The sequence below is a fragment of the Ptychodera flava genome, assembly GCF_041260155.1.
Source record: "Ptychodera flava strain L36383 chromosome 23 unlocalized genomic scaffold, AS_Pfla_20210202 Scaffold_23__1_contigs__length_28996876_pilon, whole genome shotgun sequence".
NCBI classification, from domain to species: domain Eukaryota; kingdom Metazoa; phylum Hemichordata; class Enteropneusta; family Ptychoderidae; genus Ptychodera; species Ptychodera flava.
In genome coordinates, this window is record NW_027248277.1 from 16,285,117 (window position 1) to 16,429,295 (window position 144,179).

General features: G+C 37.6%; 4 protein-coding genes and 1 long non-coding RNA gene across 5 annotated transcripts; 4 read left to right on the plus strand and 1 right to left on the minus strand.

The window, feature by feature from the left end:
• Positions 1-2,026: 2,026 nt before the first annotated feature.
• Positions 2,027-105,983, minus strand: LOC139123507 (DDB1- and CUL4-associated factor 1-like). The gene is made up of 34 exons (XM_070689665.1): positions 105,692-105,983; positions 103,111-103,231; positions 101,472-101,622; positions 100,851-100,964; positions 100,131-100,268; positions 99,098-99,640; positions 95,712-95,813; positions 93,561-93,760; positions 39,080-39,218; positions 37,730-37,942; positions 36,225-36,394; positions 35,479-35,598; positions 33,019-33,121; positions 32,430-32,549; positions 31,486-31,639; positions 30,675-30,752; positions 29,097-29,237; positions 28,459-28,547; positions 27,772-27,948; positions 20,564-20,763; positions 19,138-19,213; positions 18,481-18,542; positions 17,527-17,605; positions 16,441-16,512; positions 15,766-15,822; positions 14,542-14,624; positions 13,766-13,850; positions 10,654-10,887; positions 10,191-10,284; positions 9,044-9,148; positions 8,484-8,557; positions 7,340-7,444; positions 6,185-6,383; positions 2,027-4,964 (listed from the first exon to the last, which is right to left on the minus strand). The coding sequence occupies exons 2-34, from the start codon at positions 103,212-103,214 to the stop codon at positions 4,864-4,866; spliced, it is 4,482 nt and encodes a 1,493-aa protein (XP_070545766.1). The 5' UTR covers positions 103,215-103,231; positions 105,692-105,983; the 3' UTR covers positions 2,027-4,863.
• LOC139123991 (uncharacterized) lies at positions 72,110-72,602 on the plus strand. Its single transcript, XR_011549819.1, has 2 exons — positions 72,110-72,163; positions 72,372-72,602. It is a non-coding gene; the product is annotated as an uncharacterized lncRNA (long non-coding RNA).
• Positions 75,027-84,170, plus strand: LOC139123510 (tripartite motif-containing protein 2-like). Its single transcript, XM_070689675.1, has 2 exons — positions 75,027-78,330; positions 82,935-84,170. Exon 1 carries the CDS (start codon positions 75,363-75,365, stop codon positions 76,314-76,316), a length of 954 nt encoding a protein of 317 aa, XP_070545776.1. The 5' UTR covers positions 75,027-75,362; the 3' UTR covers positions 76,317-78,330; positions 82,935-84,170.
• A 3,118-nt stretch (positions 105,984-109,101) lies between the features above and the next one.
• On the plus strand, positions 109,102-119,102 carry LOC139123992 (uncharacterized). Its single transcript, XM_070690125.1, has 4 exons — positions 109,102-109,436; positions 113,431-113,811; positions 114,348-114,377; positions 118,090-119,102. The coding sequence occupies exons 1-4, from the start codon at positions 109,373-109,375 to the stop codon at positions 118,182-118,184; spliced, it is 570 nt and encodes a 189-aa protein (XP_070546226.1). The 5' UTR covers positions 109,102-109,372; the 3' UTR covers positions 118,185-119,102.
• A 7,026-nt stretch (positions 119,103-126,128) lies between these two features.
• Positions 126,129-136,936, plus strand: LOC139123993 (uncharacterized). Its single transcript, XM_070690126.1, has 5 exons — positions 126,129-126,564; positions 126,736-126,829; positions 131,062-131,448; positions 133,009-133,029; positions 136,746-136,936. The coding sequence occupies exons 2-5, from the start codon at positions 126,766-126,768 to the stop codon at positions 136,832-136,834; spliced, it is 561 nt and encodes a 186-aa protein (XP_070546227.1). The 5' UTR covers positions 126,129-126,564; positions 126,736-126,765; the 3' UTR covers positions 136,835-136,936.
• Positions 136,937-144,179: the final 7,243 nt, after the last annotated feature.

The following is a 144,179-nucleotide window of genomic DNA, read 5'->3' on the forward strand; positions in this document are numbered from 1 at the left end:
GTTGCTGGTACACTGTCAGTCTGTCAGTGGACAGTAGAGCGTTTGCGCAAGCAACTCTCACTGACATGTTTGTTAACATTTTTGAACATAGGCATGGACCTGCACAACGAATCCTGTTTTACTTTTGGAATTGCAACTTCTGCTTGCCCTTTTTCAAAATATAAACGGTGTACTCAGGTATTTGGCAGCAGATATAAGACATCCGGGGAAAAATTAGCAAATTAAGCACAAATAATCACAACACTATTATATCCCCACATATGCTAATTTACCCCCAGAGACCCTGTAGCCCCTAAAAATGACCTAACTTGCTATTTCTGACATCTGACATCTTATCATAGTCTCCCTTTCCTCATTCCCGATTATGCATTGGTAAGGGTATAAATTTTACCATAAAAATACTAGCCTGACCCTAAAACCCCAATGCTTCGAATTTTATACATTATTTTCATGATTTTATTTTCAAACCAAAGTTAATGTTTGTAAATGTGGTAACTGAATGACATGTATAGAAGTATCACTGCTCACTGAATTGGACCATGCCTACGTGTTAGGCCTACAGGTTAAATAATAAATGGGTGCTGCACTCATAACATGGCGCCCCTCGGAAAAATACAAAAATGCAGTATTTCCTACACATACACATCATGATCATAAAATAAACAAGCATGATGCCATTTACTCGAATACACAGCATGTGATGGCCAACATTTTGTTGTTGTTATCCTCATTTTCTCTGTCACATGATTAGTTTTAAACATAGGGCCAAAGTCCCTGAAGCTACTATAGACATGGATACAAAATTAAGTATTTCCTGACTGTAAGAAATTATCTCACTAAAGTCATCCTAGGGACCTGTAAACCAAATATTAAAGCTGTCTGACCAGCGGTTTTGAAAACCAAGTGGCCAAACAGTTGACAGAGCTCTGCTGTGTTATGTAGAGAATAACTTTTTATGACACATGTATTGATGAAGAAGGTGGAAAATGTTTTAGAAAACACATGCCAAAATTGACAGAAAACCACTAAATCTCCCATTTTGCGAAATTTGCACTTACCAGCAGAATCTTTATCACACTAAGACATCCCCTAGAAACCTGTATACCAAATATCAAAGGCATCAGACAAGAAGTTTTTGAGAAAGACATTGTTTGACCAAAAATGGCAAAAACTGCACCAAAAATACAAAATTGCAGATTTCATTATACATTCAATATATCATATTCAGTTCATCTGTAGGAACCTGTATACCAAATATCAAAGCTGTCAGATGAGTGGTTTTAATGAAATAAAGTTTTGACCAAAAATGACAAAAAAATTCCTAAAAAATACAGATTTGCATATTTCATCAAAATTTGAACAAATCTAAGTTGGGTTATCCCTAGGGACCTGTATACCAAATAAAAAAGCTGTCTGACCAGCGGTTATGAAGATTTTTTACCAAAAACACCTTTTTGGCACTACTTTGCATATTTTCAACACCATCAAAAAATTAAAAAAACAGTTTCTCAAAATCATATTTTTCATCTACACAACACATATCAAATCAGTAAGTACTGCTGTTCTCAAGATATTTGAGTGGATGGACGCCTCACAAACAGACATACACATACATACATCCATCCATCTATCTATCCATCCATCCATCCATCCATACATACATACAGACAGACTGACGCCGGACGGATACCCATCCCAATAGCTTCTAAAGACTATAGTCTATAGTAGCTAAAAATGGATGATGTTAATATGTTGGAACTTACAGGCCACTTGCGACACTTATGACAGTGTTACACACTTTTTTATCTTTAATGGGTCCAATTCAAAGAAAACTCTTCGAAAATGGGAGTTATTTTGAGATCGGTTAATTACACGTTTGCAGCTATTTGGGGCTTGAAGTAGGAAGTGAAAGTGTGTAGGAAGTCCTGTCCAATAGTTGTAAGTGTGACAAACTAGGGGGCGGCTGTCACAGAAATCAAATTACATGCCTTAGCCAGTCAAATAAAATGTAATAGTCATTAAAGTGTTTGTTTTCAAGAATATGGTAAGTTTATTCCAGAAAGAACTGATTCAAATACATAGTATGCAACATAAACATGTATTTGGCAAAAAATAACACATTAATTGACAAGAGGGTAGTTTAATTTTATCAATACAATGTACAGATACTCAAAGTATACTTGGAGTATATTCTATTGTTCTCCATTCAGCAAAGAACTGGGACTTTAACTCTCCAAAAGTATATATCTCTACAACTCTGAATAGAGCTAAGGAATGAATAAAGATCAGTTTGTCCTTTATTTCTGAGTAGACACAAGGAGCAGTGTACCGGCTGAACTGGTGTGGTGTTTGTATGACACTGAAATACATACATGAAATATTTGTATAAAAAGCAAGCAATTCAAAAGAATTTTTATTTGGTTGATTATCAATAACATTTAAGTTGAAGGGCACACAGTTTTAACAACAACCATCACAAATGTAATTATCTAAACGTAAGTTTCAAAATAGACTAGGGAAAATCAACTCAAGAAATAAATTTACAAACGGAACATTCTTAAAGAGAAACATTGTCTTGATGTTGTTTAATGTTCACATGAAAAACAGCTCCCACCAACCCTTCTGATTCTGGATATACAACAATCAACAGCTATCTTATATTTCCCTGGTTTTCTTAAGGTGCATTTCTCAGCACAACCATAATACCTGATATGGAGAGGCTGCAGTTGAGTCATATAGATATCATTTCTTACTTCATTTTCATACATCCACTTCTCACATACCTTTCGATTTATATAATCTACACATTCTGTAACTTTCACATATGACTGCGATATCAACCCTTCTTTATTTATTACATGACAACATAAAGCAATAGTGTTGTGGTGGAAAACGTATGGAAGGGCAGAAGAGGTCATTAAAGTTATTTCAGTTTAATATACTTTGATTCACTTTATCCAAATAATGCACTGATAATGGCTGGTGATGTGACACATTCAGGAATGTTCAACATCGAATTTTCAAATAGTACATGTATGTTTTTATGACTATCAAGAACATAGAGAAATACTTTTTCAAAAATCTAACAAAACAAAAACTCTCTAATATTACTTATACAATGAAAATACAGTGAAATCCCAAAATCCTATTAGTTGTACAGGCTTTTCTGTGCCATGAGATTATCGCCTAATTAAAATTTTGGAATTCAAAGAGAAAAAAAATTGACAAGTTTTCAAACAAGTCATATATTTTGATGAGCAATGCAAGCATTGCAAGAAATTAAGTTAACAAAAATACACAATTGGAACAAATTTGGGGAAATAGGAAATTGTAGTAATTTTGGTATAATCAGCAAATTTAAGATCACCTTCTTTTCATTTTTTTGCAATTCCCTTGTTTTTATCGGGAATTTGTAATATTGCAACTTTCAACGACACAATAGGGCACCTAACACTTTTGATAAATTTTAACAATTAAAAGATCCTATTCTCCAAAATTAGTCCCAATCGTGTCAAAAGGCAAATCTTGTTTATTTGTTACAAAGATTGTTCAAAGCTGCTGATGGCACATAGAAGGCATATCAAGAAACAATTGTTTCCGATCAGCATAAGTAGCATGTACTTCTAAATAGAAATGCTTGGCCTCTTGCTCAAACTTTCAATAAAAATACTCTAAAGCACCGCCCTACTTATATTTACCAACACTTGAAATTTTACCCTTTTGCCCCATTTCGCTCTCTAGAGGTGCAACTTCACCAGAAAACAATGGGATTGGTTCAAACCATGGTGGTGAAAGGGTTAAAATGGCCGTCATCCCTGTGTTTACTCTGGGGGTGAATTGAATTTTCAATTTCAACAAAGACAAGCTAGCCTTATTTACCCTGTAAGCGTCAAAATGTACCCCACAAAAAGGAAAATGAAACAAACGCCCACTCATGTATATTTGGTTTCTCTCATTTACTTTTTGCCGAGTCATCACAGTCAAAATTTGAGTGCTAAAGGAAAAGAATAAAAATATATTGCAGCAAGGGTACACCTACCAATAAGTCAACCGTATATACTGTTTAAATCGTTATTTTACATTAATTTTCTTTTCAATCAAACTTTAACATTAAATGACTAAGCAAAAACTTAATAAGCAAAACCAAAAATTCATGAGCAGGTATTAAAGGTATACTGTCACCTGTTCCAATTTTGTCACAGTTACCGTGGAAAGGGAAAATCTAACCAATCAGATTTTAAGCAGGTGGCAGCTTTTAAAAACAGCGCCCTCACATGGGCATTTTGAATACCAAGGAATGCCCCTTTGACCATATATGGGTATATTTAGATTACAGGAGACTGTATTCCTTTAACATTATTGTAAAAATTGGAGCGTTCAAATATTTGTGCCCGAGGTGCATTCTACCTCCAAGGCAACAGTAGCAACAGTAACTGCAATACACTTGTGACTTTATCATATTTCCATTTAATGCTGCTCAAAAGAAAGCATACATTTTCTCCTTCCCAACCAAAACTGATTACATGAATACAGGCTGTTTACATATTTAATACTTGGTATTTTGGCTATATATTCTTGCTAGTTCAAAAGTTTTAACTTTGGCCTTTACATAAACCAGTCTTGCAAAATGCAAACAGTCCTACCACTTAATTGACCCGTTTTCTTTGTACCTGGCATCAGATGGTCATCCCTGGACATTTCCAATCGAAACATTTCTGTCCAACTAGTTCAGATGGATAAGTGTCTGTTGTGTAAACGGCACAGGGGTAACAGACCTAGAGCCAGTTTGTTTCTGTAACTAAAACTGGCACAACAAAGAGTTACCACGATAACAGTGACACAAATGATCTTCAGAGAGCCACTTCACCTGAACGAGTTGCTCAGTGCAAACAAAATGTCATCATCATCATCATCAAAGTAATCATCATCATCGTCGTCGTCATCAGAGTCTGATTCTGATCCAACTGGAAGAAAGTGGAACAATACATTTAAGACACGTGAGAAATATTGGGCAACAAAAGTATTTCACATGAAAGTGCAGTTAACCTTACTGATATAATTGCAGATCTTTCAAAGAGATCCTTGTTTTCAAAGAGATCCTTGTTTTGCAATACACCAGCACTATACAGGACTGTAGAATACTTGTATCAAGTTTTCCCCATTAAAATAAAAAAAATTATCCCAGAAGTAGGAAATCGCATCCAAAAAATGCATAGGAGATCGTTTTTGATGAAAGCAGGATAGCAGGTGTGAATTCAGAGACATATTGCAAGCCATTGATGCTGGTTTAATAGAATAAATTGTGGCTTTTTGTGAGGGAAATCTGCCTCTTATCCCGGCTGTATTTGCATATAGTGGCCATTCAGTTTCCCAACTTCCTATATTTCTGATGCATACCACAGCAGCCATCACCGTGCATCAAACCACAGGCAACCGTGCTCTACAATCAACCTTATTTCTGACCTGCCCACTGTCTCCTGTTGTTTTTGTATCCTTCCATCCTTCCATCTATCTATCTATCTATCTATCTATCTATCTATCTATCTATCTATCTATCTATCTATCTATCTATCCATATATCTATCTTTCAGGATTTCATGGTCTACAAGTTCCCACATCAGTATCTCACCCTGTCCTCCATATAAACTTTCTTTCACTCTATGAAACACCCGACATCAATTCTTTTCTTTTTTTCATACATACATGACTACTTGTTGTAGACAATGCATGATGCATTGTGTGTTTGTTTTTTCACATTCCGCTGCCTATTTTCTGACTATATTTTAGGATTTTTTTTAGTATACCACTATCGATAAAAACGTCTGCATCTATCCATACCGGTACTTATTTTTTTTCAGACTTGTCAGTAAGCAAATTGAAAAGTCAAAGTGGTGAAATTCAAGAAATTGTAATAACAATCAAGGGACCAATAGGATCACTTTTGATACGTACTATCAGGTCAAGGCATGTGTATGTATCTCTTAGAGATAGTAGCCTAACCGAGTGAAAATGATCATCTTTGTGTTGGTTTATCAACCTATTCAGATGCCAAAGTATTTCGTATAAGCTGTGTAGGACATGTGAAGTCAGTCAAAATAAACTATATAGAAAGGGCATATTGATTTTTACTTTGTTTGACCACACTTGATCTGATAGCATTATACAAGGAAGAAAATCGACTTACTTTCGTCTCCGTCATCTGAGATATCATCAATGCCACTCAGATCGTCATCATCATTGGCCGAATCTCCATCCACATTATCATCTGCGTTATCCCTACCACCATCCCGATCATTTTCTTCGTTCTCGTTGTCATTGTCATCCTCAAAGATTAAGCTATCGTCTTCACTGCCGTCGTCGTCGTCATCATCTGGAGCATCATCCTAAAGACAGGAGACACACATATGTCATATCAACGGATAACGACTGTAGATTTTGATAATGGAAAACCTGGCATTACAACCTTTCATAAAAGTGGCCAGGCGAAGATCTTTTGCTGCGAAGTTTTCTACGGAATGCTAAACACACTTAAAACAGTAACATTTAGCCCATTGCTACTTTTCGTCTAAGTTTATCATCGTTGCACGTGTTTTGTTGTGTATAAAGCCTTCAGTCTCTTTCTTGGACATCTTTGCAATGCTAATGATGGTACTTTCCACTGGCTGTATACAAATGCCTCACATGAAGGTAATTGTTAGAAAGTAGGTAAGTACCGGTACTCCTGACCACAAAGCTGGATTAGCATTCTCTTAAACCTTTGCTCCTAATGAATATTTCAATACCACAATGTAAATAATACGGTCATATAACATATTATATAATAATTGTAATTCAAAGGACAATAAAAGACAGAAACACCCATAATCTTCTTAACATCTTAGTTAATCCTGATCCCGAGCCTTTTTGAACCAGGGCTTTACACTAAGAATCACAAGTACATGTATGAAGTTCCAACAACTACTCTGTAAATAGTTGGGACAAAAAACCCAGAATACAGTTGCACAAATTTTGGTGATGAAAGTGGTTAGCTGAACTGTGACTGTATCAATGACAGGAGAAAGTTATGAAAAGCATCAAATTCTTCCTTTCCCAAAAATACCACTGCACGACTGAGCCGCTTAGTTAAATTTTTTGTTTGGATTGCAAATATCCTCTACACCAAAACACTAAAACAGAATAAGTGGGCATGAACATTGCTATACATTAATCACCAATAACCTAGGGAGTCATTCAGACTTGGGCAAGAGGTGGAGTACAAAGCTGAAGGCTCCTAATATTTTTTTTTAGTTTGTGTGCACAGGCTGTGTCAAGTAATCCTTGTTTTATTCCTATAGGTTACCTGATCCTCATCTTCTTCATCCTCGTCTTCGACTTTCTTCCTTCCAACTTCATACAATCGGCAAACACTTTCCATCATAGTGTCTTCTTCCATAATGCCTTGGTTCTGATGGACATAAATGGACATAACCATTTCTATAACCAACATCAATCAGCATATGCCCAAACTTTATGCATAAATTAATAAAGCAAGACCAAATAGGGTCCAATTCAATAACTGACTGCCACCAAGAAGAAAATGGCATACAGTGAAATATTTTATGGCAATATTTTCCACTACGAATTAGTACAATCATTTGATTCAAATGGCCATAAAATGATACATTTTTGCATAATGACTACATTTCTCTATGGAATATGCCATTGCATAAAGATGGAAAGCCAAATTACACAACAAGATGCAATATCTTAGTTTCAGGCCAGACACAAGGCAAATAAGTCAGCTATTTTTCTGTACTGGTACAAATCTTCGAAGGAAGGGATACTACTTAGGTGGAAGCCAGCATGCTTCTTTTATGGTTATAAGCATTCAATGATAAATAAATCAATAATTATCAGGATATTTTCAGTAATATTGTACACTCTTATGTTTATATATATATATATATATATATATATATATATATATATATATATATATATATATATATATATATATATATATATATAAACAGATTACTTCAAGCACAAAGTAATGAAATCTATCACTTAATTTTCATGCAAGATGCATGAAACTTAAGTAATTGATTTCATTACTTTGTACTTGAAGTAATCTGTTTATTCATAATGCTCTGCTTTAGCATTGAGCACTTTTCCCTCGAGGACATCTGTATACTTCGATATATATATATATATATATATATATATATATATATATATATATATATATATATATATATATATATAATAATAATAATATTTATTTCTTATAGAGCGCATTACATTTTTAAAATCTCAATGCGCTTCACACAACACTAAAAAAGAGGTAAATTGTAAAAAAATTACGAGAAAACACCAATAAAATGCAAAGAGATAAAATTTTAAAAAATGTCTAGGAACAAAATGATCTAAAAGATAAGTTTTTATTTATATAGCCACCATGCTTGTTTTACAAGCATATTTAAACACTGCTTCCCCATACTTACCTCAATCACTGCCAAGTAAGTGTCCGTTGGATCGGTTGCAAGATCAAAAATGTTCTTTTTCACGTCAATAGTAGCTGTAAGAATATTCAAAAACATGATCCACCGTTACTTTCATTTACATGTACTTCTTAATTGCATGAAAATACACTCATATTTTCTCAAGGAAGAATGCGCCTCGGAGACAGATATTCAGACTCTAAAGAACTTAAATAAGACCTTTTTGGCCTATCACTATGCAGGCTCATTTTAATCCTCATGCTGTAAATAAAAAGTTTTCACCTGCTTATTTTTTATGAAAATTTTAGGCCAAATTTCCCTGGTTAAAAACCATGGAAATGCTACTCGACGATGGAAATAGCAACCATATAATTCTCAGCTTGGAACTCGCAGTCTTTCAAGATAAATTAACCTTGACCATGAGACAAACACGTTCAGATGGCAGGATTTCAAACAAAGTTTGCTCGCTCTTTCATGAAATTATGTTTTACAGTAACATACTAGATCATTTAACTGAGATCCGATCTGTGAGAAGAAATTTATCACAAATGGTAAGTGCTTACCGATTGGTTTGTAATCTGTGGCATCAAACGTTCTGAAAGACGATCCAAATGGACTCTTCATTCTCTCATCACTCAACTCATCTTCATCTTCCAGCTGAAGCATTGCTACAAAAGAAAAATAATTTGTTGAAGCGCGATTTCCACAGGAGTCTGCACAGCATATTTTCCATTACATCCTGCTATTCAATTCTCAAGCAATTAATCCTCTGGGTGTCAAAGTCAATATTTGTTGCCTTTATGAAACATACATACATACAAACATACATTACATACACACATACAGACACCACCGACTTACCTTATAAGCTCTTTTTGGTATTTATATACATACCAAATATGAACTAAAAATATACCCCAGTGAATTTAATTTCAAAATTTTGCCAAAATTTTGATAAAAAACTATAGTCAAAGAAATGTGATGTCCATTTGGTCCAAAATTATCAAAATAATTACAGAAAAATTATAAAAAATTGGTAAAATGTTGCACTACAATTTGGTGGGAAAAATTACAGCACTCAAAGGGTTAACATGTTCCAATAGCCAATGAACTTTTAAAGACCATTTCCACACGTTCCAATGTTGAGAATCATTATTAGAGTAACTCTTCAATGTCTCTGTGCTATATCAAAAGAGCGTGACAATTTCCATGTAGAATAATTTGTTCTTATACAGCATATACAGGATGAGGAGCGACATTGGCAAGTGGCTCCCTCACAAGGCAGACTACAAAACATAGCAGAGCAAAATATGTTTTGTGCAGGTGTATACGACAAATCAACATAAAACTGTGAAAGCAATACATGTTTGAAGCTATACAAATTCTTCATGTTTTTGGTGTAATCACATTGTTTAAAATCTGTTGTTTGTACTGTCAAATGGTTCTCATCCAGAATGAAAGGATGCACAACTTTCTTAAGACTCATACGCCAGAGAGATCATATGATTTTGGTACAAATAAACCAGTGTGTACAAACGTGAATGGAAATGTGAAATGCATTTGTGCACAAAGTATGTGTACCATGGTCAATTCGAACTCCGGGTAAACCCATTCTTCATCTGCCCTCTGGAGTCAATATGTATATACACTGAAAAACAACTGCCATCGTCATCTCAAATAATTCTTTGAACACATGTTGGTTGTCCTTACCTCCGTACATGATATCACCTGCATTGTTAAATACAAGCTGACACTGGTCTAATGCTGGTACCGTGTGAAGTAAATGGAATGTTCTGACGTCCCACTGAGATTAGAGTCAAGGAATCAACAAACAAACACACAATTAGCATACCTGCCCGCCATCTTGTTTTATCAGCATTCCCTGAGCAGCTGTTGGCAAAGGTACACATTAACCCTACACCCATAATCTCACACAAACAGAAATTCTTCTTGTGAACGTAACATGGTACAGATAACTGGCACCAGACAAAGGATTATAAATTTTTCTTTAGAAATCCCATCTTGATACAATAACATCTACAGAGTAAGATCTGTTGTATGAAATTTCAATCTAAACATAAGTAAGTATAATCTAGTTTTCAAAGCTCCCTAAATTGTGTGATTCCACACACAAGTCATATTCTACATTTTAACCTAATTGTTTAAAGGATACAATTTCAGAATTAATGATTATTTCAAGACCTGAGGGGTGGAAAAGACCACTAATATGCAAATTGAACTTGTCAAATTTGTGCACTGGTTTCTTGGACCTGATATCCCATAATACTCCATCGGAGAGGACAAGTTCATCTGTGGGGTCAAAGGTTGCACAGTTCTTGGTGTAGTGATTGTTCAGTTCAGATTCCGCCAAGACCAATATTCTCTGACCCGTGTTTGTGTCGTATATCTGAGAAAGAAAAATTGTATATCTTGAATGTAATATGTACAACAGTAGCAAACAATGGCCTCAATTATACTTTAATCAGTTTGAGAATTAAAGTAGGTTGGAAAAAGACTAATAAGACTAACTAGAGTCTGAGAATTAAATTAGCTTGGAAAAAGACTAATTAGAAACACAATATTATAAATGAATTATAGCTGGCGCAATAAAACTAGGAACACCGAAGTCCCTATATACATAGGGAAGCCGCTGGCAATATTGGCAAGTAATTAGCCAACAGCGGTATCGCTAGTGGATCAGCCGGATCATCTTGCAGTTTGTTTATCAAAAACACTGCGGGGTGCCCATGCTGTCTCTTATAGACAAAACACCATAGCAAAGGCCGTTCATTTTGCGTGAACGAGTCCACGGTAGAATAATGGTACCTGGACGTTTTGAGTAAAGTTACATTGGTAAATTTCAATGACCAGGGAACCAACATCTGAATTTAATCAGAGTGGCCCATTGTTTGAGATTAAACGTTCGTACCGCGTACCTTTCGTCGTAAATTCACACCCCTCTTCCCCGTTGTCGATTGAGTCTATAATATCACTTTAATATGGATGGCAGAATCGAGACTGTCTATGATTTTATCAATTGGAACAAAAATATTTCGATAGATTGACTAACACAACCAAAATTGTAAGCATTTTCTTCAACTTTAAAAAATAAGTCATCGCCTTTCCTTGACATGGCCGTTTTCGTTGAAAATGTTCCACTACTGCACTGGTCGGTATGAACGCTCAGGTTTGCCTTGGCCGTACTGCCTGAGAGATGGCTAATTCTTAGCTATTTTTTTCAGTTTCGGAAAAGATATCGCCAACTATTCCTTTCAGTGCGCAGTGCAAGTCTGCCTACGGTTGCAGGAAAAACATATCGTTGCCTCGCCTAACAAATTTAATTCGGGCGAGTTGGTATCGGCCTAGTTGGTTCTGGGTGGTTTGAAAAGGTTTCCATTTTGCACCGGGTAGATTAGAAGCAAAATGCAGGTTTCACACCATTAATGATATGCCCTTTTTCTCACCGTGTTGTCTCATTTCTGTGTAATTTTTTGGTGATGGCGATTTGAAAATAGTAATTTCTTGTCCGCTGATCGTGGCGAATTTGATGTAGCTCTCAGAATTCGAAGTACGAAACGTCGACGTCGCGTCACTGGCTGCGGGCCATGGCCAGGCCGGGCCGCGGGAGATTAGAAAACACATTTTCAAACTTTGGGTCAAACCAAGTTTACTTTCTCGATCGGATACGTTGAGGTCAAAAAACAAACTTTGCCATAGCGATTACAGTAAAAGCTGTAGCATTTCAGCGTTCTTTGCAAAAGATGATATGCTTGAAACATTTTGTTTAGACTGTCCTTTTTCATCGTACGTTTCTTGAGAATACTATGTGCCCACTTCAATCGGATACCCCTATGAATAATGATATCATCTGTATGACGCACGCAAGTAAATGTGCCTGAACTATGACTTCTTGTGTCATGGCCGAGACTCGGACAGAGTGTATGAGACGGCACCGTCTTTGCCTCTGAGGAGAGGTTTTCAGAAATAAAGCCGAGAAAAAGGTCTGACTTTATCTACGGTTTACTTTATTCTTCAAAATCACGGAAGCCGTCGATGACAACTGTAGAGGTTATAGCCGACAGTTGCAGAATATTTGTAACGTAGATTGCTCGCCACGCCGTGCGCCAGCAGCAACGAGTCGGACTATCCATGCTCGCACTTTATTTCAACTTGATAATCAGCTGATACACTGAAACTGTCCGAAACCCGAAACCTTTTCTGTATTAGTTCCCACAGAATTTCGCTACGACATGTCGGATAAAAGAACGTCGAAGCCTGGAAGTTTTACCTAGCAGCCTTTTTAGAAACTACATCGCGATCGGTGCACGGCCGATAACGTATACACAACCATCTATTCCTCACTGTCACCAAGAACACTGTGACGCATCTACTTATACTATATATAAACCCACGGTCCGGACCGTGATAAACCGGTAGACAAACCGGTTTCTTCAAAACGAAATAAGAAATTTAGCGACTTTGAATTTCACTCAAGGAAACATTGTCGGTTAGACGGGAAATTGTCGAAGTACATGCTCGAGGTATTAAAGATGACATCGCGCGATGGGTGTTAAACGTGGAAAAGGTTCATGTACAACATATAGGAAAGAGACGCACATTGTAAACCTCGACGTAAGCTGATCACTTTATAAAAATAAAAGTTAAAAAATACAGATTTCACCTCAATGCCGGGCGTAATTTACAATTTTTGTGAGATATAGTGGGAATGACGGCATTTATGATGACACGCCTGCACAACGAAATGAAGCCAAACGATAACAATTATACCTCCATTACAGTACCTACCGTTTTCTCTCGTGTACTTTAACTTCATTTTTAGGGAAAATCTGTCAAATACGGTTGCTTCAACAGGTTCCCTGGTCATTGAAATTTACCAATGTAAATTTACTCAAAACGTGCAATCTTTTATTGTACCATCGTTCACGCAAAATGAACGGCCTCTACTATGGTGTTTGTCTATGAGAGACAGCATGGCCACCCCGCAGTGTTTTTGATAAACAAACTGTAAGATGATCTGATCCACTAGCGATACCGCTGTTGGCTAATTACTTGCCAATATAGGGATATTCCCAGCGGTTTCCCTATGTATATGGGGACTTCGGTGTTCCTAGTTTTATTGCGCCAGCTATAAAATACTACCAAAAATAAATGATAATTGAGAACTGTACGGTTACACTCTTTACTGTTACCAGTAAAACATTCAAAACACTCAAAAGTCTTATTTGTAATTTGCAAACTATTTTATGGGATATCATTTCACTTACATGGGCATTGGCATCCTTTGTACCAATAATTTTGTCTTCTGATAATTTTCCAAATTCCATGTAATAATCTTCATCAAATGCAAACCTAAACAAATTTTTAAAAAAAAGAGTCAAATCTTTGAACACTTACAAAAATGAACATTCTTTTTAAACTGATTATCTTTAGTACAGTTTGCAATAGTCTTGCTGACACAAAACAGTCGTACAATAAACTATTTATTGTTAATGAATGAATTCTAGTCCAGACTGAAATTTCGACTGATAACAAATAATATTGATCATTATAAATACAAAGGTCACATTAGCAGGTAGAACTCTGGGGTATTTTGATATACTTTCCGCAATTACAAGGACATGTATTTCACAGTAAAAATTAAATACTACATCAGTTAGGGCTTATGGAGTTGGTAATGTTTGAACAAACAATTTTTTGTACAATGTGATGCAAAGAGACTCTGTTTTCATTATTTCTGCGCCTACTTCAAAATATAATAGTCAGCGTGGGACCATTTGTGGTCCCAGGTTTGTTACTAAATACAGCTGCATGCATGCAACATTGAACACTGCTGCTAGATATACCGGTAATTGGAACACTTTTGTCAGTGTTATATGCACGACTGATGCTGCAGCTTGTAGTCTGCATCATTTGTCTTTTCTAGGTTTGATTGTAGATTTGATTCCATGTGTGGTTATAGGCATGGAATTGAATTTAAAATTCCTTTGAAGAACTTTATCCAAGAGGAGGGACAATTGCTCACAATAATAGCGATACTCACTTTCTTTCAAATACATCATCCAGACTCCATAGAGCAGACATGGGTCGTCCCCATAATGATGATGTCAGCATCAGCCTACCATCCTGTTCAATAACAGATTTTGACAAGATTTAAAATGTTGTTGAATGTGGGTGGCAAAATGGTGAAATGTTTGGAACTTTCCATCTACTTTGACATTTTTGTTGTACTAATATTTCAAATAATCTTTCTCCACCAATTTTGTAACCTTGGTAACAACCTCCTTTAAGGAATTTGCAACTGTGACTAACTATGGGCTAGTTTGTATGTTGTGATTGATGTGGCATTGTCTTTTTGTGATTGATACATTGATACACTGTTGCCACTGATCAATACATTGATACTCTGTTACCACTGACTGATACATTAATACTTTTTTACTGCTGACTGATACACTAATACTTTGTTTCAACTGACTGATACATTGATACACTGTTATCATTGAGTGATATATTGATACACTGTTACCACTTATTGATACATTGATACACTGTTACATTGATACACTGTTACCGCCTATTAATACATTGATACACTGTTACAACGATTGATACATTGATACACTGTTACCACTGATTGATACACTGTTACCACTGATTGATACATTGATACACTGTTACCACTGATTGATACATTGATACACTGTTACCACTGATTGATACATTGATACACTGTTACCACTGACTGATACACTGATACTTTGTTACCACTGATTGATACATTGATACACTGTTGCCAATGATTGATACATTAATACTTTGTTACTACTGACTGATACGTTGATACTTTGTTACTACTGACTGATACATTGATACTTTGTTACTGCTGATTGATACCTTGATACACAGTTACTACTGATTGATACATACTCTTTCACAGAGTTTGCAAGTATGAGAACTACGGGTTATGTTGTGATGAATGTGCCAACACAATGCCCTAATTTTGTCTTTTAGTGTACCCAACCATGCAACTACTGCACAAACGATGATAATCTGCATACTTTACACACATAAAAAGTAGACTTAAAACTGCATTAAAAAGACATCGTTGCACATTTTCAACAATGCAATGTAACACACTGTTCCAAAATCCTATACAACACCACCCCAGTCCTTAGTCAACACTCCCCTATCTTTGACTGAGACTCGAGACTTCAGGTTTTCCATGCCAAAACAGCATTCTTTGGAAATAGTGGGATGAACTTACCTTTGATGGCTGACAACTTGTTACCGATGATGTGTGGCAGACATAACTCTCATCTTCCTAAAATTGTGTTCAAATGTAGTAAGATTTGGATGAAAAAGAAACACAGAATCCTCTTTTAATTCCATCCAATAATTCCATTCAATATAATGATTTTATCTCAAATCTGGGCAGTAGAACTAGTATTTCAAAGTAGCAATACATAAAATGAAAAACTGATCTTAAAGCCAGGTGCGGACTTAATCCAAAAATCTAGCAACATATTTATATAACAGTTGCAATTTCAAAGGGGAACAAAAGACAGGAACACCTCATAATCTTCTTAACACCATAGTTAATCCCGATCCCGGGCCTTTTTGAGTTGGGGTTTAAGGTAGTATACAAAACTTTTGGTCAAACTTTCCTGAATGAAATATTTAACCATTCTCTTATCAACTCAACAATACAAATCAGGGTCACCATGCAAAGTTTGGAACTACTGATACAAAATTCTCAACATTTTGTGATATTTGAAATTCAAAATGGCTGCCATCCCTGTGTTAACTATATGCATTTGACATAACTATTTGATAGAGAAGACATAAAAGAAGATGGCTGACCAGACAAAATATGCCAATATTATTTAGTTATTGTGTTTGTTAACAAGAGTTTCTTCATAATGATTGGAGCAAAACTTACCATTCCTGTGCTGAGGTTGTAAAGTTTCAATTCGCCAGCATAAGTACCAAGGCATAAATACATATTTGAAGGCTGTTCAAATAAATAAGAAAATAATGAAATTTAAAAATTTGGACACACAAGTGCAAAATGTTATGTTTTTAGTTTAGGATGGATAGCCCTCAATGTTTTCATGTATTTAGGAAAACTGTCAGATGTCAAATGACGCTCTCAAAATTACTTCCTGGGAGAAGAGTGCCAGAATTTGTGTAGACTAAAAATAAACTTTTGAGCTTAAATTCATTACTGTTATATCTACGGTACATAGTAATATTATCAAACTTGTTAATATTTTCAAAATTAAGGATGGCCTCTAGACTGGCATCAAAATTACAAACACCGATTTGTACCATTATTAAATCATGTTATTTCAATTTATCGAAACTGTCAATACAGACATTGTAATTCTGCATGAATCCAACTAGTTGATAAGAACTGATGCCAATTCCTGATAAGCTTGAGATTTTAAGTTCCCATGTGAATTTTCAGTTCAAAGGACAAGACTTTATGACTTGAGCTCTTGTTACTTGAGTTAGCAAGTATGTGTTTAAAAACTAGTAAGTGTATAAGATTAACAGTTGAATCAGGTGGATCCGTTAGAATCGTATAAATCAGCAAGATTTCAACCTCAGAATATACTGCCTCAAAATAGGGCTTATTGGTGATGTTATAGTTCTATTATTACTACATAAAAATACACATTTGTCTGAAATTTTAAGAGACGTGAAAGTTAATGATACCACCACATTCCGAATGAAAGTAAAAAATATAAAGGGAAAGTATACAAAGACAAACTGTCACTGGCATGTAGTACGGACCTACAATGGCAATCAGCGCTATTGGCTCAAGTTTTAATGCTTGCGATATGTCTGGTTGTCTCAGAAATCATGGCTTTTCCTGATCAAGTATTATCTGTCGGCATGTACGCATTAATTTAGTAAATCTGTCACAAATACAAATGCTGAATTAAGATTACTTCAGTCGGAACACTTGATTCAGAGAACAGATAACACTGTAAATACTGATGTCCAAAGCACACTGACTTACATCAAGATGTCTTGAAAATGCACAACATGTGAAATAGCCATCATCCTCGGAGTCCCGTATTGCCTGAACTGGCGTAAATCTGAAATATTTGAAGCAAACAGAGATGTGTCATGACATATTCTTAGTGTAACACAAATGTTTTGAGATTTGTAAATCTGTACAATCCAGAATGATCAAAAAATACTACTGAACTTTTTAGCCCTTGGTGGCTAGTTCTGCTGGTGGACAGAATCGTCGCTGGCACAAGGCTATGTGAAATCCAATATGATGACGTGTTTATTGCCTACATTGAGTTAGTGTGTGTATTGTCCTAGCCTGCATGTGTGTATGAGTGAGCTTCATTAACCCTTTGCACCCTGACTCCCTGGTACTCTATGATGTCATCGGACAGTTCTGTCCGAGCCGGGTTCAAAGGGTTAAGTCAAGCTGTATGAAAGGGTCACAATAAGATATTAAATCACTTCTTATGGAGGTGTGAATGAAGCCTAGAGATTTTGATCACTCACATCTTTGCTAAGTGAGTAGGTACCATACGTTGTGAGTTTGAATCCAATTGCAGAATTACTGATTTTGTACTATGGTCAGCCTAACCTGTTGAATCGGGAAAGATTATTCAAGGGGGCGACTTGCAGCGATTTCGAAGCTGTTATCCTATTGGTGGCTGAATCTTACCAATATAATTAAAACAATACAATAAACTCCCTAAGTTGCTGTGAATAGTGACAATCGACCAATCAGATATAACCTTGCAAACACGCTGCGAGTCAGCCGTATTTAAGAGGCTGTACCGGTATGTCTGCTTGTACATCGCCATAGCTTCAAATCAACAATTCAAACATGAGCCAATGAAATGAGAACCATGAACCACAACAATACAGAGACATGAAAATGTATAGATTTTCCTGAGAATGGCCATAAAACCTACTAAAATTTGCATATTATCATTTCCCTCACCTGCTGTACACAAAGTTTCTGTTCTGTCGGGCTCCATCCATACCGCCATGTGCTGGGAATGCCTTGAATAAAATAGATTGACATACAAAAAAGTACCCAATTGAAGGAATGAATGTGCAAATAAAATGGTGAATGAATAAATGAATGATACTATCATTTGAATGTACAACTACAGACAATCACTCTGGCAACAATTTTCTTCTGTATATTAGTTAAACATTGTTTTAACGATGAATGACTTGTGATCAAATAATCAAGAACTTTGCAGGTATTGACTTCAATAAACAAATGATTCGAAGTTTTCTCATATGTACATCTAAATTCTAAATTTTGTCCAGTTTTGGTTTGTGAAAAAGAGCTTAGCTTATCCACAATGTGTAGCCAGCTTTTGGTGATCCAGACCATTTGGAAAGAATAAAGGATAAGTTTGAAACAAAAGACAGAAAAATTATAAAATATTTTGACATATCATCTTCACTAAGCATTTGCAAACACGACGTGGAGAGTTGTTCCGAGTTAAAGTTCACGAATGAACAAACAGTGACCCTGTAAGTCTACTCTTATCTGAGCTGTTGCTGTTAGCTAACCAAAAACTTAGCGCTTTGACAAATTTTTCAGAAAGAGCGGATAAGAATGGTAACACTGTCATTTACTTACAGGTCTCCTCATAAGCCTTGAGGTTATACTGGCTGGTGCACTTCGGCGGAACTTTGGGTCTGGGCATCTATGTGGTCTGAAAATTAACCAATTATATCATTCGAGTATATTGATCGTGCAAATACAGTGATCTGATTGTTTAAGATATGAAAACAATCATGCTATATCACAAATTTACACACAAACTCTTAGCTGAAGAAAAATCCCATTTACACATTTCACACCGGAATTTCAACATACAGTTAAAATAGCCAGTGTTTCCGTTAACGCAAAATCCTGCATATTTTATGCAAAATTGTTCTGAAATACGTAAAAAAATCATGACTGCGTAAACTAATACGCATTGAGAAATGCCGCCCCATGACACGACGTACTTGGCCCGCACTACATTGCCTGAACGTGGTTCAATGCAGGACAAAAATAGAACATATGCACCTGCTTGCAAGTGACATTTATCATGATATTGCAACATTTTAGACTTTAGCGGACCGCAACTCTTTATGCAACATTGTATTTCATCATCACAAAGCATCATGTCAATCAGTTCTGTACAGACAATGACACTACAGATGCAAAAAATTCGAGAATCCATCGAGTCTACGTTGTTGGTAACACAATACAGTTAATGGTCATTACGTCGCATGTTATTTGGAAAGTGTTTACGGGTGACGATTTAAACTCTGTCGGGTTGCATTCTTGAGAGGTCCCGCTGGACTTTGACCAGTATCTGCTTTTTGTTGGCCCTTTGAAAACACTAATTTCGTAGTTTGAAAGTATATTCTTTGAACATGAAGTCATTAGGCTGCTCAACGATCATATACGAGACATGCATTACAGCATTGCCAGCGTTCAGCTACATATACCTCGAAGCCCCCCAGGTTATTTTTTTGTCAATAGAGCATGCGCATTAAAGGAAACCCCCCAAGTTCTACAGAAAAGACTGCCCAACTCACTTCAGATACCGATTCCCACCGTACGCATTTTGGATACATTTTACGCAAATAAAAACCCAGTTGCGTAAAATCGTACGCAAGTTTTGAAATTGTAACGGAAACGCTGATAGCAATAAACCATGTCAGCAACAGTATACCACTCAGTTTTGACAAGTTCACTCCATATATGCACTCATTTTTGCTCCTGCATATATGTCATGAACTGTTCAACATCTCGTGATATACTGTAGATAGGTATGATTTGTTGCTTTAGATACAACATTCTCCAAGCTAACCCGGTATTTACTGTACTGCTGTTACACCTACAGTCAAATTCCTTTGATTAAATCATGATATCTTTGATGAAACTACCACGATATCCGAGACATTTTTGTCTGTGATTTTCAGAGTTTCTAAGAAATATTTCCATTATAACCAATCGTTAAGGCACTGAGGGGTGCTGGCGTGGGTGGATGGGGAGGTTGTACACTTACTCTAAAAGCGAAAATTGTGGACACGTGACCACAGGGTTTTTACATCTGGCATGCTGTTCCATGAGATAGTTCTGAACGATGGAGTCCAGTGTAGGTGGAGATGGCAGTTTACGACTACTCTGTCTCTTTAAAGCTGACATGCTCTGTTGGTATGGCGACTGAGAGATGTTGGATTTCTGGACTTTTTTCCTCAAAGTTGGCTGGAATGATGGATAACAAAAAGACAGACGTGTGATACATCATCTTAAATATACTTCTTGACATTGAGATGCATTGTGGGTAAAAACAATGACTTCTCACCACAGCAAGATTTTGAGACATGAATTCACAAATACTTTCAACACAAATGTGATTGCTGCCACATTAAAAAGCTCTGTTTGGTCTTAGAACTAGCTAAATTCATCTTTTCATCTTATTACACCCGTGGACACTTTAGTGTTGATCAAAGCGACTTCATATAGACAGAAATTCTGCTTATATACAGACAAAACAGACCCTGCCAAGGTTGTAAATGAGAGCTCACGATTGGAACACCCCGTGTTAAAATTGAGACACAAGATACCACTTCCATTCATGAAAGCCTCTACGCGATAATTAGTTTATTGAGGCAACACACTTTTATGAGCTCACTGCTACAGCATCAAGTAAACTTGTATGTCCCATGCAGACAGCGTGTCTGTGAAAATTGAAATAAACAAGACTTGTACATGGACCAGTGCATGGTAATGTTACATTGTATCTCAATCTTGAACACAGGGTGCCAATCGTAAACTCTCACTTGCAACCCCAGACAGAGCTAGTTTTACCTTTGTACAAGCAGAATTTGTGTCTGTATCAAGTGGGCTTGATGAAAACTAAAGTGGCCACGGGTGTAAGTATTTCTGGCATGAAATTCCTGTACAACTTAAAATTTTACTTTTGCTTCAGTACTCATATGTTTTACCTGTAGAAATCTGCCATATTGCAAACATGGTTGACTGCCCAAAACTTTTATGACTCATTTAGGTGGTAAAATCTTAACCTGTTCCTCCTAAATTCTAAGAAAACTGGTCCAGACTTAACATTGGTAACAATGGATTTGGGCCAAACCACAGTGGTGTAAGGGTTGAGGTACTGAGAATTTTTGTGAATAGGAATAACTATCCTTTGTGTGAATGTTTCTGACATACAGGTCTCTCAGGTTGACCGTTTACACTTGAATGTTCTTCACACACATTTTCTTCTAGAGAACACACAGAATGTGTTGATAAGCCAGACATTTAAGTTGCCTACCCATTTAATCACTAATTAGAAAAACGTGAAGTCTCTGGTGTTTTCAAAAAGGTATCTCTAATTTGCAAGAAAAGCATACCAGGGGTTATATGGTCTTGGCAGAGGCGGAAGACTAATTTAAAGAACACTGGGTGCCAGTTTATGACCTCTTTCACGTAAACAGAAAGGCAATTGACTGCACATACAAACACAAGTTGACCACTCACACACAATTATTAAATGAGTTGGCAGTGTCTTAGACTGAAAGATTCTGTCGCGTGCAGGCGCTCCGGCGCACTGCGACCTACGACCCTTTACCATGACTGAAGGCACACTGTACGGTACTTGGCCGCGGCAAACTCAAAGAAAAGAAGTACCGCCCACAACTGACTTCACAGACTTCTCAAATATTAGTCGGCTGAAAATATGGTTTGACCCTAAAAAAATTGCTACAAAGGTTTTCCAACGGTTTTTCATAGAGTCAAATGTGCTTAATAACATACTAAAAGTCTACCAAAATCTGACCACCGGAAACGCGTCATTTTCAACATGGCGTCCAAGATGGCCGCCATATACTTAAAATGGCCATAACTACTGAAATATTAAACCTAGACTAGTGATGTCTGTGTCTACCACCATGTTTTAGTGGTTTAGGAATCCAACTACCATATCTAGATTATAGACAAGTGGTCATAAGTCCCAAATTTGCATATTTGTACATGTACTAAAAATATCACTGTCACATTCTTCGTCCGGAACATGTTGCTCATGTGGATTTTCACAATTTCCGAGGTTAGGTAGTAAAGGGAAATCAACTCCACACATCGTTCATATTTGGATTGTTTGCATTTGTGTATGAAATTGTGTATAATATAAGTGTATGCCATGCTTGGCTGTTTTAAGTAAAGTGTTGCTTAGCCATGGCGAGACGTACCCGTAATCTACGTGTCTTGATGTTACTCCACACTGGAGCGGAGAGACTAGTGTGACACTGCGATCCTTTGGCGCTGTGTTTCGAAAACCGAGTTTTCTTAATCAGTCGCTTAAAATTCATTCTTGATTGTGAACTGTGTTGAATGGTTGGCAGTATGTTGTTTCACTTACTTTGTTGTTCAAGTAGGGAAGCTAGAATGTCTACTGGTTGGTCTTGATGTGTTTGTGTAGGTTTGTGTGAACCTGAGTTCGAGCTGTTGTCGCTTTTTGCAGTCTGGCACTTATAAGTGTATTGCCTATCTTTCTGTTCCTTCTATATGCGATTATTGGTTGATTTTGGAACCGCTTTTTAGACTAAGTGTTTCATCTTTTACAAGTTTACTCCAGTTTTCTGTCAGGGATTGCTTGATTTTTGTCATTTCAATGTACGGGTTATGTTGTTATGAAGACTACTGTATTGTTGGTGGCGTTCTTTCTTTCTTTTTGTTGTTCAAGCTGTCTTTTTCTGCTTTTATGATCTGTTTCGCTGATAATGCGTTCTATTTCATTTTTTTATATTGTCGGTCTTGTAATTTTTCACCAAATTGTGTGACTTTCTCTGTAAAATCGGTTTCGTTGTTGCATGTTCTGATGTATCGTAATGTTTCACCTTTGATCAGACCTTTGAATGTTGCTGCCGGATGGCATGAGTTTCTTTGTAAGAACTGGAATGTATCTGTTGGTTTTATGTGTGTCTTGGTGTCGAGAATGTTCTTTTTGTTGTATCGACGATCTTTGTAGATAGTCAGGTCTTAATATGTGATTTCTCGAGAGGAGCTTTCAAACGAAAATTTGAAAGTAGGATATATTTTGTTGATGTTTGATATGAATTCTTTGAGTTGTGTTCCGATGAAAATCAGGAAAACATTGTCCCTGAACCTCAGCCAGGTCGGTATTTGTTGTTTGTGTTTCTGTATTATTCTCATTTCTGTCTCGTGAAATGTAATATCTGCTTTTTTCAGCGACGAGGGAGACCCCATAGAGCACCCCCATATTTGCCAGTAGAATTCATCGTTGAATTAAATGTGTTGTTTTTTTTAAGATTATTTTTAAGCACAGCTATCATGTACTTCGTTGGTGGCTGCTTGATTATGTAATTGTTTGATGATCTTTCCTGATTTCATGCTCTGCCGACTGATTCAACTGCCTCATTATGTGGTGTATTTGTGTAAATTTAAATTACATCTAGTGTTACTAGTGTTGCATTGGCCGGAACTTTGATTGTCTAAATTTTCCGTATAAAGTCTGTTGTATCTTTGATGTATGTTGGTTGTTTCTTTGACGATTTGTTTGAGAAAGTGGTCAATGAATTCTGATATGTGAAATGTTGGACTGGAGCATCTACTTATAATTGGCTGTCCTGCGAGCTTAGTTCCTGGTGGCGGCATTTTATGTATTTTCGGTAGAAGGTACCAAAGTGGTGTTCTTATTTCTCTATTGACTGATTCAAATATTCAAATATGGGATAGACAATCGAAGTTCCGGCCAATGCAACACTAGTAACACTAGATGTAATTAAAATTTACACAAATACACCACATAATGAGGCAGTTGAATCAGTCGGCAGAGCATGAAATCACGAAAGATCATCAAATAATTACATAATCAAGCAGCCACCAACGAAATACATGATAGCTCTGCTTAAAAATAATCTTAAAAACAACATATTTGAATTCAATGATGAATTCTACTGGCAAATATGGGGGTGCTCTATGGGGTCTCCCTCGTCGCTGAAAAAAGCAGATATTACATTTCACGAGATAGAAATGAGAATAATACAGAAACACAAACAACAAATACCGACCTGGCTGAGGTTCAGGGACGATGTTTTCCTGATTTTCATCGGAACACAACTCAAAGAATTCATATCAAACATCAACAAAATGCATCCTACTTTCAAATTTTCGTTTGAAAGCTCCTCTCAAGAAATCACATATTTAGACCTGACTATCTACAAAGATCGTCGATACAACAAAAAGAACATTCTCGACACCAAGACACACAAAACCAACAGATACATTCCAGTTCTTACAAAGAAACGCATGCCATCCGGCAGCAACATTCAAAGGTCTGATCAAAGGTTAAACATTACGATACATCAGAACATGCCGATTTTACAGAGAAAGTCACACAATTTAGTGAAAAACTACAAGACCGACAATATAAAAATACCGCAATTATACGGTGTCCGTCATATTGATCAGAATTGGTACATACCAGTATGGGTACCAAAGATCAACAATAAATGTTGTTTCTATCTGACTGTTCAGTACAGGAAAATTCTACGTTGATGTTTGACAATGACTTCTGCACAGTACAACCAGAAAAACAACAAGAAATATATAACCAGAAAAAGAAGAATGACAAAAGTAAATATGGTCTGAAACTTTAGGTACTGGAGGTCAACTTTAGCAACATGCATAGCAAAAACAGCTAGTCCCTCTTAGTTGGAGCAGGTCTGTTAATATGTAACAGTTCAAAAACAATGACAGGAAATGATTCAAGGTCAGTGGAGTAGCCTGTTTCAGTCACTGGCATACCGCCACTCCTACACATTTGCAGGATTTCCCATTTTGTTACCTCATTTGCACATTTTTGACGTCCATTTGAACAACGTCACATCTCAGCCCCTGCATCTACCTGTACACCAATACTGAGATGATAGCTTTGGCGGTAAGGAAGCTTTTGCATGTGACGGACATGCATCCGCACTAACATACCCACATACATACATAGAGACACACAGACGCCACCGACTCACCACATTAGATGTTTTTTGTTATTTATGCACATACCAAATATGAGCTAAAATGAAATAGAACGCATTATCAGAGAAACAGATCATAAAAGCAGAAAAAAGACAGCTTGAACAACAAAAAGAAAGAAAGAACGCCACCAACAATACAGTAGTTTTCATAACAACATATAGCCCGTACATCGAAATGACAAAAATCAAGCAAGCTCTGAGAGAAACTGAAATGAACTTGAAAAAGACGAAACACTAAAATAAACTGTTCCAAAATCAACCAATAATCGCATATACCGGTAAGGGAACAGAAATATAGGCGATAGACTTATAAGCGCCAGATTTCACAAAAGCGACGACAGCTCGAACTCAGGTTCACACGAATCTACACAAACACAACAAGACCAACCAGTAGACATTCTAGCCTCCCTACTTGAACACCAAACGTAAGTGGAACAACATACTACAAAATAAAGACAATCAACCATTCAACACGTCTCATCAATCAAGAATGAATTTTAAGCGACTGATGAAGAAAACTCTGTTTTCGAAACGCAGCGCCAAAGGATCGCAGTGTCACACTTGTCTCTCCGCTCCAGTGTGGAGTAACATCAAGACTCGTAGATTACGGGTACGTCTTGCCATGGCTAAGCAACACTTTACTTAAAACAGCCAAACATGACATACACTTATATTATACATACTTTCATACACAAAACGCAAACAACCCAAATATGAACGATGTGTGGAGTTGATTTCCCTTTACTACCTAACCTCGGAAATTGTGAAATCCACATGAGCAACATGTTCCGGACGAAGAATGTGACAGTGATATTTTTAATACATGTACAAATATGCAAATTATGGGACTTATGACCACTTGTCTATAATCTAGATATGGTAGTTGGATTCCTAAACCACTAAAACATGGTGGTAGACACAGACATCACTAGCCTAGGTTTAATATTTAAGTAGTTATGGCCTTTTTAAGTATATGGCGACCATCTTGGACGCCATGTTGAAAATGACGCATTTCCGGTGGTCAGATTTTGGTAGACTTTTAGTATGTTATTAAGCACATTTGACTCTATCAAAAACCGTTGAGAAACCTTTTGTAGCAATTTTTTTGGGGTAAGGTCTTTTTTTTTCATAAATGCAGCCGACTATATGTAAATCATGGTAGTGTAATTTGAATATTGTTCACGTGGGCTGTTTACGGGCATAATGAGCACGCGGTAGTCAAGACAACAATGTCAATTAACTGCATCGGCAGTGCCGACATTGCATAATTACTCTACTCAGCAAATGAAAACAACGACACGTGTGTGTAAGCTTAGAGCAAGCCGCTTGTCGGAGAAAAAACTTACATGTAGATACACTTGTATGTATGGCTCAATTGACGCCTATAAAAATCTCCATAGCGTCTTTCTCGCTGAGCGCAGAAGAATGTGCAGTCTGCGGGGAGACTGTAGACTCTCAAAGGTCGATCTTTTCGGAAACGACCGATATCGCCGAGAAACTGAAGCAACTCTTTACAGTGGAACTGACGTCTGGACATCACAGCGGAGCCTGCCTTTGTAAAAAATAAACACTGAACGGTTCGTAAGTGTGTCCATAACTTTGGGTGCCAGCGTGTAAATCATTGATTTCCCATACCGTGGGGCGAGTCGGCTATTGTTAGGATCGGCCATAATGATCAAATCGTAACCCTAGACACAGACCTCAACGTGAGTATAGCTTCGGCCATTCGATTTTCAATACTTTGAGTTTGAGAAAACACGTTGTACATAGTGTTTGTTGACAAACGAGACATGATATTAGCTTAGGCGTGACAAAAGCCGGGCGACAGTTTTGAATATGCTAATCACGATCACGCAGCGATGTGGGCGGTCTTGTTACCTTACATACTGTCAATTAACTCGTTCCTGTAATACGATTGGTTCCAACAAAATTTTGTTGGAGAACAGGATTTCAACAGTGTGCCTTCAGTCGTGGTAAAGGGTCGTAGGTCGCAGTGTGCCGGAGCGCCCGCACGCGACAGAATCTTTCAGTCTAGCAGTGTCTGTGTGTTCTTTAGAAGAAAACATGTGTGATAAACATGCAAGTATAAACGGTCAACCTAAAAGACCTATACATGTACACCTGGTCTATTCATCTTAACTTCAACTGGACCATTCCATTGTGAGTAGGGGATAGACAGACTGGACCATTGAAGATTTTGAAGACAAAGAGCATATACCTTTATGGAAACACAGTTGTTACTTGTATGGCTGGTTTGACTGCCACTGGCCTCTGGAGTAGAAAGCGCCGACCTGTCGTTGAATCGGAATTTTTCAACCTGCTGGGTACCGGGCAGTGAATTAAGATGTGACGCTGTCATTACGGCGTCAGACTTTGGCGTGGAATAGACTCTATCCTTTTAAAAAAAAAATTGAAAAAAGTTTGTTGTAATCTTAACATATTTCAACTCTGTAAGTCCATTTAGGAATTTCCAGATATTTTCTATACATCAGTGCTGTACCAGTAAACAAAATATGTAAGTTTCCTGGAGTCAAAGAACACTCTCCTGAGTTGATGGTGCATCAATTTGGTAAAGTGACCATGCAGACAGCTATTTGGACTCTCAAACCTTTTCAATTCATTCCTAATTTATCACTTGTAGGGATTTATTTTGAAGCACTTTGAGTAAGAAAAACTTCCATTTTAAAATCAAAATTTATTTTTTCCCCTGTAGAGTTAGCACAGGGATGGCGACCATTTTGAATTTCAAATATCCGTATAAATCTTGAGTTATTGTTTCTCTAGTACCCAAATTTGCACCTTGACCCCTGACTTTGAAAGTGAAAGGTTGAAAGATTCCTTTGGGAAAATTTGAGTGAAAGTTTATGTCTTTTAATTCTTAAAATCAACACAATTGCATACTTACTGGCTTGACTGTAGGTGGCGTACTAGCTGATGAGGTAGTTGAAGGTAAATCTGCCTCTCTTTGAAGCGCTGCAGCAGACTCCAGCAGCCCTTGGTGACGTTGACAATATGGTCTTATTATATGTCTCATACATCAAAAAAGTCACAAACCCTACGCAGCAGGCTGCATAAGTCTTCATTGGACTGAAAATGGCCTGGAACTGTTTCAACTTGAAAACTTTGGGTTTTTGAAATGATCAATTTTACATGTTTTACGTAGGAAATAGTTTTTGCAGAATAACATGAAAAAACTTGATAAACTGCAAAACAGCTATTTAAACTGCAAAACAGCTATTTAAATATAAGATGAAACCTATTCTAAGTTTGATATAATTTCATCTATCATGAAAATAATGATTGCCATTTTAAATAAACTCAAAAATTATGTTTTGGAGATATTTACTTGTTAAATATCTTTCTATTGGTACAATCACTGTCTCACTGCTTCAATAGCAAAGGACCAACCAAAATTAAAACAACAAATAAACAAACAAAATAATTTGAACAAGCTAAATAAACAAAATACAAAAACATTCAAATAAATAACCATATAAATAAACATTAAAAAAAAACAAATAAATAAATTATTTGTTGACCTACCATTTTGTGTAAGATGTGTATGTATCAAAAGCAGGAGTTCCTTGTTGGAATATGATATTCTGGTCTGAGCAACAATGTTAAGTCTATGGATATCAGCAAGTGATGTGTCTGGTCCAATAGATGACTTCCCAGTCACCCGCTCTGTTGACAAACAAATATTTCCTTCATGCATTATTGACTGAGTGAGGTACAATGCACCGTGGAGACAGATATTCAGACTCTCAAATTTTACAATTCTTTTCTGATCTACCTCTTGTGGCGACTCATTCTAAAGCTCCTGAATGAAGCAACAAAATTTTTCGCTGTCTTAGTTTTTAAAAATAAAAAATTTTATCTTTTCCCCACAGGGTTAGTACAGACATGCTGGCGGCCATTTTGAATTCAAAATATCAGTATATGTTAGGTTATTTGTTTCTCTAGTACCAAATTTTGCACAGTGACCCCTGAATTTATTCTTCATTTGGTAAGAGAACGGTTGAAAGTTTCATTGAGGAAAGTTTGAGTACAAGTTTAAGTCTTTAACTTTCGAGGTGCATACTTTTTCGAGGTGCATCATTTCAATACCTGCAAAGAGATAAAGCTTGGGAATCAATTCATAGAACTGAGTGTGGTGGTGCTGTAAAGTTTGTTGCACAGTAACCAGATGCTGGTGCCAAAATTGTGAAGGCTAATCAACAGCTTGCATCTCTAACTTTACACATATCTGAAAACTAATCTGCTTCCACGTTGAATGTGAAATGCTGTAAACAGAGCTTTGATGGCTTTGAGTAGTTGAAGGTCAACCGACTGATTTCTCAGTGATTTGTCACTGTTATATCCCTTTCCACTGCCTTCAGAGGTGTACATTGATCTAGTATGTACTGATATGGCCACTAAAACCATTTAACCCTTTGAGTGCTGCAATATCGCCAACCAAAATTTCAGTGCAACATTTGCTAATTTCTATGAATTTTTCTGTAATTTTTTTGATAATTTTGGACCAAATGGACATCACATCTCATTGGCTGCAATTTTTTACCGAAAATTTGATGAACATCTGAAAAAATTGAAAGGATTATATTTTAAAACAGCGACAAAAATTGACTTTGCTGTAAGGGTTAAGTGTGCAAAAATAGACGATTTAAATAAAACAATTGCCTAGTTTTAACAATAGAATAACAGCATGTTTACAATGTTGCAAATCTAAACATTTGAAGAAATACTGTACTAAATAAGCCAGGGCAAATGAACAACAAAATTCAAGCCACTTTTAATGTCAGTTAGAGAGGCATGCAATAAAACACTCTGGCCCAGACAAGAAACTGTTTACCTTCAAAAACATTTACCCTCCTGATATCAGGAAAATAGGGAAAAAAATCATTGAAAACCACTAGCCTTTTAACCTATTCACCCAAAATTCCTTGTAAACAGGTCCACAACCTCTATTGATTGCAATGGATTTGGGCCAAACCATGGTGGTTAAAAGGGTAAAGGCAGACACACAGACAAACAGATGGACAGCCTGGCACACCACTCATTGGGGGAAAACAACATTGATGACTACTGTAGGCTAATGCATGATAGCATAATTGTAATTACCTATAAGCTCTGATGCGTATCTGCAGAATGTCATGTGATCAGACCTCTTGTCCTGTAAGACAGGTTCTCTCATCATCACTGTAAACAAACAAACAAACAAACAGACGAAGGAATGAAAGCACAAAAACCTGATTTCATGAAACAACACATTCAAAACTGAGTTGATTTTATGACTTCTACACATTTGACACCATTCCATGCGTGTTCAACAGGTCAATCCATTGTGTTTCATGGTGAACATTAATGACCCCTATCCTTTTATCTGGCTTTCTCTCCATGGTCTTGAAATTAACCCTTTCACACCCAGTTCCCTGTATACAGGTCCAACTTTACCATGGAAAACAATGGATTTGGAACAAACCATGGTGGTGAAAGGGCTAAGGAAGAATGCACTGCGGGGACAGATATTTGGACTCCCAAACTTTTCCAGTTCTTTTGTGATGCACCACTTGCAGGGGTTCATTTTGAATACCTTGGAGTTAGAAAGACTTTCATCATGTTGCTTTTTTTTGAAAATTGAAAATTTTATTTTTCTTCATAGAGTTAACACAGGGATGGTGGCCATTTTGAATTTAAACTGTCCGCAAATCTTGGGTAATTTATTTCAATAGTACCAAAATTTGCACAGTGACCGTTGATTTTTATTCTTGATTTAGCAATAGAATGGTTGAAAGATTCCTTAAGGAAAGTTTGAGCAAATGTCTAAGTCTTTCACTTTTGAGACGTATATTACCTTGAGCAAAATAGGAGTCGCCGGGAAAATCTAAATAAAACAAATCTATTACTCAAATAGAAAAAAATAGTATCTTACATTGCAATTGTCCATGTGTAAATAATGGCAGTTTACTAATGATTTGTTTAACAGTTTCACTTCGAGCAAGACCACACAAAGCCCGACAGGCCAGTGCTCTGATGGCGTCTGCTTCTGTGATTGGAGTTTTCACCATTAATAGGGAGAGCAGGACCTGATGGGGAAATCAGAGTGATATGACGATTGGCGGCCTGTGAAGTCCTACATGTTGATTGGCTGTCTAAGAAATGAGACACATTTCTTGATTGGCCGATAGAGAGATGACACTTGTTCACTTACTGACACAGAAATGAGACTGATGTGGTAGTTAGCTAATAGAGAGAGGAGACAATGTTGTTTCGACAACAAATGAATATGATTTCTACATAGAGTTGCTTGCGTCGAAATCAAAGTAGTGTGTTACTCACAACATACATGTATGCTGGTTTTGATTATCATGCTTATTCTAAAGATGACAAAGAAATTGTTTCTGGAACTATCATGATAATGTTTGGAGAGATGTAGATGACAAGAATAATGATGATATTAACGCGCTGCCATAAACATAAAATCATAATTAACACCTGCCATAACATGTATCCACAATTACCAGCTATCATAAATCATAAATATGATAAAGTCTGATTAATACATTGACAGCCTTCATACAAATATTCAAAAAGCATCAAAAAATCTGCTGATGTGCAGCATTGAATAAGCTCTTTCTCTGATTGTTAAATTGTCACTATTCACAGCGACTTAGGGAGTCTATTTGTTTTGTTTTAATTATATTGGTAATATTCGGCTACCCAATTGGATTAGAGCTTATTCAGTGCTGCACATTAGCCCCAAAAAATCTCTTGAAGTACACATATACCGGTAATATATGATTTTGAAACTTTGTGGACCATACCACACTTTACACAGTAGCTGGCATGTATAAGCACGCAAATTTGTACACTTACCTTAATACCATTGTTCCCCTGTACACAATCCCAGAGTTTCATAAGTGTGTCTCCACTGCTCCGCATCGCTGTTCGGTTTCGTCTTCCGCCACTTGTAAATCTTGTAACACTGCCCCCTAGCTGTGAATTTCAGAAAAAAAAAGTATAAATGCAATTAACCTCTCTACCTTTGATCACAATGAAAAATCGTTAATTTGTGAGTATGTTCGTAGAGCAGAAATATGGGTAATATTGCATGCTTGGTAGTGTTGATACCTAAACAGAAATTACTTAAATGTGTAGTATGGTAGACACCATCTTGTTTTCAGCTACATGACTTCAATATTTATGGTGGATTTCAAATTATGCGGTTTGGACAAGTGTAACTTTTGATAGAAATATTTGGACACAATCATCAAAAACATAAAAATAATTATTGCATTCAAAATAACATTTTAATGACCTTTTCCATTGTCAAATATTTGACATATATAAGCTACATGACCACTGAAACACCAACAGACTAGTGACCCCTGACCTTTAATAAGACAGGGGCCATGGTCATAGGTGGAAGGTCACTGTGTGTGCAATAATGTTGACACCGACTTACCCGTGTTGTAGGTCCACACACACAGTTGATGAGGACTCGCAGTGCAGCCTTCTGAACTAGGGCATCGGGAAAGATATCACCTTCTGCCATACCACCAACAATACTATCAGAGATTTAACAGGCAGAATGCATCATGAGTTTGAATCTCATCGAGAATTTAATGGAATATATATATATATGCTCTGCCAACTGAGTTAACGGATCAGTTCAAGTTGGTTTGACGTGCGCCATCCTGTTGGCCTCAGATTTACACTGGTCGAAAGGGAACCTGTCATATTTCAATATCACGTTACTATTTTATATATATATATATATATATATATATATATATATATATATATATATATATATATATATATTATATATATATATATATATATATATATATATATATATATACCGTATATATATATATATATATATATATATATATATATATATAATATATATATATATATATATATATATATATATATATATATATATATAATATATATATATATATATATATATATATATATATATATATATATATATATTATATATATATATATATATATATATATATTTAAAAACTATCCACTGTTGATTGACCAATCAGAGTGCTCAATTCAGGGTGTTTTATTTACACGTAAAGCCCTGGTCATCAAATTCCAGAAACGAATGACAGCGCCGTAGTAAAGTACTGTCCAATCAAAAGTGAACATGTCATATTCTGTAGACATCTGGTACGTTTTAATATTCAAATTTGGTAATACAGCGGAAACCAGCTGCAACACAAAATCTGCTGTGCCCTAGGGCATTATATATAATGTGCCCTAGGGCATTTATAGGATGTTCCATTACATTGGAAGGCTATTTCACAAATAAAGTTTAATTCATATCCTAAACATGTTACATTGACAAAGGGGACGGTTGACGTAAATACATTGAAAACGAAAATATATCAGTTAGGGGCGATAGTTTTTAAGTCGGATAAAACCCTCATACTCGGGCTCTTCTGGTATATAAAGTCCAACCCTACGATAAAATGTCTCGGCCTGCGGCCTCGACATTTTATCGTTGGGTTGGACTTTATATACCAGAAGAGCCCTCATACTCGGGCTTTATCCTATACATATATATATATATATATACAAGATGCCCTTCTCGCTGTTAAATTTTTGTCGAGCTTCATCGTTTTCAATGCTTATAAACGTTTGGCTAAACTTAACTGGAATTTTACTGAAATATAAACTAGACAATAAACAAATCACTGGAGACAGACTCAAAAAGGACGCCCTCTTGAGGTAAACAAGATAGTCACAGGTTAATAAATTTAGTACAGCTTTTAAAATCAGCATAAACCCAAGTAAACTTCTTTGCTTGTTTTTGAATTTCAATGTCATTACATGAAGTATGCATTCACCATTCACAATTATACATTTATAGGCCACTTAATCACTATCCAACAGGCTGTCGTAAAATCAACTGCTTTGTGCATTTTCAATTTCACTGACATTGCCATAGAGATTCAGAGTGAGGGCGGCCTTTTATTGCAACACAACTTGCTTAAGACATACTGGAAGACACGTTGAATTAGCTGCATGAGTATTCAGCGTTAAAACTTTCTGGATTTTCATTGTAATCAGCAGGTTTTCGATTTAGCTGAAAAGACATCTGGACCATAGTAAGTATAGGGAAAAGTTTAAATTAGTGGCATCTTAAATAAGCGTATTGACATACTTAGCTAAATCAGCCAAATAGGGATGCTTGCTAAAAAGACCTGTTTTTTACTTACGAAGCAAACAGTATCATAAAGCATATAGTGTCACAGCGTAATGAAATGAAGTGTTCATGGATATAGAAAAAGAGTCAAGTGTAAACAAAAATTCGTACAGCTTCTTATACACTGCAAGAGAACCGAGCACCATCTTTGGACTGCTATAGCACCCTTTAGTGTACTGCAGATAAGCTACTACCAAACAGCTCCCTCTGTAGTCTCTGTTACCCAGACAGCACTTTGGGTTCTCATCCAGCCTCGACAACTATCTATGATATACGATTCAAAAATTTCCTAACAGGGATGTAGCGACACTGACATCAGCCATGCATCCTGGGAGCAACTGATCCATGATGAAAATTATATTTTGAGAAAAAGTCCCGGAAAATATAGCTTCAAGGTTATGTAAAAAGTGATTTTCGAGGCCTTTCTTAGAAAAGGGTGGGAATTATGAATTTTACGTCATCAGTTGCATTGTGTTTGTAAGTATCACACCATCTTGGTATCTTGAGATTTCTCCAGACTGTATGATGGCGGCAAGATGAAAACCCCAAGTGCAGTATGGGTAACCAAGACTACTAACTCTTTGAATTTGAAATACCGCTTTTAAGCTGCTATCAGCACCCTCTTTTGTTAAAAAAACAGCGCCCTCACGTAAGATGAAAGGATGAGCTGATAGAACTGCTCACAGTACTTACTTAATGCCCACTGTACTCGTATCATCTGGCAGTTCAATCTGTTCACAAAGATAAAGCTGTGCTTTGGGTGTTACTGTCAAGATGGATAACACATCCAACGCTGATTTTATGGCTTCTCCTCTGTGAAACAAGAAACATCCAATATGCAACATCAATATCAAAAATTATCAGAAAAACACTACATTGCACCAAGATACTGAAAGCCTACAAAAATATGGATCTCCCTCAGTTAAGTGATGTTTTTGGCAATTTTGACTGTGACGTCTTCCTTAGGTGACAGGGTGCCATATGTTATGAGTTCGAATCCAAACGAAAATTTACACACACATACATACATGTACATACATACATACATACCGGTACATACATACATACATACATACATACATACATACATACATTAATACGTGTACATACATCATAGATTCACACACACACACACACACACACACACACACTACATACATACAGACTAACAGAAATACATCCTTACATACAGATATACATACCTACATACATACATACATACATACATACATACATACATACATACATACATACATACATACATACATACATACATACATACATACATACATTTACAATCAGACAGACAGACAATTTTGCAAACAGACTGACATTTAGTCAAAGAATATCACTGGTGTACACATCGAATTATCACATTCAAAAATGATTTTGACCTGACCCAGGTGCACCATTTATACAGTACATGCAAATTTGTTTACCTTCCACTATAATTCCTCCAATCACAGCTGAGACCAATGACTTGAAGCATCAGCGTTATCCCCTGCAGTTTAATGAATTCATTAACTGGTTCCCAGTACAGCCTCATGGGGGCGTACTCCAGCAATGTCTCCATGTTCTCCACCACTGCATCATGGGTAATGTGAATGGCCTGTAAATATTTTTATATGTTTCAACTTTAATTTTTTTCCTTTTAAGGTAGAATACAATTTGGGGACAGATATTTGGACGCAAATGTTTTGCAATACTTTTCTGGCCTATAACTTGGGTTGGACACATTCAAAATCAAAGCACAGGGAGTAAATGAAATTTTAACCTTTGTGTTTTCATGAAATTGACAACCCCATTTTTCAAAAAAAAAAGGTGAATATAGCGATGATAGCCTTTTGAATTTTAAAACTCTGCAAATTTTATGTAATTTGTTTCTCTTGTGGTGGTAATAAAATCTGGGGCAACCCCTGATTTGTATTTTCAATTCTAAAAGAGAAAGGTTAAAGTTTTCTCGAGGAAAGTTTGAGCAAGTTGTCGTTCAAGTCTTTCACTTCATCTTCCCAAATAATAAACTTTTGTATATATTCATAGCAACTTTCAACATACAGCCTAATTCTTTCTCATTCTGTTCCCTCACCAACATTTGTGATAACCCTATTACAAATATGATAGGTATAACAGTATAGGCTCTGAGCCAGCCTGATGCATCACTGACTAAACATTTTCTCTGATCCAAGAAAATTTTGTCTCTGTCAGTATTGCCAACTCTACAAATTTTCAAAAAATGTTATACTTAGAGATAGAATAACAACTCATGGAAAAATACTGAGACTCTCACATTTTACAATTCTTTCCCGATCTACTATGTGTTGGTGGGGAGGTGGGGGGACTTATTTAAAGCTCTTGCAGAAAGAAAAATTGTTACTGTCTTAGTTTTTTTCAAAAAAGGAAAATTTTATTTTTCCCAAAGGGCTTAACACAGGGATGACAGCCATTTTGAATTTCTAATATTAGTATAAGTGTTACCTTATTTGTTTTTAAAGTTCTAAACTATGCACAGTGACCCCTGATGTTTATTCTTGATTTGGTATGAGGCTGGTTAAAAGTTTTATCGAGGAAAGTTTGAGCAAAATATTAAAGTCTTTTATTTCTGAGCCACAGACTACCTCTACTCACAGATTCCGGGCCATAAAGCATAGAGAGCAGTCTGCAGGCTGTATTATGCACTGTTATACATCATGGTCTGTTTTTTACTATATAAGGTGATTGGTGTATCACCTTTATAAGAAAATATTATAATACCTTACCTAATATGGAGGTATACCGGTAGGCATGGTGATCAGTTTATTACCATATAAGGTGATTGCTGTATTACCGTATATGAGAATACTTGTAATACCTTACCTTATATGCAGGTAGAAGCATGGTGATCAGTTTATTACCATATAAGGTGATTGATGTATTACCTTATAAGGGAATACTTGTAATACCTTACCTTATATGGAGGTATAGGCTCTGGTGGTGGAAAGCCCTGGCTCCTAGATACTTGTCTTTTCACGCTGTCTACTTTTATTGATAATTGAGCTTCAAAGTACTTGGTGAGTGCCAAACAGGTGTGCTTAACAGTTTGTCTACTGGCAAATTTCTCATCATCATTTAAAGACACCGAGTTTTGGTCATCAATGCTGAGAATTTCCAAAGTACTGATCTGTCGGGGAAAAAAGATCATTATGTTTGTTATGGGCATGGCACTGAACAGCCATTTGGAAGACTGCTGGTACTTCTGATGGTATTGAACAGAGTATGGTAGCAAACACTAACATAGGGTCACATAAACAAAAAATTTACTCTGCATTGACAGTGTGTCGAACAATGTCAGTTAGTTGCTATACAGCCAAGAAGTTGCAAATTTATTAACCCTTTGAGCACCAAGGCCAATTTTTTTTTGCCTTTATAAAAATACACTACTGAATTTTTTCAGATTTTTCCTGAAATTTGACAAAAAACTGTAGTCAATGGAATGTGATGTTCATTTGGACCAAAATTATCCAAAAAGTTAAACAAATATTCATAAAAATCAGTGAAAATTGCCTTAAAATTTTGGTGGGAAATATTATGGTTCTCAAAGGGCTGAATGAGAGCACACTGCATACTGTCAGTCTCTGTTACCAGCGTATTATGGATATTCATAGGATAAAACACATCATTTAGAACAGAAACCAAGCCAGAAACCAAGCCTGTATTGCCTGAGGGTATTTTTGAGGAGAGACAAGGCTAGCTAGGTGTTCACATTTAACCCTTATCCTGACAAATTTATATTTCATCATCAGGTCAAGATGGTTAAAACTAATAAAAAAGCATAATGTGTCCCATATGGTGTATTGTTACTAAAAATTGAACATTTAAATGCCCCCAAAAACAGAGATACTGTAAACATGATTCTTAAGAACTAAAGCTGATATAACAGACCAAGCCAAGTGGGTGAAAATACACAGATTTTGGCTAAATACCCCTTTAGTGTACTGGCTTGGCAGACGTGGAAGTGATACTCTCTGACAGGAAAAGGGTCCACGTCCAAGGGTCCAAAGTGTCCAAGATATATTCACATTACAGTCCATATTCATCTTTTCCTAAACATGACAAAGCTTTTATATTTTTCAGTTATTTTTTCCCATGAACTGCTATGAAAGTTTAACAATTCCTTGTACAATGTCTGTTTAAAAGTACAAACCTACAATTCAAAGTTGCACGCTACCTTTAAAAATTCATAACATCATTTTGACTGCCTGAATGATGATAATGATAAAACGATCTGCAGACATCACAGCACTGTCTAAATACTTACTAAATTGTAGAGTTTCCTGAGTCCATCCTGCATGTCAAAGAGTTCTAACACGGCTTTGAAGGGAAAGCTGAGCATGAAAAACATGGTGGCATGGCAACGGCCTGATTCATGGGAACATTCCAGCAACCATAGAGCATAACTGAAAGAAAGGACAGAGAGGGCAGTTTTTCAAGATTAGAAAGTGTGAATCTCTGAAAAACACTGGCAGATGGTTCTACTTTGAGTACAAGTAGTGTTCTACAGACTTAGCACTCCCAAAAGATCATGTGATGGCGGTACAAACAAACTCATGTCACTTATTTCTATGCATGTTTGCCAATATGGTTGTTTGTCCCAGCTTCCTTTCAAATTAATGGATGAAATTGTGAAAAGCTTCAACAAATGCACTGATCTTAACTTTTAAGATTGTAACTCTGCATTGTATATTGGATTAAAATTCAGGTTCAGCATGAGATTCAGATTCAGACATACATGAAAGCAAGTACATACATGCATAGTTACATATGTACATATCATACTGTCATACATACATACTGTCATACAGACGCAAACAGATATCTGTAAGTGAGTGAATATGAGTGTGTATATACATCAATATTTCTCCATCCATACAAACATATGTACAAAGAGACAGACAAGAATAGGAACAGATATGTTAACACATATATAAATAAACACATAAACATTGATCAATTCTTTATGATGCAGATAATCATGCAACACATTTGTTGAGAAAATTGCAGAAACAAGAAAACAAGGTGAAATGGTGATCATCAAAATTTGTATAGAAATGTGTTGACTGTCAATCACTATATCACAATTTAGATATTCTGAATTGGCTACACATGAACAATCATACACATACAAAATTTTTGAAAGTGGATCAGTTAAGTGTTATGATGTACCGGTAGTTACAACTGAGACAGGTAAATTGTATATGTTAGAAAACCTATGTAATACTTGCTCAGCAGATATCTGGAATATGGTAAGCTCTAAGTACAATATTTACTGATATACATCATAGCAATTACAATTTTTCTTTCCACTTTATAAGAAAGAATGTGCCTCCGAGATGGATCTTACAACTCTCAATTTTTTACAACACTTTTCTGGTCTATCACGTGAAAATGCTTATATTAAAGCTCTTTGAGTAAATAAAATATACACCTTATTTTCATGAAAATCAAAAATTTAAATTTCTTTCCTTGGAGTTACCATAGCACAGAGATGGCAGTAATTTTGACTTTCTATATCGGTAAAAGTTAGAGTGTATCCTTTCTCTGATACGACAATCTGTGCAGTGACCCCTGCTTTCTGTTCATGACTTTGAAAGAGTACTTGAAAGTTTTGCTGGGGAATGTTTGACCAATAGTGACATCTTTCACTTTCTAGGCGCATACACCTGTAGATCTGTAGGTTTGGTAAGGGTAGGCACATATAACTAATCTCAGTTTCATTTAGCAGAGGAGTAATTTCACTCAGGGAGCAATGGGACTGAACAAAACCATGACTCTACAAGGGTCAAAAGCCACAGTAAGTGAGGCTACCCACAATTCCCCTTGATTTGTTCACTCAGACATTTTTTGCTAAAGGCTTTTTCAATTTTATCAGTTTCTCAACAATTTTTAAATTAAAATTTAAGTTCAGGATTATTTGTTAAAACTATGTTCCAAAGTTGTTGATTGTGTTTAAATTCAAGAGTAAATTGAATGAGAAGTCGATGTTTGGAGGTGCTAAAAATTGCACACTTGTCAAGATAAAGTTATCAGCAACTAAGATGGTCTCATCATACCACCTGTCAGACATGCAAATTTCCTTTGTTACGAACATTAAAAAAAATCAATACCCTTTCTTTTGCCAACACAGATGCAACTTATTCCCTTAGTTTCCTTGAAAATATTGTATATGGCTGTCAAAAATCTATGTCGACAAAATTACAAAATTGCTATCTCCTCCGCGGAAAAGGGTTGATCTTCTCATTATTCACAGTGAGAAATTAGAAAATTATGATTATCAGAACTATGTTGCCAGAATTTTGAAATATGGACCGAGTTGTTCTGTGTACAGAAGAAATTTGCTTCACTTCAGTGAGTGATCTCCGTGTGTACAGATCACGGAGAATTGTGGGTAGCCTCACTTACTGTGCAAGGGTCAAAAGCCACATACAATTAGGAATCAATTATCATTTATTCAGTTCAACACGTACCATCTTGAACAGTGTACAGCTGAGCAAATGACCTCTGACCTCTGTTACACAGGTGTTCGCAAGAAGTGGTTCAGCAAATGATAAAAAGGTAGGTCATCCAGAACTCCCTAAGTTAGTGTACATTGTTAATGTAAAAATTTGTAATAGACTTTTAACCATTAATCTGTCACATGACACCATGAACCCTATCTCCAATATCATCTTCAGGGGCCTTCTCTGCTATCAGTTCTGTACCTATCTCAAGTTGGTTTACTGACACACCTATGCACAATGGCTGCTGCTTCTGAATGCAAAGTTTTGGAAGAAATCGGTGAAGATTTCCTGTGTTGTACCATCTGTCTGGAGCAGTTCAAGTCTCCTAAAATTCTACCATGTCTGCATACATTCTGTGAGCAGTGTTTAGTCACACTGGTTGAGAAGACTGGATCTCTAAACTGTCCAGAATGTCAACAGCAATATCAGCTTCCTGTTGGAGGAGTGCCAGCGATAAAGGGCAACTTCTTTATGAGCAATCTGATCCAAATATTCAAGCAAAGATTGGGATCCATGCAGGGAACTGAGATCAAGTGTGAAGGATGCCAAGAGAATACAGCCACTCACAGGTGTGTGGAGTGCCAATATTATCTCTGTAACAGTTGCATTAAAGTACACAAAAATTTGCCACTTACACGGAAACATCAACTAATGACTATTGGAGAGTATGAAACAGCAAAATCAACCAGTCCCATAACTCCACAAGCAGTGGAATATTGCAGTTTCCATACTGAGAACAAAATTGAATTCTACTGTGAAACCTGTCAGGTACCTGTCTGTACAAACTGCACCATAGTCAAACACCGCATACCAGAACATGTACACAGAGACTTGAAAGATGCAGCAGATGAGTATCTTACAGAATTGAAAGCCATGGTTGACAAACTGAAAGTGAAAGAACAGGAAGCTGAAAAGAACAAAACCCTGGCCAAGCAGATACACACTGATCTTACAGAGCAGTGCAGCAGAGAAGAAAGGAAGGTGAGAATGAAAGCAGAAGAAATCATCAAGAAAATAAAGAGAGAAGAGCAGAGACTGATAGATGAACTGAAAAACAATTACAAAATGAAAATTAAAAGAGCAGCTGCTGATATTGATGAGATGGAATTAAAACATGGTAACATTAAGAGTGCAGGCAATTACATAGAGACACTGATGCATCATGGGAATGCTGCTCAACTTCTCTCCACAAAGGCCGATGTTAGCACTCGTATCAAGCAACTGATTACCATTGAAACTAAACCAAACTTTGAACTTGAGGACTTCATATTCACACCACTTGATGATCTCTGTGAATATGGATTTCTGGGAATACTGAAATCTGATGTGTGTGTTTCAAAGTGTACAGTTGAAAACATTCCAAAACAACTCCTGAAAGGTGACTCTGCAGACCTACTGATCACAACCAGAGATTCCACAGGAAAACAAGTCATCCCAAAACAACATGTGAAAGCCAAGGTAAGAAAACCTGATGCATCATGGGAAGATATCCATGTAGCCGATAACAAGGATGGTACACACAGAGTTACAGTAGACGGACAATTGGATGGAAAATATCAAGTTACCATGACAATAGGAGATCAACCAATACCAGGCTGTCCTGTCATCATACCTGTCATCAAAGGATTGGTGAAGACCATTGGCAGTGAAGGAAATGCTAAGGGACAGAACAACAATCCCTATAGTGTGGCCATAAACAAAGATAGAGACATTGTCACTGCTGACAGAGACAATAATAGGTTGCAGATAACCACTAGAGAGGGAAAATTTAAGAAAATTTTGGAATTCAAACAGTTTAAGAAGCCTTTCACACCATGTGATATAGCTATACAAGTGATAATACATATCATAGTTTAGATAACACAATGAGCAAGTAGTTGTCAGTGATGAGAATGGACATGTCATCAGATGCTTTGGACAAAATGAGTTGATAAAACCATATGGTATTGGGATTAGTCCTGTAGATGGTAGTGTCTATGTGACAGACTATGGTGGGCATTGTGTCAGGGTTTACACACACGTGGCAAATACCTTAGGTCATTTGGGTCACAAGGTAAGGTCAAGGGCAATTCAGTTTGCCCTGGGTGTAGTCATTTCAACTACTGGAATGGTATTTGTAGCAGACCACAATAACCATTGTATCCAGGTATTCAATGCACATGACCAGTATTTGTATTCCTTTGATTGTCAGAGTGGGGATGGTAAAATGAGACAACCAAGGGAATAGCAATTGAAAATGATAAATATGTCTATGTTACTACTGTTAACCCTAAAGGTATACTGAAGTTTGAGAGTAGTGGTAAGTTTGTTCGTCGCATTGACAGTGATAGTGATGGCTGTTCTACCCCACTGGTATAGCACTGACAGATGATGTACCTTGCAGGGTGATTGTAGCAGATAAGAACAACCACTGCATCAAAGTGTTTGTACAGTGATAACATCACAGTAAATTGTACCAGACTGTGTTTTGTTGATTGATATTGGTTAAATTCAGAGATAAAGAAAAACTGACATTTTAATTGTGCCTTTTGATTGAAGGCTACACATGAATGATATTTGCTGAATATTGCATCATTTTTCCCAGTGTCACTATCAAAATAAATTTTGCTGCATTTTTACTCATAAACCATTTCACACCTGTAAAACAGAGATAAAGACCATGACAAACTGAAAGTATGCATTTGTCAACGTGTGTTTATATAGGAGTGTCACTTAACTAATAAACAGTCAATGACATTTGGTATTACTGTTAAACATTTACAGTTGAATGGAACTCCTTCGTTATGGAATGGGGAGAATCATTTTACACTTGATCATCACATTATTTTTTTCCGATGTAATTTCACTGCATTGCAATGTATTTGTGGATAAAACAAGAATCGGTTTGAGACACTTTACAAATATTTTATTCTTGAAACAGTAAACATTTCTTTTCATCAACTATTTGACAAAATGTGTGACTCTCTGTACTTTACTTTATTCAGTTGTTAAATGTTGGGGTACAATTTCTCTAGGTTGAGGGCTGTAAAGGAAATATTCAGAAATGCCACCTTTATTATTTATCTTCAAAAATGCTTGCTTTAACATATAGGTAATGGAAGTTGCAATTTTACATTTTTTTTCATTATTTATCTCTTCTCTGTAAAATGTGCTTGCACAAACAGTAATGCACAAACATCAGGAACAATGTTGAGCAATATTAACGCTGACAAATCAATTTTTGCCAAGAGTTGAAGAACCAGAGATGTTAAATCACACCTTTTCATTAACCCTTTTCCTGCCAAGTCCATATTTCACCATCAGGTCAAGATGATTAAAATTAATGAAACACATCATATTCCATATAGTGTATTTTAACATAATACTGTACATTTGAAGGCTGTTGAAAACATAAATACTGTAAACTTGATTTTTTTTGGACTAAAGATGCTATAACATACCAGCCAAGCGGTGTGAAAATACGTCATGTTTTGGCTAATACCGCTTTTTACTGACTTGGCTGATGGGGAAGTAATAGTCTTAGTACTGTCTGGCAGGAAAAGGGTTAAAGTGTAAACATTGTTGACCTTGGTGAAAAATTTCATCATCTTTTTGCCGGCAACATCATCATAATTACTGCATTTTGCAATGAAAGGAAAATATTTCCTGAGATTAATACTAAGTGTTGGAGCTTTTTTCCCTTTGAAAAAGCAACTTTCTGTGCATTTTATTCCACTCTGAAATTTTCCTTGATTTGTCATTCCATACCTGAATTTGATTAAAATTTCTTGTATGAATGAAGTGTGATTGATTTGTGTAGGCTTCTAATATATTAAACACTTACTAGACAGGAGACAGCAAGAAACAGGTCACTGTTTGATAAGATATTTGATCTGCACTATAACCTTAATTTCCTAATTCATGTACCTTGAAAAACCTTGATTTCCATAACTTGAATTTACACAATTTGTTATTGTCCCCCTTGATTAGAACTAAATAACCCCAAACCTCAAACCCGCAATCCCCCCAACCCACCCATACCCCATGAAAGAAACCTGGATTGAACACTGGTGATGAACTAGGTCAAAAGCAAAGCATTCTTCCAGTTAAGTTCTTCACATATTTTAGGCTTTGCAAATGTCAACTTTACCTCAGAATTGAGTTTGGCAATTATTCAGTGTTGTCCTTTAATTATTGCAGGATGTAATTCTGAGAAAGGTTGAACGAATATTAAAATGATAAAGTAACAGACATAAGTGGCTAAACAGTATAGAAACAATATTTAACCAGATGAAAGTGTGTTGTTTATTTCCGACAAATGAAATTGGGTAACGGCACTTGTCCGAACATTACCTCAATTTGAAACTTTACTGAAAGTTGGAGTCAACTACTTGCCAAAGCACGGGTGCTTGTGCTGATAAATATGGTACATGTACTTGTGAAAGACTATGCAATTCCATGGTGCTTGGGCATGGCATGTTTGGTCAAGTGCATCCCAAACTCCCTCCAACTTTCACTGAAAGTTTAAAATGAGGAGTGTGTATCGGTTCACATGCGACTGTGCCATGTTTAATACATCGTAAGTCTTTCACAAAGTTTGCATCTTGTTGAGAATTTATCTCGTGCTCGCTCTGGCCATCATATGTACTGGGTTTATTTCAACCAAAGGTTACTGAATAAACATTTTCCAGGAGGCATTACTGTGATTGATGACTCAAACAAGCTTTAAATATCAACAACCCAAGCAGGAACTAGCAACTTACGCCTACTTATTGCCACTGTACAGTACATGCGAAACTGTAGATAATGGCATACACCACATGGTACAAGAGCACCACTTTTATGACAAATAAGAAACACTATCATACGCTCTCCAATTTTTTAGGAGGTCTCATCCCCCGTCGCAAAACTTTGATCTTTGATGTTCTACAATTACACTGTTTGATGTTCACTTTTACAATCCAGCTGTTCTCAACTGTTTGGGATCGTAACTAGCAATTTTCCAGGAGTTTTTAGGGGTAAATTTTGATTTTCCAGGAATTTAAAACGAGTTTTCAGGGGGGATTTAAATTCCAGGAGTGTATGAACCTGGAGAGTGGACCAGTATATTTGGAAATGGGGTGAAAGGGTTAAGAGTGAGAATCGAAATTTCAAGAAAGTTGTAAATCAACTGAAAGAATTACAAAATGTTATACATAAATCAAGAGGGCATACTGGTACATACTAGACTGACTAAAACTAAACACAAACACATGCATATACAATGTATACATACATTTCAATTTTATGTACATACAGACTACAGGCAAATACACGGCCACACACATGCATACACACATATACAATACATACATACATACTGTTATATATATAATATATATATATATATATATATATATATATATAATATATATATATATATATATATATATATATATATATATATATATATATATATATATATATATATATACAGTCAAACCTGTGTATAGTGGTCACTCAATGGACCAAGAAAAAGTGACCACTATATGGAGGTGGCCTTTCTATAGAGGGTGGGTGTGGCATTACTTTCAGTGCAGGTGGTGCACTAAATGGTTAATTTAGGGAAAGATAAAAGCAATTATAAAATTCCATAACATAAATCTGTTAAAAAACATAGAACAGCTATTTAGTTTCTGAAAACTTGTAATGCAGAATGTAAAATCAGTAAAAGTAGACTTATTTCGTGCTTGCCAGTCTGAGCATTTTTTGATAGAGGTCATTGAGAGTCAGATATACTGACCATTATATACAGGTTTTGTACCAAAAGGAGCAATTCCATGTGACCACTGACCACATAGAGAGGTGGCTTTTCTGTAGAGGGCCTTTAACATGTAAAATGCCACGGGACTGCCACAAAGTGACCACTATAGAGAGGTGACCGCTCTGTAAGGTGACCACTATGACAGGTTTGACTATATATATATTGCCTCCATGCATACATACATACATACATACATACATGCCAGTACAACACATATCCCTTTTCCTGCCAAGTAGGTGAAAATCCGCTTGAAATTCGGTGTAGCCAGAATCTAAGCACTGGTGACCGTTATTCTACAACTCGGTGGAAATCGGGCCCTTTTTGGGTACCCCACTTCCTGCCAAGTCAACGGCACTACGTTTTGCTATCCCCTGTGCGTTTAGGGGTCATCCGAGGACAGGTTTTCTGACAAGGAACGCCTTTTCCCCTCGAAATGGGTTCGCAGGGAGTCATAGACAGGGAAAGGTGCAGAAACCTGTCCGCCAGTCCCCCACACCCGAGGGGGCTGGTTTTTTTTACTGCTTTTTAGCAGACTTGGCAGGATAGCATGGTGACGTTTTCTGGCGGAGTTGGACGTACTTGGCTGCCTGGCACTATAGAGATTGCTGCCGAACTTGACCAACTCGGCAATGCTAATCTAGAAGGCTACCTCTTGCAAACGACTTGGCAGATGGTGCCGATGGTGCGAGACGAAAGTCACTTATTCGTTGTGCGTGACTGAAAATGAAAACGTATTTTTGACGGGACGGCTCGACTTGTTCCTCCGATGGAACGGATATGAACGACTCGGAAATACCATTACAAACTGGTGTCCGACGTACTAACTGGGCTTCAGCTCTGCAAGTTCAAGCCAGGCAACGTCCTTCACCGCCTTGGCCATGCCATTCAATGGACGTGGCTTTGGATTTTTTATTTATTCCATCGTCTGAAGTATTGGCTCTGGTTTTGCAGGCAAACGTATCCTGTTGCCGACGACTTTGGTTGCTACGTATCCCAGCGTACGCTATTTGCGTACCGAGAATTCAGGGACATGAGGTCAATGCTACGGGGATATCGCCTGTACTGAGCAGGGACTGCTTTTGTTATGCAAACCAGCTAGCTGTACAGGCATATGGGGACGTCGATGGCTAGAACAATGGAAGCATCCCATTGTACCCGTGCATCGCGAAAGTGAGACTGACAACTTGGGTGTAGTGACTGGTTATCACTGGTTAGCAGCAGCCCAAGCCATGACGGTACAAACCCGTACCTGACTGAGGACCGCTTGATTAAGTCGGTAATGAACGGTAACACTTGTAAGCCAACTCCCAAACGACCTGGCGAAATACGTGGAAGCTGTGCCTCAATGGCTCAGCCAAGTCGTTTATACAACGGCAAAACGTAGTTTTTGTGCTACACTGCTATGCTAAGTCGTTGAAGGTACGTATTCAAGTGACCCTACCCTGGGGAAACAGGACAGGTTTGCCGGTGCTGCCGCACCCCTAGCACGACCCCCAGGGTCTCTGACTAACAGACGAGCGAGGTGATGTTTGTGCCTAGCAAACGTTTGCAATACTGAAGGAGCTTATTTACGTAAAAGTAAGCATGAAACAGCAGTAAAATGACGCACCCCTGGGGCAAACAAAGCCGGTGACCTCAATTTTTTCTGCAGTAACCCTTGAGCACCTTCCCCTATCTACGGGCATGTAGAAATTATCGAAGTCTAACACGTATAAGTACGGCTAAAACTACCCTGAAAATGGGCAATTTCTGCCAAAATGCCTGGCAGGATAACGTGCAGGAGAGCCAATCTTTTGCAGGCACATATATATGGGCCGTTTTCTACTGACTTGGCAGGATAACGGACAAGGGCGCTCGGCAGGAAAAGGGTTAAATATATAGGTTCATACATACAAAGACACACGCAAGAAAAGGAACACACATGTTCAGAAATACATAGACACATACATGTAGACTCTCTATTAAAGAAACTGATATGGATAACCATGCAACACATTTGTCGAGAAAATTTGAGTTCAACATACATGTAGTTCACTTGCAGGAAACAAGATCATGAAATTTTAATCCTCAAATTTGTATTGAATGTGTTAACTTTTGGTCACAATTTAGATATTCCAAATAGCTTACATGAACAATCATACTCGAACAAAATTTTGAAAGTGAATAGGTTATGATGTAATTGTAAACCAATGACTAAAGGTATAAGTTAGAAAAATATGTAATACTTGCTCAGCGGATATCTTAAATATGGTAAGCTCCTTGAATGCTGTTAACTGATATAAATCACAGTATTTTGTTTGTATTTTTTTTTCCTACTGTTTAAAGATACACTGTGCCTCTGGGACGGATTTTACGACTGTAATTTATTTTAGAATAATTTTCTAGTCTACCACTTGTAAAGGCTCACATTGAAGCTCTTTGACTCGATATAAAAATTTAAGCCCCTCATTTTTATGATTATCTAACTTTCAAACTTTTCTCAGAGTTACTGTTACACAGAAACAGCAACCATTTTGAATTTAAATATTGGTAAAATTTATCTTTTCTCTGATTTATCACAATCTGTGCAGGGCCCCTGCTGTTTATTCATGATTTTAAGAGAGAAGGGTTGACAGTTTTGTTGAGGAAAGTTTGAGCAAAAGTTTAAATCTGTCACTCTTGAGTCCAATATAATGTCAATCTCCATTTCATTTAGTACAAAAGTAATTTCACTCGGCAAGAAAAATAGAACTGACCAAAACCATGACTGTACAATTAGAACCTACAGTCCAAAGGTATCACAAATTTGTTCATTCAGCTCAAATCACACCAATAATAAAAGGTGCTGAAGAGTTTGTTGAGGAAATTACCTCTGATCTGATCATCTCTATCACATATCAGCATTCAAAAATGTGGCTCATGTGACAAAGTAGGTCATCCAGATCTCCCTAGTTAGAGAACAGTGTTAATGTAAAATTTGCATAAGTTAAAAACTTCAACCATTCATTGGTCACATGACACCATGAACCTTATCTGCAATATCATGCCAAGGGGCCTTATCTGCTATCAGCTCTGTACCTGTCTAGGCTGGTTCACTAACACACCTATGCACAATGGCTGCTGCTTCTGAACGCAAAGTTTTGGAAGAAATCGGTGAAGATTTCCTGTGTTGTACCATCTGTCTGGAGCAGTTCAAGTCTCCTAAAATTCTACCATGTCTGCATACATTCTGTGAGCAGTGTTTAGTCACACTGGTTGAGAGGACAGGATTTCTAAACTGTCCAGAATGTCGACAGCAATATCAGCTTCCTGTTGGAGGAGTGCCAGCGATAAGAGGCAACTTCTTTATGAACAATCTGATTGAAATATTCAAACAACGACTGAGGCCTATGCAAGGAACCAAGATTAAATGTGAAGCTTGTCAAGAAAGTACAGCAACTCACAGGTGTGTGGAATGCAAACATTATCTTTGCAACATTTGTGTAAAGGCACATAGAAAACTGCCACTCACACGGACACACCAATTAATGACTATTGAAGAATATAAAACAACAAAAGCAACCAATCCAGTAACACTACAAGCAGTGGAATATTGCAGTGTTCATCCTAAGAATGAAATTGAATTCTACTGTGAAACCTGTCAGGTACCTGTCTGTACAAACTGCACCATAGTCAAACACCGCATACCAGAACATGTACACAGAGACTTGAAAGATGCAGCAGATGAGTATCTTACAGAATTGAAAGCCATGGTTGACAAACTGAAAGTGAAAGAACAGGAAGCTGAAAAGAACAAAACCCTGGCCAAGCAGATACACACTGATCTTACAGAGCAGTGCAGCAGAGAAGAAAGGAAGGTGAGAATGAAAGCAGAAGAAATCATCAGAAAATAAAGAGAGAAGAGCAGAGACTGATAGATGAACTGAAAAAACAATATGAAATGGAAATTAAAAAAGCAGTTGCTGATATTGATGAGATGGAATTAACACATGGTAACATTAAGAGTGCAGGCAATTATATAGAGACACTGATGCATCATGGAATGCTGCTCAACTTCTCTCCACAAAGGCCGATTTTGGTGCTCATATCAAGCAGCTGATTACAGTAAAAACTAAACCAAACTTTAAGCTTAAGGAATTTGTATTTACACCACATGATAAATCCGTGAACATGGAATTCTGGGAACACTGAAATATGATGTGTGTATGTCCAAGTGTACAGTTGAAAACATTCCAAAACAACTCCTGAAAGGTGACTTTGCAGACCTACTGATCACAACCAGAGATTCCACTCGAAAACAAGTCATCCCAAAACAACAAGTGAAAGCCAAGGTAAGAAAACCTGATGCATCATGGGAAGACATCAACGTAGCTGGTAACAGAGATGGTACACACAGAGTTACAGTGGCTAGAAAATTGGTGGAAGATATCAAATTAAAATGAAAACAAGAGATCAACCAATACCGGATATCCTGTCGCCATACCTGTCATCAAAGGATTGGTGAAGACAATTGGCAGTGAAGGAAGTGCTGAGGGACAGTACAGAACTCCCCTGAGTGTGGCCATAAACAAAGACAAAGACATCGTCACTGCAGATTATGGCAATAATAGGTTGCAGATAACCACCAGAGAGGGAACATTTAAGAAAATTTTGGAATTCAAGCATTTTAACAAGCCTTTCATACCACGTGACATAGCTATATCATTTGATAATACATACTATAGTTTAGATAACAACAATAAGCAAGTCGTTGTAAGTGATGAGAATGGACATGTCTTCAGATACTTTGGACAAAATGAGTTGAAAAATCCATATGGTATTGGGATAAGTCCTGTAGATGGCAATGTCTATGTGACAGATGATGGATGGAATTGTGTCAGGGTTTATACACAACATGGCAAATATCTCAGATCGTTTGGGTCAGAAGGTAATGGTCAGGGGCAATTCAAGAGTCTCTGGGGTGTAGTCATAGCAACTACTGGAATGGTATTTGTAGCAGACCACAATAACCGGCGTATCCAGGTATTTGATGCACGTGACCTGTATTTGTATTCCTTTGATTGTAAGAGTGGGGATGGTGACATGAGATGCCCAAGGGGAATAGCAATTGAAAACAACAAATATATCTATGTTACTACTGGCAGCTACGATAACCCTTGTAGTCTCCTGAAGTTTCACAGACGTGGGCAGTTTGTTTGTCGTATTGACAGTGAGAGGGATGGGCTGAACCGCCCCACTGGTATAGCACTGACAGATTATGTGGTTGTTGCTGACAGGGACAACCACTCTCTCAAATTGTTTAAACAGTGATAACATTACAATAAATTGCACCACATTGTGTTTTATATCACATTCAAATTTAAAGAACTGTTGACATTTTTAATTGTGTCCTGTGATTGGCAAGGCTACATATGAATAACTTATGCTGAATACTGAATAATGTTTTGCCTGTATCACTCTCAAAGTACACATTTATCAGTAAGAGGAGTTTCACTCAACATCAATCCGTTGTTTATCACTGTTAAACATTTACAGTTGAATGGAAATCCTTTGTTGTGAAACACAGAGAATCATTTTACACTTGATCACCACTTAAGTTTTTTTCCGATGTAATTTCACTACATTGTAGTGTATTTATGGATAAAACATGAATTAGTTTGAGATCCTTTACAAATATTTTATTCTTGAAACTTTAAAACATTTCTTTTCATCAACTATTCGACAAAATGTGTTACTCTTTGAACTTTTATTACTGTATTCACTTGTTAGATAATGGCGTACAATTTCTCTAGGTTGAGGAGTGTATAAAAGGAAATATTCAGAAATGCTACGTTTAATTATGTTCAAAAATGCTTTCTTTAATGCATAGGTAATGGAAGTTGCAAGTTGTGACATTTTTTTTCATTATTTTTTCCTCTCCGTGAAATATGCGTACACAAAAAGTAATGCAAACATAATGCATCGGGAACAATATTCAATATTATATCATACCAGTATATTGGTGGCGCAAATGCAGTGATCTGATTGGTCGAGAAGCAAAAAGAACCGTGGTATATTGGGCGATATACCACGGCTGCCATAGGTGCGAGCTCTCAGCTTGAGCAAAAATCTGTTTTTGATGTTCCAGGCCAGAATTTCAATATACTGTTATGATATAATAGCAATAAATCACACCCAGCGATGGTATACCACTCGATTTTGACCAGTTCACTTCATATATGCACTTGTTATCGCTCGTGCATATATGTCGTGAACTGGTCAAAATCTCGTGGTATACCATCGTTGGGTGTGCTTTATTGCTTAAATAATGCTCACAAATCAATTTTTTATCTAGATATGAAGAACAAGAGACATTAATTCACATCTTTTTTATTAAAGTGCGACATAGTAAGTTGACCTTGGTGAAATATTTTATCACCTTTGCCAGCAACATCATCATTAACATTTTGCAATCAAAAGAAAAAATATTTCTTGAGATTAATACTAAAAGTTGAGACTTTTTCCTGTGAAAATGCAACTGTCTGTGTGTTTTGCTCCATTCTTAAAATTTTGGTTGATTTGTCAGTAAATTCCATACTTGAATTCAATTCAAATTTCTGTTATAAATTCATGTAATTGCAGATATTTAGATCTCTGTTCTATTTTGTACACTCATGTGAAATAAAAATAATTTGTTATATTGTGTAATCATTGTTTTTTCTGTATTACTGTTATTCTACTATATAATTTAACAGAATTGGTTCACACTCAATGCTTCCAACCTTTTCTGACTGGAATTAAACAGAATTATATCCTTCCATACAACATGCATCGTATTGATATATGTGTATTTCAGCATACACTGGAGGTGGTGATCTGTGGTTTCTACAGAGTGCACTATTCCACAAAACCCCTCCCCCTAATTGAAACAAAGTTCTCCTTATAATAAACATGGATACACTACCGGTATAAGTCCCCTTCTACAATGAGCAGTCTGAGTCATTTCCAAAATTGGCGATGCTATACCATAATATTTTTCCCTGTCATTAGCCAATCAGCAGCCAGTGTGCCATCAGTAAAAATTGTATCTCCTGGCGACCTCCACATGCGCCCATGGTTACGTATGCCATACTGTGTTGAACTCTATCTTGCTATATGCTCCTCCGCTGCACTATTCACATAACTTTTTCGTGTATTATCGTACATCAGTGTCAAAAATATTGTCATTTGTGATAGAGGGGTTTTGCCAAAACACTTGGCATTGCACATTTCATAAGAATACGGACATCGTTTGTGAAATAACAATTAATTGTGCCGTATTCTGTCATAATGTCGAACAGTTGTATGGCCACTCTGTCAAAACACATTTTCAAAACAGCGTATCTTTTGTAGTCTGGCTCAGACAACCAAACCCCATATACATCGCTGTGATCCCTGGACTCTGGCCTTATAAATCGTGTATCTACACAGATCATTCAGAAAACCCCATTTTTATCGGAGATGGCAGCGATCACAAATTCTACCATATTCTGTCATAATGTCGAACAGTTGTGTGGCCACTCTGTCAACACATTTTCAAAATCGCAAACCATTTTTAGTCTGCGTAGGACACCTACAATATAGGTATCATTTTAAAGCTCGGACATAACTCATACTTCTATAAAACACCATACGCGTACCTACACGAATAACCTTGAAAACAGTATTTCTATTGAGATGACGAACATCTACAAAATTATTCTCGGTACTTGAGCGAAATTGATAAACTGGGGGTAGAAATGAATCGTGAATATTTCGAATATTTCTTCACTCATCGGACTCCTTGTTGGACATGACCTTCTGCAGAACACATGGATCATGTTGACAGTCAAAATTTGTCGAAATCCAAAAGACAGAGGCTTAATAAATGGCCAAAAACTGCTAATCACACTTGGCGCATAATTTGTGATCTGGTGTGGCCAGTTCTTTATTAATGATGTAATCTGGTCGACGATTGGCTTAAAGCCGGAATACATTATCATATTGAGTCGCCAATTTTGGAAATGACCCGGACTGATGAGATCTTGAGATATTGACATACACAGACTATGATTATAGTGGCAAGCCACTATGACTGCTGCCTATGATGTAACATTACATATTGACATAATCCACTACCCGATATGCCCAGCCACAGAAAAGTGCCAGACTAGCTTCTAGTCTGCAGAAAATTGTGCTATAGCTCAAAAAACTATCAAATAGCGTTTGCCTCCAGATTACAAAACTGTTTGTAAACTTACATGTATATGATTAAAGTGTGATTTGTGTAAGTTTCTAATAGTGCTTCACGAACTCTACAGCATATGGAGGGGTCGCCGTCCGAAAAATTGTAACAACATAGCTTGGTTATTGAACCAATCTTTTTGAGATTGGGGATTTGGCCGAGCGGTTTTGTTTGTGGCTTCTCCACTAGGCAACTGGGTGCCGTATGTTGCGAGTTTGAACCCGTTTGAAATCACCATATATTGAATACTTACTAGACGGAAGACAGCAAGAAAGAGGAAACTGTTTGATTTGATATTTGAGCTGCACGACTGTATAACCTTTATTCTCTAATTCATGAACCTTCAAAACCTAGATTTGCACACCTTGAATTTACATAATTGTTAAGTTTCCCCTTCATTTAAGTCCAAAGGAACTTCGAATCCCCAACCCTCACTCTCCTTCCCTCCCCCACGAAAAATCCTGGAATGAACACTGGGTGATGAACTTGGTCAAAGGTGAAACATTCTTCCAAGGCAAGTTATACAGGATATGTGGCAACCAACTGGATCATTTTTAACACTCTAGATCACCTTGTAAGAAGAAGTTTGTCTTGTTCTGTTTGAAACCTTTGACCACCATGATAACAACATTCAGCGAAGACCAGTGAATTGGAAAATAGGGTGTGAGAGGTACAAGATTTTTTTGAGAAGTATTTTAATTTGCCTTCAAACAAATTTTATGAGTACTGATATGATAATAATAGTACTATAAATATCACCAGGAACTTCACAAGCCACTTACTAAATAGTGATATTGCCTCACTGTGATTTTACAAGAACAAAAACAAAAGGGACACTATCAGATTCGTTCTAGTTTTCTCTGATTCACAGAATAAAGTACATGTCACTGGTTTATTAAACCTGTGAGTAATGGCACAGCATTAATGACAGAATGAATATTGAAGTTTTTAATGAGAATGCAGGTAGAAACAGTTCTTCATGGATTCTGGGCATTGCAAATGTCTAATACGCCTCGAAATTGAGTTTGGCAAATCTTGTAGGTAAGATTTCGATAATTCAGTACTGTCTTTCAATTATTCCAGAATATAATTCTGAGAAACGCTGAACAAATGTTATTGACATGACAAATTCAGAAGAATGCTATTGGCTAAACAGTATAGAAGCAATTATGTAGACCGAGAAAAATACGTTATTTATTTCCAAAATGAAAATTGGGGGTTAAAACTTGTCCAAACATCACCTCAATTATAAACTTTTAGGAATAGTAGGGGTCAGCTTCTTGCCAAAGTTTGGGTGCTTGCACTGATATATATGGTACTAGTGAAAGACTATGCAATTACATATCACCTGGGCATAGCATGCTTGGTCACGTGCATCCCCAACCTCCCTCCAACTTTCACTGAAAGTTTTAATTCGAGGTGATGTTCAGGAAAATGACAACCCTGATTTTTCAAAATCGTGTTCAAAAGTGTAGAAGACAACTGTTTAACAGTTTACCCACCTACCTTTCAGAATTTCGAGTGAGCAAAACAAAGACTTTACTTACACTGGCCTAATGTAGCCTAACACACCTAGTTACATTTTTCACTTGATAACATCATTTATCATGCGATAATTTCTCCGATTAGTCAGATTCACTGAACAACCCAGGCCATACAGGTCAAAATATGCAACATGACACAACAGTTCAAATGTCTGCTGGCTTCTGGGTTACTCAGTCATGTTTCTGCGCCAAACTTTAGATGAAATTTTGCCGAAAACAGTATCCAAACATTGAAAAAATGTAGCAAATTGAGCGAATATACTTGCCAACATATTCAACGTACCATCAGTTCTCAGCCACCAGGATGAAATTACATCAAACCATGGAGAATTGTACATGCAGTGCACTTGCCCGCAAGTACACATGTCATTCAAACCGATCACTATTTGGTAAGATACCATTTTAGAACTTTATATCCCCTAAAGTCTTATTCATTTGTGTTAATTGTTAGCAAAGGCTATTTTGAAGATAACGTTCATTATATTGAGAACATATTGTTGATTCACCAGACATCAGTAAAATTGCCAATCTTTGATTGCCAATGTCATGTAATGATTCAATCCAGGGGGACTGAATTACATGGTAAAGTCTCCAGGGACAAGTTGCCATTTTCGATCGTCATTTCATAGTTCAATCTCTGCAAGTCTGGCTTGAATGACTTTTTTCTTTAAAATCGATAGGCCTTTGACTGACTTCTCGCTTTGATAACGTCAATAATCAGTCCGGGTTATGTCCATAGAGAGGATATTACGATTTACCAATCAGCGAACCTTCCACCGCAACGTCATGAATAATTAACCATGCAAACCTTGGCTCGCAGATTGCAATGTTTTTGGAACTTTCGGCCAGATTTCACCCTTTATTTTTAGCACTACGTAGTTTTTAGATGTAGACGTTACGCACAATGTTCAGTACGGTCGAGATGGCGACTGACACAGGTGGTTAGTACATCGAAAATTACTTCTTTGGATGGTTTTCCTGGCAAGGTACCGCTCCTAGAAATCAGGATTGACCCTTGTAAATTTACAGCAAGTTATTTGTCGCCAAATATCGCCTATTTTTGGTCAAATTTTAATTTAACCTTTCCATCTGTAGCATGGAGAATGTTTCAAGCTTTGCAACGATGGGTCAACTGTTCTTGTCAATGATCGGAGCACGATGGAGCACGATTTTTTTCGATCACCATGCATTTCCCGGTACGATTGACCCTTCGCTCAGAAAAACGCGTGCAGAATCAATCGCCGAGGAGAAACCAGGGAGGTTTAAAGAAGCTGGTAAAGAGTACGGAAAACGTCCAATAACTCTTTGCCGAACATGGTCTAGGGTAAAGAAACTCAGAATACTGTTCCTGAAGAAATCCTTACAATTTTTAACACGGTAGAACGTCGCAAATCAACTTGACACTTCCGGGTAGCCAACATTCTCACTGGTTATCGGTCACGGTGGATCTGTCAGGAGATCACGATCTCAGCATAACATTTCAAAGTGAACCCAATTAACATTTAACCTTCATTACATATACTGTACGTGATTGGTTCTTGCCTTAACCTCATTACATATACGGTAAGCCATTGGCTCTCCCCTACTATCCTCTATATGGACATAACCCGGACTGCTGATTTTTGGTATATAGGAATAACTAAGGGATACAATTTTTTCGACAAAATGTCACGTGACCTCGATGACCCTTGACCTCAAATATACATATCTGTCAATAACTCAGTAACCACAAGGGCTACACCATTCATATTTGGTATGATGGGATACCTTATGGTACCATAGGTCATGCCTCATTAAATATGCACATATCTAATTTTGGGCAAGCCAATAGAGCTAGAGGTCTGATTTTTGGTATATAGGGATAACTTAGATACAATTTTTTTGACAAAATGTCACGTGACCTCAGATGACCTTTGACCTCAAATATACATATTTGTCCATAACTCAGTAACCACAAGTGCTACACCCTTCATATATTTGGTATGAGAGACCTTATGGTAACCATAGGTCATGCCTCATTAAATAGCACATATCTAATTTTGGGCAAGCCAATAGAGCTAGAGTCTGATTTTTGGTATATAGGGATAACTTAGCAATACTATTTTTTTTTCAAAATGTCACGTGACCTCGGTGACCTTTGACCTCAAATATACATATTTGTCCATAACTCAGTAACCACAAGTCCTAAACCCTTCATATATGGTATGATGGACAGCTTATGACGCCACATATTGTACCTCATTAATTATGTGCATGTCTAATTTTTAGCGAGCCAATAGAGCTAGAGGTCTCATTTTTGGCATAAAGGAATTAATTAGCAATACTTTTTTTCAAATGTCACATGACCTTGGTGACCTTTGACCTTGATTATACTTATATATGCATAACTCAGTAACCACAAGTTCTATACCCTTCAGGGCTCGAAAATTCTCGTCGTCCAACCCCCGTGACAAGTGAATTTTGAGTCCGGGCAAGTGAAAACAACATTCTCCCAGCCCGACAGACAAGTGAATTTCAATAAGGCCACTGTACGTACGCGCTGCCACTCTCTAGTTCTTTGAGTGTACAGCTTTCGATATGGCCGGCTGATAAAACAGCTCTATTCTGCTTGGTTACAAAATGGCAAAATATTGACGTCTTTGCACGATCTTATGTTTTTCTTCTCATGAAATCATGTCACGATGCCTCCTCAACAGAAAACTACAGCTTACAATAAAATGTTGTAAGGTGTTGAAACAATTTACCCTCCTTCCTACAAAGTTACAATGTATTGAAACACTTTACTCTCCTTTCTACAAAGTTACAAATTCCCTGGTACGTGAAGCAAACATTGTTGCTGTTCGATACTGCAATCACAGTCCCTCTCAGTCCCTCATGGACGGACCGTGCTACAATACATCATGGACGACCATGAATACACTGAGGCCTGGCTTTGCCTCTGTGAGTCCCGCGTACCGGTCGTCCTTTTTAGTCCAAGTTTTACCTACTTTGCTTGAATCAAAATTTGGCCTGCAATTACTCAGTTTGATAGTAAAAACCATTATTTTAAAGGAAACTTTCACAAACAGAGTCAGAATACAAGGGAAAAGGAGAAGAACTTAAGGTTTTCTGAAAGGTCAAATCTGGGTCATCTTATGTGATGTCATGAGTGAAGACCCTTTAAGTACACAATTATGGTTCAAAAAAACCACCTAGGGAGGTCTAATAGGTACAATCTTATGATAAAAGGTAATTTCTTGGTGCTTTCCAATTTAATGGCATTTAGCTTGACTGTCAGTTTTAAATTAAATTTTATTAACAGTTATGGCAAAGGGAAATTGTCAACAGTAGTTGCAGTAAGCATATCCATTTCAAATCATCACATTAATATTTCTGCAGATTCCTCCAGTTTAATGATGTAATAGTGAACATCACCAGACATTTCTTGATGATATCAAAATATCAAATGAAAATGTTCCTGGGCTACAATGTTATCATTATCATTAAAACTATTATTACTCTTTAAAACATTGGGAAATGAATTGAACAATATCATTGTGTCTTGTTTTAAAGGATTTGACCTGACCCTTTTTGTCTCAAGAAAAATACTTATGCTGAAGATGCTATTGAGCCTGCTTGATCACAACTATGACACAACACCACAATACTTGTATCTACACTCTCACTATGCTACCGAATGCTTTCTTCTGCATGGAAAATTTGTATTTGTGTGGCTAACAAAACCACATAAGGAGCTTGTAGTGCATATATATGACAAGTTGTCATACTGTCAACACTGACTCAATGCTGCAGAAGTATTCTGTATCTGTGGTAATATACACTTCACATTATTACCTGATTTTTAGAATTGCCACCTAATTACTTCTTGTGGCAAAAGTTTACCACTAGAAATGAAAAAGTATTTCAATCCCTTCAATGTCATAATAAACACAGATAATTAATGTAATAAAAACTAAACAAATATTTCTTTAATGTTAAAACTATCATGAACGACATACAAAACATCTTGATTTGTAAAAATAGGAACTGAATGCCAAGAAAGCTGTTGCTACACTTGAGATCATTAACTGTTTAAAAGTTGCTCAAAGTGGCTACAAGATTTTTGATTTGGCTAATGAGTTGGCTAATCATTTTGGTGACTTTAATAGGGGAACCTTGCAGTTTATGCACATACCATGTGGTAGCAGTAAACTAAATGATACTGAAAGTTTCACATGGGCACAATTTGACACAACACCGGTGGCCTATTATATACTTACCCTTAGTGCACCTACCTGACTTGCCTATTTAACACAAGGTACCAGGTCATGATGACACACAATGACAATGTACCGGTGTTGTTTTATTGAAATACACTATATGTCTCACAAAAATTTAATTTGTCCCCATTAAGACCTACAATGGGTCACTGTGTCCCCATGCTAGCAAAAGCTGGCTGAAACGCTGTGCATGTATACATTACATAAGATATTATTTTTGATACACAGAATAAGGACACAAATTTATCAGTAAGTTACAGCTACGGTTTCTTTACAATGACATGAATAAAACCATACACATTTACGCCTTAAATCATCTGAAATTCAGGGCAAGTGAATTTTTCTTCCGGACAAGTGAAATTGAAAATTCACTTGCCCTATGGCAAGTGAATTTTAAAAAAATTTTCGAGCCCTGCCCTTCAATTTTGATAGGATATTAGACCCTAAGATGTCACATCTTGTACCTCATTTATTATGTGCATATGTATTTCTTGGCTGGCCAATACAGCTAGAGGTCTGATCTGTTTTCCCGATTTAGAACCATAACTTAGACATGCCTCATGTGTTTCAAATTGGGAACAACGACATAGACCTATGTGCCCATAGATCTCAACATATACACTCCAGTGATACTTCTTAATGACCACATTTCCCTGCCCCATCAAGACAAATACTCCTATTACAAGTGGGGACTATGTAATTGTCAATGACTTGTTTTTGCAATATTCGCGATTGCAAAAATTGCGATCTCTTGACGTTGCAACCATGAATAATCGCTCACCATGCTCACTGCTAATTTAAACGACCTTTTGCCATGACCTCTCTCAACAGCTGAGCAGGCCTGCTGTGTCATGTTCTTTTCTCAACAACAATATTTAGAAATGCGGAGACATGGCACAGCGCATTTTTGTAAGATGTTAGAAGCAATGGTTTTGTCGAAAGTTCTGAAAAAAAAGTCATCGTTGATGACACAGTCCCCACTTGTTAATGGGTATTTTGATTACAGGTCCTCAAAGAGGATAGAGTCCTCTTCATTAGGTCTGTGATAAAAATACTTTTGAATGAATTCGCTTGATACATGTCTGAGTTATGGTTCAGGACATGAAAAAATCGTAACAAAATGGTCGCACAGTGGCCATATTGGATCGCATCACAAAACAAATTGATGTGCATAGCTATGACATTGGTCGATGTCCTTGTACCAACTTTGAATAAAATCGGTCGAAACATGCGGATATGCCTGAGAAATGGCTCTGTACATGAAAAAATCGTAATAAAATGGCCGCCTGGCGGCCATATTGGATCGTATCACAAAACAGATTGACGTGCATATGTATGACATAGGTCAATGTCCTTGTACCAACTTTGAATAAATCAGTCGAAACATGCCTGAGTAATGGCTCTGTACATGAAAAAATCGTAATAAAATGGCCGCCTGGCGGCCATTTTGGATCGTATCACAAAACAAATTGCCGTGCACAGCTATGACATTTGTCAATAAGCTTGTACCAACTTTGAATAAAATCGGTTGAAACATGCCTGAGTAATGGCTCTGTACATGAAAAAATCGTAATAAAATGGCCGCCTGGCAGCCATATTGGATCGTATCACAAAACAAATTGACGTGCATCATCTAGACATGGTCAATGTCCTTGTACCAACTTTGAATAAAATCGGTTGGAACATGCCTGAGTTATGGCTCTGTACATGAAAAAATCGTAATAAAATGGCCGCCTGGCGGCCATATTGGATTGTATCACAAAACAAATCGACGTGCATCTGTATGACATAAGGAGTAATCCTTGTACCAAGTTTGAATGAAATCGCTCCAGGCATCTCTGAGATATCTGCGTGAACGGACGGACGCACGCACGACGCACGCACGCACGCACGCACGCACGCACGCACGCACGGACATGACCAAACCTATAAGTCCCCGGACGGTGTCCGTGGGGACTAAAAATCAGAGTACATTTTCACTGGGGGTCGACACAAGGTCGCGGCCATGTCGATCAACTCAATTTCTGCTTGGCTGCACAGAACTCAAAGACATCGGATATGAGCATGAAAAATCGATGTCATTTCGTCAAAAGTCAGCAAAAATTGAGAATATAGACAAGATTTCATCTAGTTGAAGGTAAATGATCGGTTAATAATCATGAATTCGAACGTCTCGGATGATGTGGGTACGTGATTTCGAGCGATCGGCACGGCGTGACATATTTAGGCCTACTCAGATTTATACCATATTCGCACAGTGTGATAGTTTGCCTAAAATTAATTTTATTTTTGATGGATAATTGGTTGCGGAGTGTAACTCTATAGTATGAATTGCGTAGCAATTATTGAAACACTTGGAAGTTCCCGCTATCAGACTGTTATCAATGTGTTGTGACTAAAGGTCACGGACTTCCTTCTACGTCATAATTTATTTACGTCAATCGGGTTTAAAGGTCACTGTGTAAAGTATTAGGAGAATTCATGGCGGCATTACCCTATGTGTTAAACTAGTATATGATACACTGCAGTTATTATTTTAGCAATTCTCCTTACTTTGTACGGCCAGGTTTTTCTGGTGCGCTTTCACGGACGTACATGTATTTACGTGTAAAAATACTAATTTCAGTCAAGAGGGTCATCGCATACAGTACCGCACATTTCTGGGTTTCTAGTCCACGGAAAAGTTGTCCCACGTCATTTTTTGACACTTGTCTCATCGGACAACCGGTACTGGTGTTTCAGTTGCAGTTGCCCGAACGCGACTTTCACTTGTAATGTCTGTCCCTGGCAGAGTGCTATCTTGTTACAAAAATGTTCACAAATAAAACGGTATACAAACTTCATATCAAATAAAAGCAATTTGCAAAAGTAGCGAATTATCATCGCAATATGTTTCAACTTTGTTCCCATTTTTGTGTGTTGAAGCAACATTTCATGAATGGACAATGTCGGACACATGTATTTGATCTTTCATTTTGTATACCTTTTCTCTCAAAAACATCGGCAATGCCAGGCGGCGAAATTTCCGAAGACGGCAACTTTGCTGTTGCATTTTTGAGTGAATATGCCGTGGCCAATTGGGACCATGAAATTGACTTGATACGATGCAGCGGCGATGCAAGGCTGATACGGAAGCGGTAATGAAACGATATAGAAAATAAACAAATTGAGGCGACAGCGATAATGAGGCCATGTCGGAAACGATATGGAGGCGATCTAGCGGTGATACGGAGGCAATCTGAGGTGAAGGTTTATGCCATACTTTATCTGTATGGACCTCTGGCCAAAAGGCCAAGAAGTGATGTCAGGTGTTTTTCAATGCAATTTTTCCCCAGGACCTTTTGTAATAAAGTAGTGTTTTCATCATCCTACATCAGGTGTTATCTTTTTTCACTTACTTGTGGGCCAGTTCACAGGTTTTGTAACTCATGAGTTGTGTAATTTATTAATAGGGTGATGAGGATCTCCAGCTGGTTGTGTTGTATTGTTGTGAGCCATTGAAGTGAGCATGACATAAATAGAAATAAATATATTTTTGTATGTACAAATAAAATGTGACCTATTACAAGTAGTATGATAATGGTGAATGAGCAATGTCCACTTTGAGCTGTGATATATGTCTGCAAGTGGTCTGCTATGAGCTGTTGTAAGTAAATAAGTGGACTTCTATATGTCTGCAGGTCAAATAAAGTCATGGGCTGCATTTCAGCTGTCATGTACCTGCTAGTGATCTGCTGTGAGCTGCCAATGAACTGCATATCATTTTCCACGAGCTGCTATTTGCAGCTCAAAGCTAATTATGTATGCACAAAATCAGACAAAGTGCAGAAACCTGCAAGTTATCTGATATAGCCAGTTGTGCAGATCTGCAACAGCCTCCAGGCAGCTCAATGTAGATCTGTATGTTTGGTAAGGGTAGGCACATACAACTGTAATCTCGGTTTCATTCAGTAGAGGAGTAATTTCACTCTGAAAGCAAATCGACTGAACCAAACCATGACTGTACAACTTCATCATGGGTCATATCAACTGAACCTGACCATGACTGTACAAGGGTCAATAGCTATACAGTTTAGGAATCTATTATTATTTATTAAGTTCAACTTGTACCATATCAACTCAATCTAACTAAATGACTGTACAAGGGTTGACAGCTACAAACAGTTTAAGAATCAATTTTATCTATTCAGTTCGAATCATCTCAAATCAAAGCTGTTGATTAATATCTTGAACTGTGTACAGGTGTGAAAATGAACTCTGTAACACATGCATTCAAAAGAAATAGATCATCAAATGATAAAGAAGCTAGGTTAAAATACATTTTTAATGTTATAGTTGGATTTGTTCAGAACTTTAACCATCTATTAGTTGTATGACACCACGTACCTAATCTGCATTATCCTGCTGAGGGGCCTTATCTGCTAACAGCTCTCTACCTCTCTGAAGTTTTACTGACACACCTATGCACAATGGCTGCTGCTTCTGGACAAAAAGTTTTAGAAGAAATTGGTGAAGATTTCCTGTGTTGTACCATCTGTCTAGAGCAGTTCAAGTCTCCTAAAATTCTACCATGTCTGCATACATTCTGTGAGCAGTGTTTAGTCACACTGGTTGAGAAGACTGGACCTCTAAACTTTCCAGAATGTCGACAGCAATATCAGCTTCCTGTTGGAGGAGTGCCAGCAATTAAAGACAACTTCTTTATGAGCAATCTGATTGAGATATTCAAGCAACGCATGGAGTCTATGAAAGGAGCTGATATCAAGTGTACAGGTGTTCAAGATAATCCAGCAACTCACAGGTGTGTGGAGTGCAGATATTATCTTTGTAACACCTGTGTTAAGACACAGAAATTGCCACTTACACGGAAACATCAACTAATGACCATTGGAGAATATGAAACAGCAAAGTCAACCAGTCCAGTAACACTTCAAGCAGTGGAATATTGCAGTGTTCATACTGAGAACAAAATTGAATTCTACTGTGAAACCTGTCAGGTACCTGTCTGTACAAACTGCACCATAGTCAAACATCGCATACCAGAACATGTACACAGAGACTTGAAAGATGCAGCAGATGAGTATCTTACAGAATTGAAAGCCATGGTTGACAAACTGAAAGTGAAAGAACAGGAAGCTGAAAAGAACAAAACCCTGGCCAAGCAGATACACACTGATCTTACAGAGCAGTGCAGCAGAGAAGAAAGGAAGGTGAGAATGAAAGCAGAAGAAATCATCAAGAAAATAAAGAGAGAAGAGCAGAAACTGATAGATGAACTGAAAAACAATTACAAAATGAAAATCAAAAGAGCAGCTGCTGATATTGATGAGATGGAATTAAAACATGGTAACATTAAGAGTGCATGCAGTTACATAGAGACACTGATGCATCATGGGAATGCTGCTCAACTTATCTCCACAAAGGCTGATGTTGGCACTCGTATCAATCAACTAATCACCACGGAATCTAAACCAAACTTTGAACTTGAGGACTGCATACTCACACAACATGACTTCTGTGAATATGGAATTCTGGGAATTCTCAAATTTGATGTGTGTATGTCAAAATGTACCATTGAAAATATTCCAAAACAACTCCTGAAAGGTGACTCTGCAGACCTACTGATCACAACCAGAGATTCCACAGGAAAACAAGTCATCCCAAAACAACAAGTGAAAGTCAAGGTAAGAAAACCTGATGCATCATGGGAAGACATCAATGTAGCTGATAATAGAGATGGTACACACAGAGTTACAGTGGTTGGAAAATTGGATGGAAAATATCAAGTTACCATGACAATAGGAGATCAACCAATACCAGGCTGTCCTGTCATCATACCTGTCTTCAAAGGATTGGCAAAGACCATTGGCAGTAAAGGAAGTGCTGAGGGACAGTACAACAAACCCTGGAGTGTGGCCATAAACAAAGACAGAGACATTGTAACTGCAGATTATAGCAATAATAGGTTGCAGATTACTAGCAGAGAAGGAACGTTTAAGAAAATTTTGGAATTGGAACAGTTTGAAAAGCCTTTCACACCCCGTGATATAGCTATATCACATAACAATACACACTATAGTTTAGATGATAACAATAATCAAGTAGTTGTCAGTGATGAGAATGGACATGTCATCAGATGCTTTGGACAAAATGAGTTGAAAAATCCATTTGTTATTGGGATTAGTCCTGTAGATGGCAATGTCTATGTGACAGACTATGGTGGAAAGTGTGTCAGGGTTTATACACAGCATGGCAAATATCTTAGATCATTTGGGTCAGGAGGTAACGGTCAAGGGCAATTCAATTTGCCCTGGGGTGTAGTCATAGCAACTACTGGAATGGTATTTGTAGCAGACTACAATAACCAGCATATCCAGGTATTCAATGCAGATGACCAGTATTTGTATTCCTTTGATTGACAGAGTGGGGATGGTGAGATGAGATGTCCCAGGGGAATAGCAATTGAAAATGATCACTATGTTTATGTAAATGCTGATAACAGCATACTGAAGTTTGAGAGTAGTGGTAAGTTTGTTTGTCGTATTGATAGTGATAGTGATGGGCTGAAATGCCCCACTGGTATAGCACTGACAGATGATGTACCTTGCACGGTTGTTGTGGCTGACAGAGACAAATACAGCATCAAAATGTTTGTACAGTGATAACATCACAATTGTATCAAATTGTGATTTGTTGATTAATATTAGTCAAATTCAAAGATACAGAACAGGTGACATTGTTTTTATGATTGAAGGCTAATCTTGAATAATTTTTGAATATTGTATCATTTTTTGCCTATATCACCATCAATATAAATTTTACTGTATTTATCATGTCAGTATGGATTTAAGCTTCTTCTTATCATAAACTTCACATGTGTAAACAGAGAAACACTGAAAGCATATACTTATCAATATCTGTTTATAGGAGTTTCACTGAACCTTTAAACAGTTGTTTATTACTGTTAAACATTTACTGTAACAGTTGAATGGAACTCCTTTGTTGTGAAACACAGAGAACAGTTTTACACTTGATCATCACTTTAAATTTTTCCGATGTTATTTCACTACATTGCAATGTACTTGTGGATAAAAGATGAATCAGTCTGAGACACTCTACAAATAATTTATTCTTGAAACATTAACATTTCTTTTCATCAACTATTTGACAAAAATGTATGACTCTCTGTACTTTTACTCTATTCAGTTGTTGGATAAATGGGTACGATTTCTCTAGGTTGAGGGATGTCAGGGAAATATTCAGAAATGCTACCTTTCTTATTTATCTTCAAAAATGCTTTCTTTTACATATAGGTAATGGAAGTTGCAATTTTACATTTTTTTTCATTATTTATCTCTTCTCTGTAAAATGTGCTTACACAAACAGTAATGCACAAACATCAGGAACAATGTTGAGCAATATTAACGCTGACAAATCAATTTTTGCCAAGAGTTGAAGAACCAGAGATGTTAAATCACACCTTTTCATTAAAGTGTAAACATTGTTGACCTTGGTGAAAAATTTCATCATCTTTTTGCCGGCAACATCATCATAATTACTGCATTTTGCAATGAAAGGAAAATATTTCCTGAGATTAATACTAAGTGTTGGAGCTTTTTTCCCTTTGAAAAAGCAACTTTCTGTGCATTTTATTCCACTCTGAAATTTTCCTTGATTTGTCATTCCATACCTGAATTTGATTAAAATTTCTTGTATGAATGAAGTGTGATTGATTTGTGTAGGCTTCTAATATATTAAACAAGAAACAGGTCACTGTTTGATAAGATATTTGATCTGCACTATGACTTAAATTTCCTTATTCATGTACCCTGAAAAACCTTGATTTCCATAACTTGAAATTTCATAATTGTTTATTGTCCCCCCTTGATTAGAACTAAATAACGCCAAACCTCAACCCGTATCCCCCACGCCATCCCCATCCCATGAAAGAAACCTAGAATGAACACTGGGTGATGAACTAGGTCAAAGGCAAAGCATTCTCCGAGGAAAGTTATGGATGATATGTGCAACCTACTTGGTCAGTTTTGAAAATCTAGATCATCTTGTCAGAAAAATTTTTGTCTTGTTGTGTTGTAACCCCGTACGAAAACAGATTTTTTGTGGTAAACATGCTGCAAGCTCTGGGTAAACATACCACGCATACTTTTGTGTGCCACAACACTCTATCCATCCTGCGCCGATAGTCACCACTAGTGGTGCACTTGTGGTGATTAGCAATCTTTCTCTTGGTATGTCTACCACAAGACTGAAGTAAACAAAGTTGCAGATTGCTTTGTGGTATGTTTGCCATTGAAGGCTTTACGTAAATACAATGGTCACACAGCACAGACTGTGCAGAATCATGTGTAAGAATTCAAGGCTGCACGGTTACAGGGCAGCCAAATGAACGTGTGTGCCCAGCTGGCTTCTGTAGATGTACCGTATATCATATGCATGAATAAAGAATATACATGTTTGCACTCTAAATTTAATAACAAAATAGTATATTTATTGATTTTTCAAAATGGGGATGTTAAAACGTGAATACATATTTGTAGGACAAATCTTAGTCAGTTTCCAAGAAATTAGGAAATTCACATACAAAAGTACCTGACTCTCCAAATGATACTTCTATACACAGTGACAAGATTTTACGAATCCAGATTACATCAACAATAGCACATATGTAAAGGTGCGGGATCGCTGGATTGCCAAAATAGCTTAATTTGAGCGATTTAGCAGCTATAGGCCCTATGGTGTGATCGAGGCGAGAAAAGTGACGAAGTTGATCTAATAAAGACGGGTATTCTGTTGATAACAATGTTGTTTCATACATAGGCCTACACTGTAGGCAGCCACAAAAATCCCATGAAACCATTTTTCCCTGTCCATCGGGAAACATTTTGAGCCAATGATCTGCACGATAATTCAATGTTAAATTCATCAATTTCATGGCAGCAACGAAAATCTCTCGAAAATCGGCCGTAATCCATGAAGGAAAAGAACTTTGCCACAGTTTGGGTAATAGCGGACAGAGCATGTCAGTCACCGCGGTCGGAGAAAACACTCATTCTATTTGTGTCTTTCGACAATTATTTTCCGAAGCCATCATATGATCAGTATAAGCATGGAGGTAGGTATGGTATAAGTTACTATATCGCCGACTTAGAAAGACAAGGGAATTATAAGTCGTATTGCCATCCACTGTACAAATGATTGACATCTCACTCAACCTGCCATGGACACGTACGTACGTGTCTCCAGAGAAACGGGCCCGAACAAAAATCTAAGAAATTGTTGAACTGGTATGTTGGATTTTTTGTATCTCACGCCTGTCGTATAGAACACAGTTTTTTATCGAAATTAAAGTCCCGTATCTCAGGGAAGGCACACTATAAAATAGTGCTAGTATAGTGCCTATGAAGGGTTTGCACGGTTAGCCCCGCGATCGAGGCGCCACTGGCACTGCTGTGCTAACTGCTATGTAATAGGGCCTACATAGTGTGGGGCTTAGTGTTGGGTCATAGCCACTGGTGCTGTCAATACACTTTTGCTTGGATATAGTCCGTCAAAAGCTGTAAGTTATCAGTGAATTACCTTTGAATGAATTACTTCTAACAAAACTTCCACTACGATTCCTATGTTACGTACGTGTACAGCGATCGCGATTGCAAGGACTTTGTATCGGAAGTCATAGTATCACGCCTGATGACATCATAGATCATGTGAATACTTCGTTGTGATTGGTCAGATTGGCGTGTCACAGGTCAAATCTCAGCGGCAAATCTGATATCAGAAAGGCAGTTACGACCCTTTTGAATTGCTGAATGCATTGTCGCTGTTTTTTCACTCGACTTTTGACAAAATTTCACTGAAATTTGCCGTTGGACATCACCTTGACAGCTTCGTATACCCTAGCTATGAATGTACAACCTATAGGCAATGTTCAAGACGCGTTAATTTTCATGTCATCGTCGTCACGATCGGCGTGTGGAGATCGGCTTGTGAACAATGGTCACCATTCTTATAATCATGATAACACCCTGAGCTGGCCGAGCTGAGGATCAAGGCGATCGTTTGAATTTCGGTAAGTAAATTTTCGAGTACCCTTCTCTGCAACGTAACATCGAATTTTATCTGTTTTTGTTCTGTGCAATTCTCGAGTAACACTGTCCAATTGTCTGAATTACTCCCGAGGTTGAACGTTGAGTGAACAGTGTGAAAGGAGTGGCCTTTATCTTTTCATACCGATGTATTGATAGTGTCTATGTCTGGGGAATACATACTTCGACACTTTGGCGAAGGCACAGTCCCTCGGGGACTGTACCCAGGGTGAAACTTTTGCTTATATGTATACAAATTTCCCTCGATGTACGATATAAAACAATGAAAAACAATACATTTAGGAATAGTTAGGTAAGAATTAAGTTCTTAAACTCTGACCTGGTTTGTACACGTGTTTCATGTCATGAAATTTGGTATACGTCTATGTATAAGATCATGCTGGACGATGCTGGACGTCTCTGTCTTTGACACTTTAGTTTCTTTTGAAATCTTCATTAATGTATTTTGACATTTGTTCAACGTTACCCGTAAATATTTTGCTGGCATATTGTAAGGCGAAATCCAAATCAATGATTGATTTACAATATTTCATTGAAGTTCTACATGAAATCTTACAACACAAAACATGCATACAATATTTTCAGTTATCTTTCTGTAGCTGTGGATCACTGGTAGCGTTGTCCCCCCCCCCCCCCCCCCCCCCCATCTAAAAGTAATTTAGATTCACAGATATAGTAGTAAACTAGTTTTCATGTCACATGTAGTCAAAATCACCAAACATAATCGCTGGGACTTTTTCCTTTACATTCCTTTTTATTCCATTGCATTTTCTTATTTGTAGCTGGAAGTGACGACATGTCTTTGTGGCAACGGATGCTGAGAAAAGCAATGCTGATACAACTCTACATCACCAATCTCATAACCCACATTGGTCCCAAAAGAGTAACCAAGCTTGCCAAGGCAAATATATAAGTGTAAGTACCGTTTGAAATATCTTTACAATTTAGTGACCTGGATTCCATTTCATGATATGTGCAAGACTCATTATGAAAGGTATGTCAAGGCAGTTGCAATTACATACTGACTGGCAGATTGTTCTCTTGGCATTTTGTCTACTGTACTGTGCTAGTATATGTGATTGCATTAATGTTTCTTTTCTTGTTTTTCTTTTTTTTGTTTTAGCCCTTTCTGTAGTCTACAGAAAGTAAACCAAGACACTGAACAATCAACTGGATCAAAAGTAACTGTTCCCACTATATCGTTGGATATGCCAACACTTTGTTATGAAGATGCCATGGATTAAGGGAGATATCCTGTGAAAGAACTGTTGATGAACTTGTGATTTCTTTTGTTTTGAGTCATTTGTTAGCATTTCCATCTGCAATAAATGTAAGGTAGGAATTCAATGAAAACCTGGTAAGATTTTCTTTTGTTTGTGAATGTGTGTGAGTGTTTGTACCTGTGGCTACATTCTGAAAACTTACATGAGCACAAGAATGAGTAGCTACAGTGTGAGTGTGAGTGGTAGTGGCAAAGTGTGAAGGGTAGGGGTATGCTACTGGGGGTGGGGCTACCCATAGGGTCAGCTTCAATAGCGGTATGTGTACCGTAAATCCTGTTTGTGGCAAGTATACCGCAAAAAAATTCTGCAAAGCCTAAACTTTTGTGGCAAAGATACCAGGACATGCATGAGTGTCGTGGTAAGCATACCACAATATGTGCGCCGCAAAATCCATCAACATGCGAAAATCTCAAGCTATGCGTAAGCTTACCACAACATGTTGTGGTAAACTTACCGGGCAATTATGAAGACTTTACCAGAACTGTTCGCCGCAAGGCTTTAATTTTCGTAAGGGACCCTTTGACCACCATGATAACACAGTCAGTTTGGACCAGTGAATTGGAAAATAGGATGAAAATGGTACAAGTTTTTTTTTGAGACGTATTTTAATTTGCCTTCAAACAAATTTTATTTTAGTAAGTACTGATATGATAATAACTACTATTAATATCACCAGGACTTGACAACCCACGCTGTGATATTGCTCCACTGTGATTTTACATAAACAAAACAAAAGGGACAGTTTCAGATTCTTTCTAGTTTTCTCTGATTCACAGAATAAAGTACATGTCACGGGTTTAACCTGAGAGTAATGGCAAAGTGTTACTGACAAGACTGATATTGATTTCTTTAACGAGACTTCAGGTAGAAGCAGTTCTTCACATATTTTAGGCAAGTGTCAACTACATGTGTATGCCTCATAATTGAGTTTAGCAAATCTTATGGGCAGGATTTCAATTATGCCAGGGAGCAAGGGAAAGACAAATAAATGAGCAAACAACAAACAAACAAACAAATAAATAAACAACAAAAACAAACAAACATATGAATAAACATATAAATAAGCATACAAATACATTAATAAATAAAAGCAAAACTTCAGACAAACAAACAAATAAGCAAACAAACAAACAATATCATAGAACGTTGAATAAATAACAAACGCAAATAAATAACAAACAATGTATACACCTGCGCATATATATATATATATATATATATATATATATATATATATATATATATATATATATATTATATATATATATATATATATATATATATATATATAATATATATATATATATAAAATGTTTGTGTGCGTGTGTGTGTGTGTGTGTGAGTGTAAGAGACAACTGTTACAGCATATTGGAAAAAGAATGAAATGATTAACTGAACAGCTCATGCAACATATCAACATGTGACAGCAGTACCACTACTCCCTATACATATACTTCCCCATGGGATGTGACTCAATGGCCACCAACGCCAAGACATGGCCGGTGATACATTTTTTCCTACCGCACATAAAATGATCGTCTCACCGCAAATGAGTAAAAATCCAGACCACTTGGGAAGGACATGAATGGGGCTCTCATGTTCAACATGTAAAATGAGTGTGCGATCTAAAAGAAAGCAATTTTCTGGCGATTTCTAAAGTCGTGCACATACCATTTCTTCCGGTTTCTGCTCTTCTGCGTGAGGAGTTTAAACGCCCGGGTCACTGTGTTGTCCATTGAGCTACACTTGTCCTCTGAAATCATATATGGGCCAATTACATAGCCGTATCGGCAGAGTCGATTGACTCATTTGGCGTGATACAGTTACGTGTTTAGAGTATATCGTTTGTGTGATATATCGCAATCTGTGCAGTGACCCCTGCTGTTTATTCACGATTTTGAAAGTTTGAGCAAAAGTCCTAATCTTTCACTTTCGAGGCAATACAACTTTAATCTCTGTTTCATTTAGTAGAAAAGTAATTTCACTCACCAAGAAATAATAGTACTTGACCAAACCAAGACTGTACAAAGATCAATAGACACCTGTACAGTCCATAGGTATCACACATTTATATTAATTGAGCTCAAATTACACCATATAAAGGTGATTCAGTGTTTTTGTTAAGGCCAGTACCCGGTGAATGTTACCAGGGTTCCCCAGTTATTTTACCATGGTTCCCCATGGTATATCAATACAATCAGATTAGGGAACCGTAGAAATGTTACCACGGTTCCCAAATCATTTACCAAGTTTCCCAATCTTAGCAAAAACACCAGGTATTGTTAAGAATATGACTCTGATCTCTGTCACACATGGGCGTTCAAAAGAGTGGCTCATGTGACAAAGTAGGTCATCCAGAACTCCCTAAGTTATACAACAGTGTTATTGTAAAATTTGCATAAGTTAAGAACTTAACATTATCGGTCACATGACACCATGAACCTTATCTGAATATCATGTTGAGGGCCTTATCTACTAGTAGCTCTGTACCTGTCTCAGGTTGGTTCACTGAACACACCTATGCACAATGGCTGCTGCTTCTGAACGCAAAGTTTTGGAAGAAATTGGTGAAGATTTCCTGTGTTGTACCATCTGTCTGGAGCAGTTCAAGTCTCCTAAAATTCTACCATGTCTGCATACATTCTGTGAGCAGTGTTTAGTCACACTGGTTGAGAAGACTGGATCTCTAAACTGTCCAGAATGTCGACAGCAATATCAGCTTCCTGTTGGAGGAGTGCCAGCGATAAAAGGCAACTTCTTATGAGCAATCTGATTGAAATATTCAAGCAACGACTGGAATCTATGCAGGGAACTGAGATCAAGTGTGAAGGATGCCAAGAGAATACAGCCACTCACAGGTGTGTGGAGTGCAATATTATCTTTGTAACAGTTGTGTTAAAGTACACAGAAATTTGCCACTTACACGGAAACATCAACTGATAACTATTGGAGAATATAAAACAGCAAAATCAACCAATCCAGTAACACTAAAAGCAGTAGAATACTGCAGTGTCCACACTGAAAACAAAATTGAATTCTACTGTGAAACCTGTCAGGTACCTGTCTGTACAAACTGCACCATAGTCAAACACCGCATACCACAACATGTACACACAGACTTGAAAGATGCAGCAGATGAGTATCTTACAGAATTGAAAGCCATGGTTGACAAACTGAAAGTGAAAGAACAGGAAGCTGAAAAGAACAAAACCCTGGCCAAGCAGATACACACTGATCTTACAGAGCAGTGCAGCAGAGAAGAAAGGAAGGTGAGAATGAAAGCAGAAGAAATCATCAAGAAAATAAAGAGAGAAGAGCAGAGACTGATAGATGAACTGAAAAACAATTACAAAATGAAAATTAAAAGAGCAGCTGCTGATATTGATGAGATGGAATTAAAACATGGTAACATTAAGAGTGCATGCAGTTACATAGATACACTGATGCATCATGGGAATGCTGGTCAACTTCTCTCCGCAAAGGGCAATGTTGGCACTCGTATCAAACAACTGATTACTATGGAAACTAACCCAAACTTTCAAGTCGAGGACTTTACATTCATGCGACTTGATGATTTCCATGAATATGGAATTCTGGGAATACTGAAATCTGATGTGTGGTTTTCCAAGTGTACAGTTGAAAACATTCCAAAACAACTCTGGAAAGGTGACTCTGCAGACCTACTGATCACAACCAGAGATTCTACAGGAAAACAAGTCATCCCAATACAACAAGTGAAAGCCAAGGTAAGAAACCTGATGCATCATGGGAAGACATCAATGTAGCTGATAACAGAGATGGTACACACAGAGTTACAGTGGCTGGACAATTGGATGGAAAATATCAAGTTACCATGACAATAGGAGATCAACCAATACCAGGCTGTCCTGTCATCATACCTGTCATCAAAGGATTGGTGAAGACCATTGGCAGTCAAGGAAGTGCTGAGGGACAGTACAGCTATCCCTATGGTGTGGCCATAAACAAAGACAGAGACATTGTCACTGCTGACAGAGACAATAATAGGTTGCAGATAACAAGCAGAGAAGGAAAATTTAAGAAGATTTTGGAATTCAAACAGTTTAAGAAGCCTTTCACACCACGTGATATAGCTATATCAAGTGATAATACACACTATAGTTTAGATGACAACAATAAGCAAGTAGTTGTCAGTGATGAGAATGGACATGTCATCAGATACTTTGGACAAAATGAGTTGAAAGATCCATGTGGTATTGGGATTAGTCCTGTAGATGGCAATGTCTATGTTACAGACAAGAGTGGACAATGTGTCAGGGTTTATACACAACATGGTAAATACCTTAGATCATTTGGGTCAGAAGGTAAGGGGAAAGGGCAATTCAAGTGGCCCTGGGATGTAATCATTTCAAGCACTGGAATGGTATTTGTAGCAGACTATTTTAACCAGCGTATCCAGGTATTCAATGCAGATGACCAATATTTGCATTCCTTTGATTGTCAGAGTGGGGATGGTAAGATGAGAAATCCAACAGGAATAGCAATTGACAATGATAAATATGTCTACGTTACTACTGTGGTCCCTAGTAGTGTACTGAAGTTTGAGATTACCGGTAAGTTTGTTTGTCGTATTGATGGTGATAGTGATGGGCTGAACTGCCCCAATGGTATAGCACTGACAGATGATGTACCTTGCAGGGTTGTTGTTGGCAGATAGGAACACTCACTGCATTAAAGTGTTTTTACAGTGATAAACATCACTATCAATTGAGCCAAATTGTGATTTGTTGATAGTTTTTGGTTAAATTCAATGATAAAGAAAACTGACATTTAAATTGTGCCTTTTAATTGAAAGCTACACATGATAATATTTGCTGAATATTGCATCATTTTTTCCCTAGGCCTGTATCATTATCAAAATAAATTTTGCTGCACTTTAACTCATTATAAAAATTTCACACATGTAAAACAGAGATAAAAGACTAATTTATGACATACTGAAAGTATACATTTATCAACATCTGTTTACATACATGTAGGAGTTTCACTCAACTAATGAACAGTCATTTATTACTTTTAAACATTTGCAGCTGAATGGAACTCCTTTGTTGTGAAACAAAGAGAACCATTTTACATTTGATCGTCACTTTAGCTTTTTCCGATGTAATTTCACTACATTGCAATGTATTTGTAGACAAAACATAAATCAGCTTGAGACACCTTACGAATATTTTCATTCTTGAAACTGGAAAGCAATTTTCTTTCCATCAACTATTTGATAAGCGTAACTCCCTGTACTTTACTTAATTCAGTTTTAAGATAATGGGGTACGATTTCTCTATGTTGAGGGATGTCAAGGAATATTAAGAAATGCTACCTTTATTATTTATCTTCAAAAATGCTTTCTTTGACACAAAAGTAATAGAAGTTGCAATTTTTGACATCTTTTTTATTTTTTTTCTTTTCTCTGTAAAATATGCTTTTACAAAAAGTACACAAAAGTACATGTAATGCAAACACAACACACCAGGAACGATATTATTGTTGACAAACCAGAAAGACTAGAGCCGCTAATTCACATCTTTTCATAATTTTACAACTTGAAAATATCACAAAAGAATCCTTCTTTATAGCTGAAATAACAGTCTTTTTAAAAAGATTTTAAAAAGTAATGTAAAATAGTCATCAATTTAATGTTAAATTGCTCTTTGTGTAAAATTAAACAAGTTTCAGTGTTTTCTTAGTTTCCATACATTCATGAAAACATATTGTTCCACTGTTTCACAAAATTGTGTGAGTTTTTGTCGATTACAGTACTAAGTCCCCGCTGTCGTGTAAACCATGGTACCATGGTTTTTCATCGACAACCATGATCAACCGTGGTTGTCGATGATATGACAATGGTAACTGACCATGGTGTCAAAGACTTGAGTGACCATTGCCAAAAATGGCAATGGTGACCATGTTTGAACATGGTCACAGCAAACATTTGTGTGACCATTGCCAAAATTGACCATGTTGACCATGTTTGAACATGATCACAGCAAATATTTGTGCGACCATTGCCAAAATTGACAATGGTGACCATGTTTGAACATGATCACAGCCAAATTTTCTGTGATCATTGCCAAAATTGACCATGGTACTGCTGATTGACCATTGTCATCATTATTAGCAGACAACTTGACAATGGTGACCATGTTTGAACATGTTCAAGGAAAAATTTAACTGTCACAGTTGTTTCATCATAGTCATGTCAGCTTAATTTTCAATGATCATCAAATTGGCTATGATTATATGTTTGTTAGATACATGTAGTTTTCTCAAGTTACTTTTTAAAATATAACTAGCAATATGTTGTGAAATTTCAAAAGCTGAGCCTAGTCTATATTTAGATTATCAAAAGTTAATAGTTGTACATGCATGAAAAGATTACCAGGGAAAATTTTTTTGCTTCGTAACGAAAATTTTTCCTTTATTACAATGCTTGCAATGGCTTAATTGACAAACAAGTTGTTAATTTTCACACTAACAGCCAAAACAACAGACACAAAACACACACAAACACATACAGGACAAAGTAGGTGAAACGTGAAACCACTTTCCCTTTATTGAAAATCAAATTGAAATTTTTGAGAATGACAACTGCAATTTGTATGAATATAATCTATCATTTCCTAAAATACGTGATGGCCTGGCATTATAGTTTATACTGTGCAAATCACTTGACGGTTTGACCTTGTGATCAGCTGGTGTGATGCATATGATTGGCATTGCAACTCACGTGGACCTACTAAAATTCGAACTTTAATAAATCGGGAAGTTTTTGTGAGAAAAATCAGGCCATTGCCTTTGAAAACCGTTTGAATCCACGTATTTACATTTCTCTTGTTCCTTGGTACGCTTCAAAAACCTGAAATCGTACTGCGATTTGACCTTGCGACCGGCCATTTTGAATGGAGCTAATCAGAGCGGGCAGTAAGTACACACGTTTTCATTGGCGGATAGAAAGGTCGTCACGTAGTAGTCGGTATTGCAAGAGCCAATAGAATCGTCCGTTGTAATTCATTACTTTTGTACTCGGGCATGCCAGACATGTCGATCGTCTTCTAAACTTTGTTTCACACAAACCGCTGAATAATTTGATTACATAGCTTGTGCCACGTGTCCAAACAATTTCAGAAGGTTACAAAATATTTCAGCAATGAAAGAGAATAATTTTCCGTTAGAGTTACCGGGCAGCGTTACACACAGTCCCAGGGTCACGGAGGGACTTAGCTGCAGTACAGTAGCTCGAGGTTTTGCCTGGGTATTTGGGTCGGACGGTAGCTGCAGTACAGTAGCTCGAGGTTTTGCCTGGGTATTTGGGTCGGACGGTTTGCCGTCCGACCCAAATCCCAGGCAAAACCTCGAGCTACTGTACTGCAGCTAGGAGGGACTGTGCTGTATACTATAATATGGCAGGAAAGGTCCCATAAAAACTTTGCTAAAACGATAAATCAAGCCACTACAAAATTCCAAATTAAATTCATGGCAGCAATGAAAATCTGCCGCTGTCCTCGAAGAGACTGATGTTCTAGTGTAAGTTTTGATATAGAAAAGCCGACTGCAAAATAGTTGCCGCCTATATATGCCTATGTCGATAGCGATAGGAGCAAAACACGTCCGCAATAAAAATGAACATTGCATTGCTTTTTCACTTTCAATGACTCAACTATCTAGGCTACATTGACAATCATTTCGACACCATCATTTGACTTTGATCGCCCATTACTGAATCGCCAACTTATGGATGTAAACCCGGAAATACGATGTACGTTTTAACTATAGGTTTTTGTGAGTGAGGGTAAATGAATACCTGTGAACAGCCTGCTGCTATGCTACGCTATAGGTCCTACAAATTCCGCGTACAAATTACTGCCCGTTGGTGCCCATCACTCCAGTCCGATCATCGTAATAATTGCCTTTGTATTGCTTGGGTAGTCGAGAGTACGTGTTTTTGATGAATTTTCTATCCGTTTGCATTTCAAATGCGGTAGAGCTCAGCTGTTTTCATGCTGCACAGCGAACGCGATCGTATGGACTTTGTACTGCATCACGCCTGGTGACATCATAGATCCGGTGAAGACTTCGTTATGATTGGCCAGATTGGCAAAACGTCACAGGTCATATCTTAGCGGTAAATCTGATTAGAAATACGGCAGTTGCGCCTCTTGAATTGCCGAGTGAAACTCCGCTGTTTTTCATCATCATTTTTACAGAATTTAACGTAAAATTGCCGTTGAACGTCATCGTGACGGCAACGTAAGTAAGTGTCAGTTATGTATCTAAACCGGTAGGCGATGTTTATGGTGCGTTAATGTCATTGTCGCCATGATCAACGTGCAGAGAAATGTGGCGTTGCACAATGGTAACCATCATTAGTATCACTCCCCGTGGACGTGGCGTGGATTATAATCAAAGCGATCATATCGGTAAGTAATTTCCAATGTGCATTCTCTTTAAATTGCCTACGTAATTTTTGGTGTCTTTTATCGATGTTATTCTCAAGTAACACACTTCAATTGTGCGAATGAATTCCATTAGTTTACCGTAAATAGGTGACTCGTGAACGTAGCTGCATACAGAGTGTACACAACGAAGCGGAGTTACGGTTTCCTACATGTTGATATTATATCCACATACTTCGTGCCTTAACCAGGATGAAATTTTTGCTCAATTATACAAACATTTACTTCTGTTGAAGACATACAACTAAGAAGAAACATACAAGTAGGAATTGTTTCATAACAAATTTTTAAGTTCTCGAACTTAGACACAGTTTAGAGGGGCACTTGCCCAGATTTAATATTTCAAAGCAAAACATAATTTCAGTCATGTCTTTATGAATGTCTCTAACTTAAAGACTTACTAGGTGTTTTGGAAATTCAGCATCTTATTACAGTATAACCCACAAATAATTGATTTAATTAATAATATTTCCGTTGAAGTTTTACATGAAATCTTACATTACATTTACATTACAATTTTTTGGTCATATCTTTGTATAACTGTTTACCAGAATTCAGATGCAGTGAAGTATTTGTCCCCCTCCCCCCCCATCCAAAAGTAATTTTTCTTCATAAATATATGTTGCTAGGAAACTAGTTTTCATTTGCATGTACATGCATCAAAGTCACCAAAATGGTTACTTGATGACTTTTTTCGTTCACATTTCTTTTTATTCCATATTTGATCTGTAGCTGGATCTGTCATAGGTTATTTTTGTGGTGGTGCAACAGATGCTGAGATAAGGAAATACAGATGACAATTTAAACACCAATCTGACACAAGCCAAAAATGGTCTTTAAAGCCAACTATGGGAGTGTAAGTATAACCTGAATTGCATTTTATGATATTTGTCACAAACCGTAATGCTATGCCCAGGCAGTTGCTGTAACAGATTGTTCTCCTGATATTGTATAAACTTGTGTATGTGATTGCATTATTAATCATGTCTTTTTTGTATTTTTCTGTTTGTTTAGTTCTCTCTGCAGTAAATGGACAGTAATTTAAGAGAAGTTCACACCCAGAGATGGAACAATCAACTGGATCAAAAGTAACTTCCAAGGACATGCTCAGATATGCCAACGACCTCGTTTGAAAGATGCCTTGGACTCAGATATCTTGTGAAAGAACCATCATTAAATTTTGACATCCTTTGTTTTGTGTCATTTAGCATTTCCACCAGCAATAAATGTAAGGTAGGAATTTAACAAAAAAAAATCTTGGTAAGTTTTCATCTTGTGTGTGAATGTGTGAGAGTGTTTATACCAATCAATGTCAACAGTGTGAAGAACTGATATAAGCACAAGAATTAGTAATGTCAGCTAGAGTGTAAACATGGCGAAAGTGACAGCTATAACATGTTTCTGCATAGTAATGTAAATGTTAATTAGAATACACCATGGCAACAATACCTTGCATTGTTTGACCATGGTTAATCATGGTTCTGCCATCATGTTCAACCATGTTTGGTCATGGTCACACAATTTCTCTCGTGTGTAGGACCATGTTTGAGCATGGTCTAACATGATCATGCTGGCCAATTCAACCATGATTAATCATGGTAAACCATGGCCACACATTAAGCATGGACTTTGACCATGGTTAATCACGGTCTGTTCTGTCCCAATCAAACCATGATTGACCATGATATCATGGCCAAATCTCAACCATGGTCAGCATGTTTTAGCTTGACCATGGTCTCAGACTACCAATGTTTGACCATGGTCTGGACGTGGTGCCATTGCCCAACTATGGTCAATCATGTTTGACCATGGTCAAGACCATGTTCAAACATGGTTATTGACCATGTCTAAACATGTTTCAACCATGTTTAACCATGTTTGAACCATGATACAGAAAGCGGGGCTGGCTCCTAGTCTGTAAATGGTGGTTTTTTTGTGAAGTGAACGGCAGTCATGATATGTGTGTAAATGATTTTTTCTTTACTACAGTGCTGTTGACAAGGGAAGACATTTTTTTATGACCGTGAGAGGTGACGGTTAGGTGTGAGGCCTTATTTTGTATTTAACATATTGAATTATTTAAAATCATTGAATTAAATATTATTTCAATATTTAATCCCATGTAAACAGATCCACACTTACAATTGATAACAATGGGGTTAGGGCTAAACCATTGTGGTGAAAGGGTTTAAAGTCAATGACGGTCTTTTATTTCCATGACTCAATTCTCAACATTTTATATGGAGTTATATTTCATAAATACACAGACAGTAATTTTAAAGCATCTATACTGAAAATATTTCATACAAATATTTTTTTTAGGATTCTGTACACTAGAATTCAGTGTATGAGATGTAAACAACCAAGAAATGACTTGCACAATACTCAGACTATTTTAATGGTTTATCAGTTGAAAAAAAGTGTACTGGTCTAATGTGGTGTAATGTGTTTACATGTCATCTTAAGGTAGTATGCACCTTGGGGACGGATATTCAGATTCTGAACATTTTTCAATATTTTTCTGCTCTACCACTTGTTTGGGCTCATTTTAAAGCCTTGTGCGTGAGAAAATATTTCATTATCTTAGTTTTTCAAAATTTGAAGTTTTACTTTTACCTATATAGATTAAACACAGGGATGGCGACCATTTTAACTCTAAAATAAAGGTAAATGTTAGGTAATTTGAGTCTCTAGAACCAAACTTTGCATGGTGACTCATGATTTTGATTTTTGATTTGGTGAGAGGTTTGAGCAAAAGTCTACATTTCTCACTTTCAAGGCACACACCAACTTCATTAAATCCTTATGCAGAAATCACAGTATAAATGGTCAACTTGGTTCCGAATATATTTTTTTTATTGTTTTAAAAAATACTACTGTGTATTTCTCTACATTCTGAAATTTTGCTTGATTTGTACATCAGTGACTTAATTCCATATCTGAATTCAATCCAAATTTAATATTTCTGCTTTAAATTCATGTAACTGCAGACATTTAGATTTCTAGTCTATCTTGTATACACATATTGTGAAACAAAAATCATTTTTGATATTGTGATATCATTGTGTTTCTGTATCACTGTATATAATTGGTTCATACTCATTGCTTCCAAACCTATTTTGACTGGAATTAAGCAGAATTATATCCTTCCATACGGCATGCATCATATTATGTGTATTTCAGAGTAATTTGGTTGTGCTGATCAGTATTTCCTACAGAGTACACCATTGGATGAATCCCATCTCACTTTAACAAAATCCCTAAACATGGATGGATGCAGTACAAGTCCCCTCTATGAGATCTTGCGATATTGACATACACAGAGTACGATGATGGCAACCCACTGTGATTGCTGTCTATGATGTGACATCACATGGTTGACGTAACGGGCACTACCCCATATGCCCAGCCACAGAAAAGTGACAGGCTAGCTTAACCCTTTCACCCCCAGTTCCCTGTGTACAGGTCCAACTTTACCATAGAAAACAATGGATTTGGGACAAACCATGGTGGTGAAAGGGATAAAGTCTACAGAAAGTTGTGCGCTAAAGGTCAATAAGCTATAAAATAGCCTTTGTCTCAAGATCTATATTAAACGGTGTTTGAACTTAAATGAATGAAGTGGCCTTCTAATATATTACACACTTACTAGATGGAAGAGAGCAAAGAACTAAGAGACTGCATATTTGATCTGCACAAGTTCACCGTCAACTGTGAACCTTGAAAATCCTTGATTTGCATAACTTGAATTTACATAATATTTTATGGTTCCCCTTGATTACAACTAAATAAACCCCTAATCCCAAATCGCTATCCCAAATCCCCCCCCACCCCCCAACACTGGATGATGAACTTGATCAAAGGCTAAGATTCTTCAAAGGAAAGTTATTCAGGATATGTGGCAACCTACAGGGTCATTTTTGATAATCTAGATCATCTTGTCAGAAAAATTTGTCTTGCTCTATGTGAACCCTTTGACCACCATGATAACAAAAGTCAGTGAGGACCAGTGAATTGGAAAATGGGGTGAAAGAGGTACAAGTTTTTAAGTTGTGGTCAAACAAATTTTGTATTTCAGCAAGCACTGATGTTATAATAATAGTACTATCAGTATCACCAAGGAACCTCACAAGCCACTATAGTGATATTGCTTCACTGTGATTTTACAAAAACAAACAAAAGGGAAAGTTTCAGATTCATTCTAGTTTTTCTCTGATTCACAGAATAAATTAAAAGTCATTAGTCATTCCTGAGAGGAATGGCACAGCATTTCTGACAAGACTAATATTGATGTTTTTAATGAGACTTAAGATAGAAACAGTGCTTTACAGATTTGGGGCTTTACAAATGTCAACTATGCATCAGAATTGAGTTTGGCAAATCTTATAGGCAGGATTTCAATTATTCAGTGTTGTCCTTCAATTATTGCAGGATGTAATTCTGAGAAACGCTCAGAACAAATATTATTGAAATGACGAAGTAACAGACATACCGTAATTGGCTAAACAGTAGAGAAGCAATATTTAACCAGATGAAAATGTGTTGTTTATTTCTGACAAATGAAATTTGGGTGTCGGCACTTGTCCGAACATCACCTCAATTTGAAATTTTCACTGAAAGTTGGGGTCAACTACTTGCCAAAGCATGGGTGCTTGTACTGATTAATACAGTACTTGTGAAAGACTATGCAATTCCATGGCACCTTGGCATAGCATGCTTGGTCAAGTGCATCCCTCAACTCCCTCCAACTTTCACTGAAAGTTTAAAATCAAGTTGTGTGTATTGGTTCACATGCGACTGTGCCATGTTTAATACATCGTAAGTCTTTTCACAAAGTTTGCATCTTGTTGAGAATTTATCTTGGGCCCACTCAAGCCATCCTACCTTTACTTGGGTTGTTTCAACCAAAGGTCACTGAATAAACACTTTCCAGGAGGCATTACTGTTATTGATGACCTACACAAGCTTTAAGTTTCAATAACCCAAGCCGGAACTAGCGACTTACGCCTACTTATTGCCACTGTACAGTACATGCGAAACTGTGGATAATGGCATACACCACATGGTGCAAGAGTACAACTTTTACGACAAAAAAGACACACTATCATACGCTCTCCAATTTTTTTAGGAGGTCTCATCCCCTGTCGCAAAACTTTGATCTTTGATGTTCTACAATTACACTTTTTGACGTTCGCTTTTACAATCCAGCTGTTCTCAACTGTTGCAATCATAACTAGCAATTTTCCAGGGGTTTAAGGGAGTAAATTTTGATTTTCCAGGAGTTAAAACGAGTTTTCAGGAGGGATTTTAAATTCCAGGAGTGTATGAACCCTGGAGAGTGGACCAGTGTATTTGGAAATGGGGTGAAAGGGTTAAGAGTGACAATCGAAATTTCAAGAAAGTTGTAAATCAATTGAAAGAATTACAAAATGTTATACACACATGTAAGTCAAGAGGGCACACTGGTACATACATATCCACTATATAGACTGACTAAAACTAAACACAAACACGTGCATATATACATACCGGTACATTTCAATTTTATGTACATACAGACTACAGGCAAATACACATATACATACATACATACATACTGTTTATATATATATATATATATATATATATATATATATATATATATATATATATATATATATATATATATATATATATATATATATATATATATACTGGTATATATATATGCATACACATACATACACACACACACATACATACATACATACAAACATACATACGTACATACATACTTAGACACACACTAGAAAAGGAACAGACATGTTCAGAAATACATAGACACATACATGTAGACTGTCTATTAAAGAAACTGATGAATTCTTTATGATATGGATAACCATGCAACACATTTGTCGAGGAAAATTTGAGTTCAACATAGTTCACTTGCAGGAAACAAGATCATGAAATTTTAATCCTCAAAATTTGTATTGAATGTGTTAACTTTTGGTCATAATTTAGATATTCAAAATGGGCTACATGAACAATCATACTCGTACAAACATTTTGAAAGTGGAAAAGTTTAGTGTCACGCAATTGTAAACGAATGAGTACAGGTATACGTTAGAAAAATATGCTCAGCAGATATCTGGAATATGGTAAGCTCTAAGTATGATGTTAACTGATATAAATCACAGCACTTCATCATTTTTCTTCCTACTGTTTAAAGATACACTGTGCCTCTGGTGCAGATTTTATGACTGTAATTTTTCAGAAAACTTCATTTCCAGTCTACCACTTCTAAAGGCTCACATTGCAGCTCTTCGAGTATAAAAAATTAAGCCCTCTTATTTTTATAAATATCAAAATTTCAAATTTTTCCTAGAGTTACTGTTACACAAAAACAGCAGCCATTTTGAATTTTAAATATTGGTAAAATTTAGAGTATATCATTTCTCTGATATATCATAATCTGTGCAGTGACCCCTGTGCAGGGCCCCTGCTGTTTATTCACGATTTTAAAAGACAAGGGTTGAAAGTTTTCTTGACGAAAGTTTGAGCAAAATTTAAAATCTTTCACTTTCAAGACCCATACAACTTAATCTCTGTTTCATTTAGTAGAGGAGTAATTTCACTCAGCAAGAAAAATAGAACTTGACCAAACCATGACTGTACAAAGATCAATAGACATCTGTACCATCCGTAGGTATCACACATTTTTTCATTCAGCTCAAATCACACCATATAAAAGGTGCTTAACAGTATTCAGTGTTTGTGTAAAGGCGGGTACCCAGTAAATGTTACCAGGGTTCCCCAGTCATTTTACCAGGGTTCCCCTTGGTATATCAATGCAATCAGATTAGGGGACAGCAGAAATGTTACCACGGTTCCCAAATCATTAACCAATGTTTCCCAACCTTAGCAAAAACACTGGTATTGTTAAGAAAATGACCTCTGATCTCTGTCACATATCAGTGTTCAACGGAGTAGCTCATGTGACAAAGTAGGTCATCCAGAACTCCCTAACTTATACAACAGTGTTAATGTAAAATTTGCATAAGTTAAGAACTATAGCCATTCATCGGTCACATGACACCAATAAACTTATCTAAAATATCATGCCGAGGGGCCTTGTCAGCTTTGTACCTGTCTGAGGTTGGTCATTTACACCCGTACATGTATGCATAATGGCTGTTGCTTCCGAACGCAAAGTTTTGGAAGAAATTGGCGAAGATTTCCTGTGTTGTACCATCTGTCTGGAGCAGTTCAAGTCTCCTAAAATTCTACCATGTCTGCATACATTCTGTGAACAGTGTTTAGTCACACTGGTTGAGAAGACTGGATCTCTAAACTGTCCAGAATGTCGACAGCAATATCAGCTTCCTGTTGGAGGAGTGCCAGAGATAAAGGGCAACTTCTTTATGAGCAATCTGATTGAGATATTCAAGCAAAGACTAAAATCCATGCAGGGAACTGAGATCAACTGTGAAGGATGCCAAGAGAATAGAGCAACTCACAGGTGTATGGAGTGCCAATATTATCTTTGTAACAGTTGTGTTAAAGTACACAAAAATTTGCCCCTTACACGGAAACATCAACTAATGACTATTGGAGAATATGAAACAGCTAAGTCAACCAGTCCGGTACCACTTCAAGCAGTGGAATATTGCAGTGTCCACACAGAGAACAAAATTGAATTCTACTGTGAAACCTGTCAGGTACCTGTCTGTACAAACTGCACCATAGTCAAACATCGCATACCAGAACATGTACACAGAGACTTGAAAGATGCAGCAGATGAGTATCTTACAGAATTGAAAGCCATGGTTGACAAACTGAAAGTGAAAGAACAGGAAGCTGAAAGGAACAAAACCCTTGCCAAGCAGATACACACTGATCTTACAGAGCAGTGCAGCAGAGAAGAAAGGAAGGTGAGAATGAAAGCAGAAGAAATCATCAAGAAAATAAAGAGAGAAGAGCAGAGACTGATAGATGAACTGAAAAACAATTATAAAATGAAAATTAAAAGAGCAGCTGCTGATATTGATGAGATGGAATTAAAACATGGTAACATTAAGAGTGCAAGCAATTACATAGAGACACTGATGCTTCTTGGAAATGCAGCTCAACTTCTCTCCACAAAGGTCGATGTTGGCACTCGCATCAAGCAACTGATTACCATGGAAACTACAGAGAAAGCTGAACATGACGACTTTATATTCACACCACATGATGAATTCTGCGAACATGGAATTCTGGGAATACTGAAATCTGATGTATCTATGTCAAAGTGTACAGTTGAAAACATTCCAAAACAACTCCTGAAAGGTGACTCTGCAGACCTACTGATCACAACCAGAGATTCCACAGGAAAACAAGTCATCCCAAAACATCAAGTGAAAGCCAAGATAAGAAAACCTGATGCATCATGGGAAGACATCAATGTAGCTGATAATAGAGATGGTACACACAGAGTTACAGTGGCTGGACAATTGGATGGAAAATATCAAGTTACCATGACAATAGGAGATCAACCAATACCAGGCTGTCCTGTCATCATACCTGTCATCAAAGGATTGGTGAAGACAATTGGCAGTGAAGGAAGTGCTGAGGGACAGTACAACAATCCCTATGGTGTGGCCATAAACAAAGACAGAGACATTGTCACTTCTGACAGAGACAATAATAGGTTACAGATAACCACAAGAGAGGGAACATTTAAGAAAATTTTGAAATTCAAACAGTTTAAGAACCCTTTCAGTCCAAAGGATATAGCTATATCAAGTGATAATACATACTATAGTTTAGATCATAACAATAAGCAAGTTGTTGTCAGTGATGAGAATGGACATGTCATCAGATACTTTGGACAAAACATGTTGAAAAATCCATATTGTGTTGGGATTAGTCCTGTAAATGGCAATGTCTATGTGACAGATGATGGTGGGAATTGTGTCAGGGTTTATACACAACATGGCAAATACCTTAAGTCATTTGGGTCAGAGGGTCAAGGTCAAGGGCAATTCAATAGTCCCTGGAGTGTAGTCATAGCAACTACTGGAATAGTATTTGTAGCAGACTACAGCAACAGGCGTATCCAGGTATTCAATGCACATGACCAGTATTTGTATTCCTTTGATTGTCAGAGTGGGGATGGTAAGATGAGATACCCAACGGGAATAGCAATTGAAAATGATAAATATGTCTATGTTACTACTGTGATCCCTAGAAGTGTACTGAAGTTTGAGAGTAGTGGTAAGTTTGTTTGTCGTATTGATAGTGATAGTGATGGGCTGGACTGGCCCATTGGTATAGCACTGACAGATGATGTACCTTGCAGGGTGGTTGTAACTGATGCCTGGAACCACTGCATCAAAGTGTTTGTACAGTGATAACATCACAATAAATTGTACCAGACTGTGTTGTGTTGATTTAAATCAGTCAAATTCAAAGATAAGGAACACTTGGAATTTTTAGTGTTTTTTCAATTGAAAGCTAAACATGGATAAGTTTTGCTGAGTACTGCATCATTTGTTGCCTGTGTCATTATAAAAATAAGTATTTCCCCATGTTAGTATGGATTCAAGCTTCTTCTTATCATCAACAATGCCATACATTTTTTTTCATTTCATTTTCATTTATTGCCATAAAGAAATAACAACTACTATAAACGTTTTACATATTACTGAAAAAGGAAAGGAAAGGCAATTTAGGAGCCAAAAATAGCTTTTCGCTAATCTGGTTTGGCCCCACCTCAAATTACATGTGCATCACTGTTAAAAGGGCTAGAAAGAAAAAAAAATCCAGTAAATACAACAAGCTTAAAATGTAAGAATTTACATGACAGTGACTACTTTACGATTCATCGATGAGGTGTTGTTTTAACGCTTTTTTAAACAGGTGTTGTGATGTGAATGATTTCATGTGAACGGGTAAACTATTCCACAGTTTAGCGCCTGAATAATTAATCGCAAATTTACCGGCATCTGTGTATATCTTCGGAATAGCTAAGTTTTGCTGAAGTTTAAACCTTGTATGTCGGCCATGGTCGACCATATTGAAATAGTCACTAATATGATGGGGAAGATTATAATTGTACAGATCAAAGATGAAATTTCCTATACCAAGTTTATACAATTTGAAGATATCAAGAAGACCTAGTTCTTTGAAAATAGAGACAAGGTACACCAATGTATTTGTGCCACATTTGTAAGGAAAACCAATTTTAAAATCTCTTACTGATGAGTTTCCAATTTGCAGAATTTCATTCTTGTAATTATGAATTTTTAATTCTTGTGTAATTTTGAGTTTTCAATTCTTATAATAACAAAAACTAAATCTTGTATATACATGATTTTTTTCTTACAAAATTGGCATGAACGCACTTCGGTAACAAAAGACTTCCAAAGACTTCTTTCTGATAAACTGAAAATATTTCCCAACATCTGTTTGTAAAGAAGATTCACTCAGACATTAAACAGTCTTGTGTTATTGTTGAACCCTTTTATCATCATGGTTTGGCCTAAACCAATTGTTATCAATGGTGATTGTGGACCTGTCGACCAGGAATTGGGGTGAACAGGTTAATATTTGCAATTGAATGGAATTCTTTGCTGTCAAATGTGCAGAATCATTTTCACTTTGCCATACATCACAGGACTCTCTCACAGCCGCTCAATGGCTACTCAAACAGCCGGTACAGCCAGCCTAGCTAACTTTGCTAGCTGAGCTGGCTAGGCCGGCTTGTGATGAGCCAGGCCACACCAGTGTGTAGACAGAAAGGGGCTGTGAGAGAGTCTACATCCATTACATACAATACCAGAACTTAATACTGTTTACAGAATTAACTTTCAACTTTGTTTTTAAATTTATGCCAGGATAACTTCTTCATTTTGTGTTTATTGCACATAGGTTTTCAGGTTTTTCTAGAAAAAAAAGATTTTTCTTGCAGTATTCTCAATTGTTGACGATATTCTGAGGCCAAACAAAGCCATGCCTTTTACTTTGCAAAAAAATACTTCCTTTATACAGCATTCATATTACAACCATTGAACAATGTGGTCAAGTAAAATTGCATCGTCCACAGGGCTGGAATGAGCAGGTGGTATGAGAAACCATCACATCATGGCATATTCATTTGTGTTAAATTTCTGGCAGTTTTTTAACCACTACATGGATACCTTTCAGAATTTGAATGAGCAAAACCAAGAATATACTTACACAGGCCTAATGTAGCCTGACACACAACAAATAAAATTATATCTTTTTAAGGTTCATGTTCAATATTTTTCATAACACTGCATAATCGTAGATTTTTCTTTGTCAAAATTTCACCGTTGTACTATTTTCCTAGAATTGGTGCAAATCAAATGTTTTCAACTACTCTCAACAAGAATTAAACAGAACGATGAAATAAACATAACCAATATTATGTTCTTCATATCTGCCTTACCCTGCAGAGTTTATATGTCACCACCAGGTCAAGTTGGTTTAAACCAGAGGAGCATAAAAGGTCCCATACGTTGCATTTCAACAAAAACTTGAACATTTTAAGGCCCATGTATACCTAGATACTGTAAATATGAATTTCTTTCACCAAACCTGCTTCGACATACCATGTCAAGTTGGCAAAAAACCTATAGGCTTGGCTTTAAATGACTGACATACAGATGGGGAAGTGATACTGTTTGGCAGGCAGGGGGTTTATTCAGATAGATATACTGGTACAGGCAAAGAATTTGGTCCAAGGAAAGCACGACCCCGCTGAACACCAACACATAGTGTGCACTGATAAAGTTGGTCACTTTTTCATACTGTGTGACCTTTGAAAACCAAAAGTTTGTGTTTTCCTCTGCTATGACCACTTCATTAAAATGGTGAGGACTATCTCTATTGTTTACTATGGGCAATGTGGACCATTGTACTTGGAAATGGGGGTGACAGGGTTACGAGTGGAAATTGAAATTTTTATAACTCCTAAAACGACTAAAAGAGTTACAAAGAGGGCATACTGATACATGCCTATCTATTACATACTATTAGTGCAAGATGCCAGGTATAATGATATTAAAATATGCAGATTACATTAATGAGCATTGTTTGGGTATAAAAATTATATGCTAATGACCCTTAATTAATGTGGAATATTCATGTACCTCGGATCTTGCATTGTACCGGGTATAACTATATATAGACTGACTATGGCCAAACACACAGATACACAGCCAGATACACAGGCAGATACAAAGCCACACACACACACACACACACACACACACACACACACATGCATACATACATAAAGACATACAGACAAACAGACATACAGACATACATTCATACACATACATACATGCATACATACATACATACATACATATATACGGGTACATACATACATACATACATACATACATACAGATGGACAGACAGGCTGAAAGACAGACAGACTGACAAACAGACAGAGAGACATGCGACAGACACAACTTGAATGAGAGCCAAAATGATCAATTATAACCACACAGCCCTATGGTAAAGGAGAAATAGAACACACAATCATACCTTATAAGCTGATTTAAAACAGGGCTTGGTAGAAGACAAATCCGCTCCATAGTGTCCTCATTGTAAGCCAAGTAATACAGGCACATGGATACGCCCGTAGCTGCCATGGATGGTCTGTGCACTTCGAGCAGTTTCTGTAACCCTCCGCCATTCACAAACTCTGCTGCAAACTTCTTGTGACAAAGTAGAGCTCCCAGGTACTGAAAAATGAAAGAAAATTTTTGTTTCAGTTTGGCAAAATTCAAACAATGTCATATATGATACTGTCATTACCAACAATATGCAAAAAACTCCTCAAAATGTGAGAGGAAATTTTACATTTAGTTTGGCTAATTTTGAATGATGACGTTTATGATACTGTCATCAAAGGGCCGACGGCTTTGACTTTTGATTTTTTTTTCACTATTTTTACAGTGTTTGTTCTACTCCCCCAAAGCATGTTGATATACACAGTATCCAGCTTGTCAACTCAGCCCCTACATGTGTAGACTGCATTGTTATTGTTGACATGTGGATTCTGGTCTGGACTAGAATTCAATGTAAACAATAACACTGCATTTTACATGTACATAGACTGTGTTGACAAGCTGAGAAGTGAGTGTTGGGGGGTGGGGGAGGGGGGTTTCGGTGAAAAAAGAAAAGACACAGAAAAGTTACCAAATAGCAGCAAAACAGTCCCATAATAATAATGGATGCAAAAAATAGGTGAATTCATCCAGATTTCAGTCATCAGTGGCCTATTGAATTAAATGCTAAATGTACAATAATGGTGATGATACGATTATGATTAGAGCTACTGGTGCAATTGAAAATGGATTTGTCAGATTGGTAAAAACATGACACAGATCTTGTCTTGATAACCAAAATTTACAAAAACTGCCTCTTCCAGCATGGATATACTGTAAAAAGCAAGCTGCGGCAGATTACAAGAGTTTCACAGCAATTTGTCCAGGATACCGGTATTTTGGAGTCAAAAAAGACTGTTTGTATGGCAAATGCCTGAAATATTCCTTGCAACGTCCATGGTATGTATGAACATTGGAATCAATAGGTTTGATACACAGAGATTTGAACAACTATCCAGGTAGTGCGCCCTCTACAGTAAACTAGACTTTTTATTTTAAAGTTTGTAAAGGTGAGACTTAAAAATCTGGTACATTCAAGGAGCATTAAACCTGGATAAATTTTTACAGGACAAGTTCATTTTCTAAAGCATGTACATTTGACAGAACAGGTACCTGAATAGAAAAGATAAGTCACAATGAGATACACTGAAGTCTCTTGATAAAATCTCCAGACAACCAGAAGAGTATCGATAACAAAATATTTCCTACTTCATGAAAATTTTTAAATTTCAATCTGGTTCAAACTCACAATGTATGGAACAGAGTCATATTGCAGAGAAGCAACAGGTGAAACTGCTAGGACAAAACCCCATGAAAAAAGTATGTCAGCTACAAAATGCTCATTGCATGGTGCGCCGTCTACGCCCATGGGATTAATTCTTTTTTTCTTTTCATTTTCATTGGCCTGCACTTCCCGTAAAGCGTGCACTTTTCAAGACCTTCTATAATAAATTACATGTTATAGAGTAGATGCTAAGAACAATGACATCATAACGGTGTTGTGAGGCAGTTAGCACATGAATTAGCTGCCATACCTTTCCCTGATAAATGTGCCAATTTGTAATACGAATATGAACTGTGGAGCTACAAAAATAACCGTACCTGTCTTCCATACCTACACTTTGGCAAAAAACCAGCATATGGTATGGTAGTATGTGCCTCGATGGTGAAAGACTCAAACTTTTGCTCAAACTTTCCTCAAGGAAACTTCTAATCATTCTCTTACCAAAGCAAGAACGAAAATCAGGGGTCACCATGCAAAGTTAGGAACAACAGAAACAAGTTACCTAACATTTACAGAGCTTTGAAATTCAAAACAATCAACCTCTGTGTTAACTCTAAGAAAGAAAAATAAAATTTTTGATTTTCAAAAAAACAAAATTAGTGAAAATTTTTATCATCCCAAGAGCTTTAAAATGAACCCCCACATGTAGTAGATTAGAAAAGAATTGTAAAATTTGTGAGTCACAATATCCACCCCAGTGGCACATTCTACCGTGATATGAGAGAATCATGGTAAATTTACCTTCAGACCCTCAAAGGTCAGTCTGACATCACATGTCTTCCTGAGGTCGATGTAGTGCAACACCAAATCCATGGCCCCTAACTGCAACACTGTGGCTAGCAGCTGTTTATGAAAAAACAAGACATCAGACATGTAAACAGCGGTTCAGCAATCAGGCTGAGATAGAAATATCTCTCACCATGATTGGTTAAAATGAAGTCAGGTGATATGCTAATACAGCTGTTCAACATTGACAGTCACCGATACAATGTATCTGTATCATTACTAATGAGTTGACTGTATTATAGAATAATACACATTAATTCATATGAATCCACACAAATACAGGCTTGCTGAATAAACGCAATGGATTATTGACTGTATTCATCTGTATATGCACTCTTCAGCTAAAATACAGGCAATAATACATGCAAATACAGTAAGTATTATTGAGTTTTCATTCAGTGTTTGCTTGTGTTATTTCCAAAATCATGACGTAAATCTGCCGGCAAATTTTTTTATATTTGCATATGCATGAGGACAAATATTTATTTTTGCATATGAATAGAAATGGCAAAGTGAAGAGTACATTGGATATTGCCCTGGACTGCATCCTCATGTAAAATCAAATATTTCGTGCACAATAAATTATTGTTCCTCAAGGCCTTTCTTCTGCTACTGTCACAGCCATCAAACTTTTCACTGTTGAGGTTTTAAACTTCAATTTTTTATGCCTGCTGAAGTTGAATTTTGTGGGGAAATCTTGTTTTAAACCCATGAAATCTGAGAATATATGAAAAGCATTAGGGCTAAAACAGTTGTTGATAGTTTACATACACCCTTATTCAGAGTGTTGATGGGCATTGAACAGATATGACATATCAAGTCATATGGAACTTGTGGAAGATAATTTGATCTGCAAATTTATCGAAAATTAAAAATGCTAAAAAATTCACCTTGGTAATTGTAAACTGTAAATTGTTACTGGCAAACCCCCACCCTGTCCCGTTAAAAATCATCCAAAGTTACAACTTCTGGCCTTTTAACTGGCAACATATCATTTTATGGTACACATGGTAAATTTTTGTCAGTATTGATGAGCCAAATACCTGGTATCTCAACAACCATCAGGGAGTTGATAAATAGCTTGTACTTCATAAACAGAGCACATCTCCTGAAAGGCTTCATATAATATTACAAGTCATCGTTGATGACACAGTCCCCACTTGTTAATGGGTACTTTGATTACAGGTCCTCAGAGAGGATAGAGGCCTCTTCATTAGGTCTGTGATAAAATACTTTTGAATAAATTTGCTTGATACATGTCTGAGCTGTAGTTCAGGACATGAAAGAATCATAATAAAATGATCACATGGCGGCCTTATTGGATCCTATCACAGAACAAATCTATGTGCATATGTATGACAGACATCCAGCTCTATGGGTTTGCTCAGAATTAGATATATGCATAATTAATGAGGTACAGTATGAAGCATCATAAGGTCTCCCATCATACCATATATGAAGGGTGTAGCACTTGTGGTTACTGAGTTATGGACAAATATGTATATTTGAGGTCAAAGGTCATCGAGGTCATGTGACATTTGTCACAATAATTGTATTGCTAAGTTATCCCTATATACAAAAAATCAGACCTCTAGCTCTATTGACTTGCTCAAAATTAGATATGCACATAACTAATGAGGTACAATATGTGGCGTCATAAGGTGTCCCATCATACCATATATGAAGGGTGTAGCACTTGTGGTTACTGAGTTATGGACAATATGTATATTTGAGGTCAAAGATTGGGTCATGTCCGTGGACGGACATGACCCAATCTATTAGCCCCCAGGACTTCATCCGTTGAGACTGAAAACTGTGTCACTGCATCCTTTTTGCAATATGAATACGTGAGAAACTAAATTTTTATTTTTCTCGGCCTTATACATGGGAGTCTATTGACTGCCTTATACATGGGAGTCTATGGACTGCCTTATACATGGGAGTCTATGGACTGCCTTATACGTGGGAGTCTATGGACTGCCTTATACATGGGAGTCTATGGACTGCCTTATACATGGGAGTCTATGGACACTGCCTTATACATGGGAGTCTATGGAGGTGAAAACTAAAAAGTCCTCTAACACGGCCAAATTTGATCGCATTGTGAAACAAATCGACGTGCATCTGTATGGGGTAGGGTACTATCCTTGTGCAAAGTTTGAAAGAAATTGACTAGGGCATCTCTGAGATATCTGCGTGAACGGACGGACAGACAAACGCAGAGACGGACGCACGCACGGACACACGCACGCACGCACGCACGGATATGACCAAACCTATAAGTACCCCGGACGGTGTCCGTGGGGACTAATAACACACCTCATCCACAGTCAGTGTTCTAATTCACCAATTGATAGTCACGTGGGATGCGTTCTTTTTGTGCTGATTCACGTAAACAACGTCATCAGGCATCATTTGTTGGAACTGTTGCCTGCCAGGCATCAGTTCCGAAAAATGATGCCCGCTGACGTCAAAAAAACATTGGCGCATGTGCGAACTTGAATGTAAACAAAGATTTCATCTGCGGCCGAGCTAAACGATAGTCCGGAAATTTCTCAGTTTATCCTACTTTCTGAAGAAGAACTGAATGCTCTGGTTTCCAACAAGGACTCGAAACGAATGAAAACGATAATCAAAGGTGCATTGAACATTTTGCAGAAGTATTGTGACCCTGTCGGAAAAACTTTTGCCACTTCAACATATTACCTCATTCATGCGACAAGTTTTGTGTATAGTACGTTCTTATGCATGGCTACGGATGAGGTGTGTTATAAAACACATATTGACTGGCCATGAGGGCAACAGCATGCGTCTTTAACCCCTCGGGCCTGTGAGTCACCCCAAAAAACAGACTGTTTCCCTCGGCCTACGGCCTCGGGAAACAGTCTGTTTTTTCGGGTGACTCACAGTCCCTCGCGGTACAGACGTATGTTGTTGCCCTCATGACCAGTCAATATGTGTATACTGTTTAACATCTACCCTTGACCCTGTCATCTCAAAGCCAAAATTACTGAATCAACCACTGGGAAAAGTGCAAAATTCACACTTCCTGAAGGGCATGAATTCACAAGTCCTGATGATAATGCTTTTCCCTGTGGGGCCAACAACAGGGGTGTACCAAAGAGGGTTGCCCCATTGGCGGAACAAAAAATACTTGTCCATTACTACACTGTGGTACAAATTAGCATGATCTTAAGGGGTATGTTTGTATTAAGTCATCATCAAAGGCACCCTCAGATGAGTTCTAATTGATACTTGTGAGGAGAAACTGGCCAAGTGATCTTAAAGTGTGCCACAAGTTTAAAGAAAGTGCAAACAGAATGGATGATTCTGCTGATTACCTCTTGATATTCTCCCAACGGTGTCAAGTACTGGATAATCAGCCTCTGTTCCATCACAGGGGTCATAGGATGCATGCAGTGTGTTCCGATCAAATACGGCGCCAGCATATCCCAGCTGCTGTTACTCCAGTCGCCATCAAAACTCCACCTTTCCCGGTGCGGCACTATGGGGAGATGACCCTGGCTGACCTTTCTTTTTGACTTGACCTTTGAACTTTTACCCTTTCGTGGGTCTGAGGATTTCTGTTTCTTTGGTTTAGGAGATTTAGTTTTGGTTTGGTGTGATAAAATGCCGCTTTTGATATCATTAACAGTGGGTGTTTCACTACCCTGGCTGGTTGAAGCAACAGCGTCCTCTTGGACAGAGTTTGCCTCCTCGTTTGTTCGTTCTGTTGCGAGACCAGGGGCAGGATTGTCGACCGAGCCAAAGCAGCTGAAAGGCCTGTCCTCAGTCTCAGACTTTGAATCTGTACTTCCATTGTCAGGAGTTGAGATAGCAGATGCCGCTTTCAATTCCTTGAGGCGCTGCAACATGATTGGCACCTGTAGGAAGAAGATCACTTGGTTCATTGTATCCTGTAATCTATCAGTCTATGAAATCGCCACTTTGCACTCTGAAAGCTGATAGGGCAGCAAGACTGTCACTTCTAATTCTGAAATCTGATTGGTCAACAAATGTAATGTTACATTTTGAAATCTGACTGGGCAAAAAAATAATTATTGCACACTCTGAAATCTGATTGGGCATCAAAATTGTTATTTTTGCAAACTGGAATCTGACTGAGCAACAAAAATGCTTCTTCACATTCTGATATCTGATTGGTCAAACAAAGTCACATGATGATAGTCATGGCATGATATGTTACCATGTTTACTTTGTTAAATAAACTTGTCACATAAAACTGCAAATTACACATCATATAAAAATGCATCAGCATATATACTTATATTGAATATTCCTGCCAGAAATCAAGAAAAAATATTTTAAACATCTAATTACTGAAAGATTCTATAGTTTGTTTGGTCAACTCACCAGCACAGCATTTTCTTCCCTGTAATTTCCAGCTATTTCTTGTATCTCCATGGCACTGGCCAGGAGACCTGTTGAATAGGACCTGAGGGGTTCCTGAGCATCCCTAGCCCAGGTGAAAAACTGCAATATCAAACCTTCCTGTTTGGATGGAAAGAAATGGAAGAAAAATTTAAGACTAACAAAACAATTTATGATTTTCATATAATTAATCTGCCCCAGTACTAGGGAGGATGAGTAGACACCTCGACATAAATAGATCACTACTATTTGATTGGACTGACAGTATAACAGCTAGGCCATTATTATACGACTGTTTCTGTATTGTAAACATCTGGATTTCTAAGGGCTAGTGGGAGGAACCCAAGCCATAAAATGCAGCTCTATTCCACTAAAATGAAAATAAAATGAAATTCCAATAAAATGAAAATACCAAAAGACAATGAGATAATTACAATAACATAGAATTGAACCATTATTTTACAGATTTGCCACTATTAAATTAAATGAATCAGGTATGATTTTGAAATCTTATTATGGATTAGTAGTCATACATTACAAAACCCAAACAATTCACAAAGCTCTCTCTCTCTCTCTCTCTCTCTCTCTCTCTCTTCTCTCTCTCTCTCTCACACACAAAACTGTGACCTTGAAAAGTCTGTAACATTTAGCTCACTTTTGTCAAACCAATTTTTATAAATTTATTGCATGATAGATACTCACAGTTTCTTGATAGGTAATGGAAGTTTCCAGTCCTGGTAATATATCCAACAACAGTCTACATGCTGCAGTGTTCACTTCCGCATCTCTGCTTGTCAAAATATAACTGTTGATAAGCTGGAAAGGTCACAGGTTATAAGTCAAAATTATGCATGGGTCAAGGGTCAAGCTTCTTGTGATGTCTGCTTTATTGTCATGATTATTATTACCTGTCATGTGTCGTTTTCACAGAATACAACGTCATTGATTAGCTAAATTTTCTTTACTCTTGTCCAAAATGGACCAAAGAATTTTTTTCTCTGTTTTCAATTCAGGTATTGGCTGTTATAACATAAAAGTGTAAAGGATGACACTCATTGATCCCTGAGAGAAAACTGTGTCGCCAGCAGATATACAGCCCTCAGTGAACAAAAACAATGAAATACAGTATAATCTAAAATGTGGGTCAATCCTTTACTTTTCAGTCAACTTCATTGAGTTATAAAAATAAACTTTATTGGAAAAAGAGGAGTGTTCATCACTAAATCTGTAACATGTCTCGTGTTTTTCAAGACAAAAATCTTGTAAATGGGTAGCCCGACCTTTGTGAATTTCATTCTGCCCTGCAACAATCAAAAGACTCACTCTGTTCATGAAGCTGTCGTTCTTGAAGAGCACCCTCAGCAGTTGACCCAGTGCACAGGAGGGGTCAGTTCTTGCTGGGTGTCTGTCATCAAAGGGGTCAGGATCACTCTTCAGGAAGTTTTCAGTTTCTCTTTCGACAATTTCTGACATTCTGAAAGGGAAAACCACCGAATGCAAATCAAAAAAGCAAAGTTGTCTTTTGACTTCTTACACTATTCTGGCAAATTTTATCCTCTAACAATATTGCACAAAGTCTTTGAGTCAATTAAGGAATTTCTGAATATATCTTTGTATAGGCCCTGTTCCACATATAGTAAATGTATGTAAAGGTTAATCTGTCTGTTGAAGCATAACTTTTCAGCTTGTCAACCACATTGTCTATGACTGTAAAATGCGCTGTTATTGTTTACATTTGAATTCTAGTCCAGACCAGAATTCACTTGCCTACAATAACAATGCAGTTTACACATGTACAGGCTGAGTTGACCAGCTGAATACTGTGTAATCTCAACATGTGTCCAAGAGTGGATCAATACTGTGGTTGATGATGAAAACAAAAATAGCAACAATAATCAAAAGCTGCAGTATATGTGGACAGACTACTAAGATAGAAATACTGAGTTTTGGACTGTAGTAGGAATGTCAGGTATTTGGACTATAGTAGGAATGCTGGGTATTGGGACTGTAGTAGGAATGCTGGGTATTTGGACTGTAGTAGGAATGCTGGGTATTTGGACTGCAGTAGGAATGCTGGGTATTTGGACTGTAGTAGGAATGCTGGGTATTTGGACTATAGTAGAAATGCTGGGTCTTTGGACTGTAGTAGGAATGCGGGTATTTGGACTGTAGTACGAATACTGGGTATTTGGACTGTAGTACGAATACTGGGTATTTGGACTGCAGTACGAATACTGGGTATTTGGACTGTAGTACGAATACTGGGTATTTGGACTGTAGTACGAATACTGGGTATTTGGACTGTAGTACGAATACTGGGTATTTGGACTGTAGTACGAATACTGGGTATTTGGACTGTAGTACGAATACTGGGTATTTGGACTGTAGTACGAATACTGGGTATTTGGACTATAGTAGGAATGCTGGGTATTTGGACTGTAATAGGAATGCTTGGTATTTGGATTGTATTAGGAATGCTGGTATTTGGACTGTAGTAGGAATGCTTGGTATTTGGATTGTATTAGGAATGCTGGGTATTTGGACTGCAGTAGGAATGCTGGGTATTTGGAATGCAGTAGGAATGCTGGGTATTTGAACTGTAGTAGGAATGCTGGGTATTTGGACTATAGTAGGAATGCTGGGTATTTGGACTATGGTAGGAATGCTGGGTATTGGACTGTAGTAGGAATACTGGGTATTTGGACTGTAGTACGAATACTGGGTATTTGGACTGTAGTATATATACTGGGTATTTGGACTGCAGTACGAATACTGGGTATTTGGACTGTAGTACGAATACTGGGTATTTGGACTGCAGTACGAATACTGGGTATTTGGACTGTAGTACGAATACTGGGTATTTGGACTGTAATACGAATACTGGGTATTTGGACTGTAGTACGAATACTGGGTATTTGGACTGTAGTACGAATACTGGGTATTTGGACTGTAGCATACTTACTTATCAAGGATTTGTATTGGTGACTCAGCACTACCATACACTCTTTCCCACTGTTCCAGCAACTTCCCAAACTCCGCCACGGAATCCCCACTTTCTGCAGCCATGGTTTGCTCTTTCTACACTGTTCAAGAGATCAGAAATAAGAATCAACACCCACCACAGACTTTGGTACACTCCAATAGTTTTCACAGCAATGGATGGGTGGACCAGTACACTTGGAAATGGGGATGAAAGGGTTAACATTAACGGTGTAATTTTGTCCACTTACTTCAGGATCTATTTGCCAGAGGCAGTTAACACTCAGTGTCAACTGGCAGTCTAGCATTTACCTTCCCTTTTGTCGCTATGGTTTAACCCAGTGCTTAGTGTTTGTATATCAAAGTTAGATCTCTGCACAGAGAAATAGGGTTAAGAGAGTTACAGATAAAAGTTGGGCATATACAGCATTCTGCAGCACTGGAATTACATACAGAAGGATACAGTGTTTTAGGGAATTTGTGCCTCAAAAGTTAAAGACATAAACTTTTGTTGACACTTTCTTTAAACCCTTTTCCTGCCAGACAGTAATAACTGTAGCATTTCCCCATCAGCCAAGTCAGTAAAAAGCGGTATTGAGCCAAAAAATGATGTATCTCCACCCACTTGGCTTGGTATGTTATAGCAGCTTTTGTCCAAAAAAATCAAGTTTACAGTATTTATGTTTTCAACAGCTTTCAAATGTACAGTATTATGTTAAAATACACCATATGGAATATGTTTGTGTTTCATTAATTTTAACCATCTTGACCTGGTGGTGAAATATGGACATGGCAGGAAATGGTTAGGAATTTTTTAACATTTCTCTTTCAAAATCAAGAATAAAAATTAGGAGTCACCGTGCAAATTTTGGTACTAGAGAAACAAAATGGCCACTATCCCTGTGTTAACTCTATGGAGAATAATAAAATTAAAAATTTTCAAAAAACTAAGATGTTGAAAAGTTTTCTTACACCAAGAGCTTTAAATTGAACCCCTAAAAGCGTTATATCAGAAAAGCATAAGTTTGAGAGTTCGAAGGTGCATTCTACCTTAAGGTTGTTAAACAGGTAAACGTTAAAGCCCCAATAGCTGCAAATGATTAATAAACCGATCTCAAAGTATCCTTAGTTATCCAACAGTTTTCTTTGAATAAGACCCATTAGAGACTGAAAAAGTGTATAACGTTGCCATGAGTGTCGAGAGTGGCATGTAAATTCAAAGGTTTTAACGTCATTTTAGATTTCCCACAATTTTCAAAAACTAATCATATGACAGAGAAAATAAAGATTACAACAACAAAATGTTAGCCATCGTGTGTTGTGCATTGAAGTAAATGACATCATACTTGTTTCTGTTATGATCACGATGTATATGTGCAGGAAAATGCTGTTTTTTTGTATTGTCCTGTGAGGGCGCCATTTTATGGGTGCGGCACCCGTTTATTATTAAACCTCTTAAAACGTGTGGGCATGGTCCAAATCAGTGAGCAGCAATACTTCAATACACGTCCTCAGTAAGTACATTTAAATGAACCAACTCTGGTTTGAAAATAAAATCATGAAAATAATGCATAAAATTAGCAGCTATTTGGGCTTTAACTGTACATGTCTTAACAATCTGCTTGGGGTAAATAAACAAATCTATACTTATGTGCATTGCTATTGTTTACATGGGAGTCATGGGGTCAATAATTTAATGATCACACCATGGATATGGGTCAGACCATCATGGTCTGACCCATATCCATTGCTATCTATGGTGATCGTGGAACTGTTTACAGGGAATCGGGGTGAACAGGTTAAAACCCATCAGGGCATTAACACACAAAAGCAGCAAGACTGTCTGAGGTTAGAGTCAAGGTCGGGGTTAGGGGAAGTGTCAAGTTGGTGAATACAGAGAGCCTAGGGCATATGTACCAAACAATTGCTCTTGATTTGATAATTTTCTCATTGATTCTAAACCATTGGGTAATATTACTAAAACAGTTTAGGTTAGGCTAATTCAGTCAAATGATGTCATCCTATCAAACAATATGAGGGGGAGGAGAGGGGGGGACTTGACCCAGTTGCAGTCACTTCCAGACAGTGCCATTTAAAGGTGAGGTGACCGATATACTGGGAATTGGGGAAAAGGTTAAGGAAATCTTCCCAAGCTTGCTCATGATTGAAAGTATCAGTCAGTGTACCCTCCCCATTTCACCCTCTAGTCATTCACACGAAATTTAAGGAATTGATTGTCAGACTGCTGCGCACATTTGTCCACACAAACTAGCCGGACCTTATCAAACAAACCACTGAACGAGCATCACCGTTCGAAAGATAACTTTATGAGGCAGTTTTACCGCGATACAGGCACAGCGCGATGGTGGCCGTCAGGCCTCAGGGAGCCGTTTGTGTTCACCGAGAACGATTATCGCTTACCTGATCTGTACTTTCTGGAAGACCTGACCACTTCTGTCGTTTCGACTTAAGTCCAAATTTTTCTTGTCACTTTGGACCTCACAGTGTTTTTGGATTAATATCGCTGTACGAAGAGTGTATGTGTAACGTATAAATTTACCTACCTCGAAAAAACAATTGTATGATACCTTCACAATATGACATCTATGGAGTTGAGTGATATTGCGACACGATCATCCATGCATCGACCGATGGTGAACCAAGGTACACGACCTGTCTATGATTTCAGCTTTAGGACACTATTTAGTTGTGTCAACAGAAAGCATCTAGTCACAAATTATCGTTCTAGAGCGATGTGGCGATCTAATATTGATAAACTGAAACGTACAAGTTTTGTTTACGCTTTAGCCGACATGCCGCATGTGTTCATGGCGTACTCGACACAATTGCACAACCTTTGACCTCTTGACCTTTTTTCATCAACTATAGGGGGCGCACATCTCTTGGATTTGTATGTGGTTATTGTGTTGAAAAGTTGCTGGTCGTAAAGAAAAACCTAGGGTCGTAGCTGGAGAATATATGATTACCATGTAGACTGAGAGTTTAATGGTTTGGTAAGCGAACACTAAAAATTTGCTTTGATTCATTGAATACTGCCTAAAAATGGAAAAACTGTGTATGTGTCGTTAATAAACGCCTGAAGCAGATTTCGTAAGTTTTAGAAGTCTTCAGTCTTCAGGAGGATGAATTTCACTGCAATGAAGTGTATTAAGTAGTCGTAAAGTTTTCTTTCTCATCAATGGAGTTGAACTATCCAATATCTGATAGTTTAAATGAAAAAGAAAAGTTGTTGTACAGATGATAAGCTGTCTCTCATGCAATATATTACAAACATTAACTTGTTTCCCCCATCAGCTTTAGGTAAAATACATTGCAGTGTTTTATGCAATAATATTTTTGCTAAATTGCACTTTCTGAAATGTATTGTTGTACAATAAAATGATTAAAGTGGTTCTTTTCACTAAAACAAACGTTTAATAAAGATTAAAGGCATCATGGGCCAGTGGCTAGAGCAGTGGACTCACGATCGAAGGATGGTGAGTTCGAGCCCTGGCATGGCTGTGGTGTTGTGTCCTTGAGCAAGGCACTTTATTCCTCATTGCTTCTCCCCACCCAGGAGTGATGGGTACCTGGTAGGACAGAGGTTGTAATGTGTGCGTTTAGCTCTGCTGCGCTTATTGGCTGCACATGTGAGCTGTTGTTTGCTTCCCAGGGAGTTGAGTGGTTAGTTCCAGTGACCAGGGGTAATAATAATTGTAAAGCGCCTGATCACATGAACTTGTGGATATGAGCGCTATATAAGAACCCTTTATTATTATTTATTTGAATTCTTAATAGTGTATGCATGCCCCTGAACAATATAACTGTTGTTCTACGTGATAACATTTTAGCGCGAAAATGATCAAAGGAGAGATCGCTGAGAATTAAACCAGAAAGAAATAACAAAGGATCCTTCAATAGAAGAAATATTTCACATTAAATTAGGTGGGGGTTTTTTTCTCTGGTGCTTGTTTGTGGTTCACAGAGCGGTGTCTATAGAAAAGAACTGTGTAGCAGTGAGTATAAATTTGAGTGTCCAGAAAACTCCCTGAAGCGATTTTTTTAATGACGTCACACATATTATTCCGTCGTCTCGCATATCGCCCCATGGTCATTGAGACATACCAAATTTTCACATGATTCCTGTCTCAAAATTAAATGTTTATCATCCTTCTTATAGGTATATTATCATACAATTAAATTGTACCAAGATGCCTCACATGTTGACAATCACGTCGACGTCATTGTAACGTGCATGGTTAGTCGGGGTGTTAGTTCTTGTTACAAATGCCACGAGGAAACGTGTGGTTTATCACAAATGTTTTCGACGGGGCCAGGCCGCGCTCTTGTGTTTTACAATTTGCTAAGACGATTAAACCGCTTTGCAAGGAATGCAAAATTTCGATTTTTTATTTGTGAACTTTGTCTCTATGCCACCAAGGTTTGTCTTTCTCCAATCGCGTCGTTGAATTGATGGCGCACAATACGAATCTGTACGCAGCTCCAAACTGGCTGGTCCGAAGCAAAGTCCGACGAACGGCTCACTGTATCTGTTTTCTTTTATCATTTTTCTCGATAAATCTCGATAATTATCATGAACTGATACAATACAATTTGTGTCGCTGGATTGATGGTTTTCAAACACTATAGTTTCTTGTTCCGGAGGTTTAAGTCCGCCCAGAGCCGGACCAACCGTTCGGGCGGCAATAGCTTTCAAATTATTGCAAAACACGCCAGACACGCTTCAGTGCTACTGATGAAAAGTCGACATCTCCAATTTCCGAGGGTCATTATGAATGAAGTGTGGTAGCGAGGAAAGTGCTGGTGTCGTCATGCTCTAGTTATGAAAAGAGCAACTAAATGTTTTATTTTACAAATGCTTTACAACCGCAGTTTCGTGACGGTTAAACCATGCACTTGAACTTGCACTTGAACACGGTCCGTGGGGACCGTGTTTGTAACAATAATTACCTTCGATTCATGAGCAGTTAAGGCATTATGCGCCTCGAAAGAGATAAAACTTAGTCTGAGAACTCTCAAAGAGGAATGTATACGTGGTGCTTTAAGGTATTCTACGCCTTGAAAATGAAAGATTTGAACTTTAGCTAAACAATATCAATCATTCTAGTATATATCAAGAAAAAACTTGGAGTTCTCTGTGCAAGTTTTAATACTAGTGAAACGAATAACCCGATATTTACCAACATTTGAAATCCAAAATGGCCGCTATCCCTGTGTTATCTCAATCGGAGAAAATAAAATTCCCGATTTTCAAAGTTTCCAAACCGACTTTATTTACCACATAAGCTTCAAAATGAGCTCCCACAAGTGGTAGGCCAAAGGAATATTGTAAAGGTTTAAGAGTCCGAATATCTGTCCCCGAGGTGCATCCTACCTTGATAGAGGATGTTTTGAACATGTTATATGATGTACCATAACCTTGTTACTCTGCACGTACCGCGGAAAAGCTGGTACACAGTGTGTATTTTGGAAAGACAATGCGAACATTGTCGACGGATGGCTCTGGACGCTGCTACGTGGTTGACTATTTTCAGTGAAATTTCCCTATCAACTGTGAGGCTTTCGTCAGCTGACTTGAGTTTTGCAGAGCTGGAAGCGCTGGCTGAAATCTAGACCTCTGGCGATCAATAACAGTCAAATGACGAGACAAAAGAAGTCCTTTCTACCGATGTATGAATTCAATGTTCTACTCCAGTATATAGGTCGACAATAAAATGAAACTGGTTGTTGTAAGATCAAAATGCAAATCGACAAAATATTGCTATATGGAGGTAAAAAACATGAACTAGTAGAAAAATGCTTCAAAGACACATGTCCTATTGTTACCCCCGGGGATCAAATGGTTAAACCCTATACTCTTGTGTTTTCCAAAATATTCTGAGCGCGTTCGATGATGTCAGAAGCTAAGTGAACTGCAGTGCTATTTAGTATGAACAACACATGGTTGCCAGTCAACAAAACCCAATTGTTACACTCTCAATCACGAACGGCACTTACACGAAGGGACTTCGACCGAACGCACTCCGTCAACCCACACTCCAAATTCTGTCTCTCGGACAAAAAAAGTTGTTATTCGCTGAGTTGAACGTGTACTTGGGGTTGTACGAAACTTGTTTCGTTAATAGCCAGGTCCGACAGACATTTCGTTGGCATACCATATTTGGAATACAAGATTTATCTTTCATCGGTTTACTGGAGTGGTGTTCAATCCTGTTCCTGGCGACATGAAGACAACTGACAGAATTTTCGCCTTAATGACTGTGATTTCCATCGCCTGGACCAATGTCAGTAAGTAGAAATGTGTATTTACGTTCAGTGACACAATGCAATTCCAAAACTTCGAATGCCCGGAATACCGGAGGGTAACGCTAATTTCAAAATATGTGTTTAAGGCAGTATGCACCTCAAAAGTGAAAGACTTAAACTTTTGCTCTAATTTTCCTCAAGGAATCTTCCAATCATTCTCTTTCAAAATCAAGAATAAAATAGGGGGTCACCGTTACCGATATTTGAAATTCAAAATGGCGGCCATCCCTGTGTTAACTCTATGGGAGAAAAATAAAAATTTTCGAATTTCGAAAAACTAAGCCAGTGAAAAGTTTCTTTCACAAAGAGCTTTAAAATGAACCCCCACATGTGGTATATCAGAAGAGAACTGTAAAAGTTTGAGAGTCCGAATGTCTGTCCCCGAGGTGCGTATAACTGTTGTCTATGCAATGCAACATTTGCAAGAACAGAATTTACTTTTATATCGTTACAAAAAAAAAACAAGATATTTATCTTGTTTTATAATTATATCCAGTCTGAAAACTCCCGGGTATAGTATTTGAAACCCGTCACCGCGGCCCGCAGGCTGCGCCCGTACTAGCAGCGAGCGCGCGTTGGCATGTCAACCGATATACTAATTGGAGAAAAAAAATGTTTTGCCAGTTGCGAGGGGAGACGTTCGGGTAGGGGTGCCAAGCAAGAATTAAACAAAAAGGTAATCAGCTTTTTAGCCATAGACTACTCTATTGAACGATATCACTTTTTGTGTATATCTGAGTCCCTTTCGACTGAAAAGACGGAGAATGGCATGCTACTCAGTCAATTGTACATGAAATTAGACCTACTTAAGGTAGAACGTGATATGAGTCTCTAACTTTTACAATTCTTTTCTGATCTACCCCTTGTGGGGGTTCATTTTAAAGCTCTTAGTGTAAGAAAACTTTTCATCGGCATAGTTTTTCGAAAATCGAAAATTTAATTTTTTTTCTGCGTAGAGTTAACACAGGAATGGCGGCCATTTTGAATTTTGAATTTCTGTAACTCTTGGGTTATTTGTTTCTCTAGTACCAAAATTTGCGCGGTGAACCCCGATTTTATTCTCGACTTTGGTAAGAGAATGGCTGAAAGTTTCATGAAGGAAAGTCTGAGCAAAAGTTTAAGTCTTTCACTTTCGAGGCGCATACTACCTTAAGTAACAAATGCCTTTTTGGTGCTAAATGTCTTTTGGTCTTCTAGGTTGCAAAAACCCAATTTAGGTGTATAGTCATTAAAATCCAAATGGTGCTGGGGGTTTTGAGTGTGATATAATTTTAAATGTCTCCGACTGTCTCTGAGGTAGTTCGCGCCTCAAAATTGAAAGACTCGAACTTTCCGTAAGATAACCTTAAATTGTTATATAGTAATTTCGAAATCAAGAACAGGAGTCAGTGGTCACCCTATAAGATACGGTACTAGAAAAACAAAAACCCTACTTTAAACATCCTACTTTAAATTTCGCTGAACAATGGTTGGTACACGACAATATGTGAAATTCTGCAATTTGAACAGCGCCATCGCCACAATACTTCATATCTTGACGAGAAAATTAGTAATATTGTTAGTAATTCTAGCATCGTTCGCCAAAACGCACATAATTGCAAGTGAAAACACAAGCAGTTTTAAGGTATTAATACTTTAGTTGTCTGGCGAATCTATGGATTCATATAAAAGCTTGTGGAGAACCAAAAACTTTCACCGTCCCCCTTAAGGTTTCACAAAAATTCACATTTTAACCGTTCTGCAATAGAAGCCATTATGAATTTGAAGTATCGGTAAATTTTAGATGATTTGTTTCTCTGATCATAAATCAAAAGTGACCCTGGTTTCCGTATGCTTGAGAGACCGACCGACAGTCTGTCTCGGATCTGAGGCGTAAAATATCCTAACATAGTTCTTCGACATTGAAAGAGTTAATTTATTCTGATCATGAAACTTTCTGTAAGGAATTTTTAAACACAATTGGAACTAATTTGGGATAATAGGATCTTTATATTTCCAGTCTCAAAAATGATAAAGGTGCCCTATAGCTGAATGTTGAAATATTACAAATTACTCATAAAAAAACCAAACGTGTAACTGAAAAAGAAAAGCAGACGAGCTTACGTTTGCAGTTTAAAACGACATTACTTCAGTCTCTAGTTATCGCAAATTACTTCCAATCGTGTTTTTAAATCATTTTCTTTTGAATCAAAACTAAAAATCAAGGTCACCGTGGAAAATAGAGAAAAAAAGTAACCAATATCTACCAACACTTGAATTTCAAAATTGCCGCCATCCAAGACGATGTGTACGTACGTGCATGTGATGAAAAATTAACTTTTCTATTTTCAAAAGTACGAGCAGGTAAAATCTTCAGTTAACCAAGAGCTTTTAGGGTGAACCCCAACAAGTCGTAGACCAGAAAAGTATTGTAAAGGTATTGTAAAAGAATTAGACTCCGAATGTCTGTCCCCGAGGCGCATTCTACCTTTTATATACAGCATTAGCTCTGCATGGCAGGGCTGTGTGTCGCTGCGAATCCGTAGCCTTTGCCACTCGGTAGCTTGGTCATTGGAGTGGCAAAAGAACAAACTCCCAAAAGAACATGTCAAGGAGTGCAGGGCTCGTTTTCGCAGTAAGGCTGTGTGTTACCGGCGTCATACGGCGTCGAGGCCATAACGCCGGTAACACACAGCCCTGCCATGCAGAGCTAATGCTGTATGTGGTTCAAGTCTTGTAGTGCTGCCAGCTTATTCGTGATCGCCGGGGTAGGGGGGGACAGAGAATGGCTACGTTGTTCAATAACTGAGGCCCACAGTCATGATTAATGACTCTTTGCCTCGGGGCACGTTTCTCGAATGTCCGCGTAGGTCTTGAACTGTGACAGCAAATAATCATTGACGGTAGTCCATTAAAACGTGGCGGGTTGTTTGTCGGGAAGTTACCAGTCAAAACTGGACAGAAACCACAGGTGCTCATGAGGGCGTCACCGCTTTCACAACTATGGCACAGTAAGTGAGACTACCCACAATTCCCGTTGATTTGTTCACTCAGATCATTGTTTGCTAAAGGCTTTTTCAATTTTATCAGTTTCTTAACAATTTTTAATTTACAATTCAAGTTAAGGATTATTTGTTAAAACTATGCTCCAAAATTATTCATTTTATTCAAATTATTCAATTATTCATGAGTAAATTGAATGAGAAGTCGATATTTGGAGGTGCTAAAAATTGCACAACTCTCAAGGTAAAGTTATCAGCAACTAAGATGGTCTTATCATACCACCTGTCAGACATGCAAATTTCCTTTGTTACGAACATTAAAAAAATCAATACCCTCTCTTTTTCCAACACAGATGAAACTTATTCCCTTAGTTTCCTTGAAAACATGTGTATGGCTGTCAAAATCTATGTCAACAAAATTGCTATCTCCTCTGCGGAAAAGGGTTGATCTTCTCATTATTCACAGTGAATCAGAAAATTATGATTATCAGAACTATGTTGCCAGAATTTGAAATATGGACCGAGTTGTTCTGTGTACAGAAGAAATTTGCTTCAGTTCAGTGAGTGATCTCCATGTGTACAGATCATGGAGAATTGTGGGTAGCCTCACTGACTGTGTATGGTGTGGCCCCCGGGTTTGGCCTAACCCCAACTGTTATCATGCAATGGTGGTTGTGGATCCGTTCATAGGAATTGGGATGAACAGGGGTTTTTGTACATCCATGATTTATCCGAGTAGCTCTTATCCCAGTGGATGCCGTTGTAACATTGATTTCTACTTATCCCTCGAGGAATTAGCTCTGCATGGCAGGGCTGTGTGTTACCAGCAGCGTTATACGGCCTCCCACAGCCCTGCCATGCAGAGCTATCGAGGAATGTGCCGGTACACGGTCCCATAGACCAAATCCTGCAACGCCAGGCTGATTTTGTCTGTTTTGGGAGGTTGGTTTTGTTTTGTTTTTTTAATTTTCGAAGTTTTTATGGGTTTTTTTCAGATGCAGAATTGACGATTAAAGAAGACTCGTTCGTCATCATAAGTCTTGATTCTTTGACATTCAGCGCTCATTATTACACCACATTTACATTCTCCTTTGTCGTCATTACCGACCAAGTCAACGCGGAGCAACTCACTCGCACAAATTGTGTATTCACCAACGATTCTTCGTTCGGTCAGAACGTACTCATCTCGCCGTTCACGACACCCCTTGGACCCTCCTCCTATCCATTCACCGTGCCAACAGGGGCTGACGGGCTGACCCTCACCAACTTTACCGCCTCAGTGAAACCTGACTTGGACAACTGCCATCTGTACACAGTTATCTGTATAACACCGGAGGATATACCCACCTGTATTGATATCACAGAAATGAAAGATTGTAAGTACTTGTTTCGCAAAATCATCCTGTCACGACTCGCTTTTCACAAAACCGTGTTCTGTTCTGTGTAATGTCGTCCACCATCAAACGCGAAATATAGATCACAATCGCTTGCCGTCTTCTCGGCACTTTTTTAGCCTGTGAACATGAACTTGTAAATATTTTTAAGTCTTATTTGTATAGAATAAAAAAAAATCTTGAACAAGAAAGTGATGAGAAAGACTCTGTCAGCAATTCCGGTGATAATGTTTACATTTGATCGTCAAATTTTCGTTCTACGTTTGGTAAAGGTTTAGACATGTTCCAATTCTAGGTAAATGCAGAGTTGTAAAGTCCATAGGGCAGACTGTGCATGGTTTCTCAGACTGATAATGATTTGAAATGCATATCAAGCAAAGAACAACACATACATACATACATACATACATACATACATACATACATACATACATACATACATATTTGCTGTTCTATATCGAAATTTTCTCTACTCAACAACCTCCGTCATCAGTTTCCACTATTTACTATTTTTTCAGGCGATGCCACTGAAGATCCGAATAAGCAAGGTAAGTTGTACCTAAGGGACTGGTCAGTTTCTTCGGCCTGGGGGGGGGGGTGGATTATTTTTGCCGACGTCTAAAAGTGGCTGACCCCCCCCTATGCCAAATTTTGAAAACAGGGTGACCCCCCTATTCCAAATTTCGAAAACAAGGTGACCCCCCCCCCGGCGCGCGACATAGGTAAAGCAAAAGGTGGACAAAAAATTATATATATATATATATTTATGTATATATATATATATATATATATATATATATATATATATATATATATATATTTTACATTTTACATTTTACATATATTTATATTTTAAATAGTCATTCTATGTTTTAATGAAATTGTTGACATGTCAGTTGTAAGATAGGAATTTCAAAGTGTCAATCTTAAAGTTTAAATACAGTACATTTTGAATGAGCTTTATTTTGAATGAGCTTTGAATGTATTTCACACTTTCTATGCTTAACCAGATGTCCTGAACTGTTGTACAGAAATGGATGTCAATCATTAATATCAAAGAGGAAAAAGCAGTGAATCAAAAACTTTGATGGGTGTTAAGACTTGCCAACCATCCAATTAAATCTCCTGAGGAGCCATAGAGAGCCTTTTTAGCCAAATCTGATGTGTACAGTGTCTGAGAGGACCTTTTCTTGTAACATTGAAACCATAAAAGCACAGCTAATAATGACAAAAACTGCCTTTTTAACTGTTATTTTGTTCATAAAAAAGCATCTTCTACAGAAAACCTGTGACACAAAGGAAAATAATTGCATCAATGAGAAGGAAAGATATCTTGTCATTTTTCTATCTCTAAAATAAGTCACTGTATCAAATGTATATTGTGAAATATTTGTGCATATTGCTTTCTCATACTGAATTCTCATAGAGAGAACAGAAAAGTATCAGAAATTTGTCATCCTTTTCATGTGAAATGCAGATTTCATAATGGTACACTTTCACTTAGCAAACATTAAGATATCTCTGATTTATTCAAGTTGGCGCCCGAAGGGCGCGCCGAAAAATATGAAACATCCTGATATCTCTGATATATATGCCTTGTATATTAAAGTCATGCACCTGAACGGCATGCTGAAAAATGTCTGATATAGATTAAAGTAATGAGCTTGAAGAGCACGCTGAAAAATATTGAACATACAGATATCTCTGCAGTGTTGTCCTTATATTTAAAGGTAGCCGGGTAATTTAAGAAAGTAGACGGGTGGAGACTACAAGGGAGCGAAGCGACCGATCAGCGAGTGAGCGTAGCGAACAAAGGGGGGGAGAGCGCGAGAGGGGTGTCCCCCCTCTCGCAAGGCGAAAAATGAAATTTTGGAGTGGAAATGGTGTTCTCTGGTGGCATCTGAGGTGACATTTAGCTGAGACTGAAACAGTACTTTTTTTGTGTGTCTTGGACGTGGTTCACAAAACAAACAAACATGATTTTGTTTTGTTTTTGTATTATTTATGACAAACTTATGGTTTTATTTGCAGTGAAGATTTAACATTTAATCTTAAATCACCTGCAGTCTGCTCATTTCATTGCTCATTTCCCATTCTTCATTAGGCCTACCACATATAGTTTCTGAAACTTATGACACAAAGTGAGTGATTGACAGAAATGTTGCAACAAATTACTAATAAATGCCAACCGTGCACGATCATCGCGTCTCGCTGTCCCCAAATTTGATCAAAGCAGATACGCAGTATGGTGTCCGGAAGGAAACAACACCATTTCTTTCGAATTTGCTCCACGAGTCCGTGAAAAAAAATGATTCAGAGGGTCCATCGAAGGACACTATCGGGCAACCCAACATACAGAACATCGAGAAGCGCAGAGAAATTGAACCCATGCCGGAATCCACGACGTATTGTCCTGTTGTCTTAAACAACGGGGGATCAGCGCTACGGTGAAGCCGTGACGATGATGCGCCGATCGGCAACGGTCGGCAACACACATGCCTGTGACCGTGGATTCTAGTACGTAAAAATAATCGATGGAAATAAAATACCCATTCAAATAAACAGTTGGTTCTAAAAAAAATCAGTTCCAGCTCATTTTGTTAAAAACTAATCTAGAAAATGCGTCGGTATTGCTCTGAGAATAACTTGATTTGTTGAGAAGATCATACTCGTAGTGACTTTGGCAGCCAGCGCGGCAGCGGAAAACTAGCTTGCCAGTCTCATGAACTTCGAACCGTCGATCAAAATCATATCTTTTCGGCGCTTTTCTCTCACAAATTCAGCGAAATTGAAGTTTTTCATACATAAACTAAATGTATTGTTGGAATCAAGTATACCTTTCGAACGGACTTTCTTCGGGAAAAAATATTTCATCGGCAAGGTGCCAGTGGCTGACGTCACATTTCTTTTTGACGGCACGGTTAAAAATGACCTAAGATGACCTTCATACTAATCAAACCAATTACACTGCTCGTAACAAAGGCAACACCGTAGGCGCGTCCATCAGCCAATCACACTATTTGACAAATAAAAGATCGGGCTAAAAAAGCCACAAATGGGTATTTAGAAACTGTTTTGTGTTTGTGCAGTTCCATGCGGGGAAAGGGGTCGCGAAACTGCTAATCGTACGTGTGCCGTCTAACAGCTGGCAGTGCAATACCGAAATTAATAGGTCTATAAAAACAATCTAATTTAATACGTTAAAAGTAGCCGGGAAAAAATGCAAAACAGCCGGGTTATTTACCCGGCACCCGGCTTCTAAGGACAACACTGGCTCTAATGTATGTATGCTTGATATGTTAAAGTTGGGTGTGCTGAAAAATATGACTGATTATTAAAGTTACGCGCCCGAAGGGCGCGCCGAAAAATACAACTGAATAATGAAATTTGTGGCTGACACTAGCATTTTAGGCCAATGATGAGCCTGTGTCAAAATTCAAAAACACACTGACCCCCCTATTGGGCATTTCAAAAACAAGGTGACCCCCCCCATCACCAAAGTCAAAAACAGGGTGACCCCCCATTAATCCACGCCCCCAGGCTGAAGAAACTGACCAGTCCCTAAGTTATCATTGTTCAAATGTGTGTATATATTGTGTGCTCCCTCATTGGTCTGTCTGTCTGTGTGTCTGTCTGTCTATCTTTCAGTGTCTGTGTCTATCTATGTGTGCAGAAGAGACTCTCTTGCAATAGTCTAATTAATACAATAAAGAATTTCTTGATATCGGAAACTTCGATCGAACAGTTTCAGGCACAATGCTTCTATCAAGATACTTTCCTTTATGAAAAGATTTTAAATTTCCCGTTAAATGACCTTCCCTCTTAAAATTGTCCGTCAAGTTGAGAGAGAGATGACCTAGGAGATAACGATATTGGCAAATTTATTGTTCCATTAGCTGCAACTTTTGATTGTATATTCCCCTCATTTACATTGTTTTCTTTCTTTACATCATTCTGCTTAAGGTAGAATGCGTCTCGGGGACAGACAATTCGGACTGTCAAACTTTTACATTATTATTGTTGTCTGCCACTTGTTGGAGCCCATTTTGAAGCTTAGGGAGTTAATACAGTTTTCGCCGGATTAGTTTTGTTAAAATCAGGAATTTTATATTTCCCCATAAAGCTAACACGGGGATGGCGGCCATTTTGTTCCGAAAGCGAATAGTTTTAGTTTTCAAGGTTTAGCAAAAGTTGAAATATTGTATATTTTCAAGGTGCGTACTACCTTATCTCGTATTTTGTGTATTTTGTTCTCCACAGCTTGTGGTGGCAGCGACACTCCATCGTCAGTTGGGATATTTGTGGCCATGGCAACTGCCTTCACACTGTTCAAGTACGTCACTGATCAAGCGTAACAGTCGAAGTCGCATGTGTGACACCAGCCGAACATAAGTGAGATGTTTGTACCAGATGTTAAATTTGGTCGTGGCTGATTTTAGATATTTTTCTTTCAACAACCTATCCAACGTTTAGTTAAGAGAAGGATAGATACATCCTTAAAATGTCACTCTTTAATTTAAAGCTCCATAAGCTGTATCTTTTGGCTATTTTTCAGAACATTGTTTTGTGGTTTCCCGACACTTTCTGCATTGAGTCCCTAAACTGTAATTAATGCAAAGTATTTGGCATATCGATACAACCTATATGAGTATAATCTCCATTGTTATTGTTGAAAATTGTATTCAAGTCCGGACTAGAATTCATTCGTAAACAATAAACAATACACATATACAAGCTGTGTTGATAAAAAGAATACTCGAAATTTCAGCATGACAAACGGATTAGGGTCAGACACGGTAGTTGATATACAGAAGCAGAATACTGAAAAACTTGCCACAAGTTACAGCTTATGTCCCTTTAACTGATGCGTTGCATTTATTGTAAATTCAAATATCACCATTCATACTTCGAAGATAAGTCGCCTGGGATAGTGCACGACGATGATTAAACGATTTCATCTTGAAGCCACTGAAGTAATGTGCAAATCATAATAAACAGCTGTATTTGTCGTTCTTTGTGAAAGTAAAATATTGCCTCGCAATCACTCTTTGACTCACATGATTTCCAAGACAACGTAATGAGTACCCAGCATGCAGTGCTATAAGCAGATTTCCAGCTTGCTAGAGTACCAGTTATGTATTTCGTGGATTAAGAATACCCCCGGGGGCTTATCAAATGGCTTTATACGGCGACTTAATCCATTTAACTGTAAAATAACACATCTTTTTGTAATGCAATTCTCAACTTAATAAATAAAAACCTGAAATCACAGTATTGAGAGTCAGTGCCTTTTTTATTTAAATTCATCGTAAAACTTGCAAGAGCCCAGCCATACAAGGTGAGTTTAATAACATCCTTTGCCCGATTAAGGTAATAAGCACCTCGAAAGTGAAATACTTAAACTTTTGCTCAAGCTTTCCTCAGTGAAACTTTCAACCACACTCTTACCAAAGCGAGAATAAAAATCAGGGGTCACCGTGCAAACTTTGGTACTAAAGAGACAAATAACTTGCAATTTCTCGATATTTGAAATTCAAAATGGCCGCCATCCCTGTGTTAACTCTATGGGAAAAATAAAATTTTCGATTTTCGAAAAACTAAGACGGTGAAAACTTTTCTTTCGCCAAGAGCTTCAAAATGAGCCCCCACAAGTGGTAGGTCAGAAGAAAATTGATAAAATTTGAAGGCCCGAATTTCTGTCCCTGAGGCGCGTTCTACCTTAAGCAATGAGAGGTACGGGGTCTTTTACTGGACAGATCACACTACCATGCTTGATTCTAGAGCTCATCATCCTTCGATAATGAGTCACATATCCCGTCAATAGCTGGGTCCGACTCTTCAAATCGTAATCCCATCCTTCGATTCGGTGTCTCGTTTACAGTGGATTTCAGTTCACTAAAGCTTTAGAATTAACCGTGTGAGTTAAGCACATTTAAGGTATTATGAACCTCAAAAGTGAAAGACTTAAACTTTTACTAAGACTTTCCACAGGCAATCTCTCAACCATAAAATTCGGGGGTCACCATCCAAATTCTGGTAATGGAGAAACAAAGTACAATATTTACCGATATATGACTTTCAAAATGGCCGCCATCCCTGTGTTACGGGAAAAAATAAAATTTTCGATTTTCGAAAAACTAAGGTGAAACGTTTTCTTACACCAAGAGCTTTAGAATTAACCCCCAGGAGTGGTAGATCAGAAAAGAATTGTTAAAAATTGAGAATCCGAATATCTGTCCCAGAGGCATATCCGATACCTTAAAAACATGTTAAAATATCAAGACCCATCCTGACTGTTGGTGCCCAGTCAGGATTAGTTTTGTCATTGATTTCCAGTGGTTTATCTGTCGTGGTACCAGTAGAAGCAGGTGCTGCCAATGAAGCTGTTCCTGCGGAAAGGTATTCGTGCGCAGATTTTCAGCGGGTGTGCAAATTTTAAAACTAATAAGCGGGCGGGGAGAAAAAGTCAATTTTTACAGTGGGCGGGGAAGAAATTTCAGGTTTTACAGAGGATGCAGAGAAATTTTTGAGGGTACCGATAATGTGCAGATTGAGGCGAATACCATGGGTGGTCCAGGGAATTTCAAATTAAGCGCCTAATGTAGAGGGGTATAAGGGACTGGACACAAATTACAGGGGGGTGGGCCGGTGTTTTTCGAAACTCCGCTGCGTCAAAAATAGTGACCCTTCAAAAGTTCATGCACAAAAATTAGTGACCCTCCCCCTTATCCATGCATGAAAATATGACCATCCCTGTTACTCAATACCCCCAACAAACCTGCAATGTGTTCAAGACCCCCCTCCTGACGTGCTATACTTTTGAAATCCCCCTCCCAAAAGGAATGCAAAATGTGACTGATATAACGCTTTGTCCAAAAAAATTCAAATCATATGTGTGTGATAATTCATGTAAATGTACTTTGCTTGAAGTGGCAGGTAAAAAGTGCATGCGTGTACAAACAATGTAATTTTAGATTTCATGTTGATTCACTATACATGGGAGTCTATGACAAAACTGTAAACAAATTCTTTCACAATTAATAATATGCACTTTTTCTGCATATATGGACCCTGAATAATTGACATAATTGTACTTGATTAGAAGAGGGTGGTAACACGTGCATCTGTGTACAAGAACTTTGTTTTTGGAATTTTGCATAAAAAGTTCATCCATCATACATTGTAGTCTATGACAAAAGTAAGAATAATTGTTTTAAAATACAAAACTCGACAAATCTGTCTTTTTATGTACACTCGATTATTGGTATAAATGTTCATGATTAGACTAGAGTGGTTTCAAGTCCATGTTGTGCAAGAAATTTTATCATGGTTGTGCAAGAAATTTTTTTGGCATATCACTGAAATGTTGATTCACTATACATGGCAGTCTATGACAAAACTATGAATAATTTTTTTCCAATACAAAACTAAGTAAATCTGTGCATTTATGTACACCTAAGTATTAGTATTAATGTTAATGATTAGACTAGAGTGGTTTCAAGTCCATGGTTGTGCAAGAAATTTGATTTTGGAATTTCACTGAAATGTTGATTCACTATGCATAGCAGTCTATGACAAAACTATAATATTTTTTTCCAATACAAAACTAAGTAAATCTGTGCATTTATGTACACCTAATTATTATTATTAATGTTCATGATTAGACCAGAGTGGTTTCAAGTCCATGGTTGTGCAAGAAATTTGATTTTGGAATTTCACTGAAATGTCGATTCACTATGCATAGCAGTCTATGACAAAACTATGAATATTTTTTTCCAATACAAAACTAAGTAAATCTGTGCATTTATGTACACTTAATTATTAGTATTAATGTTGATGATTAGACTAGAGTGGTTTCAAGTCCATGGTTGTGCAAGAAATTTGATTTTGGAATTTCATCGAAATGTTGATTCACTATACATTGTAGGCTATGAGGACACTACAAATAACTCATAGGTTATGTGATCCTAAATTGTTATTCAAAAGTTGTTCGACCTGAAGCTTCCAGTTGTTATTGATGACATTTTGCACTATTCTGAATAGTTTGTATTCTGTCAATGTCCTCAAAAAATAAAAAATGTACATACGGCGACATGAACATTTGACACCGACCTATACCTAATGTATTGCCAATGGGAGAATGATATCAAATAAGTGATCTCCCAAATTGTTATTGAAAGAGTCATAATAGGGGACAGTTATGCACAATAGAGGAGTTGGATAAGTAGAAATCATGACAACTTAAATCAATGTGGCTGCTTGGATCATCAATACATTGTTTATTATACCCTTAAAATTGCGCCCGAAGGGCTCGCTGAAATGGAAATGGCAGAAAATGAAGTGCCAGGAGGTATTTTTTCTTTTTTCAGTATTCCGTATTCTTCGATACGTGCACATGCAAGTTCAGCTTTGATGCATAAAAAAGGTGACCCTCCCCCATAGGCATACACAAATTGTATGACCCTTCAAAATGCTTGCGCGAAAAATGGCGACCCACCCCCAGAAAACACCGCCCCCCCCCCTGTAATTTGTGTCCAGTCCCTAACGTCGAAAGATTGAAATGACAACAGTCCGGTAGCTTTTACACAGGGGGCCACGAGTTTAGAGAAACTGCTGGGGCAGTACTGTGACTGTGCAGCAAGGTATTGCGTAGTGCTACAGCTGTATAGCTATATTGACCATATTTCTGAGGGTCTGCAGTACAACTGCGTTAATTTGGCATCAGAATACTGATCATTATTCAGAATTCAAGTGCATTAGGGTACTTTTGTAAGCATACAATAATAACAGAAATATTTTTATCGACAGTATTCATGATCATAAATTTATTATTTTTTTACGCTCTTGCTATGATAAAGAACTCGTTATGACCCCAGGCCCTTTGGCTTTACACTGTACACGGATGCATATTAGATCCATGCACTTAAATGATCGCACACTGGGTGATAGAAAAACAGACAATGAAACGTAAGTTTGGGAATATGTACAGCTTAGTCGGAAATGGGGAACTTTCAAGTGATAGGGAGAGAGCAGTTGGGAGCTTGAAATGTGGTGGGGGAGTTGGGAGCCGGCAGACCACAGATCCCTTTTGAGGGCAGTGGGTATCATAATTCGGACAGTGAGGGTGCAAAGAGGCAAATTTCCCATGCCTCTTCAACGCTCACCTAAGCTTATAACTCACGCGTGCGGCATTTTTCGGTTTACCTCCATCTTCTATGCGAGAACCCCTCCCGCGAACCTCCTCCCCAGACTAGTATGCATATTCATTAAAAATCTTGTGAAATGAAAAATAATACAGTTTCCGTCGATTAGCAGTTTTGCATTGCCCTCTTATGTACGTGTGCCCTCAACGACAAAAATGTAGATACTTATGTCAGAGTCCTGTTCTATCCAGTAAGTTTGACCATAGTCTTTCAGGGTGAATTATTAGATTTGAAGCATTTATTTTCATCGGTAATAATTTTTCACTCTGTTTTGACAAAATGTAGAACCGTGAATGTGTAAAAAATTTAATACAGGATTATATTTTGTCGTATTGATACAATATCGGTGCAAGGATTAAACGCCTTTCCTTTCTGGCAAATAGCTGGACTGTGAGGGCGGAAAGAGCCAAATTTGTCATCATCGGTATACAGGTTACCGTCTCCCCGGCTCGACTTGGTCTCCTCGATTTTAATGTTTGCCCTACAGATAATGGTTTGCCATACAACAACAACAACAACAACAACAACAAAAACCGTGTATATAAGACAGATACTTCCAACTGGTAAATTTCTCCAATTTTACAAAATCATCACAAAACATGTTTCGAAGGCTGATATACTGATTTTAACGTATTTTTGATCTGAACTTAAAACTTTGGAGGGGAAAGTAGAGCTGTTCGTTACTGCCCTCATAGTGCCGTATGAGGAAATATGCCCTACCACTGAATTATGATGCCCACTGCCCCTCCCAGTATCTATGATCTGCTTGCTTGCCGCTCCCCACAACAGTTCAAGCTCCCCACTGCCTTCTTCCTACCCCTGAAATTTCCCTTGCCCACTACATGTACACATTCCAATATGTACATTTCATTTCATTTACGCAACTATTTGACTATCACCAGAGTTCATTCGTTCAGTGCATGGATGCAATGTACACTAGTGTTCAGTGTAAAGCTATGTTTCACTGTCCCTAGTCCCTTGGCTTTTCTCGGGCAAATGCAGCCGTTACTGGCTGGCCGTTGGCCGCAGTCGTATCTTTTGATCAGACATGCGTGTGTTCAACGCAAAAATGTGCAAGCGAAAAACATCATTTTAATTTTAGACATTACTCCCCTCCAAGCCAGGCGCTTAATTTTCCTGAAGTTCTATCAACCATGCATTCCCCTTCTGCTACTTTGTCCGGTACCTTCTGACAGAAATGTTCTTCCCACTCACTGTAAATACTTTTTCTCGCCGCCCACCGATCAGTTTTAAAGTTACCTATCTATCTGCTGATCCCGGGGCTAACTCCCATAGATGGCTATACGGGGAGTGTCCGCGCGAAAGGGGTCGTTTTTTGCAGTTTGGTATCAGAAAGGGTATACTTTTCACGAGGTGTTGGTATGAGAAAGGGTCCGGTTTTAAACACAAACTGACATTTGTTAAAAAATCATGCTGTCAACACTGGAAACCCATGTATCTACATCCGGGTCTACGTCCCGGATCTAGCATTAAAATTTCCGATCTGTCGGTTGGACTGTTGGTTCCCCTGGTACGCAAGGCGAGTGAGTCGTATCTGTATACGTATGGTATTGTATGGTATCAGAAAGGGTAGGGTTTTTTGCTCAAAACTGGTAACACAACAGTTTGGGTTTCCATGTTCGTGAGGAGCTCCCCGTACTATTAGCCATGGAGTTACCCCCCGGGGGGGGGGGCTGCTGATCTGCGTACGAATACCTTTTTTGCACTAACAGTCTTGTTGGTGGCACCTGATAAGAGAAATGCTCTTTCATAAGTCATTGTGTTTTGAAATTTTGTTTTTAAAAAGCTGACAGAAGTTTAAGAAAGAACGCACCTCAGGAACAGATATTCGGAATCTCAAATTTCTACAATTCTTTTCTGATCTACGACTTGTGGGGGTTCATTATTTTAAAGCTATTGCGAAAAGAAAAACTTTCACTGTCTCAGTTTTTTTGAAAATTTAATTCCCCCCCCATAGACTTAACACAGGGATGGCGGCCATTTTGAATTTCAAATATCCCAAAATGCTCAGTTTTTTTTTCTTCTCTTGTTCCACACTTTGCACGGTTACCCCGATTTTTATTGTCGATTTGGTAAGAGGATGGTGGGAAGTTTCATTCAGTAAAGTTTGAGCAAAAGTTTAAGTGTTCCTCTTTCGAGGCACACACAACCTTAAACTGCGAACAACCCAGTTCAGCAATGATGCATTCTGGGTTGGGAGAGAGTAAAAATCACAATAATTATGGTGGGGGATTTCACACTTCCAAAGTTTCCATGGCCATTATCGTGTTTTGATTAATTACGTCGTGTCAATGACGTATGAAGCAATACAAATTTCAAGTGAAAGCTTCACACATAGAAAGCTAGTACAATTGATACAGTTTATGCCCTACATCAAAGCATTGTCAACTGCCAGACCATGGCCTTTGTCTGTCTTTCACTGCGAATTCACATTGTTCCCATCGTCGTTGGGCGGGTTCAGATAGGTTATCTCAGGTCGCACAGCTCATGGCGAAAGTCGATTGTGATCTCCTGTCGGTACAAATCAAGAAGATCAGAAAAATGGTTTATCGCTAGTTGATCCTTATGAAAACATTAATTATAAAAAAACCAAATATGTACTTTAATGGGATTACAAGCTCAGCTGTTTGCAGAGAATGAAATGTTGACAGGGGCTCAATTCTTGTCTTGGAACCTTAAGGATAAGATAGGTTCAGTTCAATTTCATGAATTCTCTTTCACGGTTTGTTTTTGTTTTGATCCGTTTTATTTTGTCTTGATCCGAGTTGAATAAAACACACTGATCAGTGTTACATGTATTGTTGTGGGTCTGGAAGAAAGGTGAGCAGATTTCAAACGACAGAAACCATCGTTTTCACTGTTTCCGATGAACTGTAAGTGTCATGGCCACTGCATTGCTGGGTTCGTCTTCGATAGTTTGAATTATGACCACATCAGAAACTCTTTAGAAAAATGCAGCTAACCCAATACCAATAACAATGTATACTTTAAGAGTCTGTCTGTGACGGTGCGTTGTTCTATTGTACTCCAAAGTCACATTGAACTCTGTGTCGAGGGAGTAAGGCATAAAGTCACTTTCATACAAGAGAAGTTATTGTAATAACTTATTTAGTCTGAATTTATACTGTTGGCTCTTGTACTTGGGAATGTTGGGACACTAAAGACGGTTTGACCTAGGGCTCTTTATTTCTACTCCCCCACCGGATCAGTTTGTTCACAATGGACCGTGACGTTGTGTGTCGTCAGAACATCTTCGGCGACATTTGAAAGGGGAGAAAGGATTCGTTCGTTAAGAAAACATTCAAGTTGTCTATAAGCAACGAGTTAAAACAGCAAAGGTCCAATCAGAGTGAGCAGTCACACTGGCAGACTCGGGTCATGAAAAATCCTAGCCAATCATAGCGCAGAATTTTGACGCCCAAACTATACATTCCGGTCCCAAACGGGCACAGATCGTCAAAGCGAATTACTCCTGTGTATCTCCTGGATAAAATAACCTTAATTTCGTTCGGTAAGGATAAAATTTCCTCTATTTTGGCAATTTTCAAAGTGACTTGTAATTTTTTTCTGGTTTGACTTTTAAGAAACACTGCCCAGAACTTATTGTTCAAGGATCGCGTTTTTTTTCTGGACGTCGTCATGCCACTGTGCTATTTTGCCAATTTTGTTTGTTTGTTTGTAGTGCGCTGTTAAAGTTGGCTTTGCCTCAGAGATGAAGACCACTGAACGAATCATTCTGTTAGTGATTGTGATTTCCATCGCCTCGACCGGAGTTCGTAAGTAGAAATTCTATTATGTAGAACCTATACTACCCTTGTTCATTTATAGCCTGTCCTTAGTCTGTTTGTAAAAAAAGGGCAGATTTCACAAAACCTAGGTTTAAATTTCTTCAAAGCACGACATTTATCTGTTATCATATACCCATGCCCATATTGCGTCATCCTAGTGACGATCACCGTAAAATATCAGCCGTGATATTTCACGGTAAACGTCGAGATATGCACGATGAACGTCATCAGTTTTAGAGTTTTCCCGAACTACATTAGCAGTTTGTTGGTAAACAACGTAAACAACAAAATGGCTGCCGCTCCCTGCCTGCGAAGCGAAGTCGCCGACGTAAAAACTTGATGGGCTTCGAGGAACACGGGTATTTCTGGTTGCAAAATACGGAAATATCACGTTAAGTCTTGAAATTTTTTCCCATGGTATTTTTTTGGGGGGTCAAGTTCTAGCAAACATTGTGCCGTTCGCACGGTGCCGGCACTGTGCACGGTCTCCACCGAACAGGTAGTGAGCGCGTGGCGTGACAGCGATGTCGCGCGCGCGACGACTGTTGACATGGCAACTCTAAGGGTAAATTAACAAAATGGCGTCCTCTCCGCGCGAGCTCCGTGCCGTACGACGATCAAAATGAGGATAGATTTAAAGCTGAGCAGTTTTTGATCGGTTACAGTTGTAATAGAATATTGCATCTTAAAAAGTTCCTTCTGTATGACGATTTTTGTATCCCGGTGTCTTTCTTTTTTGGTTTCATTGAGTTATGGACGACTTGCAGCGATGTCGCACCGCGTGATGTTGACATCTTCGTCGTATACTTTATGAATGAAGCCTGTTCACATAAACATTCTGATATTTATGCGCAAGGCGTAATAAAGTAAAGCCTCAAAATTTAAGGTTTTTCGTTCCATTGGTAAAAAATCCCTAAAATTATGGGCATGGGTATATGATAAATCGGTTATTACCATTATCGCCTGTTCCTTGTGTCGTATCAGCATTCGTGTCATTTGTGCTGCGTCAGACACTCGACTTCGTCTCGTGTCTGACGCAGCACAAATGACAATCATGCTGATACGACACAGGAACAGGCGATATTGGGTAATTATCTGCCAGTGATATCAATGAATGATCAACATTTATTAAGGTTATGATATAGGTCACCTTACTGTTATACCTTCCATTACAAAATTCCACAAGTCAGACGCCTCGAAATTGAAAGACGTAAACTTTTTCTCACAATTTCCTCAAGGAATCTTTCAGCTATTCTCTTTCAAAATCAAGAATATAAATCAGGGGGTCAACGTGTAAACTTTGGTATAAAAGCAACAAATTACTGGATTTACTGATATTTTAAATTCAAAATGGCCGCCACCCCTATGTTAATTTTATGGAAAAAAACTGAGACGGTGAAAAGTTTGTGTACACCAAGAGCTTCAAAATGAATCCCCACAAATAGTAGACAAGAAAAGATTTAAAAAACTTTGAGAGTCAAAGTATCTGTCCCCGAGGCGCATTCTACCTTAATGCAGTACAGAAGTCACCGCGTTGGCATGACAACGGCTTTAATCGGTCAATATTGTCTATGTGTGACGGTGCATGTCGCGCACGGACATGATGCATTGAGAAACCAAACAAAGGATGTCCCTAAATACTGCGGTATAAAGTGTCCCAAAAACTAAAGGTGACACAAAGGATGCAAATACTGAAAATAACTGTAAAAGAATTTAGTCATGGTAGTTTTAATTCTGAGCTCCTTCGTAGAGACAAGAGCGTCCAAAGGCTTCAAAGTATGTCAAGGTCGCGGCTCTTGTCATTGTGATGATGATATAGACTTACTCATCTATACATACTTCAAGTGCAAGTTTGTTTATCGACCCTTGGACAGTGGTGTTTCTCCGATTTATGAAAATGTTGATATTTGCTCGGCCACGTTTTCTGACAAATTCAACAAACGTGAGCCATTATATTTTGTTTAAAGCTCCATAAGCAGTATCTTTCGGCTATTTTTTCAGATTCTTTGTCTTTCAGAACTTTCTGTATTGAATCCCTAAACTGTAATTTAATGCTAAGTATTTGGCATATCAACACAACCTATACTATGAGTAATAATATTAATATGTATTGCTTTAAAAACGCCTTCCATGTACAAGACATCTCAAGGCGCATTACATTTCAGTTATAAAAAATAGAGCAATGAAAATGGTTAAAAATCACACAAGTAACTCTCTTTAAAAAGGTAAGTTTTTAAATGAGACTTAAAAACGTTAAAATTATCAACACATCGGAGTTTCGGTGGTAGCCTGTTCCACAGCCGCGGAGCACAAACAGAAAATGACCGATCTCCGTAAAACACAGTGTTAGCGATCTGCTGGTGTAAACTGATCGCTGCACCATCAGCAGTCGACCGAAGAAGAGATCGCCCCAGATTACGAACGCATATGAGCTCTTTTATGTATCTCGGGGCCGTGTCGTTTTAAACCTTAAACGTTAAGCATAAAATTTTAAACTCTGTTCGCTTATAAATAGGTAGCCAGTGTAAACTACGTAGTACTGGCATGGTTGAATAGAATCTGCTTTCTGTATTTTCAATACTAGACGTGCAGCTGAATTTTGTATAAGCTGTAACTTCCTGATTTGATAATTCGGAAGGCCAAACATTAAACTAAAGTATGATCTCCATTGTTATTATTGAAAATTGTATTCAAGTCCGGACTAGAATTCATTTGTAAACAATAAAAAATGATCACTACACACATACAAGTTATGTTGGCAAAAAGAATACTCGAAATTTAAGCATTACAAACAGATTAGGGTCAGTTGATATACAACAGGAGAATACTGAAAAACTTGCCACAAGTTACAGCTTACGTCCCTTTAAAGTCGAAAGGTTTCTTACGTTAACCTCTTAGAGAACTAATGGTTTACTAGGCTTTTACCATGCATACAGTTATGGCTATACTTTAAAAAGTATCTCTCTCTCTCTCTCTCTCTCTCTCTCTCTCTCTCTCTCTCTCTCTCTAAAGATAGATAGAAAGATAATAATATTTTATTGCTTGCTTGTAAATATAGGATTTACATCACATTTATGGCAATAAAAGTGTGATACAAAAATAAGTTCAATTTTTTCTCCAATAAAGATAAAGTAATACAGTATGATAATAGAGCTAATAATAAATATAACTGGGTATTTCTTTGTTTATATGAAGTAAAAATACAATCTGCAAGTTGTTCATTAAAAGATAACTCTTGTTTTTCAGTAGAGAAATAAACTGATTTTCAGTGGTATCGTTTGGGAAATTGATTTTACTGAAAAAAAGTTCTTTCTTTAGACCTTGTATTTCTGACAGACTAATAAAAAGTGTGCTTCATCTCCAATACTGTTGGTGTTACACTGATTGCAGTATCTGTCGGTAATTGGGGTGTTTGGAACAGTGCGTCTCCCCCGGGCCTTTTTCAATTGCTAGATCATGATTGCTAATGAGAAGTTTGGTGAGTAATTTTCTTTTCTCACCTTGTAACTGTGTTAATTAGGGTTCTAATCTAAAATTATGTTTTATTTTGGCGTACATTCTTAGTTTACTATTTCATCAGTGATCAAAATTTTCCAAAAGACTTCATAATTGTTTGTTAAATTTGTGTTCATTAATCCAGTTATAACTTTATGGTGTTTATGTGATGGAGCTTCATCAAAGAGAAAATCCATTTCACTTTCTGTAATTAAAACACTTAAACAGTTAAACCAGGATCTATTGCTAGTGTTGTTTCCAGAAAAGCTTCTTTAGCAAGATTACAATGTGGAAGTTGTACAATATGCCATTAATCTTTTTTCTGAGAAGTTTATAAAAAAGACCAACTCTCCAACTCTAAAGCTTTAGTGACTCGAAATTTCGTTGGACATGCCTTCTATGTTTCCATGTCTGGATTTATCGGGTCACCTTTTTGTCAAATGCAATGAGAGCACGGCATCGATCGTGACAAATCGGTCTGTGTCGCGGTGTGCATGTATGAACGGTACCATTGCAGGAAAAAAGTTCCGGTTGATGACGTACAACAGGGGTAATATGGATTTCTTATCTGTGCTGGTGTACGTCACACAGATGGAGATACGGGCCAGTTCATGTGATAAATATAGATATACATATTATATTTAGATGTATGTGTCATTTATTGTGAAAGTGCAAAAACTTTGAACAACAAGTAACTTTAAATCTTTTCTTGTTTTTCTCCAAAGGCACCTTGGAAATTAAAGAGGATTCGTTTGCCATTACCAGTCCTGACCCTTTGAGATTCAGCTCTCACTATTACACCTCTTTTACACTTTCTATGAACGTGCGTGCAAACTACGCTGGGGATGAACTGGAGGGTATCCTCCTGTTCTTTGCCAATGATACAGATATAATAGAAAACGACTACGCGCTTCTTTCCGGTTCCAGTTATGCCGTTGGACCATCGCCCGATCCTATTCCAGTACCACAGGGAGCTGACGGGATGGATGTCACCGGCTTTACTGCGTCAATGAAACCTGATCAGAGCCAGTGCCACCTGTACACCTTTCTGTGTGTAGGGCCTGAAAGTAACTATGACTATGACTGTATAGACGTCAGCGATATGATGGATTGTAAGTACATGTACATATTCACTGATACAATGTTGCAAATGAATCGGTACACGGTGATAACAGTTGTTTACTTTTCTTTGTTTTTAAGCCCTCGATTGTGTAACCTCTGAAAAATGAATTATCATCAATTGTTAATTTTAATATTTATCTTTCGTGAGTAGTTTTATCAACCAAAAATGTGATTTTCACCAATAGTTCTTTGCCGGTTCCATGATGCAGTGCGCGCTAGGGTATAAATCGCGTACGTTTGTACGGCGCCTATCTGACAAAACGTGCTTATCTGACAAAAATAGCTAATTACTGCTTGTAGCCTTACTCATTTGTGGAAAGTAATTCCCCACACAATACTTCGCCCGTTAAAACACACAAATGAAATCATAATTAAAGCAGTCCAAAACCACAAATATCACAAAATGGCCATATAATAGTTAAAAAATACAGTAAATTGCATTGGTTGCGTAAAATCACCAAACACCTGAATGTATCCCATGGTTAACAAATAGTGGCGGGAGGGGAGCGCCCCGAGGTCACATGAGGTCATCTGCTGTAACCGTGGCAATGGCAAGCAGTATTACTTCTTGTTTCTTTTTGTGTTGTTTTTTATCACCGTCCTTGATCGCTAATTTTTCGATTTGAATACATAAATTATTCTCAATAAACATAAAAGTGGAATACCTATATGTTGCAACGTGGAACTATCTCCATTGTCTCAACTCCCGGTCTCAACTAAAGTGAGCGACCCCGGCCGATGCAAGGACAACCATAATAAAAAAGAATTATCAGTAACTACATGTCAACAATTTGAGAGTAGTTTATAGAAACAAACTCCTTCGTATAGAAGACTTCGTACCAAGGTTAAATTGGCACTCTCCATATACTATAGCCCTGCCACAGTACATTTGTTCCCTGTGCCTGGAATATACAGCACCGTACGAAGAGCGACATTTACCGCGCGCATGCGGTGTGATTCGATTAATGACGGCGGAAAAGTGCGCTGGCTTTTAACTCCATGGGCTATTGCTAAAAAGAGTGTTGTCAGATAAGCACGTTTTGTCAGATAGGCGCCGTACATACGTTACTCATAGAATTTGTTAGCCGTTTGGTACACGCAGGGTATGTTTATTTATATTCATAGAACTCAATGGAAGATTACACCCTGACCTATATTTTCGTCGCTGATGGATCGAATATACACACGGCATTATTTGGCATTGCAAATTTGTGTCATTCTACCATAACAATCAACTATAACTATACTACAACATAAAATCAGCATGTTTCTTTGCTTTTAGTGTAAATATGGTGTTTGACACAGACCCAATGGAATAACAGGGAAAAGATCTATTCGAGAGGATATTACTCGCAGACAGAGACATACACGCACCACATGCACACGCACATGCATGCATCAGTCCATCCCTCCGTCCATACGTCCATACATACATACATACATACATACATACATACATACATACATACATACATACATAGACGATTTGCAGTGAAAAATACACTCTCATGATCGCTAACATTTATTGTTACCTTTTGCGTTGTTTGCAGGCGACAGTACTGAAAATCCAGGTACGTAGACACATAGAATATTTTAAAGCAGATGGTGGGTGGTGCACACAAAAACACCTTCTGGCATCGATATCGTCGTTAATGTCGGCAAATCCGAAAACTTGGCTCATCCGTCGCATGGTAGAATCAGTGCTTATCGCAGGGTGCCCTTATTGGTCAATTCACACAAATGTACCCCTAAGATTATGTGAATTTTACTACAGCGCAGTATGGAACCCTACCCTTTAATCTCGCCTACTCTCTTTCAATTTCTGTTAGTTTAGCCTATACTCGTTAAGGACTCGTTACTGGACGTTGGAAAATTGAATATTTTATTTTCGAAATGACACCAGTGCAAAGTCAAATATCAGGACGCTAGCACAGTAACGAAATTTTGTCTCTTCGAATTCACATATATTCATATTTAGTGAAAAGGAATTTAGGTTATGTTTACTCATCGATGGTCAGTGGCGCTAGATATTATTGACGTCGCACTTGTTTTGTGCGGTCACCAAGCGCCGGATAAGAATTTTTTCACCCTCTTAGCTTTTAGAAAATCGAAAATTTTACTTTTCTTCATAGAGTTAAAAAGGGGATAGCGGCCATTTTGAATTTCAAATATTGGTAAATTTCGTGTTTCGCTAATACCAAATTTGCAAAGTGACCCTAGATTTTTATTCTTTATTTGGTAAGAGTGTGGTTCAAAGTATTATTGAGGAAAGATTGAGCAAAACTTTGAGTTTTTCTTTTTCGAGACATGTGCTATCGTAACCGTCATATTTCAAGTCATTCGTATTTGGAGCTTAGGCCAGGGAAAACAATCTTGTTCATCAGATTTTTAGCACAGAGGTTCAGGAGCGGCAAGTGATTTTTTTTTTTTTTTTTTTGGGGGGGGCCTAAGGTAAGCGCGTTGTCTCGGACTTTTTTGCCGGGGTGCAGACAAGGCAAAATAATTGTTTCCCCTTACAGGCTAACCAGAAATATTTCAGACAAGATACACTGATACTGGTTATTGAATTCAACACTATATTTCTCAACAATAACATATGAGATGCTGGCGATCAAATTAATAGTCATGGTGTACTAACCACAACAAAACGGATAAATTTCAGCTAAAAGTTGACCAAGTTTGTGTCGTGATTTGCAAAATTCAGACGTCGCAACAACGTGTTGACAGAGGTCAGTGCAAATACGTCTGAAGTTTCATTCAGAATCCCACATGCCCTCGAAAATCCGACGAAGCGTAGGTGCCGCCAGCGGCGGTACTTAAGAATTTGTAATTGAGAAGTATGAGTTTGCCGAAATCAAGAAAAATCCAAATAAGGCAAAGTAGAAGCGGCGATTCCGATGAACAAATGATTTTTTTCTTTCTGGCCTTTCCTTGATCCATCAAGATGTGATAACATTGAACAATAGAACGTATACTTTGGTCACACAATATTAATTGTATGATTTCGAAATAAGGTCAGTGCAATTCTTGACCTCAGACATCCGGGGACTTGCGGTTTTTCACGTCATTTTTGCTTCACACTGCCGTGAGAACAAAATATTGAAGTGTGGATTTTTCAACCTGTACAACAGTATTCAAAGTTTCAATATTATGTCAATGATAAACACTAAGTTCTCACCTTTGTCACATAATTTCTGCATTGTTCATTGTCCTGTATAGTCAAATCCCAATTCACCTCACTCACGTGCGTGAGGTGAAAGTGACGTCACTAACTTTTTGCGTTCACTCAAACTTTTGACAGGTAGGCGGGTAATCAGTTCAGAAACACACAGAATATTTTGCACAAGTACTCATTTTTGTATACTTACTTGATTATTTCTAAGAATCAAAGCATAAATGTACTTTGTACTTCTATAATTTACATTATAGTGCAACATTCTGGAAGCATACAGGCGTTTTGAGTCCGTTTTGCAAGATTTTTAACAAATATTAGTAGCAAAAAAGTATGCTGTAGAATCTTATTCAAATAAGCAGGTTTTAATGAAAACCTACACTTAAGCCACTTATCAAGGTGGAGCACATTGAATTTTATCAGACTTCATTGGAGATTCATTGGTCATTTAGTTGTGTTGGTAGCGTGGTTAGTATTACATGCTCACTATTAGCTCATTTGCATATTTAACGACATTCTGTAATTAGGCTATGTTGGAATGTACTAAATATGATCCAACTTAGAAGGTACATTGGTTAAATGTCAAATTAAAGATTTTTCACCCAAAGTTTTTTGAATAAGACATCTCACAATTAGCTAATTTGCATATATTTGTTTGAGTTTGTGTAATCACGCTAGATATTAAAGCTGAATGCACCTACATTTATCAGACTTATGACGTAAAGTGGACTCATAGTTCCAATCATGCTCAAAGCTCGTTTAGTAAAACATACTCATTACTATAGGAAAATTGAAAGACTTTCTGTAATTAGGCTATATTTAAAACTATATGAATTGACTTTGATTGGACTCAAAACTATACCTTTTGTACTTCGATTTCAATAATGCCAGAAGTTTGATGAAATGACACATAAAAATGAGCTAATTTGCATATCTAATGAATTTCGTAATTAGGCCATACTCAGGTGGTATATCGAAGCTTTATGCACCAGAATTGATAAGACCCATGAGGAACATCAGTACGTTTACTTTTAATCATGCTGAGAGTTTTGTTAGAAGGACAGATTAATTGATAGCCTATTTGCATATTTAATGACTTTGTGTAATGAGGCCATATGCCAAAGTGAATGCATTGTATTTGATCAGACTGCTGATGTAAATTGGCCATACTTAGCTTTAGTCGTGCTAGAAAGTGCGATGGGTGTGACATGTCAAACTCGGCTCATTTGCACGTTAAATTACTTTCTGTAATTAGATCAAATATAAAAGCTGAATGCACTTAATTTCGTAAATTAGTGTTGTTCCCCCAAACGCAATGAGCATAGTTAGAAGCCTAAAGATTGTGTGTAGCATTAACCAACTTGTATGTACACCTGTATTTTGATTTTTTTCAAATATTAGGCTATATTTTTAATGATTTCTTTTTCACACGAGATGTCCAAGCAAATCATGCTTTAATTTACTCGCCCCTAAAAATCTACGGCCTATCTCTTTGATACAATGAAAAAAATTAATACGACGTTATAGTATGTAGTTTATAATTTGTTGTACTCTAGTATTAGATTATTTCAGTGTGTTTTGTATCTTCGAGGGCATCTTAACGTACTAGCTCCTTGAGCGGTGTTTAAATCGCGCTATCTCAGATGTTCACATGACCACTGGCTACCAGTCAGCTTTGTTCTCAACACCGCCACATGGCTTGCCGCCTTTTTCCACTCTGTTTAGTCATAGCTGAGGCTGCGGGTGTTTTTCACCCTCCCTCCCACCCTCTGTAATAATGACGTTCTGAGCTACTTTGAGCTCTCTTTTGTACTTGTTCTCTGCCTTTACCTGCTATTCCTGTATTGCTTTTAACAGGGGGCAGTAGATTGTTAGTTTATTAGTAGTATATTGTTAATGAAGCCTCCTTTGCACCAAACTTGGATATGTTTGTGACTGTGTGATTTAAATCGTAAGCTTTCAATCCGTATCTTGGCAGTACATGTATATGCTCACAGAAAGTTAAGTGGTCACTACACTAGCGCGCGTGCAAGCACAGTTTTGCAACAGCGCCTGCGCCTGCTTTTTTCAACTAGTCGCATTTTTTACCGAATTTTGTGTATTTTCTCCCTACAGCCTGTGGTGATGGTAACACGGCTTCGGCAGCTGGACTGATTGTAGCCATGGCAACTCTCCTTGCCAGTTACATTTCTGGACTAAAATAATTCTTGGAGCCGAAGATGTAAGAGCATGCAAGCATGGAACTCCAAGGAAGCGGTCGTTTCTTATTTTAAATTTTGCCTTTTGAAACGAGTTTCACAATTTCTAATTAGGGAGAATTCGTTATTTACGGGGAGGGGGGTCGGTGGAAATCAGGGGGGTTGACTTTTACAAAACCGCTTTTCAGGGGGGGTCAAATTTTACAATCAATGATTGAAGGGGGGTCAAATTTTACAAAGGTTTGTGTTGAGTTATGGAAAACAAAATGACTTTGGAATTTCACCGAAATGTTGCTTGTGTAACCGATGTTTCGAGACGGCAGAATAATAACCGACCGAAGCTCAGCCAAATTTATTTCTCTAGCAGGGCCAACAAGTCCGAGACTGGCATTAACCTCTCTAGAGCAGCAACAGAGCATGTAGCCCTGAGTACAGGTCTGTGTGTTCCTGGCGTATACGGCCTCCACCATGCTGCCCTGCAACGGTCTGTGGAGATAACTGGGGTCTCTGCAGCGAGATTCAAAATGGGGATCGCCATGGGTAAACAACTTGTCGAGTATGTTATGTTTCAGAAAATGAGCGGTTTTGGACGTTAGGAGAAGTCAATCGCATCTTTTCTGGGATTGGTTAGGAGGTAAAGGTAGGCAGGGAAAGGATTTTGCCCCAATAGAGCAGAATTTCGGCCAAAAAGACCGTTTAGTCTTCATTGCGGTCCAGATCCAGGCCGCAGAGACCTCAAGTCTGTTCAAAGACCATTGCAGGGCTGTGGTAGAGGCCATATAATGCTGGGAACACACGTGCACACACCTGTACGCAGGGCTACACAGCATGGGGCATGAAAAATTGCCAAAATGAGGGCACACAGTCCATGTAGCCGACAATGAGATGCAAATGATATGCGGTCAAGGTCTCCTCAACTAACTTTCAGCTGGTTCTTCACTTTCTACTATTTTTTTAGTATTTTTTACAAAGGCACAGACTTATTCTACCTGCAACTTAAAACTGATAGTGATTTTGTAGCTCATTCTTTACTATTTTTCATAGTTTTGATAGCCGGTAACACACACTTCGTGTTCGTGTCGGCTACATGGACGATCTGCCGAAATGAGGAACCAACACACAGTCATATAATGTAACAAACAACTTCTGTATATATTGTGTCAAATATCGGGGTCTACATATAAAATGGTAAAACCGTACCCAAAACTATAAATATTACTCCATGGTAACAGTAACCGTACTGATCGACCTCCCGACGGCAGGAGTCGAACACACTTTCAGAACAAAACTCTGTTCAAACCCTTTCTAAATGCTTAACAATTTCTATGGAAAACTTAACGGTACCGCAGAGGTACCTCAGACTTGACGACGCGGCTGGGAAACACAAATAGTTCACACGCGACTTTAACTAATGTTCGATGATGAGCACAATTGTAAGTCCCGTGTAATGTCTGCACATGAAAGTCGGCGACAACACACGCAATTCACTGCTAAGCAGCGTCCAGTTCAGCTACCACGGGAGCAGCCATCTTACTAATATTCTTAGATCTTTTGTTTACTTCCGGTCGGGACATGCCGAACTAATCTGAAGTCTTACTCTGCTAACTCCGCGCATCGACAAAAGTTCAGTGGAACAATCATAAATAATGTTCTCATGACAATCTCAGACATCTGACTGAACTCATAAACGGAATAAAGTTCACAGTTAACACACAATTTGCTGCAGAAAGATCAGCTTTCAACTTGTGGTGATATTATCATCTTAGCAGTGCGTATATTGCAAATATACGGCACGGCTTTCACTTGTGTGAGCAATGTTCGTTCCATCGACTAAAGTAGAGCATGGCGTAGGGTTTAAATAAACTGTCCGATCCGCACAAAATTCGATCTCTGCCACTCACCGGTTTCTTTACATATCTGCTGACTTGAGTAGACTAAAATAGAGAAATATCTAACTTAAAAAGCACACGCTGACACTCAAACCTTCCAGTGCCAGTGCAGCATGCAACGTAAAACACTCTCTGGAAAGTTCCGTCTTGGACTCCCTAGGTATACAGTGATAACACACAAGAACTCCCAGGCAAAATAGAAAATACACAGGTCCTCCATACATAATCTATGAGAAGCTATGAATAATTTCTTTAAATACAAAACTAGCTAAATCTGTGTATTTATAGATTCTTGATTATTGATATTAATGTACTTGATAAGACTAGGGTAGTTACCAGTGCATGTGTGAGCAAGAAATATGATTTTGGAATTTCACCGAATTGTTAATTCACTATCTTGTCAGAGGAAACTATGAATAATTTTTTTCCATAACATAACTAGTTAAATCTGTGTATTTATGTACGCTTGATTATTGATATTAATTTACTTGATTAGACTAGGGTGGTAACAAGTGGATGTTTGTGCAAGAAATTTGATTTTGGAATGTCACCGAAATGTTGATTCACTATCTTGTATATATGGAAACTATGAATAATTTTTTCCAATATAAAACTAGGTATTTCTGTGTATTTATGTACTCTTGATTATTGATATTAGTGTACTTGATTAGACTACAGCGATTACAAGTTCATGTGTGTGCAAAAATTTGATTTTGGCATTTCACCAAAAATGTTGATTCTCTAGTATGTGAGGAAACTTTTTCAGCCCGGGGCCACAGGGTGCGAAGGGTTAATGAATCAAATCTGATGAATTTTTTTTTTTCATGGGGGGGGGGGGTCACATTTTACAATTGATGATTGAGGGGGGTCAAATTTTAGAAATTTGATTTGGAGGGGGGGGGTCGCTTTTTACGTTTCATTTGTCGCTCAAATTCCACCGCCCCCCCCCCCCGTAAATAACGAATGCTCCCTTAGAGGAAGAAATTACCTGTAAATATTTGATTCATCTTCTGGCTTGTTAAATAATTTTTACACCATTTTGCGGTTATTGTACCACACTCTCCAACGCACGCTAAACGTTGCCCGTCAGCTAGAAATTTGAAATACGCGCGTGACGTCATTTGATTGTTAAGAATCGCAGGCCCAGTGTACATGAGAGAGAGAGAGAGAGAGAGAGAGAGAGAGAGAGAGAGAGAGAGAGAGAGAGAGAGAGTGGTGTTCTGAACTAAGAACTGCTGTTCTCACATTCCTGACCGCTGGGAGTGTGGGATCGACGGTGTGGGAAAAGTCGATCCCACACTCTCAGAAATCGTCCCACACTCTGCAGTAAATATTACACGAGCTCTGATTGGATAATAAACAGTCTGTTTTCGTTCAACGCGCAAAAATGTTATCCAATGGAACGACAAGTAACACACGGACCGGAACTACAAAGTAAGCAGAGGTCAGAGTACAGTGGCAGACGACAGAGTTGTCACGATTTTAGATAATGTTGTAAGCGTCCAATGTGAATATAACTCATTTGTGGTCATGTGACAAAAAAATCTCACACACCAAGGACCTGCGATAAGATTTCTCACACTCGTTGAGCCGCAGGCGAGTGTGAAACAAAATATCTCCAACTTGTGTGAGAAATCTGATCCCAGGTCCTTGGGGTGTGAGATTCTATTAGTCAATTAAAGGAAGGGCTTGTCGGAACAGCGCCTGTGCCGTTTCTTGTTTAAAAATAATGTATTCCATGCACAATATCAAGATGCATCACGTCAGCATAGCTAAAACATTTGAATTTTATGACATACATTATGACAAACATGTTTCACCTTTCGTCGATCGCCGAACGTACATTGGAAACAGGGTTTGTCAACATCGATCGTATGGGTGCCATACGACTTTTAGTGCAATTTGAATTCCAAGTACCCTCCTTTTAGAAGGTAACATCTGAAACGACATCATAAGTTTTAGCGATTTCACCGATCCGGGTTTATTATTGTGTCAAATATTGAATGTAGTCAAAAGATTGTTAAAATTTACTAAGTTAACGTAATTTTTGCACAAATAATTTTTAACCTTTCTGTTTGAAAGCAATTATATGGTGTACAATTTCCAATGTAACATGAATGAATTAAAAAAATAATTAACTTGTTATTAATTAACATGATCAAATTAATTCTTGTCCCAACAAATGTTCATTTATCATGATAATATTGGACAGTACACTGTTTATAATTAAAACTCTTGAAATTTCGACATACTTTTGGGAAGTAGAACAAGGAACTATTTTACAAACAGAAAATATATCAAAAATAACAGATGATGGAGCTTTAAGATAGAATACGCATCGGGGACAGATATTCGGACTCTGAAATGTTTACAAAACTTTCTGATCTACCAATAGTGGGACTCATTTTAAAGCTCTTGGAGTAAAAGAAAAATTCACAGTCTCAGCTTTTTGAATGTCGAAAATGTTAATTTCACATAAGTTAACACAGGGGGTAGCGACCGTTTTGAATTTCAAATATCGGTAAAAATTTGGCTCATTTCTTCTCCAGTACCAAACTTTGTACGATATTAAACCCAAATTGTTATTCTTGATCTAGTAAAACAATGGGTGACAGTCTCACTCAGGAAACTATAAGCAAAATTTTAAGCCTTCCACTTATGAGGTGCGTACTACATTCAGTTTGCGACAAATTGTAAATTCTATAATGCAAATATCTTAGCTTGTAAATTGATTCACTCAATGAAAAAATGAAAAATCTAACATCTTCGGCGAGAGACATAAAATGCATTTTTTGCTAATCCACCTAATCTTTTTGTAATTGTAAATTAAATTTAGAATACTAAAGTCGCTGAAAACTCAGGAAGGCCTCCCCCCCCGTACCTTGTCGTTAGCCCATCCCTTGATTTTGCCGGCCGACCCCCGGCCGTAATAACTGAACGCTCCCTTAGTTCTCTGGCAGAAATTATAAGAAAGCTTCCGAATATCTGAGAAAGCTCATTTTGGGTGTGAGATACAGCTTTCTCGATTTTTTGTAATAATATTTAGTATGTTCGTGATCCATGATTGACAACCGACAAATACAAAGGGCCGTCGTTTTAGGCCTTGTTTTCCACAACAAATTTGGTAAAGAGCGCCCTCTACAAACAGTTTCTTCGACCTGAGGGGCCCGTGGATCCATGGGGTCACCGTTTTTTTACTGTGGTGATGGGGTCACCATGTTATATATTATATATATATATATATATATATATATATATATATATATATATATATATATATATATATATTATATATATATATATATATGTATATTATATATATATATATATATATATATATATATATATATATATATATATATATATATATATATAAAGTTTATATTTCACCTTTTCCGTTATATTTTACCTTTGACACAGGGATCACCCTGTGTTTGAAAGTTGGAACGGGGGAAACAGCCACTTACCAGTTCCTGAATAGAGTTTCGACTCCAAAAATCACTTTCAACTAAGGACATCTATGTTGTCAACTTCTACAGCTAATTTCCGTCACCGTTCGATGATTATGGAGTGTCCAGAATTTACTTCCAGGGGGGGGGGGGGGGGCTGGAGGATTTTCAGGCGGGGCCATACATTTTCCCTAGAAAAATTAGGGGAGGGAGGCTAGACAAAATACCACAATCTTTTAGGGGGGCTACGGAAAAAAAACACATCAATTAAATATTTACCCAGAAGTCCTGATCTATAGAATTATGCATGGCTGTCAAAAATATCTGGTTAGAAAATTAAAAATTTTAGTTGCAACATGGAAAAGGGTTTGATTTTCCAATAATTCTGTATATGCATCCAGAAGATCATGTGCATCAATATTATGGTGCCAGATTGTTGACATATTGACCATTGCATCCTGTGTACACAAGAAATTTGCTGTAGTCAAGAAGTTATCTCACTGTGTATGAATCGAATTGTTGTAGGCTCACACATTGCGTAATGATACTACTATTTTAGATTCCCATTCGTTGTAATTTGTATGATCGAGGATTTCTCAGTGACGGCTGGCAGAATAGGCCAAAAAACAAATTAACATGTTTTGTTTCCTTCATTTCAAAACATATACATCATGGACTATTCTAAAGTTTGTAAAAGAATGTGAAATATGCATGCTCTGTCAACTCTGATAAAAATGTACTGCTTACAAAATGTGAACTTTGATGTATGCAGGGTTATCTGCATTTATGAACATTGAATTGTGAATTGAACTAGCAGAAATATAACATAGACATTATGTGAATTCATGTTATGGATAAGGTGTTCTGTTCAACAAAGGTTCTGAAATATTCCTCAGGATTGTTGCTTTCAGTGTCAGCCACTTTGTTTTATGGCAACCAAATTTGAAAAAAGAGAAAAGAAAACACTAGTTGGGTTTCCCAAATTTTCACCGTGAGTCTGCAAGTTATTCAGCATCATCAGATAAAAATGTATGCTGGAATTGTGAATGTAACATCTCACTTTCCATAAATATCTGGAGACCTGCAAATTGTGTACCATTAAACTTCAAAGTTAGATATCACTTTGCTGATTATGTACTCTGACAATTTCTAACTGAATTATGTGCTTGTCATTGTGTGTATGTGTATCAGTGAGAAAACGTACATTGTAGTCATGTTTATTTACACATATTGCACCGTCAAAAGTACAGTCTGAGAGAGGATTTGCATTATACCCCAGAATGAAAGTATAAAATTATTGGTTTTGCCTTGCAATGAGATAAATAATTCTAGGTTTGATGCAAACAGTGATTTTTGTTGGCATAAGGTAGAAGACTATCCAGGGGCTATGCAAAATTAGTCATTGCATAGGATTGCATACATGTAGAATGTCAGAAAATCACCGATGCAAAAGTGCTGACTCAGGATTTTATCACAATTATTATGACATTAAATAAGGTGGCATATTTGTTATTGGATGAGTAACTTCATACATGATGTTTATCTAGGAAAAACTACATGTAGACAATACTTAAGAATCAAGATTGTAATGAAATAAGAATATTTTTATTCACCATGGCTACTGCTTTCTTTGAACTTGTCAAATTTGCAATAAAAGTCATGGTTAATGAATCATTGAATGTAAATTATCTCAATAAGTAGACTGGGCTACAACATAAGTGATTTCTAGAATATGACAATATTCTTGGTAGTGGGTTGTCCCCCACCTTAAAAGTCTGTACCTGCCACGGTCAAACATTTTCTAAGTTTTTAAATTAATTTCCACCTATGCGAGAGTACTTCAGAAAACAGTGAGACAACTTGTCTAGTCAGTGAACACACCCTGCTTTGCATATCATTAGTATGTTATTCCTCTGAGTACTTGCTACCAGTATTAATGTTAAAAACAACTTAGCAACATTTACAACCAACGTGTTTGATATGGACCACTGATGTAACAACATCTGGGACAAA

Bases quoted from the DNA above. Each gene is read 5' to 3' on its own strand.
- LOC139123510 (XM_070689675.1), top strand. From the start codon at position 75,363: ATGCCAAGAGAATACAGCCACTCACAGGTGTGTGGAGTGCAATATTAT.
- LOC139123507 (XM_070689665.1), bottom strand. From the start codon at position 103,214: ATGGCTGCAGAAAGTGGGGATTCCGTGGCGGAGTTTGGGAAGTTGCTG. The intron at 29,238-30,674 runs GTAATTACAATT...GTTTGTCAACAG, and splicing joins ATACGCATCAGAGCTTATAG to AGCGGGTGACTGGGAAGTCA. The intron at 14,625-15,765 runs GTAAGTTCATCC...GTTATTGAACAG, and splicing joins CAAGTTGTCAGCCATCAAAG to GATGGTAGGCTGATGCTGAC.
- LOC139123992 (XM_070690125.1), top strand. From the start codon at position 109,373: ATGAAGACAACTGACAGAATTTTCGCCTTAATGACTGTGATTTCCATC. The intron at 109,437-113,430 runs GTAAGTAGAAAT...GGTTTTTTTCAG, and splicing joins CATCGCCTGGACCAATGTCA to ATGCAGAATTGACGATTAAA. The intron at 114,378-118,089 runs GTAAGTTGTACC...TGTTCTCCACAG, and splicing joins TGAAGATCCGAATAAGCAAG to CTTGTGGTGGCAGCGACACT.
- LOC139123993 (XM_070690126.1), top strand. From the start codon at position 126,766: ATGAAGACCACTGAACGAATCATTCTGTTAGTGATTGTGATTTCCATC. The intron at 131,449-133,008 runs GTAAGTACATGT...CGTTGTTTGCAG, and splicing joins CGTCAGCGATATGATGGATT to GCGACAGTACTGAAAATCCA. The intron at 133,030-136,745 runs GTACGTAGACAC...TTCTCCCTACAG, and splicing joins CGACAGTACTGAAAATCCAG to CCTGTGGTGATGGTAACACG.